This window comes from Crotalus tigris, unplaced genomic scaffold (assembly GCF_016545835.1).
Source record: "Crotalus tigris isolate CLP2741 ecotype Arizona unplaced genomic scaffold, ASM1654583v1 scf7180000017585.4430047, whole genome shotgun sequence".
NCBI lineage: Eukaryota > Metazoa > Chordata > Lepidosauria > Squamata > Viperidae > Crotalus > Crotalus tigris.
The window spans coordinates 2,363,154-2,499,027 of record NW_024096493.1 but is presented as its reverse complement, the minus strand read 5'-3'; the positions used below and the strand labels follow the sequence as shown (position 1 = coordinate 2,499,027).

General features: G+C 37.3%; 1 protein-coding gene across 5 annotated transcripts; it reads right to left on the bottom strand.

The window, feature by feature from the left end:
* Positions 1 to 24,761: 24,761 nt before the first annotated feature.
* Positions 24,762 to 135,612, bottom strand: PRUNE2 (prune homolog 2 with BCH domain). Of its 5 annotated transcripts, none has more exons than XM_039361252.1 (20): positions 135,385 to 135,612; positions 114,441 to 114,545; positions 113,340 to 113,542; positions 112,579 to 112,730; positions 104,392 to 104,544; positions 103,485 to 103,579; positions 80,763 to 80,918; positions 72,956 to 79,244; positions 71,719 to 72,496; positions 52,347 to 52,423; positions 50,961 to 51,161; positions 41,351 to 41,527; positions 39,693 to 39,795; positions 36,718 to 36,849; positions 36,368 to 36,454; positions 35,187 to 35,285; positions 34,013 to 34,048; positions 33,545 to 33,577; positions 31,228 to 31,275; positions 24,762 to 25,648 (listed from the first exon to the last, which is right to left on the bottom strand). In XM_039361252.1, the coding sequence occupies exons 1-20, from the start codon at positions 135,418 to 135,420 to the stop codon at positions 25,621 to 25,623; spliced, it is 8,988 nt and encodes a 2,995-aa protein (XP_039217186.1). In that variant the 5' UTR covers positions 135,421 to 135,612; the 3' UTR covers positions 24,762 to 25,620. The 5 variants fall into 5 exon arrangements, with proteins under 5 accessions (XP_039217186.1, XP_039217194.1, XP_039217202.1 ...); XM_039361260.1 differs by having other exon boundaries at positions 71,719 to 72,493; XM_039361268.1 differs by lacking the exon at positions 33,545 to 33,577.
* Between the last annotated feature and the right edge of the window lie 262 nt (positions 135,613 to 135,874).

The window sequence follows — 135,874 nt, the reverse complement described above, 5'->3', positions numbered from 1 at the left end:
CATTATTTTTGCTACTAGAAACATTTGAATCTTCTAAACTAAAAAACTGTCCTTTTTAAGCTGTGCTTTTATGCTAACTGCATCAGCTTTTCTCTTCAGAAGGGGAGGATTTAATGTCTTTCAGTTCTTTGTAAATCTCACCAGCAGAACAAAGAAGATCTAGAACAGTGGTGGCGAACCTATGGCACACGTGCCAAAGGCAGCACTCAGAGCCCTCTCTGTGGGCATGCGTGCCGTTGCCCCAGTGGAGTTTGCCAGAATAGTGAGCATGTGGCGTTTAGAAGCAACAGGGCAGGAAATGAGCGAGCAAGCAGCATTGGCCCCCCCAGGGATGCCCTGGAGATGGCAAGGGACTGGCCCCAACCATGCTCACCCAGTCTGCCATGACCACTGCAGCCACACCCACCCAGTGGGCCATGCTTTCCTCCCCTCCCCCCCGCCGAGGGCATCACAATGCTAATGCAGCCCTGGCACTTTGCGATAAATAAGTGGGTTTTGGGTTGCAGTTTGGCACTCGGTCTCAAAAAGGTTCGCCATCACTGATCTAGAACACACAAAATAAGTGCTTTTTTTTTTTACAGCTAGAATTCTTTTTCTTTTCTTGGTGTCACTCCTTATGCTGGCTTGGAAACAATTTTTGGAGATGGCATGAGGTACAAAATAGGAGTTGAGTTTCCTGCTGAACATCCAAGTGTTCCAAAATAGCCCATAATTAAAACTGACTGGACAGAATTCTATCTGCCGGCTGCAATATATTATATCAAATTATATTTCTATACTACTGGGTTTTTACATGTTCTATTTATGTGTTAATTAAAAAAAAGACAAAGTCTCCTTCAAATTAAGCTTGGGTCTTGTTGACATCAAGGGAAAGCCCATCAGATTTTCTTGGCCAGCATTGGTGACCAATGCTGAGGGTTATTACTTATTCAATGGCCATCCCCATGTAGCCGTACAGCCTGGTAGGCAAAGTTGTAGACAAAAGTGAAACTTTTAAAAAGAGGACAAAATCCTACCTGGGCTATTGATCAACCAAGTAGGATGAGCGATTATTTAGATATTTGTCATCAGGAGAATGATTAAAAATGTGTAATTTCAATTATATTACATAGATTATATGTGGGGGACAAAGTTTCTTAAGAATTATTTGCCATGAGTTTGCCTTTTCACTCCACTTTGGACCTACTGCCCACCCTCCTCTTTTGAGGATAAGAACTGCTGTCATCTGACCATAAGTAAAATGAGTCTCTATAGGTCAATGTTTCCCAACCTTGGAAACTTTTAAGATATGTGGACTTCAACTCCCAGAATTCCCCATGGGTGGCTGGGGAATTCTGGGAGTTGAAGTCCACATATCTTAAAGTTGCTAAGATGGGGAAACGCTGCTGTAGGATTTTTCCCACAATGCCTGTAATTTTCCTTAAGTTACCTTTCTTAAAGATTTTTGCTGCAGATTACTTTAATACAGTCTTGTATTCTTTCCTTCACCTTTGTGTCCATCAACTTTTTTTCAAACTTCCCTACTGGATGATCTTGGCCCTACACTCTCTTGAGTTGGGGCTTCCAATAGCTGATTAGAGAGATTTATGTTGAGACATTTAGCTTGGCATAATCCTAAAATATTACTGAAAACCATAGTTTAGCTATGCGATTGGACCATGGCAAGACACAGCAATGGCTCCTGATCTATCTTTAAAAGGATTAGCAGATTCAGCAAGACATCGATCCTGGTTATCTCATTGGATTCATTTGGCATGTGAATGAATTCTCTGACATCTGAATTGGTATGTTCTTACATAAGATGGTACTCACCCTTCAGTTAGGGACAATTGATGTCTTCCAAAAATATCCAAACATGCAGTAAATCATTGTATGCGATAATTTATTTTAATTTTGTATGTTATTTCACACTACTGAAGATCTCATCTAATGATAACTGATTATAAATTACAATTCACTGATTATAAGTGAATGGAATTTTGTTAGCTCCCTTGGCATTCATTTGACCAATTCTGTGTTGTAATGCTCAAATACAGTTATCAAATTATTTAATAAATAATATGTGATATAGTAATATATGGGTTTCTTTATTAATCTATTAATAACAACACAGGTCGTCCTTGATAGTCCTTGACTTAACAACCACAACTGAGACCAGAATTCCTATGGCTAAGCCAGATGGTGGTTAAGTGAGTTATGCCCAATTGTGCAATCTTTTTTGCCACAGTTGATAAGTGAATCACTGGAGTTGATAAGCGAAACACATGGTTGTATGTAAATCTGACTCCCCCCCCCCATTGATTTTCTTGTCGGAAGGCAGCTGGGAAGGTCGCAAATGGCAATCACATGACCTGGAGATGCTGGAGTCACCATAAATACATGCTGGTTGCCAAACACCCACATTTTGACTGCATGACCGTTGCAATCCTGCAGTGGTTGTAAGTGCAAGGACTGGACCGTAAGTCATTTTTCCCAGTGCCATTGTAATTATAAATGGTTGCTAAACGAATGAATGTAAGTTCAGGACTAGCTACCACCTTCAAGCTATAATAATTTAAGATAACAAGATTTGTTGCAGTTCACAAATGTTTTTGGAACCTAGAGTTTATACATTATTTTGTTGCTTACATGTAAAACTAATTTCAAGTAGGGCGTAGGGAAAATAAGATACTTTTTTTAATAGACCAGCTAAAATGTAATCACTGATCTATAGGCTTCAGCTAAAGACTCCTGGTCTAATTAATATTGTATTTCTATAGATGCAAGAGCTCACAAAAGTACAAAATGCCAAGTGAGAAACAACCTGGTCTTCAGAAAGGTATTGATGTACATACTGTTTTCAACCACTGTGGAAGTCGTTGACTATTGTCAAGGAATTGCTCAGTAAAATGTAACAAATATGCTTTGAGATGCTCGCTTGGTCCTCAGCTGCAGAAATACTATACTGCATTGAACAGAAAACTTATTGGAGTCTGATGCTTTTTTTACAGCATTCTGTTTTAGCTATGGTTTCTGAAGTTTGCATATTTGCCATACTGTTGTAAAAATTGGCCTGAACGAATTTAGCATTAGAGAAAATCTGCTGCATTTTGATGAAATTCTAAGAATGGGATCCTTCTTGTGCTAAAGTAAAACCCTATTTGGGATTTCCAATTGTCAAGCAATATCCTGTAGCAGGGGTCTCCAATCCCCGGTCTGTGGACTGGTACTGGGCCGTGGCATGCCAGCAACCAGGCCGTACAAACAAGCAAAGCCCCATCTGCGGGATGCAGGCAGCACACAAAACCATGCCCATTCCAGTCCGCGGAAATACCTCTCTCCACGTAACCAGTCCCTAGTGCCCAAAAGATTGGAGACCTCTGTCCTATAGATTTTAACAAGGAATACGCAATTCATGGGAATGCCCAGGATGGAAAAATGCCCAGTATGGAAAAAGATGCTTTTTCAAGAGGTAACTGGACTTTCTTGTTTCTCATCCAAGAAGCTTCTTCAGTTCTGACTGGATGGTGGGGAATGGAAGGATATATATTCCTTGCAGACAGCTGGTCATTTTCATTCTTTTAAAGAGTCACTGAGGCCACCTGGAGGTTTTTGGCGGTGTCCTCAGGGTCACCTGAGTAGTGCAGGTGTAGTAGAACTGTTGAAAGGACAGTATTGTGGAGCTGTGCTTTCTGCAGGGTATTTTCTGCCCTGTGTCCCTTCACTGTTGAAGACAGGCACAGGCTGTTGGGGATGAGTCTGTGTGGTTTCCATCTCGAAGTGCAAATGGTTCCTATAGTCTGCAATTTTTCTGAAAATCTGTTCATACTCCCGCATCATTCAAAGGGTGCTCATCCCAAAGTGCATAGCTAAATGTCTATGGAGATTCTGTGTCATCTAGGTCACGATTGTCCCAAAGGTGCTTTTTTTTTTTTTTTACTAACTGTCTGCAAGGAATATAAACCCTTTCATTCCCCACCATCCAGTCAGAGCTAAAGAAAATTCTTGGATGAGAAAGGAAATGTCTTCAAAGAAAAACAAAAAAGTCAAGTTACCTCTTGAAAAAGCACCTTTGGGACAACCATGACCTGGATGATTGAGAATCTTCATAGACATTTTGGATGTGCAAATTTCTATGTATGAGTCACTTTTAAAATGTAAGAGTTTTACTGCACAAAAGTCAGCCAATGAGATACAAGGAATGATGCAAATATAATACAGAATAAAAGACAGTGGGGGTACTCCACTAGTTGATCTCTCAAGTGGAATAGGTTACTGTACTTCCTAAGGCTCTGAACTGAGCAATTTGCCTGGTTTTTCCAAACTAGCAAGCCGAGCCCCTTGGCTTTGACAATCAGGTATGTATTTAAATTTATCCAGGGTTTCTTGGAAACAGGTCCCTTAAATTAATTGGACTCCTCCTCAGACATTTCATACATTCCTCTACTTGCCAACGAGTTTCCAAAGTTCTGGCTTAGCTGCCTTTTCTTAAACAAACTGGATATTTTACTGAAAGCCTCAAGGTAAAGTCAACAACAACAACAACAACAAATCCCAACAACAAAGCACTAGCATCTCTAGTCTCTTACAATAAAAGTTTAGCAAAGGGCAAAGTATACTTTAATTTCCCCAGCAGAAGTTTAGACTGAAAATCCATAGTCATTGAAAAATTGTAAAATTGTAAAATTGAGGAGACAGGCATAATATGCTCACTCTGAGCTATTCAGAGATTGAACTATATTTTCCAGCATTCCTCAGCACTGGCAATACTAGCTAGGTTGCACAGAGATGTAGTTCAATATTATTTAGTGGCCAATATATTCTCCTAGTGTAGATAATAAGCAGAACTGTAACCAATCTAGTATGGACAAAATTCAAACTATTGTAAGTTTACTTGCTCATTTTGATCAATGTGCACTATCTTTCAGATGCCTTTTATTAATAAGCTAACTTTATTCACAAAATAGAACTGCCCATGGTATACTTTATATGAAAGGGATCTTTTGAAAATTTTTACTGGAAGCAATAGGGCCTCTGTTTCTGTTGGCTTTTCTTAAGACAGCCCTACATCTTTAGGTAGGAACATATTTTATTTAAATACAAGGCTGCTGTAGATGTGGAAACTCAGGCCATCTTTGTCTCTGGGGGTAAGATAGAAGTTCGTGTATTTTAACAGACTTGGGGCTATAAGAAATTTTGGATCCCTTGTTTATTGCAAAAGCAAGCAATGAACTTCTACCAATGGCACTGGAGAATGGAAATGTTGATGTAAGAACACAGGCCCACTCCCATTTCAAAGTGCATGTTATGTTAAACCATGTGGTGTTTACGCTTTTCTTTTTCAGGAAAAGCCCTGAAATTGTAAATCATGGAAAATGTTAAAGGAATCTAGTCAGATGAAAGCAATTCAATGAATAAGACCTTTCTTCTCCACTCCAGATTGCAGTTGGGATTGATATAAGGCCAAAGCAGAAATATTAGCTTCTTTCAGAGGAGAAAAAAAAAGCTGCTTTTCTTTTAACTCTTTAATCACTGGTGTTTCTTAAATCTCACAATTAGCTGGGGGCGGAATATCATCCATAAATATAAGTACTGCTCTAACATAGCATATCAGTTTGAATCTGAAATTGGTATATATATTTTTTAAAAATGATTTTTGTCAGAAACTGGTTGTAACTTAAGGAGCAGATCCAAAATTTGTGCACTGAGATTTTCAGAGTAAAAGGACAAGTGTGTGTGCATTTCCAATTTCCCATGAACAGTTTTAGTATAGTTTTTAAAATTTTAACCTATTTTAATTTTTTCAATATACTAATTATTTTTCTTTGTATTTTATAACTTGTAAACTGCCCAGAGTCTCTTTACAGAGGACATATGCAGCATAAAAATTTAATAAATAAAATACAGCAAACAAATATAGCTCTCTATAGACCTTAATGCATTTAGCACTAAGAGTTAATAAGAATAAAATGATTTTGGGAATGAGACTGATACTATTTTCTTTCTCTCTTTCTCTTTCATGGGGAGGCAAAAAATATCCTAAGCTTATTGTGATATTAAAAGGTACTTTTATGGAATATATTTCAGACTGGTATTAAGATATTTTACTTACATTAATTTAAAATCTCTTTCTCTGTAAGGCCAGTGGTTCTGTGCAATGTTCAATATTAAAAACAAATTAACAGCAACAAGGAAAAAGAAAAATAGTGAACTTAGAGAAATAATTAAGCCAACTCTTTCCTAAATATACAGCTTTCCCACATTTGAACAAATCAGGGTAGGAACAATACAAATGTATGCAAAGGGCAGGCACCAAGACACAGAAGGTTCACTTTCTTGGATAGAGTGGATGGGAGGACACTATAGGAGACAGACCATCCCTTAGAACAGACATGTCAAACACAAGGCCCGGGGGCCGGATGCGGCCCGCAAAGTGGTCTCATGTGGCCCGTGAAGCCATCCTGGAAACAGTGAGGGAGCGGCCCCTGCTGCCTTGGCCCTGGCCCAGGCCGGCCGGAAGCCAATGTACAATTCTGTGTGGCCATCTATGCTGAAACACATTCAGTCTTAGCTCCATCACAAGGCCGTCTAGAAACAGCGAGGAACCAGCCCCTACCTTGTTGGCCCCACCCCCTGGGTGCATGCTGGGGAGGTGTCACCCTTTGTGAGGAATGAAGAAATGGACCATGCCTTGGCGCTTGCCTCAGTCCCACCCCCTTCTGCCAGAGACCCTCAGATCTGTCCCTCTCCTGCCCAGGCCCCCACAGGCACCCTTGACACAACGATGAAGAGCTGGCCATGCCCACCCAGTAGGCCACACCACTTCATCCACACCCACCTAGTAGACCGCACCCACCCACACACACACCCCGGAGGATAACTGCAATGCTGATGTGGCCCTCAATGAAATTGAGTTTGACACCCCCGCCTTAGAAGATAATCAGGCCCTATGACATGAATACAGGTGATAACCAGAAGCTTGCATTGTATTAGGAATCCTATTAGGGCAGCCAGTGTATCTCACAGAGCAAAGATGCTACATTTATGGCATGCCCACTACCTCTCTTGCTGCCACATTTTGCACAAACTCCCTCCCTCTCCCCTATCTCACTCCCTCTCTCCCTCTCTCCCTCTGCCCAACCCAACGTTCTTCTTTGCCTTAACTTGTACAAAACAAAAGTGGGATATAAATCTAATACATAAATATTTCTGTATGAATTACACTCTTTATAATAAGCTGTAAAACCATAATTACTGAAAGTAATAAGGTTTACTTATGAGTAAACATGCAGAGGACTCCACTGTTAATTATATTGCTGCATTTACAGTCATGACTGGTTAATTTCACCCTGCAGGCTGGTTTCTAACGATTGCAAATATATCAGCATTTTAGAAGAGTAGTGGTATTAGCTGGTAAGAGCAAAACAAACAAACTGACTGAATTGTAAGCTAACAGCCAGAAGTACTTGGGACAGAGATATCAGTTATGTCAACAACCAAGAATGGCTCTCCTTCAATCCTGGGATCCTGCCACTACAGAATAAGCCAAATCTAAGGATCCAGAAAGCATCTGCCTCAATAAATTGCCATGTAAAAAATCAGTGGGTTCATTTATGAAAGATTAGGCAGGTCTGTATTGGTTCCTTGTTATAGTGCAAAATATTTTTTTCCTCCTTAAATAAGCTACAGGTGTTCCTAGTAACTAGATATTTGAGGAAGGCAGAAGGAATTAATCAAGCCATAAGAATTAACACAGTCAGACAATGGCTTCACTGCTGACTAGCAAAGAGAACAGGAGGTTAATTTTTTTCAGTTTCTAAATCAATGGAGCTTGTGTAAATGCTCAAGCTCTCAAAAATTGCTCTTTCAAAAAACTAAAGTTTCCTAATGAAATTGGGGATTACCTGTCCCCTAGCGGTTTTTAGTGTAAGTTTGAATCCAACAATCCACTGTGCACAGTAAAAAACAGTATATAACAGTGTTTCAAGAAGCAATTTGAAAATTTAACAGCATATTGACTGAAAAAAAATGCTTTTAAAACTTTAGTGAAAACTGAGATTCTTGAATGCAGTCCTAACCATATATTTATTGGAGCAAATTCTGTGGAGTAGATGTGAGCAATACAATCAGCAGACACAGTTTATTTCCATAACCCTAACCTTAAAATAACCTGAGTCACAGATAATTTTGAACCAGTCATATTTTCTCTCAGCCTAACTAAAGTCACATAGAAGTTATGGGGATAAAAATAAGAGGAAGATGAACTATGTACATTGACTTGTGAATTAAAGAGAGCATATAAGTGTAAAAAGCAAATAATTGCAAAGTAGGAAATCTATGGAAAGTATTACTAATTGTATTTAATATATGTTCAATTTATATTAAGCCAATTTTGGGATATGCCCCCTGGTATGTCATTCAACAAGTCAAGTATAGTTCCCCCCCCAAAGTTGTGCATTCCTACATTGAAGAAAAACAAAAATCCTGCTTGTAGTCTTAATAGCAAATACCTTAATAATTGATCTGCAGCAAATTAAAAAAATTTTTTGATGTACGTTTTTCTAGATTTATTTCTAGCATAAGCTCAAGTAATTTATTCCTTACACTAATATACAGTAGTATAAAACTATGAAAAAGGACACTTTAGTGTAATTGTCAAGGTAAGAACAAGATTCCTGAAGTGCTAATTCGTGTGTCAAAAAAGAGATGGATACTGAAACGCATACCTTGTGGTTTTTCTATATCCTTCATCGAAGAATCCCACTTTTGAGGGTAAAGCTTCGTTCTCCGAGGTTCTGGGTTGGGTTTCCGAACATTTTTTTTTTTTTATTGAAAGTTTTATAAATTTTACAAAAAGACAAAAACAATACAAAACGAAAACAACATATACAAAAAAAAAACTAAACATTACATATAAAAAAACCCCCATCCCCCACCCCTCACCATAAACCCTCCCTTCCCCCCCCCTGAGCTTCCCAGAGCAGAATATAGGCTTAATTGAAAATTAACAAATAAAAAATTAAGTTAAAAAATTTATATAATATCTATAAGTAACATTAAAATATATATATAAGTATATATATCTCTCTATATATAAAGATAAAAATTATGAAAAAGCTATATAATATTTTTTTGTACCCAATCTAAATTGTATAAATTTTATCCATTTATCCCAAACGACAAGAAACTTCTCTTGCGTTTGTTGCTTTAGGAAAGCCGAAATCTTTGCCATTTCCGCCAAATAAGCTACTTTAAGAAACCATTCCTGCAATGTAGGCAAAGACTCCTTCTTCCAGTATTGTCCAACTAACAGCCTCGCGGCTGTAATCAAATTTAACATCAATACAACCTCCTTTGTATCACAATCTGTAACTATACCCAGCAAGAATAATTGCGGAGTAAATTTTACCCTCCTTTTAAAAATTCTCTGGATATTCCACCATATCTTAATCCAAAATGCTTTTATCTCTCTATATGACCACCAAATATGATAATAAGAAGCATCCATATAGCCACATCTCCAACATTTGGGTTGTATGTCAGGGTACATAAGAGACATTTTTTGTGGATCAAGGTGCCATCTATAAAACATTTTATAAAAATTCTCCCTTAAGTTCTGTGCTTGTGTAAATTTGACATTTCTCACCCAGATGGTTTCCCAGATATCCAATGAGACTGGGACACCAAAATTCTGCGCCCATCTAATCATACAGTCTTTAATTAATTCCGATTCTGAATCCATTTCAACTAATACCCCATAGATTCTCTTAATATGGGTTTGTCTTTGATCCTTAACTTGCTTAATAAGATTTTCATCTTCTCTAAGAAAACCCAATTTACAATCCACCTTCCATTTATCTACTAGTTGCCTATATTGGAACCAAGAATAAATAATATTTTCTTGCGCTAAGTCTTCCCGTAATCTTAACTGCCAGTTTTGCCCATCCCATCTAAGTAGCTGACTATAAGACACCATATCCATTCTTACACCTCTTTTTATTCCTTCTATCGCATGCCAAGATATAGCCCATAATGGAACTTTAAAATCACTTTTATAATATTTTCTCCAAGTCCTAAGTAAAGAGATTCTTAAAATATGAGATTTAAAAACCCAATCCATTTTTTTATTAAATATTAAATAAGCATGCCACCCAAAAAGTAAATCCCATCCCTCTAAATGAAGTATCTCCAGATTTGTCAAATTTGGAGCTTCCGGTACGAGGCGACGGCGATGGCGGCTATCTTCTAGCCGTCCAGCTGGCGAAGTGTTAGAGCCGCGGAGCACAGCATGCATCAGCTGGCCCGCGGCTCGAAATTCCCTTCCCGGGCAAGGGGAAGGGACAGAGAACGCAGGAATAGAGGTAGAACCCCTGAACCCCCTCTGGATTTATTTCTAGAGGGGGTGAAAGGAGTGTTCCCTCGGAGCTCCTGCTGATCTCCGCCTCCCAGCTGTTTTTGCTTCCTAGGAAGCAAAAGAAACTGCCGCTTCTATCTCCGTGTTTATAGTATTTTGGTGAGTAAATTTTAAACGGACAGAGCAGTTTAAAGGATTTTTGTTTTATAATTTAGGTGTTTATTTTTTTATTATTATTTGGTTTTGACTATTTTTCCTTCCTTTCTTTGTTATATTAGTGAAAGGATTTAAGATGGCGTTTTGAAAGTGTCGGAGTTTTTTTCTCCTTTCCTTTTTGTTTTACTTTCCCTTTTTAAGGATTGGATTTTGCTTTTGTTTTTGGCATAGAATTTTTTTTTCTTTTGATTTGTTTGCCTTTTTATTCTTTGGATTTTCTCTGGATTTTCAAGGACTATAGTGTGTCTCTTTTAAAAAATTCTTTTTCTTCTTCTTTCCTCCTCCCTTCTTGTGTGGAGGGGAAAGGGAAGTGAGAACTGTGCTTTTTAAAATGGCTTCAAAGAGACAGCAGCCTTCTTCAATACTTAAGGTTGTTTCTTCTCCTATAACTTCTACTGCACAATTACAACAACAATCTAAACATGTACCACCGGCTCAGCCACCACCCTCCCCCCCTTTGCCTGGACTTTCAGTACAAGAGGTTAGAGGTATAATGGGAGAGATTGTAGTCCAAATGAGAGAGGAAATGAAGCAATTTGCTACACAGATTAAATCAGAAATTAAATCTGATTTTAAAGAAGAGATAAAGGGGATAAAGACCAAACTGGAAGAAAACAATAATGATTTGCGACAAGATATACTTGCAGCAATTTCAGGTTTGGCTACCGTGGTGGTCAAGCTGGATGCAAGGCTTGAGGAAGTGGAAAACAAAGTTGATTCTTTTGATGATAAAATTCAAGATGTGGAAAGGAAGGTGGAGTCCTCACAAGAAGACATCTTGATGTTTCAGTACAGACAGATGGAGTATGCTTTGAGGATTAGAGGCCTCAAGGAAGATATGAATCAAGATTTGGTGGAGGTGGTTCTTACTGATCTGGCAGTGGCCTTGGATATGAATAAAGGAGAATTAAGCAGAGAAGTGGAAAAAATGTATAGACTTAACTCTTGGATTGCCAAGCAGAAGAATTTGCCTAGAGATGTGGTGATTTATTTTACAAAGAAGTCCTTGCGGAATGAGGTTATACAAGCCTTTTACAACAAAAGATTCCAGATTGCTGCCCAAGATGTTATCATTCTAAAGGAAATCCCATCCAAAATTTTAAGAAGCAGGAAAGATTTTGCTTTCTTAACCAATGAGCTTAAAGCCAGATCGATGCCATTTAGATGGGAAATTCCGATGGGTATCGTCTTGAGCCATGCGGGGACACGTTATAGATTGAATACAGTTGACAAAGCTAGAGAGTTTTATACTTCGGTCCTGGGTGCAGGCTCAACTCCATCTGGTCAGAAATCTCCGAGTGGCAAGGAGGACGAGCAGCAATCTGAGGCATTAAGTTTGGTTTCCGCTGGGATGATACAAGCTGAAGGGCAACGCCAGATGGAGGTTAAAGAGCAGAGAATGACTCGTGCAGCTTACAAGCGTAAAGAGAAGGAGCAACGTAAAAAAGAGTCTAAAGAGAATTCTTCTGGAAACGCATCACCGCCGGTGGGAGGAGCAAGACCCAAGAGTTATGCAACACATGCAGCACTTTCAGATTTTGATGGTGTCTTCTCCAGGCTGCGTGCCAAGGGAGATGGCAAAGTTTTTGACCTGGAATGTTAATGGCTTGAATTCTCCTCAGAAACGGAAAAAAATCTTTTATTATTTGAAGCAACATACCAATGACGTTATTTGCTTACAGGAAACTCATATCTTACTCAAAGATCAGAAATATCTAGTCAATGCTCGTTTGGGATCTCATTTTGTATCCTTTGCTCCTGGAAAGAAAGGGGGAGTTGTTATATATGTCAAACAAAACCTACCAGCTTGTCTGGTAGAATCAGATCCCCAGGGGAGATATGTGATGATTGAACTTGGTATATATGGTAAGAAGGTACTTATAGTGGGACTCTATGCTCCAAATCAGCAACAGGAACAATTTTATAAGCTGTTACATCAAAAAATAACATTGCTTGACTATAGATCAGTGGTATTAATGGGTGATTGGAATGGTGTCTTAGATATACAAAGGGATAAGAAAGGTTCCTCTCCCTTTCTTAAACAAGCAAGGTTACCTAAAGCCTTTTTTGATATGAAGGAAGACTGGGAATTAAGGGATTATTGGCGGGAATGTAACCAAGAGGAGAGAGACTTCACTTTTTTTTCTGATAGACACCAATCTTTTTCAAGAATCGACTTTTTTTTTATTACTACGGATTTGTATAATAAAGTAAAGAATGTAAAGATTTTTCCTAGATCACTGACGGATCATAGCCCAGTCTGGATGGAGCTGATTCAAGAGAAAGAGGAAAGGAGATCCTGGAGAGTTAATGAAAATTTGTTCAGACAAGAGAAGAATGTTCAAAAGTTAAAGGAGTGTTTAAAGGATTATTTTGTTTTGAATATGTATAAGGGGACCTCAATGTCAATGGTATGGGATGCAGGTAAAGCATTTATGCGTGGTGTTTTGATAAAAATGAATAATTGTCATAAGCGGAACCAGATTCAGAAACGTAGAGAACTTGAAGATGAAATTAAATCAAAAGAAAGGTCCTTGATTTTAAATCCTTCTGATGAAAGTATTAAAGAATCTGTAAAGTTATTAAGGTCACAATTTAACATGTTGATAGCAGATCAAGCTGCAACTAACTTATTGTTTATGAAACAAAATACATTTTGTAATGCTAACAAGCCTGGGAGATGGTTGGCTTATCAATTAAGAAAGAAACAGAGACAGAGAATAATAGAGAAAATAAATTACAAGGGTAAACTAGTTTTTCAGAAGGAATTGATCAAAAAATCTTTTTTGGACTACTATCAAAAGTTATACAAATCTACTAACGTGCAACTTCTAGATATAAATAAATATTTAGCTGAGGCAAGTTTCCCCAAATTAACTGAGGATCAGAAACATGAAATTAATGGCTTAATTACTAAGGAGGAAATTGCCTCAGCAATTCAACAATTGAAACTAGGGAAAGCACCGGGTACGGATGGGTTAACAGCTGTTTATTATAAAGCTCTAAAGGAGGAGATGATCCAACCATTAAGTGATCTTTTTAATGGTATCTTACAGGGTTTAGAGATTCCTCCTTCATGGCGTAGTGCTTTTATATCATTGATTCCAAAGGAGGATCAAGATCTTACTTTACCAAAAAATTACAGGCCTATATCTCTTTTAAATGTGGATTATAAGATATTTGCAAAAATTTTGGTAAATAGGCTTATGAGGGTCGTGCATCATCTTGTGCATAAAGATCAATCAGGGTTTATAACTGGAAGGTACATGAAAAATAATGTTAGACAAATTATTAATTTATTAGAATATTTAGACAAGAACAACCAAGTTCCTGCAGGGCTCATATTTTTAGATGCTGAAAAAGCATTTGATCAATTGAATTGGCATTTTATGTTAAGAGTAATGGAAGAAATGAATTTTGGCGAAAAGATATTACAAGCCCTTACGGTAATATATCAAAAACAAACGGCACAACTTATTGTTAATGGAGGTTTGTCGGAGGTTTTTACAATAGAGAAAGGTACTAGACAGGGGTGCCCTTTATCACCATTGTTGTTTGTTTTAACATTGGAAATATTATTGATTAAAATTCGAGAGTCTCAGGAAATTAAAGGAATATATGTTAATAAAAAAGAATATAAGTTGAGAGCTTTTGCGGATGACTTGGTTGTTACTTTGTCGCAACCTGATTATTCTGTAGTAAACTTATTACAGTTGATTCATCATTATGGTTTGGTTTCGGGTTTCAAGATTAATGTAAATAAGACTAAAATTTTACCTAAAAATATGTCTAGTCAGGAGAAGCAGATTTTGGCCAACTTGACGGGTTTTGAGATTGTTAATAAGGTAAAATATTTGGGGGTGATGCTGTCTGTTTCTAATGTAAAATTATTTAAAAATAACTATGAAAGGTTGTGGGTCAGGGTACAGAAGGACTTGAAGAATTGGGAGAAGTTGCAATTATCTCTCATGGGAAGAATTGCAGTGATAAAAATGAATATTCTCCCCAAGTTTCTTTTTCTGTTTCAAATGTTACCGATTTTGAAAAATGAGATTAACTTAAGTGAGTGGCAGAAGGGTCTTAATAAATTTATTTGGGCAGGGAAAAAGCCAAGGGTTAAGTTTAAAATTATGCAAGACTTCCGTGAGAGGGGTGGACTCAAGGTACCAAATTTGAAATTATATTATGATGCGGTGGTTTTAACACTAATTAGTGATTGGGTTTCCGAACATTTTGTTACCAGGTAACTAGATAACATCTTCAGTGGTGTTTAGGGGATGTCTGTGTCAGTGCTCTTCTATTTATAAGGGTGTCAGGTGTGGCTGTGTCAAGTGAGGGCCTTGTGATGAGTCATCAGAGAGAGGCTTGGGTCTTGTGATCGGGAGGTCAGGGTCGTTGGAGGGTGTGAATTACGCTGCTGAAGATGTTACCTAGCCTGGTAATGAAACATTCAGAAACCAACCCACAAGCTCTGAGAACGAACCTTCACCCTCATCCTACACCAGAGCTACAAATATTTGCCACTCTTGCAATCCCACTTTTCTTTTGCAATTGCTTGCTCAAATCTTAGTTTTCTTTAGAACAGGGGTCCCTAACCTGTGGGCCAGGCTGTGGTTTCTTGGCCACCCGCCTGCATGAATGGCTGGCCAGTGCCTGCACGTGTATGCATGCACACACCCCACTCATGCTAGCACTGCCGCGTCGCGCAAGAGTTAATGCCACCACGAGCGAGTGTCGTGCAGGTACTAGCGCCACCCCTTTGAGTCGTGTAGGTGCTAGTGCTGCCCTGTGCCTGCCCTTCCCTTTCCCTCTCAGGCACCAACCTAGAAAGGTTGGGGACCTCTGCTTTAGAATAAGAAATGTAAGCCCAGAATTATCATCATTTAAGTCTGATTTCTGCTACATATTACTAATACTCAAATATCTATTTCTGTTTGTATATCATCTATCAGAGAAGGATAAGCATCAGATAGTTAACAATATTAAGCATGAAAATTGCTTGTTATATATAGCAGTAATGGCTGAATAATTCTTTTCTTCAGTGTTTTGGTTAATTACCCCGTAAGCCTTCCTCCCCATCACACTATTGGCTCTCTAACAAGGTTCTAGCAAACAATGCAAATTAGGTTTGCATAATTCCACTACCATACGTATTTTATGCAAAGCAAATACCTGACATTGTTTATGTTCAGGTTTTTTTTTTCATAAATTGCAATCATTGTGCAAATTTCTACTAAATTCTCATTGATTGGTGACCTGCAAATTTAAAAAGGAGGATAAAATAGATACTGCATTTCTTGTTGCAAAAAACATCTCAAAAGCCAAAACGAGGGGGGGGGGAAAGTAAGGTTAAAGAAACTTATAACGGAAACTGAAACAGAAGCAGAAATTATAATTTACTATCCTATACTCCTATACAATTACATGTCATTACTGGTACATAGCAACCAGATAGATGGTGCTATGGTCAACTCTGCTTGATCAGTCCAGGGTAGTACTTGAATGGGAGACACCAGGATATCCTCTAGGGCAGGGGTAGGCAACCTTGGCTCTTTTATGATTCGTGGACTTCAACTCCCAGGATTCCTGAGCCAGCATAGCTCAGCTTGGAAACCTCTCCCTTTTTCCTCAGAGTGGCTGGCTCAGGAATTCTGGGAGTTGAAGTCCACAAGTCATAAAAGAGCCAAGGTTGCCTACCCCTGCTGTAGGGCATGAGGCAGTACCAGGAAATTGAAAATAATACTCATAAGGCAATGATAACTAATTTCATATTTTTAACCAAGAACATTGTATCAGCATGTCCGTTAGCTGATCATTCTAATGAAATGTTCTTGATGTTACTAATGGGAACACTACAAAGTCAACATGATTTAGTGCAGGCATGTCAAACCCACAATGCCACATGATGTCATGCGACGTATCGCGACTTTTTCTCCATTGCTGGCAATGGGGTGGGCGCAGTTTTGGCATGACGCATCCGACCTGCAGTTTAACATGCCTGATTTAGCGTATCTCCATACCACAATGTATGGAAAACTTTAGACTGGCAGATTAGCTGGCTCATATGAATCTCTCTTGTGCCAGTGTGGTGCCACTGCTAGAACCATTGAGGTTTGATCAGAAGTAGCCATAAAAATTGGCCCACTCAGGTAAGCAGCACTATTGTGCATAGTTAAGAGTTTAGTTCTGGAGAAAGGCTTTCAATATGCCATGGTCAAATGTGTGAAATTCCAGAATTGGAAAGGGCCCAACCTGTTGCTTGATGCAGGAAGCCCACAACTTCCTCCACAGTTCAGTCCAATTATTTTATCAAACAACAGCCTTCCTGCACCACAGCAGTTGCTGACAACTAGATTTCTTCAGGCATTTTTAAATACACTCTACATATGAAGAGAAGAAGCAACTGTCTGTGTGTGTGTCTCTCTGCAGGCGTGCTCACTAGTTCCATGTATATCCACCTCACATTTATTGAAGACAATGACTTTTTGCATTGAAGAATGGTATCTATCTATCTATCTATCTATCTATCTATCTATCTATCTATCTATCTATCTATCTATCTATCTATCTATCTATGTCCATGTGATTTTGAGCTCTTTACTGCAGACGGTTGACCTTAAGACATGAAGGATGCCACAGGAACTGGGACAAAAGTGTTGGACTGGACATCTGTGCAGAGAAAAAGAAATACGTAAGATTTACTTGTGAGAATTTCAGTTGAAATTGGTTTGGCCTTGAATAGACAATTTTTTTATTGGATTTGAATCCATTTTATTATTGAATCATACATACATACTGTACGTCTGCTGATATTACATATTGTATTGTTTAATCTATATAACATAATTAGCAGACTGAACAAAATAATGCTTTAGAGTCTTTCCAGCTAAAGGAGAAATTATATTTTATTACCAATGATAGCATCATGGCAAAATATTCCCTTCAGAGATTCCTTCCTTGCATAGCATATAAACTTATTTATAAAAATAATCATGATATATACAATATAAAGCTATCATCCAACCAAAAGCATAAACCCAACTGAGTTAAGTGCTATACTCCCTGGAATTGTTTGAGGAGCTCACAGATTTGTGATTCCCCCCCCTCCCCCGTTGCTTGTGAAGACCCAGATATGCTGCAGAAGGGAAGAACTGACACTTGGTGAAGTCAAGGATCAGGAAATCAGAAACATTTCAGTATATTTGAAGGTTCTGTGGGATCCTAAACCCTCTCTGAGTCCTCTCCTCTCAAAGTCCCTTCTCCACAATAGTCAACAGACCTTTGGATAGGTATGTTTGAATAATCAGCATGGATCCTCCAGCCTGCATTGAAGATTGATGTGCTGATAATATGTTTTAATCACTTTCGCTAAAATCTGTGGGTCTTTAAAGTTCTTAATTTTCAATATATCATGTCTCATAGTTAAATCATCACAACATTCTATGGCCACTAGTCAACAGCGAACAAAGTTCCAACCACACAAATCTGTGATTGCAGTTAATGTGAGAAGGGGATTATTTTTTCTTTAGTAAACCATGAGAGAAGGGCTTTTTAAAGAGATTACCTCTATGTCTACCATAGTGAATATACAACTTTTATTTATTTTTTTAAAAAGAGATATTTTCCTAGAATATTAGACCTAGAATAATTTGCTTTCATTATTAGATCTATACATTTCAAAAGAAATGTTAAAATAGATACTAATTAACATGCATAGTAGATAGTCTATTACATTTTTAACAAGGCATTTATTGTGCATATCTTCTTAGCCATCAATATCTGACAGTGAATGGGACTGATTTCACATTTTGTTCAAATAGTTAATGAGGGGAAATTGTTTTGGTTTTTTTTTTATTATTTTTGCAGAAAACACCAATAATTCATAGCTTATGAAATTAGGTTTGCATAAGGGGTTTAAAAACATGAGCTTAGATGCATGTAACTTAACCATAGATGGATCATGAGGCTGTAGATTTAAGTACACTTACTAGGCAATAACTATGCTAAAGTCAGTGGGATTTGCTCTAGAGACAAGATGCACAGGATCAAACCATAAAACCTTAAGATATAATGCTCAAAATCATTTCTATTTTGAAGCTATGGAAAGTTCTCTATTGCGGCTGTACAGTAGAAGTATGTACATATTGTATGCACATGTGGTTGTGTGGTGTTTATTTCACACACACATACATATATCTTTACTAAATTTCCAAACAACAACAACCAAGAAGACAAATGAGCAAAAAGGAAAAGAATTGAAAAAAGAAAAGTCAAGAAAAAAAGCAAGATAAAAGAGCAAAAAAAAAAAAAAAGAATAAAATAGAAAAAGAATGACTTCCAACTTTTTGGGTACAGAGATAGATAAAATACATCAAACTCTTATGCTAAAGTTCACAACGATGTACATTATTTCTATAATCCCATACATTCTAATCATCAAATCTCAACTTCAAAATTTCAGCAGCTGATGTTGATCACTAAGAACTGAAAGTTAAACTTACGATGAAGACGTAAGTGCAGAGGAAGCTGTTCCTCCCTATTAATTAATAGGATAACATAAAATTTGAAACTATTATTCCACTAAAAGTGGTTAGATAAAAAGCACAATGCTACGCTAATTGTAGTTTGAGAAAACAGTTTTTGTATTTACAGGTAGTCTTCAACTTTTTCAATTATAATTAACTGCAACTTCAACTGTAGATTGTGACAGTCGTAAAGCAGGCCATCATGTAAGCACATCCAATTTTATTACCTTTTTTGCAGTGGTCATTACCAAACCCATTTTTCGCTACAGGTAACTTTTGCCAGAAACCAGAAATAACTGACATTTCCCAGGGGGAAAAGAGTTGTAAATTACAGTCATGTGACTGCAGGATGCTGCAAATGGCCTTAAATAAAGGTCAGTTGCCAATTGCCCAAACTGAGGTCACATGACTCTGGGGGAAGGCTTAGAACATCAAACTTCTAAATCCCTTTTTTTAGGGTTCTGTTGTAACTTTGAAAAGTTGCAAGTTAAGGACTATTTGCAAATTCCATAAACATGGCCTGTTTAAATTTTTATACAGAGCTTCTCTCAAAATGAACTAGCAATAAGAATGTAAGAATTCATCACAGACTGCATTCTCAGAGCCATTTGTTCAACTGATCAGAGATGGTATTGTAGCAGACAGCAAAATGCAGCTGATTTTATAAGCTAAAATACAGCTTTGGAATATTTAATTAATCTATATATAACCCAGAGGAGAGCTTAAAATCGACACCAAAGCACATATATTCTTAGGATGATTTACTTGAAGATACATCAGTTCCTTCTCCAGCTGTATAACCCCTTTTGATTATAACACTGCTTCTTTTATTCAAGCCAATGCAAGCCGACCCTTTCCACGGATTCACTGTGGTCCCAGGAGATGACAGAATGAGAAGAGTAAACAATATCTATTCATAAGTGGTAGTGAAGGGAATCTTACCCTGTCATCATCCTCCCACATTCAGTTGCCATCAGTTTGGAATTTAAACAGAGTCGAGAAACAATGCAAAGCTGATTGTAAACTTTGTAAAGGCATGTTGATTTGCATGATAATTGCAGTTTTCCAAATAGTCTTGAGTAGGACTCAAGTAGCCCTCAGGGGATACATTTTGGCTTTAATGATAATTGAAGTACTAATTACAGGACTGTTTTTGATTATATACTATTAATATAGTATGTAACAAGATACATTGTTCAGGGACAGCTCACATGGCAATACCGCAAATAACCCCACCCTTCAAAATGCTTGTTTCTTAGCAGAAACATTTTAGCAATACTTATGGATGAATAAACTGCCTTTGCAATAACATCTATGTAATTGATCCTCTCTTTTTGTGAGTGGTGATATCTAAATACCTATCGAGATCCATGTTGAGGACTCAAATCAGGAATGCGATTTAAGATACAAATCTTAATATTTGAATGTTAACTTTGACTTACTAAATAAATGGAAGTAGGCTTTCTGATGATGAAGATATAAACAATTCAACTCTTAATAACTGTAAAATCTCGGGTACCCCTCTGAAAGCCACCCCAGCCTAGGAATTGATGGCTGCTCCTCACTTTATCGCCTTGGTTGCACACAAAACTTTAAATGGAAATTCAAGCTTAGCTTAAGCAACAACATGAACACAAAAATGAAAATAAAGAAATATGGTGCTACATCAAAATTAGAAGACAGGATTTAAGAAAACAAACATTTAAAAACTTCAGTCCAGGAGTTAAAATACTAAGCAGGAATTAAAAAACAAGTGATAAACAAGACATAGATCCTAAACTGAATAGAATGCCATTGCCAAGAGCTGATAACATGATTTGTGTGGTGTCAAGGAACATATGCATCGGAAGGGATGGCAAGAGGCAGCAAGTGATGAGATACATGCCATGATGGTTTTGTGCAAATTATGTTTTTTATTCTATTTATTTATATGAGTGTTCATATCATCCTATTTTCCAAGGACTTGGGATGATTTAAAGTACAGAGTAATACAGATATATTAATCACTAATTGTACAACCTTGGTAATACCTTTTGTCCACATATAAATATATTTTGTATCATTTTTTTTCTTTTCTCCTTGCTTGCTTTTGTCTTTTAAAAAATAATAAAAATTTAAGAAGACAGAATAGGAAACAGAACAATCATGTGCTTGCATTATGATGTGATTCATAACTTAATTACATAATCACATTTTTTGTAAAATGAGATTAGGATGCAGATATGGTTTAAATCAATGCCTTTTCCAAGGAATACAATTGTAACATTCTAATGTTATTTTAAATTCTAAAGATTTAGTTTAAAGATTTAAACTTATGTTTTAAAAACAGTAACTTGCTCTGTTGAATGGGTAGTCTCCAAATTTGATATATAAAGTTTGATATAAATAATAAAAGAAGTCCTGAGAGATATTCAGAGTAAATACACATGTTATGATTAGAACAGGGGTCTTCAAACTTGGCCTTTTTATGACTTCTGGACTTCAACTCCCAGAATTCCTCAGTCAGCATGCCTGGCTGAGGAATTCTGGGAGTTGAAGTCCACAAGTCATAAAGGGGCCAAGTTTGAAGATCCTTAGATTAGAAGTACAAAACATAAAGTAAGGATAAAATGGATTACTAGATTAATGAATTAATTAGCTAATTTGTATATTTGTTACAATTTCATAAATGACAAAATAAAATTCTAAAATAAAATTCCATTTATTAAAATGGAGGCAAGCCTTCCCCTCCCCAAACATTCATGGTTCATATGCTGGCTTCCTGCTTCTTTATGATGTATATGGTAGTTTTGCCAGGAGATGAACAATATATTCTGAATGGTATATCAGTGAAGAAAACTGCAAACATAGACGCTCTAGGTCACTTCTATTCAGCATGACTATTAATGATTAATAATAATAATATTAATGACCTTATATGCCATTGTGTATACCTAAATCTATGGAAAGCTATGTTGCTACAACAAGATGATAGCACTGTGTGATTTTTAAGGTTATTATAATACATTCTTATGAATAAGTTATGCCTGTCATTACTGCAAAGTTTGATTAAATAAATATGCTTATTAAATAATATAATGCTATTAATTCCTAACAATAAGTTCCAGTCCATCAAACGATTCCTTGGTCACCATGCTTTGAAATTAGCATTTTTCAAAATGTGTAAGTTTTCTCCTTAATATAGGAATGCTATTCTATGACTGTATGATACAATAATTAGCAGTAAATGTTGATTTGATGCTATGATAGCTGTGAATATTAATACCGGTATAGGAATCAAACTATGTTTTACTTTGTATTGTGCCAATGTTTCAGAATATTATCCTATCATTTTATCATGTGTTTTAGCTTTTCTTAATCCATGTTTTATTGCTATCCATATACATTCTCATATGTAGTCATCCCTCTCCCCATATGTATGTATTAGGCTATAGGAGAATTTCTTGAACTTTTTTTTTTCATGAATGCTTCTACATAATTAATTTTTTTTAAAATTAGGAATGGTCCTAATCTGCAATTTAAACAGTGGGGGGGGGGGAAGCACAACATTTACAGGGGCCAAAACAGGGCAACTGCAGTTAACAGTGCCAAATCAACATCTGCGAAGGCTCTGAATCACATTAGGATCTCACTGAAAATTGAGGTTTCCCTTTTTTGAAGAAATACTCTAGCATTTATATATTAAAAGAGCCAAGAAATAAATAATCTCGGGGCACTTCCATAACAAGCAATCTTTTTCCACTTCACAATCTCTCATAACCCAGTTTGAAGCCAAACTTTTGATTATCGTCTCTTCTGCCAGTTTCAAAATACTGAGAACAGCCAGGCCATCAGGAGCCAGTTATTGTTGGGTTTATTTGGTTTTTTTGCATATCTAGCCATTTTTGCAAGAGCCTGTTTTTTTTTTGTTTGTTTGTTTGTTTTGTTTTGCATAGCTAGCCATTTGTCCCTTCCAAAAAAAAGTTGTTACAGGTAGAAATCAGCGTAGCTTTTTTTTTCTATTTTAAAAAATATCTCCTCCTGCTGATCTTCGAAGAACAGCATGGTGGTAGGACTCTAACCTATCATGGTAGGCTGGACTCTAACTTTTTTTGGGGGTGGGGAATGAAGAAATAAGACTAGGAACAGGAAGAGGCAAAAGTTCAACGAGTTCATTTTTCTCAACAGAAAACACGAAGCCCAGCAGGGTTTTCTATATTGTTGTTATTTTACAGGGCCTATGAAACTGACTAGAAGGATTAGAACTGCTTGGCTTATTAATACATTTACCTGCATTCCTTTCCTATCTTAATTATGGGAAAGCAGATGCTGACCCAGGACTTACTAGCTTTAGAGCAGTGGTTCTCAACCTGTGGGTCAGGACCCCATTTGGGGTCGAACGACCATTTCACAGGGGTCGCCAAACAACACAGTCCGCCATTTTTTTCCCCTTTTCCTTAGCTGTGCTACTCCCTTTTATTCTATTGGCTTTTGAAAGCCAATAGAATAGACTCTCTTGAATAGAGTCTAATTCTATTGGCTTTCAAAAGCCAATAGGAATTGTCCATGCTGTCTCTGCCCTGCTGAGCCCGCCAAAAGTCCCATTCTGCAAACGGTGCTGCACCAGTTGAGTAGTCCTCGACTTACGACCAGTTGAGTAGTCCTTGACTTACGACCAGTTGGGGGTCGTGGCATTAAAAAGGTTGAGAACCACTGCTTTAGAGAAACAAGGTAAAACAAGACCAAAGCGAGAAAAAAAAAGAGACCCAAGCTGTGCAAAACCTGGCTTTGTCTTTGCCCTGGTTTCAGGAAAACTGCAGAGTCCGGAAAATATTGACTTGTATCTTAAAAGGAGCTGGCAGTTCCACAACCAATGGTGTGTGAAGAGAGGATCCTATATATTTTCTTACAACATTGTACTGTATGTGCAATTCAGAGCTCCTTTGAAATGCTCTAAGATCCCAGCCTAGGTAGGACTACGGGCACAGGTCGGCAACCTGCGGCTCCGGAGCCACATGCGGCTCTTTGAGCCTTCCCCTGTGGCTCCCAGCCTTCTCTGCCATTTGCAGAGAGAGACAGAGACAGAGACAGGCAATTGTGCTTCCCTGCTGCTCTCTCTCTCTCTCTTTCTCTCTCTCTCTCTCTCTCTCTCTGTCTCTGTGTGTGTGTGTGTGTGTGTTTGTAAAAGAGTGTACTCACAGTGTTCTCCGAGGAGCTGAGCTCCTCCCTTTGTTGCATCTCTGCAGGAAGCAGGAAGGGCAGGAGAAAGCTAGCTAGCCCAACCATGCTGACTCAGGAATTCTGGGAGTTGAAGTCCATGAGTCATAAAAGAACAGAGGTTGCCTACCCCTGAGCTTGTTGGAGAATAGCTTGAAGCCAGCTTGCCAGGTAAGCAGCAGATAGGAGAGAGGGAGAGAGGGGGGGAGAGAAAGAGAGGAAAGAGAGAGAGAGAAAGAAAGAGAGTGGGGGAAGAGGACTGGCAGACCAAAGGCAGATAGAGAGGGAGGGAGAGAGAGAGACAGAGAGAGAGAGACCCTTTTGACATCTAAAATGAAGATAACACTGCATATATCCTTTTTTACCTGTGTGTGTATGTATGTATGTATGTATGTATACACACATACATACATACATACATACATACACACACACACACACACATCTATAATAAAGGTAAAAAAGGATATATGCAGCGTTATCTTCATTTTAGATATCAAAAGGGTTTTGCGGCTCCGCCTGTTTTGTTTTTGGTGGGAAACGGGTCCAAGTGGCTCTTTGAGTGTTTTGGGTTGCCTACCCCTGGACTACGGCATACACTAGATGGCAGCACCATGTTAGTTCTCTTTCCTGCAGTCATCTGACTGTTGCTTTTGCAGCCCAAATGGAAGGAAGGAAGGAAGGAAGGAAGGAAGGAAGGAAGGAAGGAAGGAAGGAAGGAAGGAAGGAAGGAAGGAAGGAAGGAAGGAAGGAAGGAAGGAAGGAAAGGAGGGACAGCATTGTTGTATGGAAGCTAAGATCTTTAGCCTTTAATACAGGGGTCTTCAAACATGGCCTTTTATGACTTGTGGACTTGGCTGAGGAATTCTGGTTGAGGAATTCTTGGAGTTGAAGTCCACAAGTCATAAAAGGGCCAAGTTTGAAGACCCCTGCTTTAATACATAAATATGTAGAAGACAAAAGAGACCGAACCACACTATAAAATCACAGGTGAGGCACATTAATGGCAAAATAATTTGGAATTCAAAAATGCATAATTTTCCTTATTGTAAATCTACTCCTGATATAATATTACACAAAGTCATTACCTGCATCCTGCTACTATTCTGGCAGTAGCAGCCACCTCCTGTTAATTTCAGAGTACTCTGAATAACACTAAGTGATCAGAGAACCAAGGTTAACTCTACCAGGAGTCTTTCCTGCACAGACAGGCTTTAGGGAAATAAAAGAAATTTGTGCACAAGGAAATCCTAGAGGATCGTGTTCAGATGAGAAGCCAAAACTGTCCCCATCTTCAAGACTCAGGCACATCAAACAGAGGAACGTTTTCTTCTCCAATTTCCATGGAAGTTAAGAACTTTTCGTGGTCATGTTGATGCTTTTGAAAAAGAAAAGGAAAAGAGTCAGTACAATGGATTGTTGTTACATATGCATCCAGGACTTCCTCTAAAGAGCAAAGGGCAGAACACACATATAGCTAGCTCTAGTGATATCCTATCTGGTTACTGCCCAGGCCTAGACATTACACATGATAAAAGCTGAGCTATTTCAAATATCACTTGAAGATTTACCCTGTGTCATGTAGAGTTTATAGATGACCACTAGCCATTTAAATTGTAGCAGAAATGTACTGGAAGGTAGTGCAGATTGTTAAGCCAGGAGTCCCCAACCCCTGGGCCATGGACTGGTACCGGTCCACAGTCCTTTAGGAAACGGGCCTTGCAAGCAAATGAAGCATCATCTGTACATGCCTGGGATCTAGGTCAGGTGTGAAACACATACACACAAACACAGTCCGTGGAAAAATTGTTTTCCACAGAACTGGTCCCTGGTGCCCAAAAGGTTGGGGACTGCTGTGTTAAGCAGTAGCATTGTGTGGATGTGACCCAAACACTACCCTGCCTCACTGCATTCTGGACCAGCTGCAGCTTCTGAATGGTCTTAAAGAGCAGCCCCACGTAGACTGCATAGCAATGGTCCAAAAAAAAGTTACGTATGAGTTAGTAAAGCCTCTCTTTCTAGGAATGGGCATAAATGGCCCATATGATACAATTTGTGCACTGCTACACTTACACCTTGAGGAGTAAGAGCAAGACCAGAAAAACTCCCAAATTGTGCACTGGCTCTGATGGAGTGCAAATACTTCCACAGATAGAATTTGAAAACTTCTGGTCTGGGGACCCTAAAACTCATGGCCACTTGGTCTTGCTAGAATTGAGCTGGAGCCTATTCTTCCCGATCCAGACCTCAAAACTTCCAGGGAATAGGAAAGAGCCTTGGCAACTCCATTTGGGCAGCACAGTGTAAAACATGTACAGCTGAGTATTATCTACATACTGGTGCTACTTAGCCTCGTGCCAATGAATGATGTTACCCAGGTACAGGTAAATATTAAACAGGAATGGGGAGAGAGTTGCATTCTGAAGCACTGTGCAATGTGGAGGTCTAGGGCTGGACCTCTCTTCCTTCACCAACAGTGACAGGAACTGACTTTGAAGGAAGGGAAACCAGTGACTCTCACTCCCAACCTCCTAAGCAGATCCAGAAGGATATTCCAATCAATGGTATTGAAAGCTGCTAAGAGATCGAGCAGGATCAGGACAGATGCACTACCCATATCCTGGGCCTGCCAGAATTAAGCCTGCCAGGTTATCCACAATTACAATCCATGCCATGTCAGTAGTATAACCTGACCTGAAACCTGGCTACAAAGAAGAGAAAGTTGTAAAACTGAAAATTGTCCAGTCCTGTTGGATCTAGTAATGGTATCTTAGAGAGAGAATGAAACTGTTTCTTTCGAAATAGATGGAACTGTCCTTTTCTTAAAAAAGCATTCACCACCACATGGATCCAACCACAATGCCATCTCCCAGGAGGTCATAACAAACCAGGTGAGATAGGTAACTAAAGACAAAGTCGGAACCGCAATTTTCTCAGGACTAAGCACCTCAACTCTTCCCATATACCATGGAAGCCTTGGGGCTCTCTGAGCTTAGTTGTTTGCTTGCAGACATTTCATTACCTGACTTTTGCTTCCTGTTTATATACAATAATTTGCTCTGCCAGTGTTGGTAGAGGTGTATTTTTGACTTGGTAGTTCTCTGCTTGATTATTTGGGTGTTGGCTATCAGAGAAAATGGTCTTTGGTCTGTTTATTAGTATTTCTTGTCTCTTTTGAATGGTATGTAAATATAGTTTATCTCTATGTGTCTATTAATGATCGCATTTACACACCATTCAAAAGAGACCCAAATCTCACACAAAAACAGAAAGACCAAAACCCCACACTCACTAATATTGATGTTACCTACTCAGCTGATGAAACATGTGTAAGAAAATAACCAAGCTCAGAGAGAATCAAGAATTCACTGTTCAACCCTAAGCTACATATATACTCTTCTATTCTTCCCATATAGCCAAGCAAGATTGTAACTCAGCCAATTCCAGAGGATCTCCTAGCCAAAGTCCAATTTAAGCAGTCCCAAGTGATCATTTTCAAATAAGCTGGCTGACCGGCTATACTCAGCATGTGGTCCTTAATGGAATTGCATCTACATGGAGGGAAGTGTGTAGTAGGGTGCCCCAGAACTCTGTTCTGGGCCTAGTGTTCTTCAACATCTTCATCAATGATTTGGATGAGGAGATAGATGGGGAACTCATCAAATTTGCAGACGACACCAAGCTGGCAGGAATAGCCAACACTCCAGAAGAAAGATTTAAGATACAGGAAGATCTTGACACACTTGAACACTGGGTGCTATCTAACAAAATGAAATTTAATGGTGAAAAAAGTAAGGTTCTACATTTAAGGCAAGGTGGTACCTTGCTCAACAGTAGCAACTGTGAGAGAGATCTTGGAGTCCTAGTGGACAATCACTTAAATATGAGCCAGCAATGTGCTGCAGCTGCCAAAAAAGCCAACACAGTCCTAGGCTGCAGTAACAGAGGGATAGAATCAAGATCACGTGAAATGTTAATACCACTTTATAATGCCTTGGTAAGGCAACACTTGGAATACTGCATCCAGTTTTGATCACCACAATGTAAAAAAGATGTTGACACTCTAGAAAGAGTACAGAGAAGAGCAATAAAGATAATTAGGGAACTGGAGGCTAAAGCATATAAGGAACGGCTGCTGGAATTGGGTGTGTCTAGTTTAATGAAGAGAAGGACGAGGGGGACATGATAGCAGTGTTCCAATATCTCAGGGGCTGCCACAAAGAAGAAGGAGTCAAGCTATTTTCCAAAGCTCCTGAAGGTAGGACAAGAAACAATGGATGGAAACTAACCAAAGAGAGAAGCAACCAAGAACTAAGGAGAAATTTCCTGACAGTTAGAACAATCAGTGGAACAACCTGCCTCCAGAAGCTGTGAATGGTCCAACACTAGAAGTTTTTAACAAGAGACTGGCCAGCCATTTACCTAAAATGGTATAGGGTTTCCTGCTTGAGCAGGGGGTTGGACTAGATAACCTCCAAGGTCCCTTCCAAATTTATTGTTGTTGTAGTTGTACCTCAAAGATCCCTTCCAACTGTTATTGTTATTATTATTGTTATAGATGCCTGGAAAAATCTTTACAGCAACTGTTTCCCAGGGCCCATCTTACCTAGGAAGGACTATGTCATCCTAAATAAGTCTTGCTATCCACAGACACAACAAGAATGGAAAAATAAGCAAGGCAAACTTGAATTTTATTTGCATCTTACAGTCATCTTATTATTCTTTCTTATTTTGCATAAAGAAGGGTTAGGTAACATATTCTGAAGGACAGTCACCTTTGAGTCTTGTTCAGAAGACTGCATTCCAAAAAGTGGGCGGCAATAAACTGAAGAAGGGAAGGGAGGCTGGGAGAAAAACTGAATCTGACTTAATTACATGTAATGAAAATTTAATTCATGTATATGTGATTGATTCTTTTGTATTTAACTATATTAATATTTTATCTCATAATTATGTTTTTGCAGAAATTTGAGGTAATTGAATATTTAGAACCACATCCAGGGCTTTGGGAAGCAGAGGTTCTGTGGGTCTAGCACAGAGGGCAAGACTTGCATTAACTAGCTTAACTCTAGGGCACAGATAGAAACTATCAATCAAATCCAGGGATAAGCAACCTTGGCTCTTTTATGGCTCGTGGATTTCAACTCCCAGATTTCCTGAGCCAGCCATGGCTGGCTCAGGAATTCTGGGAGTTGAAGTCCACAAGTCATAAAAGAGCCAAGCTTGCCTACCCCTGATCAAATCCGAGAAGCCTGTAGTTCATAATTCTAACAAGAATCCCATCACTCTTGTTTCTCTTCCATACAAACTGGCTATATGCCCAGCTCAATATGATTTAAGAATCTTCCTGAACTGAAACTTGAGAGTTTCTTTGTAACTCAATACCTGTCCTACCCCATTCCCCATTTACATTATACAGGACATGAAATGACACACTGTGGAGCAAACATATATAAAACATCTTTCTTCCTCTAGTAGTAGTTACCATTATTGCATTTTTGTTATTCATGGATTAATCCAAAGTACAATGCTATGCAATACCATAACTTGTAAGAAAAAAATTATTACCAATAATAGTCAACACATTTTGACCCTCTTTTGAAGGCCCCATTTTCAACTCAATAAAAGAAAAGCAATTTCATCAAAAATTAAAAGAGTATTCTATAATTATAGTCTTTTAAGGTTCTATAATTTATAGGCCCAATCAAGATATTAATGATGGTATTGTCATAATTAACTTTAATGACCAACCAATGCTGGGCTTGATCCTGGATACCTCTTAGTTACTTTGCAAAATAGGGCTGAATTCAAATTTTACCAGTAGAAAAGGGTAACTGAAAACAATAGCACTTAATGTGTCATGCTTAAGTCTAATTAGAAGTAAATATGCTTCTTTGTATTTAATATAATTAAATACAATACAATTTTTTACAATTTGCAAAATAATAAATAACTACTACCAGATGTAACACATTCATCTGTTTTCTTTGATGAATAAACACTAACATATAATGTATATTTCTTCTAACATCATGCTTTCATAAACTATAAAATGATATTCAACACATGCAGAACACTTCTGCTTTTTTTATAGAAGAATTTATGTACAGGTAATCCTGACTTAAAATCATTAGTTCAGCATCTGTTCAAAATTACAACAGCATTGACATTTATGACCGATCTTAACATTTACAACCATTGCAAATCCCTCCCCCACAACCACATGATCAAATTCAGGTACTTGGCAACCAGCATGCATTTAAGAGGGTTGTGGTGTCCTAGGGGTCATTTCTGCCTTTCCCAGCTGGTTTCTGATAAGCAATGGGAGAAACCAGACTCTCTTAACAACTGCATGATTCACTTAACAACTGCAGTAATTTGTTTAACAATTGCTGCAGAAAAATTGATAATTAGGGGCAAATCACTTATCAGCCGCCTTGGTTAGCAATGGAATCTCACAACTGTGGTTTTAAGTTCAGGACAACCTGTACTATTTGTTATTCAAACCACAAAGGCAAATGAAAATGCAACTCCGTGAAAAATTTTGCAGTGAATATAAAAGGGTGAGAGGACAAACAAAAAAGAAGATTGGGTAGACTCCAGAAAGATATAGTAAAAAAGTTGTTCCACTAAAGCAAAGTTGCAAATTATATCCATTATCTTAAATTACTAATTAAATAAGGTGAGAGTATAAACATATACTTCAGTAGCCCGATAATAGGGTTGTATCATGTATTACTAGATGTTTATAATAAACTTGGTAGCAGTTGTTATCTAACTTTATCTATGCCTAAAATTTAGCTTTATCTAAACCTTGATTTGCTGGTCTAAAAGGTCCCATGTAAGAATTTAGATCTCAAAGAGACTACCTGGAGTTTACCCAGTTCTTCAGTGTTTCTTGCATAATGTTATTATGAATAATACTCATAGACAATGGCTTGTTTATGAAATTCTTACTCCTGTTGGACTGAAGTTATTTCAGGCTCATTTGAAAGACAGCTTGCTCTGAAGGCAAGGAAAAATGAAAAATAATAAATATATTCTTGTTTGTCAGGAATAGATATTTTTAAATATTTACTTTAAAGGCAGAACACACTCATTTTCACAACCAAGTCACCAGTGTTCATTAAGGAATGTCTCCCCAATAGTCATTAGAAATGCTTGCCACAAAATTTTAGGCTGTAGAGTGCTACAAGATGTTTTTTTTGTTGTTGTTGTTCAAAGCTGCAGACTAATTGGAATATTGGAATCAATAACTGCAAGAAGCTTCAAAAATAATGCATGTTAAAAATTTATAGTTGAAATGCTACCCCTATGAAAATTACCTTAGATCAGTGTTTCTCAACTTCGACAATTTTAAGGCATATGCACTTCAACTCCCAGAATTCCACAGCCAGCATTGCTGGCTGTGGAATTCTGGGTGTTGAAGTCCACATGCCTTAAAATTGTCAAGGTTGAGAAACACTGCCTTAGATGATCCTGAATGTACTTACAAAGACTTCTACCTGCCTAAGTACAAATAGGATCAGACTATAAAACTGGCATATAAACACAGCCAGTATAAAGGCTGGAAAAATATGTTTATATTAAAATGTAAACTGTATTTTCTATAATTCGGTGACTGAGCTGTTGCACTGACATCACCCATTATTATCAAATATAGCACTGGATCAAGGCATAAAGCTAAAAATCAGAGCAGTATGAGACTACGATAGTCATGACAGATTTTTCAAATGCTCTGAACAGCTTTGTTGATGCAATCTATCAAAATATTGCTTATGGTCATCATCAAGTGTACTTGGATTGCAAGCAGATAGGCAGATCACTAAAATTACTTTTGGGCATTGTTCAAAATAGATGCCTCTTTGCAATATTGTATTTGACTTCAACTACATAGCAGTAGCATATTCAAGCTTTCTGAAATGACTGCTTCGATCCACAAAGCTATCACAATACTCGCATAATAAGGTAACAAAATATGCATTTTTCATGGTGCTAAAGCTCATGCAATTGACATGGGTGCAGCCAGTCCAGCAAACGATTATTTAGGCTTGCAGTGACTCAGTAGTAATTCTTTCTGACAGTCAACCCCCATTTTAATAAACTCAATTCAGTGGACTTTAGTGGATGCAATGAATAAAATTTGGACTTTTGACAATGAGGAACTTTGCCCCAGGTAACAGATAAACACTGTGGTGAATGATGCAACCATGTCTGTACATTTTGAACATTATGTTCATGTTATGTACAGCTGCATATATTTTATAATTTTTATAAGATATAGATTATATCTATGTTTTATATATGAAAGATCGAATTCAGCATTTAATGAACACTTGATTTGAAAAACACTCATTTCCCCCATTAAACTTAGGGTTCTGTCCAAAGCTAGGTCTCTCTATCTTTCTTGTTCATAAAATAAATTTTCATCATAATGTAAAATCCTAGGCATGAGTAGAAGTATATTCTCTAAAAAAATTCTTTGTTTTCTTAAAGGGGCCTAGACTGATTTAGAATATATAAATGGAACTATTTTATCATCCAATTTGCCAAATGTCATATCCAACTCTGCCTAGTCAATTAATAGGTAATAATTTTCACCCTAAGAAAAAGTCAGAGCAAAATCACTGTTTTAAAGAAAAATTCTAAAGCTGATAGAAAAAACATTCAACTAAGAAATAAATTTAACCACAAACTATGGAATCCCCTTTCAAGTAAATGTCTTTGAATATATTCTTTGCATTTTCATTTGTAACAAAGATATATGGATTTATGGATTTTGGTGATATAAAGGCAGTAAGTAGATGCCTCAAACTAAAGACAACTTGTTTGTTTTTAATTCATTTGTAAGATTCTTTCTTTACTCTCAACCATCTGTCTTATGGCAACTTATCCAGTCTTAATATCTCCAGGTTATTTAAAAGTTAATGTTATTGAAAATTGGCAGCCACTGAAAGTGAACTTGGAACATACAAAGCCTTAGGGATTATCAATTGTTCACCATGTCCTAAAATAACATTTTACCTAGCAGTTATGGTTAGACTAAACTAGGATACTGCTGAATTACAATTCCAAGGATCCTCCAGGCCATTCTGCAGAAGTGTCACTGAGAACAGTAAATATTACTCCTACATAATATTATGTAGCAGTAATATTAACTATTCTTAGTGGTACTTCTGTGTAGTCCTGTATAGGATTAATATGAAATTTCTTAATTGTTAATCCCTTCTAAGAATGAAAAAAGAACATCATTATCATCAGAATTCAGTCTTACTTTGCTGATGTCTCCCTCAGCTCTTCATCCAGTCTGCATGAGTAAAAGTTATTGGTGAAGGGGGACAAGCAAGCAGAACATAAAATAGAAGCAGGGAAAAGCAGAATGTCAATCAAGCAAGGAACATGCTTTTGAAATTATGCACCAACAAAAGATTTTTGTCTAAAGTGACTTTGATTTCATTTGTTTATCTCTATATATATTTAGCCCATGTATAGGGAGGTCTTGTAAAGCTAGCAGGAGTCTGCAGCACGCATGCTGTACAAAGCTGACAAAGTGATTGAAGTTAAATCTGGAACAGGCCAAATTAAGGAATTTTACAACTGATCTCAATAGCTCATGTGTGACATTCATTACAGAGAGCTATGGGATCTTTTTGAATGTCAGCTGCTGAAATCCTCCAATGCCTCATGTATCCTTAGTCATTTAAAAACATCAGCACAGGCTGCAGCAGAGCAAGAGTTTTACCTTACTCTTCTCTGAATGGATCGCTCTTCATCATACCTTTCAAGATAAAAGTGGGCGAAGGACAAAGACATACAAGGTCAAGTAATATGCAGACATCACATTTATCCCAAATGTATCACTTTCACATCACAAGGAACTATTCCCAATGTCAAGTTAGAGTTAGCACTGAGGCTCTTCTATATGCATTTCGTGTCAATGCAAATTTAAACTACAGTGTCTATTTCTTTATGCATAGTATGATTCATTGGGCTCCAGACTTGCTTTGATATTAGTGGGTTGGCATGTTCACATTGAGAACTACAATGCACGCTGAAAGAACTGGTTTTGGACAGGAGAATAATTTATAAAGCATACAGTCCCCAAATCAGAAACACTGATGCTTTCTTAAAACATCAGTGCTCAGAACATGAACGCTTCAAGAATTTCATCTCCACTTTCTGTGAATAAAATATATTTCCATTCTACAATGTCTCGTGCAATTCTCAAAAATATTTTGAAAACCATTGGTTTTTACTCGCAACAAATAGCATGAATAAATTACCAAAGTAATAACACATTGGAATAGATTCTTGGATCTTTAACAGAATCATAGAGTTGGCAGATACTGAAGAGGCCACTTAGTGAAGGATCTACCACAGCATCCTGATAAACAATTAGCCAGCCTCTGTTAGGAGACTTCCAGTAAAAGAGAACTCACCACTTGATGTGGCAACCTGTTTCCTAGTTAACAGCTGATACAATCATGAGTTTCTCCCTACCCTGAATTTACTTCCTTATAGTTTTAACTAATTGGTCCTGGCCTTTCTCTTTGGGGTAATTGAGAATGAGATCAGTGATTCATCCTTCAGATATCTGAAGAGCGCTTTCTCAGCTTCCCTCAATCATCTCTTCTACAGGTTAAACTTATTTTGATTTAATCATTCCTCTTTTGTTTTCTTGGCTTGGCTTTCTTTATACCACAAGGAACCGTATTATAATTTAAATTGTGTTTTTTAAATTTTAACCAAGTAAACAAGATAAACAATTATTTTAGCGCTGTTCAGTTTTAATCACAATATTGAGTACTTTCTAAATCTAATATTTAGATAAAATTAAATTTCCTTAAACATAGCAGTCCTTTTGTTTTATAGAAGTAACTTATCTCATTAGTAGTCTCCAAACGCTGTTCACTTACTTGACAATACTTTCTGGGACATTTACATATTCCATTGGAATTAGCTCATTAAGGTCTGCCAAAGTGTTGACATATTGTATCTTATTACTGAATTTTGAACTGAAACACAAAAAAGTAGAATTCACTGGTTAAGCAATATAGATGTATAAAATTCAACTCCATGTTAACTAACAAGCTGCTAAATTACAGGCTAGGACTGATCTTAGCTATATACATAGCATTGATATGGAACTTTTACAATGTTCAGACTACAGGTAGTCCTTGACTTACAATTTGTTTAGTGACCTTTCAAAGTTACAGTGGCATTGAAAAAGTCACTCATGACTCATTCTTGCACTTACAACAGTTGCAGCATCCCAACATGATCAAAATTTGGACACCTGACAATCAGCATGTACTTACAAGGGTTGCAGTGTCCTGGTGTCATGTGATTGCCATTTGCAACTTTCTCAGTCAGCTTCTGACAAGCCAAGTCAATGGAGGAAGATGAATTTGTTTAATGACTGCACGATTCACTTAACAATTATGGTAAAAAGCCCATAAAATCAGGCATGAACCACCTAACAACTGCCTTGCTTAGCAAAAGAAATTCTGTTCCCTTTTGTGACCATAAGTCAAGGACTATCTGTACTGTCTTCAAATATCACAGTAATTTATATGAACTTCATCCAAGGTAACCTACTTAATTTGATAGGTGAGACCTATCTCTTAGTTCATGTAATTCTTACACTACAGTGTTCCAACAAACATTTTTTTCACTACATACACTCTAAATCAATGACTTAACTCAGGATTATCCAACTCTAGGTTGGTAATTCTTTGGGGCTCATGAGTGGTTTAAAAGAAGGATGACAGCATTTTTTAAAAACTTGATTAGCTTGCATAGAAAAAGAACAAGCCTTCATTTTGCCTGCACTAACTTATTAAATACTGCATAAATTATTCTGTGATAATGTCATATATAGAAGTTAAAATGTAATGAAGAAATGATAAATTTACTTTTTGTTAATGTTACGGTAAAATTACACAAATATATTTATTATTTTAGAGGGCCACATCAGTGCAAAGCTGAATCAGAAGTTCTTTCTTTCCTTCCCCAATTGCTGATCTTATGATAAAAGCAGTTCCTGATCATGTAAAAACTCAGCATTTTAGAAAATCTGAAAGTGATAAAGTCTGACCTTATAAAAGGCCGTGTCACAGCTAGAATTGTCCTTATAAACCAAGAGGGGTGAACTATGATGAATGATTTCAAATTCTTCCTTAATCTGCATTTAAAAAGAAAGATACTTTAAGTCTTCAGGATGAAATACACTGGTTGAGAAAAATGACAGACACATGTTCATAGGTATAGCCACTACCACACACTGATTCACACACTTTTGGCATTCATTCTAAAACAGAGTATTTCTTGACATCCAGTGATATTCACAAGGAACAGCCTGCATTTAAAAAGAACAAAGCAAGAGGATTTAAAACAACAAACAGACTAAGAAAACGAATAATTATAAAATATAAGTGATCCACAAACCGCCGGTCAATCATCTGGTAGCATCTTTTCATCCATCCAAATCCTGGCATTCTTCTCCTTGGAGTTGCTCCATTTAAGTAAACAATCATATAGTCTTCAGCAACCATCAGCTCCAAAGTACTTATTACATATCTCAAGAAAAAGAAGGAGAAGAAGAAAAAGAAGTGGGGAGGAGCAAAATTTTCACAAAGCATTTTTTTTTTCCTTTTAAAAAACCCCTTAACCTTAGCAACTTTAAAATCTTAACTTTAAGATATGTCGACTTCAACTGGTCGGGGAATTCTACGACTTGAAACCCACATATCTTAAAGTTGCCATATGAGAAACATTGCCATGTGTTTTTAGCACTTAAGCAAATATACAGTTTCCAGAAACAAAATTGACAGTTGAGGGAGTTCTTTATTAAAAGTATAATTCTACCCATACGCTAAGGTCCCCAACTTTTTGGGCACCAGGGACCGGTTATGTGGAGAGAGGTTTTTCCTTGGACTGTAGGGGAGTGTGGTTTTGTGTGCTGCCTGCATCCCACGTATGGGGCTTTGCTTGTTTGTGTGGACCGGTTGCTGGTATGCCGCGGCCCAGTGCCAGTTCAGTCCCTTTCCTGGGCTGGCCCTGTCCGAGGCACACGTGGCCAGGGAGATGTGCAGGGTAGCCCCAGGAACCCCCCAGGGAGGGGCCTGCTGACACCTCCGCTGAGCAGGCTAGCCCTCCCGCAAGCTGAGGCCCCAGGAAAGGGGTCTGCCTGGTTAGGCTCCACGTTGCTCTGTCTCCCAAGCCCTGAAGGCGCATGGCTCGCTTTGAACAGGAACAGCCCCCAAAGTCCCTCACTTCCCCTGAAACCCACTGAGAGATGGGAGGGGAGGCAACGCCAGCTGCTCTCTCAAGGGATCTCTCGCCAGCCTGGTGGATCTGCTGAGGCTGGTAATCCCTGCCCGGGAAAGGGAGGTAGGCAACGAGCGCCGGATCCCCTGCGGGCAAAGTTTGCTCCGTCCTTCCTTTCCTTTCGGGTGCTGTTTCTGAAAAGAGGGGGGTACTCAACTGGAGCGGGAGGACCCCACCCCAGCCCATCCCCACACCTGCTGGGGTCCTGCGGCTTCCTGGGGAGCCTGGCTCGGAGCTGGGGTAGAAGAGGAAGCCGGGCGATGTAGAGCCCCAGAGCCGGAGGGAAGAAGGGCCGCCTGGAAGGACCGGCACATGTTGGCCAGGGGAGTTCTTCTCCTTGGGGCAGGGGGTCCTAGGAGCCCGGCTCCCCCCCCCACGGCCCAGTGCTGGGCTTCCCCCCCCCCCGAGTATCCTGCAGGCTGGTTTGCAGGGGGGACTGTGGTGGGGTCTCTAGATGGGCAGGGTAGGGAATTGGGTCTGGGCTGGGTCTTCTGTAAGACCTTGGGATATCCCAGAAAGCTGCAGCGCCTCCACGTCCGTTGGTTTACCAGCGAGCTACCTCCTCTTTCTCCTCGTCTCCTGCCCTTGCTGCATCTCCTGTGGAGACGCGTTTGCGTTTCTCTGTGTGTCTCTCTCTCTGCCACTCAAAGCCATCCTGCAGCTCGATCCTTAAAGTGGTTTCAATCGGCCCCTTCATTGCCAAGCATCCCCATGGAAGTCAATGGAGGTCCGCGGCAACTCAAAAGGCCAGGGGACCCCCTGGCTGAGTTTGGACAAAAGATCAGGCAAGGTCCCGTTCCACCGGTAAAACCAATGGACTTGGAAGCCCCGCGGCTGACCTTTCGAGTCTCTGGGACCTTCATTGACTTCCATGGGGACGCCTGGCAATGAAGGGGCTGATTGAAATCGCTTCAAGGATCGAGCTGCAGGATGGCTTTGAGTGGGAGAGAAAGACATAGAGAGATTCAAACATGTCTCCACAGGAGATGCAGCAAGGGCAGGAGACGAGGAGGAGTCAGCTATGTCTGTGCACAAGCCCGAAAGCTTTCTTCCTCTCCCTGATCTTGCTTTTCTTGCTCGCTCTCTGATAGAGGCATCCGTTCTTCAACCTCCCCCCCCCCCGTTTTATTTTAATCTCACCACCGCCTCCCAATTTTGCAAAGTTGACATTCCGGGGACTCGGAGCTCGCTTTGCTCCTGGAGTCACTTGGCAAAGTTTGAAGGAGAGGCTGCCTGCTCCCACCTCCCACGGAGCAGAACTGCTGCTTCCTCGCCCTCCCAGTGAAAGAACCCCAGAGAGCTGAAAGAAGTCCTTTCTCCCACTTTCTGCTTCTCATCCTCTCTTTTCCAAGCACCCCTCCCAGAGCGAGCCAGAAGCCTCAACTCCAGCCTCCCGCAGCAGGCTGAGATAGGCGAGCCCGAGTGGCCATTTGCTGCCACCTCGGAAGATTTGCCGCAGCAGCTCCTTCTCCCTGTCAGCCTCCTCCTCCACTCCCTGGGAACCTTTGCACCAAAAGGCAGAATGAAGAAAGTCCCAGAGAGGGAGAGCGCGGGGCGGGGGGAGAGCAATCTTTTCCGAGGGGAGGAGAAGCCAGGATGGCAGAGCCGTCCATACCAGAGCTGGAAGGGGAGCAGGGCCAGTGCATGTCTCGCCTTAAGCTCCACTCTTCAATCAAGCCTGTTTTGCGTGTGCGCACGCATGCGCACACACATTTTGTGCCTCCCAGTTTTTTATTTTGTGAGGGAAACGGGTCCAAGCGGCTCTTTCACTGTTTCAGGTTGCCAACCCCTGCCATAGACGGTTAGGGGCAGCTCAAGTGAAACTTTCTTTAAATATCAAGGCTCAATTCACTCTTAACTATGGCAAAACAGGAATCACTTCCCTATGGCTTCTTTCCATTGTAGTGTAGTGTATTTTATTTTATTTCATTTTATTTATACAAACCAAATTTCTGTTTGCCTCAGAAGAACGAAGCAACAAAGGAACACATTGCCATGGCTTTATGTCTCTTTTCAACTTTGCACTTGTCTCTTAATGAAAATCATCTATTTCACCACATGAAAGAGTTTTACTACAATATTTCCAGACTCACAGAAAAAGGTTTTCCATGACATACGTATAATCCGTTTGACTGCTATCCGGCAGAAAACATGCAGCAAATACGATGATGGCATTCAAGCCATCACCATAGTATCCTGTGGAGTCAAAAATATGTCTCACAAACAGTTCTTAACACAATAGAAGTGACAGGCTTCCTAAGCAATTGAAGCTTCCTAGTACCAGTTGCATAATTCAGGGGCGGGGGTATAAGTGTCAAATATGCTAAAGCGAGTTGGGAAGCAGACCAATAGCAAATAACGGCATATTAGATAACATTTTAATGAGTGAAGCAACCTGGAAGTCTCAATGCAAAGTATTCAACAATGTTGAACAGTAGACAAAGCAACCTCCACACCTGAATGTCTCGTGACATCCTATTTGATGTAAGGATTTTCCAGGTGAACTTTCTAATTTGGAGAATTGAGAGCTGCATCTGTTATGAAAGTCCCAATTCTAGAAATTACAAACTCTAATAAGTAAGAAGAATAAATGAAAAAAAATGGAAAGAATAGATGCTAGTCCTGAAAAACTCATAGTTCTGCCATACCTACAGGCTACAGAAATACAGGCCTGTCCCTCATCAAGCAATCCACAAAAATTATTTAAACATGGATGAAACCCTTAACAGGCTGGCATAGATATAATGCTGATATGAACCACTGCTATACATTCCATATCAGGTCTAAATCGCAGCAGTTAAAGACTGAAAAAGAAAGAACTTTTCTCTTTCAAGACCTTTGTTTTGCTACAAAATAAGTACAAAATCCTAATCTCAGCACATCCAAACCCTTTTCACAACATATTGGTTTAAATGGGATGTAGGGAGAAACAGTAATAGACATCCTTAAAGTATAACCTACAATATCCTCAGTAAATCTGGTCATGCTTGTGATTGCACATTGTATTAAACCATATTTTTTTTTTCAACCATGAATTGTTGAACAAACCACAATGTCTGGATTCACACATCATATGAAGCTACAGAGCAACGATAGCCAGTTTTTCTAACTGAGGATTATGATTGGTGCATTGGAGGTACGCTGGGTTTAATTAAAAACAAATTAATTAAATAAAATCAACACACTATTCTCACATTTTAATGATTTCTCCTTTGGAGACAACTTCTAGAGATCTGAAGCTGTCCACTTAGCTTTCAGGGGGCATATGCTGCTGTGGTTTATACTTCATCATAAACTATGGTATACAAACCATGGCTGGTTTCACACCACATATTAAGTTCAAAGCAAACAGTCAATATGATGTAATGTTCCTGTAACATACAGGCCTGTCATTGTGCCATGAACACTGAATATATTGCATTTCTTCTCTCATTTTTTCTTTTTTAAACTCTGTCTTTCCTTTGTAAGTATGAATCAGAGATCTGCAATGGAGCATATTACGCCCAGAATAAAATGATTTAATGACTCATCAACTCACATATTTCATATGAAAAGCATTCTGTTGTTATAGATACATTACAGAGTTTTCAGTAGCCAAGGAATTCATTCAGTAACTCACAAATTCTGTTTTATTCAAAGGAAACATAGTCTAAATTAATGTCAGATGTGCAAAGACCATTTACAATTAAGATACTTTCAAATGTTTCTAATTACTCTACATTAATTAATATATCAGATTTTTTTTCTGTACCTCCATGAGAAATAACCTTTTTAAAAGGTTCAATTGCTTTCATATCAATCCTCTGCTCCTGGTCTCCAATAACAACAGTTCTCCATAACCTGTTGTCTTCCCGTTCTTCCTCAGCAGTGTATTCTGGGATGGATTCAGATTCTTCTTGAGAAGGTTCTTTAATGGCTGGTTGCTCTTCTGAAATTACAAGAAGAGAGGATTTAAATAAGCAGTCATTAATGTAAGAAAAGCCTGTTTTATCCAGGAAAAAAACTGAATTTCTGAGTTCCACTCTGAAATCCATTGTACAATTGAATGACATTATTCTCAAAAATAAGGTCCATGAATAAGTGTTCTCTTCTCACTTTATTGTAGCACATAATTTTCTTTCTACTAATGCAAATGAATAAACAAAACATTTTAAATAAAATGTTGTTGTTAATTGCAAAGTCGTGTCCGACCCATCACGACCCCATGGACAATGTTCCTCCAGGTCTTCCTGTCCTCTACCATCTTCTGGAGTCCATTTAAGTTCACACCTACTGCTTCAGTGACTCCATCCAGCCATCTCATTCTCTGTCGTCCCCTTCTTCTATTGCCCTCAATCTTTCCCAGCATTAGGGCCTTCTCCAGCATTATCTTACTTAGTGAAAAAGAAAGGAAAAGGTTTGATATGTTCTTACAATTAAAACATTTTCTAAGTATGATACCTATTCTACTGCAAGTTTTTCAATCAGAGCACTATTAAACAAAAATAAAAAAGCAAAGGAAATCAGTCGCCAAAACAAAGCAACAATGAAATCCAAGCCAAATAAAAACTAACAATTTAATGTAACCTTATAACATTAAACTACTTATATTTTCTAAAAATTTTGATATTAGAGCAAGAAGGAATCTGTAACCCTTTACATGTTGCACAAGTACAGTTCTAATAACCTCAACCATAAGAATGCTGAGAGTTTAATTCAACAACAATTGGAGGAACATTGGTTGTCCATACATGAACTCAGACAGAGGTAGGCAACCTTAGCTATTTATGACTCATGGACTTCAACTCCCAGAATTCCTGAGCCAACATGGCTGGCTCAGGAATTCTGGGAGTTGAAGTCCACAAGTAATAAAAAAGACAAGGTTGCCTACCCCTGAACTAGGAGCTCAATAGGCGATGTGTCATTTGTAATCTGTTTTCTCATTGCTTGTTCGGCACCACTCATGTCTGGTATTCCCTTTAATTTTCTACTTTCATCATTTTGAGAAAAAAAATAATTTATTTATACTTTGCAGACAGGATTGCTAGCAAATTCATTCTCAAAATAGTTCAAGGATGTTTGAGGTGTTATGAGGTAGACACTGCTTTAACGTGTTTGGTATGTAATCATATAGGAGAGCTGAAACCTCTACTGAACTCTGCTTTAATGATTTAATGATTCAGCTTGCAAAATAATTCGAGCCATACTGATATTGTTTCCGATGAATATACAAACTCAGACATGCAATTTAATCCATAGTTAACATCTTATTGGGATTCGTGGAAGAGGGATAGATGATTTCTGAGGCAAAATGGAGCCAACCTAACTGCAGTGTTTTTATTATTCTTATCAATGATAAAAAAGGAAGGCTTAACATACCCTCAACTCCCATTGAGACACTGTGTTCTTTCTGACAGACATATACAAAGCAAACCAAGAAGTGTCTGCTGGTCAGCTACTAGAAAGGTGGCTAAGAACCAGCAAACAATAAGCTAATTAGCATATCTTAGTTGGCTGCCATAATCTCTGGTGATAAAAGGATGGCTAAATGGCTTACCTATTGTTAATGCCAAACTTTTCTTAATATGTTGTCAGGGTGTAGCAACATCTCAATAACATCTGAATTAATATCATGAACATAAAATATTCAGTTTGCTCTGTTTCAGAAAAATAAAAGAGCTAGGATGCTATTCTGACCTGTGGTTGGATTTATGTATGTATATAAGCATATATGTGTGTGTCTATTTATTGCTTTCTGATATTTCCCATTCATTTTCCGAATATAAAATTAACTTAAAGATTTAATATCTTGCTTATTCACCTGGTGGGAAAATTAATTCCTGATGAGAGACCCAGAATTCATTGTTAAACCTGGACCACATGAAGTAATTGTAGTTTTTGCATTACAATGACAGCAAGATCATAAGCAGTAAACAAACACACATTTGTGATTAAAGACTATGAATCTGGAACAAACCTTGCACTTTTGTTTGCACTCTACAGGGCTGAGGAATTCCTAATTTATTATATAACAACAAATAAATTCCAAGTTTTTGATTACTGTAATAATCTTTGTTACATTATAACAACAATCTTATAGATACTAAATCTAAATTAACCCTCTTCCATTTAATCCTTCTAACATAGCCAATTTAATAATCAACATAGATTTATGTTGAATTATTTCAGGAACAATATAATCTGTGAAAAAAAATTGGAGAGCCGAATAATTCTAAAGAAATGATATAAAAATGGTAAAAAAAGGACCTCAGCTTATATTTAGATTCCTTTCGTATGATGCAAAAAGAGAGAAGGGGCATTGTCTTACCTGAACGCCTTTTCTCAGCATGGAGATGGAGAATCCACCAATGGGTTTAGACTGTGTTCCTGCCCAATCAGATCAAGTCAGCCAAAGTTGCAATGCCTGTCCTGGGCTAGAGTTTCCCAGTCTCGACGCAGGCAAAGCCATGACTGACAGCAAGACGTGTTGGCTCATAAATCTAGCCCTAGGCCTAAATCACCTGCGAGGGCGGGAGTGGATTCTCCATCTCCATGCTGAGAAAAGGCGTTCAGGTAAGACAACGCCCCTTCCCCAGCACTGGAGATGGAGAATCCACCAATGGGACATACCAAAGCCTACTGTCCCTGAGGGAGGGGAGCAGGCCGATCCGGAGTGGCATTTTGAGATACTACTTGTTGGAGAACCCTCCTACCAAAGGAGGCCTCTGCCGAGGTGAACCTGTCAATCTTATAATACCTTATAAAGGGAGATGGTGAAGACCAGGTGGCCGCTACAAATATCCTCGATGGACGCCTGAGTGGCCCAGGCCGCGGAAGTAGCCGCACTACGGATTGAGTGGGCCGTGACCCGTCGTGGAACCGACAATGACTCAGCTTGATAAGAACCCGCTATACATGCCCTAATCCACCTGCCAATCATGGAAGAAGACACCTTCCGACCCTTGGAAGAAGGATGGAAGGAGACAAAGAGGGTCTCAGAGTTGCAGAAGGCAGCTGTCCATGAGATGTAGTAAGGGAGCACTCTGTGGACGACCAGAAGGTGCCATTGCCATTCCAGGGCATGAGATGGGTGAGGACAGAAATCTGGGAGTACGATTTCTTGAGCCCTATGGAAAAGAGAATTGACCTTAGGAAGGAAGGTAGGGTCCAGACAAAGGGCCACTCGGTCCTGGTGAAAAAAGCACAAGTCATCTCTGATTGAAAGTGCCACCAATTCTGATATTCGTCGCACAGAGGTGATTGCCATCAGGAATGCGACCTTGTACGATACATAACATATATTACATGTCTTGAGGGGCTCAAAGGGCGGTCTGGTTAGAGCCCAAAGAACTCGTGGCAGGTCCCAAGAGGGATACCTATGCACTACAGGGGGCTTGGTGTTAATAGCACCCTTGATGAATGAGCGGATCAAGGGATGATGACCTAGGGAAACCACGGAGTCACAGGTAAGTACAGTGGAGAGAGCGGTGACTTGTCTGCGCAATGTGTTTGGAGTCCAGACCCTCTCCAGACCCTGTAAAAGGTAATCCAATATATGTGGAATTGTCAAGTCTGGAATGGTCAAGTGGTGATTCGAGCACCATGAACAGAAGTTCCTCCATGTGGCCTCATAAATACGGTTGGTAGAAGACTGACGGGAGGCCTGGATTACGGTAATGACCCCCGGCGAGCAGGACTCCTGGGACACAATCAAGCGCTCAAGTGCCAGATGACTAACTGGAGCCATTGGGGTCCCCTGGCTGAGTGAAACCCGATCTGGGGGAATCCTCCATGGGGCACTAGAGAGAGGTTCACGAGGTCGGCGAACCATGGTCTCCATGGCCAATATGGGGCCACTAGAACAACCTCCGCCTGCTCCCAAAGAAGCTTGCAGACAACTGCCGAAAGAAGAGGAAGAGGAGGAAAGGCGCAAAGCAGTCCCTCTGGCCATGGGCTCCGAAGAGCATCCACCCATTCTGCCCCTGGAGACAGAAAACAGGAAAAGAATCACTGGAGATGAGTGTTTGTCAGGGAGACAAAAAGGTCTAGAACTGGCAATCCAAAGCAGTGGCAGATCTCCCTGAATATCCTTGGGTGCAGGCGCCATTCCAAATGGTCCACCGTCACCCGGCTCAGGAAGTCGGCTTGAGTGTTTGCCTCCCCTAAAATGTGGTCAGTCTTGATGGAGGCCAGGTTGGCTTCTGCCCAGGAGCCCAGCAGGAGTGCCTCGGTCAAGAGTGTATGAGATCAGGTGCCCCTTTGCTGGTTCACGTGTGCCTTGGCAGCCACGTTGTCCGTGAGGACCAGAACGTGACACTTCACCACTGTGCTGCGAAAGTGGTGGAGGGCCAGGTGTATGGCCCTGAGCTCCAGCCAGTTGATATTATGCCAAAGGTCGGAGCGGGACCAATGGCCCTGGGCCCACTGTGAGCGAAAGTGTGCTCCCCAGCCAACAGGCTGGCGTTGGTCGTAAGGGTGAGTCAATTGGGCTCCTTGAAGTAAGACCCCTTGAGCATGGCCGATGAGAGCCACCATGTGAGGGATCGTGAGACATGAAGCAGAAGTCTCACCCTTCAATTGGAGGAACTAATGTTCAGTCTCTGGAAGGGGAGCAGGAACCACTGGAGGTTCCTGGAGTGGAGCCTGGCCAAAGGTACAATCTCAATGGCCGAGATCATCTTCCCCAGTAATTGGTAGAGGCTGGCCAACGTTACTGTTTGACTCCTGCGCAATTGGAGAATCGACTTCCTGATGCTGTCCCGACGTTCTTGGGATAAATAGACCCGACATTCCACCATGTCTATGATGGCCCCTTGGTGTAATAACCTTGTTGCGGGGATCATATGGCTCTTGGAGAAATTTACCGATAACCCATGATTCTGGAGCAGCATTATCACCCATTCAAGCGGCCTGGATTAGAATGTCGTCCAGGTAGCACTGGACTCCGATTTGTACCATTCTCAGGTGAGCTGCTAGAACCGCCAGGATCTTGGTAAAGACTCTCGGAGCCGAGGATAGGCCGAATGGGAGTGCCCTGTACTGATAATGGTGTCCCCTGTGGGCAAATTGTAGAAACCAGCAGTGGGTGAGAGAGATGGATGTGAAGGTACACTTCCATGAGGTTGATGGACGTCAGGAAGTCCCCCCTTGGTACGCTTCCCAAGATGGACTGGAGCGTTTGCATCTTGAATTTGCAATATGCAAGATGATAGTTTAATCCCTTTATATCTAGGATGGCTCTCCATCCCCCTGACACTTTGGGGACGACGAAGAGGATGGAGTAAAACCCCTGACCTCTCTGATCCAATGGCACCGGTTCTATGGCCCGTATGTTTAAGAGGTGACAAATGGCCTCTCGCATGAGTCTTTTATTTGTTGGATTTCTTAGTTGAGGACAAGAAATGAAGAGATTCAGGGGGTTGGAGATGAACTCCAGGGACAGTCCGTGACACACGGTGTTTAGGACCCATGTATCCGTGTTAGTGGCTTCCCACTGTCAGACAAAGACAGAGAGTCTGCCCCCGATGGGAGGATCCACCTGAGAGTCATCTGGATCAGCGGAATGGGAGGCCGCTCCCGCGAAAGGGCCGTTTGCCCTGAAATGGTTGCCTGGGTCTGGAAACCTGTCTGTCAGATTGTCTGTCTTCTCTGATAGGAAAAGACCAGTTGGGCTGGGAATAGTTGGACCTGGCTCCTGCACAAAAGGACTGCCTCTGTGAGTAAGTGTTGTGATGTTTGTCTGATCGTTTAAGGAGGTAATTAAGGACCTTACATTTATCCTTATTTTTAGTGAGGTAAGGATTCAGGGCTTCACCAAACAATTTTCCTCCCTGATAAGGGGCTGTTGATAAGCGCCATTTGGACTTGGCGTCAGCGTGCCAGTGTTTCAACCAGAGCATACTGTGGCCAATGACGTTGGATGCCATGGGTCTGGAGAAAAATCTGGTGGCCTGGAGGGTGGCATCAGAAGCATACTCTGTAGCTGCCACCATCTTACTCAGATCTTGATGCGTGCGGATATCCTCCGTTGGTATCCTGGCCTGAAGCTGTCTAAGCCAGAGGAGAGCAGACCTGTTAAAAAGGATGTAGAGGTAGCTGCTCTGATAGCCCACAACACAGCTTGATGTGTTCTGTGGTAAGAGAGCTCACATTTACTGTCCTCAGCCTTGACAGCCTCAGAAACGTCGCCAGGAATGACGGTTGGAGACACAAGGGGACCTAAAGGTTCATCTACCGTGGGCACCTCCAGAGCCTCTTCCAGGTCATGGGCCACATTATAAAGCCTTTTCTCATCGCTACTTGGAAGGAGAAAAGAGGCCGGGAATACCCACTGCTTTCGGACCGCATTGAGGAACATGGGTAAGCAAGGAATGTGGTATTGTGTTGTTACTGGTTCGGTGAAATTCAGATCCGCCTCCAAGTCTGGAGTAACTGAAGTTGCCGGCGTGGAAGGATCAGGTCCAAGATGTGCCGTGGAAGTGGCCTTGCGAAGCAGGGGGACAAAAAAAGAAGGGTTAAAGAGACCACTAAGTGATGGTGTCTCAGGGGGAGGTTCCTCCTTCTCAGACATCAGAATCTCCAGATCAGCCTCATACTCACGAGATGACGAGTCCCCGAAGTAGGTGGACTGAGAAGGGGAAGAAGGCGCGCGATATGACTCAGTGGCTTTCTACTCAGTAGGTAGAAAGTTGACTGCGGCTGACCTAGTCACTTGCGATCTGGCCTCAAGGGCGTGCTCTTGTGCAATCATCTCACCTAGGCGGTCCTTCATGGGAAGGGAGACCGGTTCACTCGGCCTAAGCCTGGCCGCAGTAGGGGTGAAAGTAGCTTCAGGGGCTACCTGTTGAGCCCATGAAGTGGAGGGCTGAGCAATGGGATGAACCCGGTCCATGTCCACTGGTGCAGGAAACAGGAGAGGTTCCCCTGTCAACCATATCCCCAGGAGAAAAGCGGAAGGCCCCAGGGGTAGATCAAAGGAAGACACGTCAGCCTGTGAGGTCTCCAACCTGGCTAGTTTCTGTGCTTTAGAGAATCCTTCTCTAGGGCTTGGTGTCTCCTGCTGGCCTGTTTTTCAGCTCCCTTGGAGGTCTTTGAGGTAGACCTGGCCTTGGCCTTGGCCTTGATCTTACCTGTGGCCTCTTGATTAGAGGATTTGTGGCATTTTGCAGTCGAGGAGGACGGCAAGACATCCTTTGTGGAGGGCCTAGAATCCTCCATTCTTGGGAGCACAATAGGGGACCCCTGGTATCCGGAGACAGCTATTGTTTGGATAAGGACAGGCGCACTATAGGGGATGCCTGGAATCCAGACAGAGCTGTTTGTGTGGATAAGAACAGATGCACGATAGGGGACACCTGGAATCCAGATAGAGCTGTTCATGTGGATAAGAATAGGCGCATGATAGGGGATGCCTGGAATCCAGATAGAGCTGATTGTGTGGATAAGAACAGGTGCACGGTAGAGGACGCTTGGTATCCAGACAAAGCTGTTTGTGTGGATAAGAACAGATGCACTATAGGGGGCTCCTGGAATCCAGATAGAGCTGTTCATGTAGATAAAAACAGACACACAATAGGGGACGCCTGGAACCCACATAGAGCTGTTAATATGATTAGGCCCAGGATCACAATAGGGTAATCCTGGTTTTCAGGGAGAGCTGGAGAAATTGAATCCTGTTAAGCAGGCTGTGAAATGGATATATTACAGACCTGAGTGGCTGTGGATATCAAATACTGACTGAGGTCTGACAGGCCTTGGAATGGTGTTGAAGGAAAGATCCAAAATGGCTGCCCGCCTCTAGGTGATCAGGTGTGGAGACACCACTGATTAGCCAGGTAAGGTTGTATTTAGAGCAGACGAAGGAAGTAGGCCTGAGGAGTCTAGAAGGCCTGTTCTGAGGCAACAGTGGCCATGCAGGGTCCCTGTGCAAAGTGAGGCTCTAGAGGCCTCAAATGGTGGCCGCAGGGGAGAAAGGAGTGCAGAGCAGGCCCCAAGATGGCGGCCTCAAGAAAGACCCAGTCCCAATAAGGGACACAAAAAGGCGGCCACATCCCAAAAGGCTGCCACACTCAAAATGGCTGCCACACTCAAAATGGCCACAACCAAAAGGGCTGCCACACTCAAAATGGCCACCGCACAAGATCTGGGGGTATTGCTGCTGACACCCCCTTCCACCCTCATGAAGAAAGGCTAGAAAAGAGATAATCAGCCTTCTGAACACATGCCAGCTGCAAACAGCCGTTTTTAGCCTTCGCGTGTGTCCGGAGGCTTTTCCAGGCAATGGGGAACTGTATAGGGCTGAGGAGCAGCCCTGAGCCCAGTGCTGTCCAAGAGGAGAAGGAGGGCTGTGTTACAGAGAGGAAGCAAGTCCCCTCAGCCTCAAGCCTTTATGGTTGGAAGTGGGGGGAGGGGGAGGAACGAAAGCCTTCGTTCCTAGTTAAAGGCAAACAGTTCTTCAGCCTACTGAGACAAAAAACATAGTGCTGAATACAGCACTGTCTCAGAATACTGAAGAGAATAGAGAATAAAGAATCCACCAATGGAAACGGTACCTGCCTAAGAGCCAACTTGCTACATCTGTCTTGTGCAAGATCAAGTCGAGACTGGGACACTCTAGCCCAGGACAAGCGTTGCAACTTTGGCTGACTTGATCTGATTGGGCAGGAACACAGTCTAAACCTATTGGTGGATTCTCCATCTCCAGTGCTGGAGAAATCCATAGTTCTAAAACAAAACATGTATTATATTTTAGGGTTGGGGTTAGATAATATATAAGTATCATAGCTGCATACCAGAATGTATCCTCCAATTATACTTGCTTCTGGAATCTTTAAAAATAACTGAACTAGAAATACTATTATCCTTAATATTACAATTGTTCCTGCTATCTAGTTAATCAGATAAACTAGGGGTCCTCAACCCCTGGTCCATGGACCAGTACCGGGCCACGGCATGCCAGCAACCGGTCGGCACAAACAAGCAAAGCCCCATTGATGAGATGCAGGCTGAACACAAAACCACGCATCCTCTGGTCCATGGAAAAACTTTTCTCCACGGAACCGGTCCCTAGTGCCCAAAAGGTTGGGGACCTCTGAGATAAACCATTTAATCTTTCAAAACTATTGTATATAAATAACCATCAAATTGCAGATATAACACCGGCTCTACAATTTGATTTCAATCTTTTTGTATATATAGTAGCATGTTCTGCTTTTCCTTGGAGCTATTTTATTCTTATACTGAATATCTGCCTTTTTGAGCTGACAGTTAGGTCCCTAGAGAATTGAAAAATTTGATGTCAAAGTTTACACCATGGCCCGTCCCCCAATATACACACATAGATAATCACTGCACATTCACTGTTACCAAATAAAATTCATTACCATGTCCAGCATATTCTAAAGAATCTGCTTCATCTGGTGTGTCAAGATCATCTACATTAATATCAATTTCATCCGGCGTATCCAGGTTTTCATCAGAAAGGACAGATCCTTCACTCTGGTCCAGAGAGAGATTGATATTTGGAGCAGTGAGCTTTATCCTTCTGGGATGAGAGCCATTAAGATCTAGCGAATTGGGAGGTTCTAAATAAGCATGAAAAGAGAAGAACCTCTGTTTTAGATTAAAACTATTACTCTAAACAGCATTTAAATTAATTTGACATTTCAAAAATTACTCAGCCTATCTAATAGCTTAATGTGACTCTGGAAAACAAGAAACAGGCCTAGGTGAAGCGGTATGGATTCACTAGAATGAAGAACTTCATGATATGGAAGGAATGAAATACCAACTTGAGTTATCCAATCTTGCTTTGCTGAGGATTTTCTTCCCATTGTCAGGATAAACTACACCATTTGTTCTGATGGACTATAATAAACCCATTTTGGAGAGAACAGGAACACAATTCTCTTCGTTAGTAAAAAAAAAGGGGGGGGGCAATATATGTTTCAATTAGGTGCTTCTCACTGCTACGTCTCCTTTGACTGGTATCTGGTCACCAGCCACAGCAAGAACCAATGGAAGCAGGCAAAGTGAAATAACACAGCCACTTTACCCTTAAAACGCATGGGCTGCTTCACTGCAGCCTTCATTATCACAAAGCATTCTCATGAAGAACTGGACCTAATAATTAATAGCAGATACAGAAGATACTGTATTTACAATTCGAATAAGGAAAACATTTCAAAAGTAGCAGAATGCTGTTGCCAGCCAACCTGTGTCTATTTTTGTTACTTCTGATAAGGCATCAGTTCCCCTCTAATTAACAGAACAAACATAAAGATTTTATACACAGCTATAAAATCCCCCTTCCCCTGGTGCTAATGGTATACTTTTCCTGGAATGTGATTACTCAAATCCTGGGCAGTTGCCATTTATATCTTCCCTGGTCTTGGATGTAATGCAGTGGCTGAGGAATATTCTAATATGTCAAAGACTTCTTTTCTAACTGCTGACACCTTTTTAATTGTGTTATTTTAACTGGTAAATAGAAGCTAAATCTGTACAGGCTGAAGTGAAGTGCAGTGTAGCTAATTATCATATGCAGCAAGTTCATTTGCAGCCTAATGGAATTAAGCATGGTAGAAAGTGGATGAGAACTGCAAATGATGATCAAGGGAACCATGGAATTAATTAAATATCAAAATTAAACCATTTTTATTCCAAATAAATCAATATTATCACAGTACAGAAACAGTTCACTCAGTGAATAATTAAATGGCTCAGGAGACAATGAAATTTTTAAAAAGACAATTAAAATGTAGACTCACCAGGTCTCATCTCTATTGCAGTGGAATCTAGCATGGCATTATTAAGGATATCCATTCCCACATCCTGTGCTACCAATCTAAAACATCAAGACAAATACATATGTTGCTGTTTTCTGAATTTGAAGAATCAAAGCACTTTAAGTAAAGATTTAACTGTTCTCAGTTTGCCCAAGGGGAAACAGATGAAGAGACCTGAAGACGTTTGAAGAGATTTTGGCTTTGTTAAAGAATACAGACTTTTTGAGGTGATATAAGTTTCAAAACTTCAGTATTTGCATGCAAAATCAATTATAATTTTTCTGGAGTCACGTCTTGGAAAATTCTACTACAAATGAGAATTGTGTTTTGTTCTGAGCTCACAGAATATCCCTGCCAGTTGTTTCTTCCCATCCTTACTTTGTACAGAAGAATAATAGCATTATTCCAACCGTTATGCACAATTGCAGTCTCCATACAGATCAGATGTTAAACAAGACACACATCCTCTCCACATGCACAATACATACATATGTCAACATTTCTCCAGCTACACCATTTACACCTGCAGCCTTATCAATTGCAAATCTTGCATGGAACCATACTCATCTTTTAGTGGAAGCAGTAGCCAGCATCCAGACTGCTTTCCTAAATAACGGGCTTTTCAGTTATTTCATGTTACTGTCTGAATGAAAATTTATCTGTGGCATCAAAGTCCACTAAACCCAGATTAAACTTACTAGTTGACTGTACCTGGATCCAAACTGGAAACTATTGCTGAAGTAAGATCCTAGAACTTTTGTAAATAAATAAGATCACTTTATAAACTGAATAAATTAATGTTTTCAGAGATTTATGCCCACTAGGATTTCGTGATAAAAACTATTACAGATTAATGGGCACTTTTAGAGTAGTGCTAGTTGTTCTTAAGAACCTAAAATCAGCCTTGGATCGTGCCCAAGACCTATCTAATCCAACACTCTGTTTGAGGGTAACTCACCAGATGCTTCTAGGAAGTGTGAAGTAGGAGCTGACGGCTCAATAATTATTAATATCAAAACATATAGGAAAGATACTTCTTTATCAAAACAAATGTATTTTTTTTTTAAAAGTAAGCAACGCCTTTAGAAGTCTTCTTTGTATGACATACAATGCACTCTTTTAACCTCAGCCTCCTGTTCCTTAGTTGCCATCTGTTTTTTAAAGTCCTTAAAAAGTTCTCGTCACTCAAACAGCCTAATTCTAAAAGCCCAGTCCTTCCCTTCCATGCTGAAAACTCCACCACCTCTCCAACTACTTCAAAACCTTTATTTTTTTTATTATTTTGGAATAATCCAGGGACTATTTAAAAAGAAATGGATATATAGTGAGTGAAAAAATTACCTGAAATATCCAGAAACTTAAAAAAAAATCCTATCTGTTCTAACACATTTTTTTAAATCTAACTATCCAAGGCAATTCTGAATCTTTAACTTTTATAAAGCTTTTCCGAAGTGAAGAGAGTAAACATAAACAAATAAGCATCCTCCCAAATCAGATTCTTCTAAGGCTCTTTAGCTCATGAATTCTAATGTCGCTCCCTTCTCTTTTCTATAGCAAATCAAGATGACACCATGTCATAATCATCCACCTGGAAGAAGAAAGAGAAAAACTAAAGCAAAAAGACAATTTGAATTATGCAAGTAGCAAAGTATTTTAGAGAGATAAATGTAATTAATTGTTACACAGAAAAAGGAAAGCACCTGATATAGAAGAACTATTATAGATGTAAATGCTAGACTTTTTGGAGAAAATGTTTCACATAGGTTTAGCTTATAACAGGAAACTTTTAAGATGCACTATATGCTTGCTAGCCTGGACTCTCAAAGCTCTAGGGACAGACTTGATTATATAGTCCTTACACTGATTTATACACTGCATTTTGTTCTTTAAGCATCTCACCTGCCTCTCATCAACTTATACAAACACATTTTTCTCAATCTTTCCCTTTCTTTTAGATCACTTACTTTTCCTTTATGCATTTTATTTTCACAATGTGCTTGTCTTTCATTCTCTCTGTATGATCAACCTTTTCTATGTACAGGGAGTCCTCAGTTAATGATCATAACTGGGACTGGCGAATCTGTTGCTAAATGACATAATCATAAAGTCAAAAAAGTCACTTATAGAGAGCAATTCTGGTTCTGGTCATTAAGCAAACTGTGCAGTTGTTAAGTCTGACATCACATGAACATGACTTGTGATTTCCTACCAGTTTCTTTGCTTATCAGAAGTCAGCAGTGAAGGTCACAAATTGCAATCACATGCCCACAGGACACTGAGACCATCACAACTGCACATCAATTGCCTAGAGCCCAAAACCAATCATGTGACTGCAGGGACATAGTAATAGCCACAACTCTTATAAGTCCACTTGATCATCACTGGCATAACTTTGAATGGGCACTGAACAAATAATTGCTAAGAAACGATTATATGTACTTCTTTCATAATTGTAGTGAATGTAGAGAAACTCCATTTGACTCCAGTTCAGGCACTGAAAATGTTAAGGAACTTAATTCATCCAGAAGATGAGTCTGAAGAATCTAATACCAATCAGAAAGGAGGGTTTCTCCTCTCACATGGATTTTTTTTAATAACAAGAAGCAATAATCTAGCCTATGAGCCTAGCTAAGTTGAGATATATCAGGAGTTTTGAACTGAAGAGCCTGATAGCTTAATGGCTCAATTCCGTCACTATGGGAGGAGATCATGGTTTAACCCAGTGTTTCTCAACCTTGACAATTTTAAGGCATGTGGACTTCAACTCCCAGAATTCCACAGCCAGCAATGATGGCTGTGGAATTCTGGGAGTTGAAGTCCACATGCCTTAAAATTGTCAAGGTTGAGAAACACTGGTTTAACCCGATGTCAAATGAGCTTCTGGTAACTCCAATGACTGTCAATCCAGTTACCAATGCCTTGGGAGCCCAGATGAACCAGTTAATTCCAAAATGACAAATTATGACAGCAGTTTTGATGGAACCACAAGATAGAGGGCCCTTGCAAAATACCCAACAAAAAGGGTCGGAGTCACAGCAAGTATAGTTTTCAGGAGCTGAACCCATAAAGGTGGAATCCAGCAAGATTCTGTATTTGTCCAAGACAAACACTACAGCATGCAAGGTTTATGTCTATACAGTGCAGATTTTTTTCACTCTCCCACATGAGAGCCCCTCTTCTTCCACACATGAGCATTTTATGAGTAGATGCCATACATGCTCCAGATTTGACTTTTTGAAAAAGGAGATCCCAGTCTAGCTCAGAAGCTAAAGCCACTAGGAATTAAACAAATTCCAGACATGCAGAGCTTCACACCAACATTTAGTCATTCCTAGCCTAAACATCCAGACTGTTGGTAGAATACAATTGCAAGCTTTAATAGACTGCGGTGCCATAAGGTTAGGTTTAGGGTGGTGCCATAACAAGTTCACTAAATTATCCCTAACTTGCACAAATGCTCTACCTATTGAGTCTATCCAGCCTCCTGTTATAATTAAGAATATTGATGGCCTCACTATGGAAATATTCTAAGATATTTTAGCTCCTTACTCCACAAGGGAAGCTCAGAGCTGGATATGTTTCCTGAAAAGAATGCACTGTGAACAAGGGTCAAAGCATCCACAGTTTTTAGATGCCTGCATGCATTAGACCTTTTTCCTTTCACATTTACTCCAGAGTCTTACTGTCAGAAAAAAATTCTTCTCTCAGCTCAGAGTTAGTTTTGCATTCAGATACATTTCACCCACTTTCTTATAATGTAACTTCAAGATAAAACATAATTATATTTACTATATCAGTGCTTTAAAAATCCAGATGACTACTTAATAGCAGAAAAAAGATTAAGAGGGATAATATCTACTCCAGCTTCAAATGTTTATCCAGCTTATTGCAGGGCAGTAACAACAGGCCTAAACACTATTATCTAGATCAGTGGTTCTCAACCTTTTTAATGCTGCGACCCCCTAACTGGTCGTAAGTTGAGGACTAAACCGGTCGTAAGTCGAGGACTAAACAGGTCATAAGTCGAGGACTACTCAACCGGTCGTAAGTCGAGGACTTTCCCTGCCTGGGAGCACCGCACATGCGTGGCGCCACCCCCTGCGCTGGCCGAGGCGTAGCTGGCAAGCGGCAGAGACGGAGCAGGCCGACAACCGGCTGGCCCAGCCCAAGGGAAGTAAGGCACCCACCGGAAAAGGGGAAAAAATGGTGGACAGCCTTGCTTGGCGACCCCCATAAAATGGTCGATCGACCCCAAATGGGGTCACGACCCATAGGTTAAGAACCGCTGATCTAGATAATGAAGTACAATTCAGGTTTTTTTAAATATTTATTTACAGCCCAAATATAACAGTTCAACAGTATATCAGATAACAAATATAGAAAGCAATAAACTTGTATAGAAAAGCATGAAACAATTAATGCAAATATCACCAAGTGGATTCCATAAGCCATAACTACCTATTGTTTGAAATTTGGCAACCTTTTTTTTGAAAGAGCTGAGGCCTGATCTTGCAGAAGGAAAAGAGTGTCTCCTGTTCTGAAAAACAACTAAGGTTAATTGGATAATTAAGATTTTTTTTAACAATTAGTACTGTGACTTCTGGTCTCTATTTAGTACAGACATGTCAAACTCACGACGTCACGTGACGTTGCGCGACGTATCAGAGCTTTTTTGCCATTGCCGGCAATGGGGTGGGCACAGCTCCCGTATGATGAAACTGGCCCGCGGGCCGGCAGTTTGACACCCCTGATTTAGTATATAGCAGGCATTCTAACAATGTGAAAAACGAAGTCAATCGTTTTAAATGAGCATATTCAAATATGGCTTTCATGGGGAATGCAGGGTACCTGCCAACTTCCACCCTAATAGGTAATTTGCCAATTTGGGTCAAAGAGGAAAGCCTCCAAAGTGAAATGCATAGGATATTTAAACAGACTCTATAAGTGGAACAAAGTATAGGGATATTTGAACTAAATATGAATAGAAAATTCTGCTTCTCTGTTTGAAGATCTAGAAAATGAAAGATTTTGGAACAAAGGGAAATTGTTTAGTCTAACTGTTGCTTTTTTTGCTTTTTGTAATTGGCTTTTGCACCAGGGAAAATGTACATGGAAAATGTACATGGATGCGATGTACTGAAAGAGGGAATAAGGGAGTGTACATGAATGATTGATGTCTTCCTTATGATGTAATGGCTCTGTTGTCTGATTTTCATTGGCTAACAAAGTTTATAAAGCAATGCTACCAACTTTCTAAGGTGTGCCACTTCTGGACGTAACTCTGCCAGCATTCCAGGTTATTGGCCACCCAGCTGCTTAATTTGATCAAATCAAAAATCAAGTGCTGCTTGATCAAGAAGTCTCCACTTGGGTTATCTGATTAGATTGATAATGATGTCTCAAGTTCGAGTAAGGGACTGGGACCTTACAGTCCTAAATCTTCTGCTTTAGACTAGCTATATTTTTGCCGGAAATAACAGTTAGTATCAAGAAAATGAACTGAATTAAGTTTGGTTTGTTTTCTTAAGAATAAATAAATCCTAATAAGGGTAGGTAAACCAAGGATGTTCTCCAAAGTTGTTTCGGCCAGGAGCTATGACAGAATAGACTCCACATGTCCTGAAGAAGATACAGCTAACTTTAATTGAATAAGAGAGTTAAGAGCAGAATGTGAAAAGTGGGTTTTTGCCTTTAAGAATTTATATTGAATAATTCCTAAGCTGGAAGTATCCCCATAGATACTCATATAGAACCTGAAAGATTATTAGGGTAGAACAAAACATGATAGTTTTTTTCCTCCTTACTATATAAGCCCAGCCATTGTGATTCACAAAACATGTTTTATGACTTAGCATTATAGGGGAATCAAATTAAAAATGGATAAAAAGCCATGGCTTAGTAAAATGTGTGAACCTAAATGCAGTTTCATGCTAAATATTGTTTCTAAATAATGTTGTTTCTAAATAATCTATTGTGGCCTGATTTGCCCGTGTGGATGGATTCATACATTGCACTTTGCCAAAACCAAACAATTTAGGACTCAGCAACACAATATACCTCTAGCCCTTGTAAGAATAAATCTTATGTGGATCTCTTACAATAAGTGGAATCTCATAAAATATCATTTTGGTAAGGCTTATTCCAAGGTGCAAGGTTAAAGCCTTCATTCTCATTGCCGGCAGAAAATGTGTTATACAGATTTTCTCTCTCAAACTGAAATCCTGAATATATTTACTTAAATGAAAGTACAGTAGACTTTGCTTCTGCATGAACGTGCATAGATCTGTTATTCACTCTAAAGCAGATTTGCACAACATGCTAGACTAGACTAATGAGGTTATATAACTGGTTCAGCATAATATAGAAACCCAAGCACAGTTTTAATACGCTGTGTAAACCAAGAGATGCTACACCTTATCTTGTTTGTTTTATGCATATCATGCAATTTGAGTGCAGCAGTATTATATTAAACTCTGTTTAGATTTTATTTTTAAATTATTTTAAAAAGATTATGTATATACTTTTTATATTTTTAATTTATATTTTATATTTTAATGTTACAGGCTATCTATGGAAAATGTAGCCAGTTTAAATTTTAGCATGTTGAATAAATCTACTTCTTAGTGCAACGTTTATCCTAATATTTACAAAAGTGAATCAACATTAAAAAGTGAAAAGCTATCAATGCCCTCTCAACCATGATGGCCTAGTTTAATACAGCAGTGATAACCTAAATCTGGTTTTGCTATCACAACCTCCTCTCAGCTAAGAGTATAGGCCCATGGTGGTGAATCTATGGCACGGGTGCCAGAGGCGGCACTCAGAGCCCTCTCTGTGGGCACGTGCACTATCGCCCCAGTCTTAGGCCTTTAGCTGGATTTTATAAAACCTTTTTGCTTTAGGCCTCCACCGCCATGTGCAAAAAAAAAAAGGTTCAATCAATCAATCAATTTCAACTTCTCGAGGGGAAAAAAAAGATCTTGCAAAGTTGGAATTGATTGATTGAACTTTTTAGTCCCACCCAGTCTGCCGTTACTACCACAGCCATGCCCATCCAACTGGCCACACCCACCCAACTGGCCACTCCACCCAATGGGCCACGCCGACCCGTCACCCGACGATACATAAGTGGGTTTTGGGTTGCAGTTTGGGCACTCGGTCTCTAAAAGGTTCACCATCACTGATATATGGCACAAGTCCAAAAGAAGGAAGACACCTTCCAGTTCTATAGTTGAAAAAAGGTAGTTTAAGTCCAGTATCAGGTAATCAATATGGGGAGGTTTAAGTATGCTGCCTGGGAAAGCCAAGGGGAATCATCAAAACAATTAAAAAATGAAAATTAGAATATTTCAGACATGTGATGCGACACCCAGAGAAATACGGCATACTCCATTTAATCCTCCAGGCAGAAGAAGAACATCATGGCTTCAAAATCTAAGGGACTGGTTTGGACAAAACTCAGCAACACTTTTTCATGTGGCTGCTGATAAAAACAGGATCACCAACATGATCGCCAACGTCCGATAACGGATATGGCACAACAAGAAGAAGAAGAAGTATGTTAACAGGTTACAATGTCATAAGGCATACATTGTACAAAAAGATTTATCTAAACAGTCTTTAAAGTTTAATAAGAGCATTAATTACAAAACACAAATAGGTTTTAGGCTTATAGAGAATATTCAACTTCAAAAGGTCAGGGAAGCACATGTAGTGTACACTTAGCAACCGTATGTAGTAACACTGAAGAAAAGTAATTTTATAACCAATCCTCACATTTACAACCATCACAGTAAGATCATAAACACTGTCCTGGTTCCACTTAGCAACTGCTTCACTTAACTATTGATGCATATCTGCCTGCTGCACAGTTCTCATAGCATCAGAGGGCGGGAAACGAGAGCCACACAACATGGGCTTTGTAGTATGGTTGTACTAAATAAACAACCTGGGTTTTCTTGTATTTTAATTTGATTTTATTCTCCTCTTTTAACTGATGTTAATAGTTCATCAAACCATTGAAGATTGGAATGTAGAAAGCTCTTTATTCTGTTACTGGATGAATTGATGGATAATTTCTAATATTCCTAAACTGCAGGATAAAACTATCTTTGATCTCCAGGTCAGGATAGGATAGGACCATATTTGTCTTAACAGGATATCTATAGTTTGTCTTCTGGTAAGAGAGAGAGCTTGTTAGGGTTAATTGGCACCTGGTTTGTCTCTCCCTTGACTCTAAGTAACTTTATGATGTTTTTCCTTCATTGACATACTACGTTTTACAGCAGTCTTTAGAGCTCATTTAAATAAACATATATGATATTATTGAATACAAATATGTAACATGTTTAAATTCATGTAACTGATTTCCTGTACAAAGGGCAGAATGCCTTTCTCCTGTCTAATCAAATTTTCTTTTGTATTTTCCTTTGATTTGTTAACTATAAAAGAGAAGGTAATTTGAAGCTCTTGGTGCCCTCTTTGAATGAGAGAAATCTGCTTTATCAGAACTACTCTGAATAAATCATAATAAAATGATCTTCCTGCCTCAGTCTGCTTTATTACAATCTGTACATGCGAGGCATGAGCCTAGGGGAAGATCTGGCTATCACTATTAAGTTGCCATTCCAAATTGTGATCACTAAACAAGGACCACCTATCATAGAACAATCTAGACCTATTCAAAGCAGCCATTGGGACTTAACAAGAATGACTTTGAAAGAAACGGTTCACTTTTAATACTTACAAAATAAAATGAAATCCTAATACCTCTCCCTCCCTCCTGATTCTGCATCACATGAGAAAAGCACATCTTCCTTCCCCTATCCTTATCACTTTCTACAGAGGGACAGTCGAGAGCATCCTGTCATACAGCCTCACAGTCTGGTTTAGAAGCATCACTGCTTCAGACAGGAAGGCGGTGCAGAGAGTGGTGAGGATGACTGAAAAGATCATTGGCAGTTCCCTCTCTCCCATCCAGGACATAGCACAGAAACATTGCTTGAGCAGGGTCCGTAAGATTGTCTGGGACACTACACATCCTCTTCACAACCTGTTTTCCTTGTTATCTTCTGGGAGGAGGCTCCATGGTATCCAAAGCAGAACATCCAGATTCAGTCACAGTTTTGTTCCATACAGTATTAACCTTGTGAACTCTAAAGCTTCCTCCTTCCGTTATGTATTCAAAATGGACAGTGATTAGTATTTATATGTTACTTATATGTAAGGGTGTAGGTCTATACATATGTTGAATATAGCATGTTTAAATGTGTATTATGTATGTGTACACTTTGAGAGCAAGCAACTAAATTTCATTTTTAATGTGTGCCATTGTGCCCACAGTAAAAATGACAATAAAGGTTATCTATCTATCTATCTATCTATCTATCTATCTATCTATCTATCTATCTATCTATCTATTAATCACCCCTAGAGATCTGTGTGGATTAGTTTTTTGCATCCTATAAAATGTTACCTCACAAATATTTGGTGGAGGAATTTAGATTCCTTTATTTCCTTTTCCATAGTAAACTGCTGTGCTCCATACAAATTAAAAAGGGCAAAAGCCTCTATCAAACTTCTCCCTGTTTAATTTTAAAGGAAGGATAGTTGTGTTTTTCTCAGAGTTAGTCATAGCCATCTAATCTTACTAGAGATCCATAATCAATCTACAGGTCAACTGTGTATTCAAATCTAGAAGTCTGCATTGCTCTTGTAAAATCTATCACAAAAGTACTGTAGATAATTTTCACTTTAAAAAATTACATGGCCGTATACACCTTTACACTAATTTCTCATCCAGCTCTGCATATGAAATTTTTTCTTCTGCTAATCCAGTTCCATAGAAATAGTTATTAATACCACCCTATGTTGAGTCAAAGTAAATTGCCTCCTGCACTTCCTCTTTCTTAATAACTTCCTGGCAGAACTCATATTTTATGTGTTGATAAATGGTGGACATTTAATCATAGTTGTTTTGCTATTTCCTCCTTTTAAAATAAATGGCTTTTTACAGCATTCTACTTTTATAATGATACAAGTGACACCTAGTTGCCTTTTTTTCTTATTACATTAGCATAGCAAGGTTTTGTCAAGAGAAAATATTGCACAAATATTGGGCCTCTCTCAACACCTATCATTAAAACTTTCAGTGCTGTGATATAAATTTAGAAATCTATTTACTTCACTGTTTTCAGCATTTGGATTCACATTGCTAAGCATTTTTAATGACAAATTATTTCTTTGCTTTTCCCTGTCAAATGGTTCAAGCAAAGTTTGGAGAGAGCTACTTTGGTATAATGATTAAATTACCACATCAGAAACCACAAGATTACGAGTTCTAATTTTAGACATGAAGCCTTCTGGGTGATCTTGGACCAGTCACTCTCTGTTAGCCCTAGGAAGAAGGAAATGACAAACCTTTCTGAAAATGCTGCAAGAAAACTTCAGAGATTACACCTCTTTTACTTACAGCTTACATTAGACCCATTAATTAGCTGTAAGACCTAATTAATCTGATAACCTACAGGGAGATATAATTCACTAAATATATTTCATTTGATGAACTTATCTCACACCTATAGATACACACACACACACACACACACACACACATACAATCCAACTTAATTAACAAATTATAATAAAAGTATTTCATGTAAAGACTAAGAGCCAGCTTGGTGTAAGGATTAAGGAGCCAGACTAGAAACTGGGACACTGGGACTTCTAGTCCTACCTCAGGCATGAAACCAACTGGATGTTTTTGGGCCAGGCAAACCACTTCCAAATAATTTGCCCAGAAAATTTCAGGGACTAGTCTAAGGAATCCTGACTTGAATCTGTCCGTTCCCGCCAAATTATAAAAAAATTCCTTACCTTGGACATATTTCTTAGCATGGACATTTTAAATCATGTTTCGGTATCCACAATCAATTGCTGTAGTACGAAAGCTGTTTAACCACATATTTTATACACCACACAATATGGTGTGTAAATATTGTTTGCTAATGTTTGAACTACAGCTGAAGGAGAGAAAAATCATAACTAATAATGATTGCTATTTTTGACTTGCTGTTAATCTAAAGGGGACTTTTCCAAACTTGGCATTCTGCTCATATTTTAGGCTTCAATTCCCACAATACCAACAAGTACTGCCAAATGGCTACACTGCCTGGGAAACTATGGGTGCTGTAGTGTAACAGAAGGCACCAGATTGACGAAGGGCGGCCTAAGGCTTTTCTGCCCAAGAACTTTCAAGCTGGTTGCCTCCTCTATATAGAAACCTGCTGCAAATGAAGCTTCCTTAAGAAATTCTTATCCTAACTTGTATGTCTTCCTTTATCTTGGCCAGAATGATGGCTTGATGTTGTGTCTGGACAGGGTTTATTTTATCACCACCCTAGCACATTTCTGAGTTTAGGGAAGGAGGAAGGGAGGGCAGAAAGGAGGGAGGGAGGGAGGAAGGAAGGAAACAAGGAAAGAAAAAGGAAGGAAGGAAAGAGAGACAAAGAAAGAGAGAGAGAGAAGAAAGAGAAGAAAGAAAGAAAGAAAGAAAGAAAGAAAGAAAGAAAGAAAGAAAGAAAGAAAGAAAGAAAGAAAGAAAGAAAGAACCACAGGTTTATGATGTTTAATTATTTATTCAACTTATATGCTGCCCATCTCTCCTGATTCTGGCTCTAGATGGCTTATAATAATTAAAAAGCTGCTCAAACTAGTAAGATTAAAAATAGCTTAAAATTAATAAAGATGGGGGAAGGAAACAAAATGCACACAGGGGGAGGTAAGATCATATGTTTGTCTGTTAACCACCAGCAGAATGATGCACCCCCAATGGGGCTCCAAGCTAGCTCCAAGCCAGGTCTTCAGGCCCTTTTGGAAGAGCGGGGTGTTGGAATAATGTTCCAGAGGGCAGGAGCGATGGCAGAAAAGGCTTTTTCCTGGACCCTGTCAGCTGGAATTCCTTAACCGACAAGGTCCGTAGCATTTTCTGCCAGCATGGGTGTGGTGGGCCAATTCCTTTGGGGTGAGACAATTCTTCAGATAGCCTGGATCTATGGCCTGAAGGAATTTAAAAGTAAGAACGAATATCTTGAATTGGACCTGGACCATACTAGTCTGCCATAACTACATTGGGGGTTAACTTTGGGATGAATGGATAGACAGACAGATAGATAGATGATCAATAGACCAATATTAATTAGGCATGAAAGGAATCTTACTGAATTAACTATATTAGCTTTAGGTAATACTCCATGGATTGATTTAAAACTCACATGGTTAATTGACTACAATGGCTTTAATTTCTCATTAAGTAGTAGTGTAATTTAGAAAAAGCAATCACTCACAAGAAGAAACATTTTCCTTAGTTTTCAGTACAGAAATGTTTTCCTTAGTTTTCAGTCGAGATATAGATCATATTTCCTTATCTCAGAACAAAATCCATAATCATCTCACGAAAGACCGAATTTTAATTTGCAAAAGGGAATTTCAAGCTTCTGCTATCACAAGCATTGGTGCTTAAAAAAAGCAAACAATTTATAATTTGCTTGCAGATTAATTGTAGGTAATTTTAGTTGATTAAATTGTTTAATCAGTACAGGTAATTACAATTGTGTATATTTCTAAAATTATTCGAAGTGCTTTAGACCTCAGTACCTCTGGGCTAATCATGAAAGTAGCCTGACTTTATTCAGGCTTTCACAGGGTCTGAGGGGAAAAATGATGTTTTAAAGAGTCACATTAACCTTAATGAGTGGATTACTTAAATCATTAACATCTATTTTTCAGGCATGCACAGAAGTTTGAAAAAAGATGGGTTGTTTAATGAACATTAGAGAAGCACTGCAATTATGCCAGAGCTAAAGTTTTTCAAAACCATTTTCAAATAGATTATTAGAATCATTGACCAATATTTTATACAAATCAAAAATTGTTAAGTACCAAGAAAATTAAGAACCAAAGAAAAAGGAAAATATATAAAGTATACCTTAAAAAGATTTCAATGCCATCCTGTATTCAGTTAAGTGATGATGAATGCAATATTGGAAGACTTGAAAGACCAAGTTAGGAATAGATATCATGATGAAAACCTATCTATGTGATCACCATCAAGTCAAAAAATGACCTGATCACACATAATAAGTCAATCAAAAAAAAGATCCACATAACATTTTAAAACTCTGAAGCTAGAGAGAATTGGCAGAGAAAATAACCTTTTTCCATTTTATCAGTCAATAATTGTATTGGATTGAAAGTTCTTCTTTTTATAGAAAGATTCCTTCTGTAAAATAATATTTATTCTTAAATTTACTATCACCTTCATCAAGAATTAAGCACAGGTAATCCTCGAGTTATGACAGTTCACTTAGTGATCATTTGAAGTTACAACATAACCCCCCCAAGTACTTACAACACAGTCCCAAAGTTTCAAATGTTGTACCACCACGGCAGTTGTTCACCCTTATGAATGACTGCAGAGGAACTGCAACATTCGCCCTGCCTATTTTCCCAACCCCCAGGTCTACACAGGTACTGGCCCTGTGGCTACTCATCTTGCAAAGATTGAGTGAGCTTCTTGGCCTGCTTCGGTGCTTCAGGCCTTTGGTACATTTGCAGAGAATGGAGGCCTCAAGTACCGGGAGATCTCGTACTACTAATCTCATGTGATCTCATGGTACTTTAGGTCTCCGTTCTCTGCAAACGGAGGCCTGGACGAGATCTGCAGCAAAAGGATCTGCAAGCAACAAAGCCTTCCCTCTGTTTGCAAAGCCTTTTGCCATCTTTGAAAAAAGCCTCCTTCTCAGTGGAAAGCACCTTGAGGAAAGGCCTGGAGGGATGCATGCGCCCTTCCGGCCTCTTAGCGCTAAAGGCTTTTTGCAAAGACGACTGGAGCCTATAGGGATGCAATCTCTCATCCCTGCATGCCTCAGCGAGCCTTTGTTCAAGGCAAAACTGAGGCAGAGAGGCTAGAGAAGAGACAGCCCCCCTTGAACATTGAGATCTAGGTAAGGTAAGTGATCCAGTCGGGCATGGTGGGGAAGGGGGAAGCACAAGATATCTTAGTGGATCGGGGGAGAGCTTGGGTGGTCAGAAGCACTAACTCCCCCCATGGTCTTCCCCTCCCTGAAATACAATTAGCGAATGTGTGGGCGAAAGCAGGGAGTGATCATGTTCAAGTTACGTGATTCACTCCTATGAATCATCGGGTTATGAATGTAATCGGCAGGGTCCATTACATTCGTAACTGGAGGATTACTTGTATTCAGTGCTTTTTTTCTAAAAAAAAAAAAAGGTGCCAGAACTCACACACATTATACAACCTGCCTTGCCTACCCTACAAGGTTCCATCCCCAAAAGGTGCCGGAACTCCATTCTGGGTGTTATATGAGAAAAAAAGCCCTCCTTGTATTAGAAGATGATGTTAAATGTTATATGTTATAAAAGTTATGCCAATGACTCATCCGTGAAATTATAATATCAAAGTATTAGCAGCAACTGAGGCACCATGGCAGAGCTCATAGCACTATGTTGCACCATCCTCCATTACAGAACTGAAGCAAATGAAACAAATATTGATTTAGATATAGTTTTAACAGGTTAATGCAGCCTAATGAGTATAAACTGTCATCGGAGATGTAATTTTAAATCAAGGATATTGACATTAAAAATCCTCAGGTGACAAAAATGTACATTTTTTTTGAAGGGAGGAAGGATCATAAAGTAAGAGATATCAGAACTGAGGACATGAACAATTAACCAGTCAGACCTTAGCAACGGCATTTTTATGGATTCTAAGTGGGTCAAATTGGGATTTACAAAATCTAAAAATATGGTGGCTATGAGACAGGAATTTCAAAGAGATCAGTAGAATGGGACTATGTGTTATACACAGTTTTCATTAGTTGAACGTTAATGGAATTTACTAAAGAAAAAGAATTATTGATGGGGAAACTGCTTATTTTCTACTGTATAACATTATGTAAATTTTCTAACCTCTTGACTCAATACAAGCAAGAACTCAAAAAAACTGTACTATATATGCCAGAAAAGTCATTTATACTTATTCTTGGTAGTCTGAGAAGAACTACAAAGGTTTCCTTTATCTCATCAAGCATAGAAGATGCTTAGCTTTTTTTTTCAGAAACAACACAAAGGGATAAAAGAAAATGAGGAAGAGGATTCCATGAAAACATAGTCAACTTCCTAGGCATTTTTATATGCAATGCTTTATCAAAAGAAGCATTAAAGGTCACACATGCACACACCCACACTGTTTCATTGGAAGGTTGTCCTTTATGGTTTTATAAGCTCCTTCTTTTTCAACCAGTCTCATGAGGCAAAACATGACAAGTTCCATCTTTTAGACTCAAGAGAACAGACTACATGGCTGATGTGAGAGTTACAGTAAAACACAGCTCCAAACAATCACATCAATCTCTTGTGGCTTAAGAAGGCACAGCAAAGATCCTCCTGTTCCTATATTTCTATTAAATCTTTCTATTAAGCATTTTCTTTTCCGAAAGCTGTTGTGCATGTGGTCATTTCTTTAACTGCACAAAGCATTTTTGAAAACAAGTTTCTCACAGAAATGTTTCATTATTTTTTTTTACTGGCAGACATACCAGAGAACCACAGTTCTGCATGCATTTTAAGAAATGCTTGCTCATTTTTCAAGCTTTGTATTTTCCATGCTTTGTCCACTTGAAACCCAATTTCTTCTGAACAGCCAGAGGATACTTCAAGAAAGAAACCTTATATGCTTCTCACTTACGGAAAAAGATCTAAAACAACACAATCACCTCTTGCAAGACTGATACAATCTCAAGTGCATTTAGTGCTTCCCCTTAGTTAAGCAAGCTTTTAGATAGTGTAAGTGCTTTTCTTTCTTCTTCATTGCCATCATCAAAAAGCAATGCAGAGAACAAAATCAGACTAATGAAGAGGGTTATGCAATTAAAATACACAGTAAAGTTCTGTCCATTAATTGCAAAAATCACATCATATTGTAATTTGACAAATCTCTGAAAAGAAGATACAGTTTCCTTCATAACCAGATGTGACTGAATTTCAAGTCACAGCTGCTTAATTTTCTTATGACACAGCAAACGCTTTGCATCCTGCTGCTGATGCATATTCTCTTCTCCCTCGCCTCCCTCGTATTAACTGCAACAATAGAGCTGTTAAAGAAAGCATCATCTTTGCCAATTGCTCCGTACAAGCAATGTGCTTACCTTCTTGAGGTTTAAAAAGCCGTTTTGCAATAGGAAAAGTGCAAAGCTGCTTTATGACTTTATTTCAGGGTCTCCTTCCCATGGCAGCTTACTAGAAACAGAGATCTTCACCATTTTTCTGATCACATGACCAATGCCAGTTCTAAATAAGGACGATGATCACCTGCCTTTGGATACCATGCTGTGCATATCCAATCAGCCATCCTAATAGGCACTCAAATAACACCAAACACAAACAGGCTTATTAAGAGTAATTGTTTTTCTTTCTTAGCGGTAATCACATAACTGTGAAAACCAAATAAAATAAATCTTATAATCAATCTAAAAGCAAGTTTTGAAGCTGTGTATTGAATAGCTATATGTAATCTACTTCACGTAAATTGAGTTTAAAGCCATAGAATGGTGGAAAATTTCATAAAAAAGCAACAACAAAAGAGGGCAGATTCAATGTGTATCTTCAGGCAGAATAGAGAATTTTTACTGGGATAAGTAGGCAGAAGTCAATTTTTTCTGCATTATCCAATTAATTAAAAAACCATTTATTTTCCTTGAAAAGCATCTTTAAATATTTGCCAGTGTATAGAAAATAGCATTAAGAAATAAGAAATAGCATTAAGAAATATCTGGTCAGTCCCATGCTGGATTATATGTATCAAATTAGCCTTTCCCAGTTTAGAGACTTCTTGATGTGCTGAGGCTAAAATTTCTGCCACTTGAGGGAAGTTGACCTAGAGAACAAGCTAGTTCCTTCTCAGTTCTCAGCTTTCAAAATTAAAATATTTTTATATTTCTGGGATTTCAATTGCAGCCAATACTCACAATTATGATTTGGTTCCAGGGCCACTTTTTTAAAAAAGACTAGTGACATAAATCCAAATAAATTTATGGGTAAATTTTGTATTCTACAATTTATATATAAATGTATATAGAGATAAATGTATAAATGAGGCCATGAGCAAAGGTAGATGCTAACTTTCATATTCTATGTAGATTGCACCAAATGGATTCAATGGATAAGTTTATCTCAAATTAGTAATGTAATGTTCTGAAATATTTGCTTAGATCTATACAAACAAGAAGAGAGATAAAATTATTTGATAAAGTTAGCTGTCTTTACATGGAAAAAAAACACTCTAATAGACTGAGGTGAAGAAGTACGGTTTATGCAAAATATAAGAGGAAGGAGAAAACCCAAAAATGTTTATATGCCCAACTCTTGTGGTCATGAGATTTGCAGCTAAGAGACCATTTCAAGAAGACAAACGAGAACATTTGTAATATATTTTACAAAAATTGCATAGCATTCTGAGACAAAGAATCAATGAGCAATGCACGTAAACATGGGGCTGGGAGGAAAGTTAAAATCCTATTAATTGGTTATAGCAATTTTTCATGCTCCAGTGAAATCACAATCACTTCACGTTTATTATGTCAACACAGGACACACAGAACTAAAAATAATGGATACATATGGTCACTTCCATCATTTCTTCCTCTGCAGTATTTCAGAGATAAGCCAGATCCCTAGCTTGCCGAAGTTCTACCAAAGAATCTGTGAAGGTTGAGAACAGAGGTCAAGAACTGAGAAAAGATCCACAGGGAGTTATCATTTAACAACCACAACTGGGATCAATAACCAGTTCGTTAAGCAAAGCAGTCGCTAAGTGAAACTGTAACTGTATTTATGCTCTTACTTTAACTTTCCTTTGCTTGATAGACCTGGAGAAAGTCATAAATGGTCATCATTAGTTTTTCATCACCATCATAACTGCAAATGGTTGTTAAACAAATCAGTAGCTCAAAAAGGACTGCCTGTAATAGAGGGTAGATTAAAAATATGGTGACAGTAAAAATGTGTAAGAACTGTGAAAGTTGATTTGAAAGGAAGAAGGGGAAAGATTCAATTTATATATGAAAGGGATGAATAATGTCTTAAAAAAAGAAAAGGCCCAGAGACAGAAATAGGTAAGAAGACAACTAGGATGATGATTGGAATAATTTTGTTCACTAAAACTTTGACATTTGATATTGAAAGGTTCTGGAACAAAGGGAAATTGTTTAGTCTAACTGTTGCTTTCTTGCTTTTTGTAATTGGCTTTTGCACCAGGGAAATCTCATGCAAGCGTGGGAAACATGTACATGGATATGATGTACTGAGGAGGGAATAAGGAAGTGTACATGAATGATTGATGTCTTCCTTACGATGTAATGGCTCTGTTGTCTGATTTTCATTAGCTAACAAAGTTTGTAAAGTAATGTTCTAATTTTCTAAGATGTGGCACTTTTGGATGTAACTCTGCCAGTGTTCCAGATTTTTTGCCACCCAGCTGCTTAATTTGAATCATATAAAGTGCTGCTTGATCAAAAAGTCTCCTCTTGGGTTATTTTATTATATTAATATGATATCTCATTTCAAGTAACGGAACGGGGACCTTACAATATCTTTAAAATGTAGATCAAAATTGAGTGCTGTTTTGAATGGCAAACTAGATTTAAACTGTATTATTTAATTTGATTTACATGCTGCCTTTCTAGCCAGGGAGTGCCCAACACTCACTTTAATCCAGACTTCTTAATATGCAGGTCAACACTACATCACTGTATCAAAGTGTAGGTTTGGACTTGTATTAACAGAATTGCAAATACAATTGGACCAATTGCTGTAAGTTAAAGAACAGTATGTTCTGGTTGATTATATCTCCAATATTATATCGAAGTATCCAAAACTGTAGATGTTTTCAGGCATGTGGGTTGGCACATAGCCTCTTTATGCACCTGATGAAGTAAACTGAAGCTCACAACACCTTATGTCTTTTAATAATATTGTTACTTGGGAAAGGTACCACCAGACTCCTTTTGATAGAGTCAGTACTGATCATCAATGTATATATCTTCAGTTCATATCATCAGTTGCTGGATTGCTCTGTACTGAATTGTTGCAGAATATAGGAGAGGTTGGTAAAAATTAGATGTCTGCCTTGCATAAAAGGAAGCTCTTATTCTAATATAAAGTTTATCCACCCCTTGTTTCTGGTATGAGCAACCTTCTGAAATGTATCAGTACATTCAGCAGTAATAAAATCAGCAATAACATTTATCGGCTTTAACATTTATACTGTTCTTACCCTGCTTTTTGATCGAGCTCTCTTTCATTGTCAACAGAGTGAGACTCATCTTCTATTTCTTGTTCTTTAACCATGCTGTCTCCATGTTGTGGGTGATCATCTGATTCAACATCAGTAGCAACCACTTGCAATAAAGGAGCATCTGTTTTGGTATCGCATGAAATCTTGCCCTGTTGTTCCCAGGCTTGGAAAGAGCTTTTATCTAGTGGGATTTCAGTTTGGGTCTCAGAGATCAGTTCCTGGTTTAAAACATTGTCTAATTCTTTAATTGATTGTCTGCATAGTGTTTCTATTGTGATTGGCTTACTACAGTTATCTTCAGATGATACCTCATGCTCTCCATTCTGGTCTACTATAGTCCACTCCCGGTTTTGTACAAGGACGCTGGGTGATTTCTTTTCACCTTTCCATTTTTGAGGCACAATAGCAGAACTTTTTTCTTCTAAATAAAAAGAGTCCCATTCATTCTCCAGGGTAGACTGTCCTTCACTTTCATTTATTATGGAGATTGACTGTAATGTATCCGAGGACTCTGGTGGAAATGTTTCAAGAGAATCCATTTGTTCAGCAACTGCTGAAGGGAAATTGCTTTCTTGTGTTACCAATAAGTCCTTTGTCAAAGATCCATTTTCTTCATCGCTAATGAGGACATAGTCCATTTCTAAAGAAGGCTGTTCTTCTGCTTCCTGTAATTGTCTATCTTCCTTATGGTAATGTTTTGTCCTTTCTGGGAACTTGATCAATTCACTATCAAAATTAAACACATCACAGACAGCTTCTGAAATTAAACAAAACAGTTTTAGTTAAAGCAGTCAATTTGTTCTACTAATTTTAAACAGGAAATAATTATCAATTTGATTTGTATAGCCTCTTGTTATGTCATTTTATGTTTTGCTTAAAATAACTTTTCAGTTAAATAAGACATGCTAGACAATTCATAGCTGGAAAAGAATATTGCATTTATAGGGTGTGTGAGTGAATGAGTATTTCTAAAATGCATTTATAGTATGTGTATTCATTTTGTATTCATTTTGATTTTTTTTTTAAAGAGAAATATTCTTTTTAAAATAAATATACTTTAAAAAAAAGAAATTATCTCTATTTGGGAATTTTATTTCGAAAAGTTTTCATAAGTAATTTCTCTCTAAACCATTTCATTACAGATTATAATATATGCAAAAATTTCAATTTGCCTAGAAAAAAATCTTACATTAAGAAAAGTGCTAATTTTACTCACCATTGTCTACACTTATGACTCCACCTGCTGGTGAATCAATATGAGTTGATTTTACTTCGTATTCACAGTTGTTCAGATCATCTGTTAACTCAGGAATTACTTCAGAGTCTAACAATAAAGAACCCCAGTTTTCAAAACTTTCCCCAGCTCTGCTATTTACATCATCAGATTTCTTTTCTAAAATATTATTTTCATCTTCACTAGTTGGTGAATCAATACTATCTGAATATATTTCATACACAGGTTTTTGAAAAACACACGAGGGTTGCAATTTCTCATCAGATTCTAATAAAAATGAGTCCCAGCCTTGATTTTCTTGATCTCCTGCAACCTCATTTTTTAAACCGGTTGCTTTAGAGTCCAAAATGTCAAGTTCACTACCAGCAACTGGAGATTCAATATTACTTGAATCTGTATCAAACTCAAATGCTTTCAAAGTACATGCAGATCCAGGAGTCCCATCCGATTCTAATAACAGGGATCCCCAACCCTGTTGAGAATATTCAGCAGTATCATCTTTTATGAAAGCAGTGTTAGATCCTGAAATGCTCATGCTGTCTTTTTGAAGAGTGTCCAAACCAAAAGGAGAAACACGTGCTAGTGTGAATTGATTATGGGGTGATTCTATAAACTCTGGACTATAATTTTCCTGTGTATTTTGAAGCTTCTGTAGACTATCTGCAGAATATTGTTTTTCTATATTACTTAGGACGTCTTCCATTACTTCTAATGAGCCTTGTGGTGATTGTTTCTTTGTAAGTGTTGGATGAATTTCTACTGTTTTCTCTGATTCATCAATGACTGTTAAAGGATTAGTTTCATTCAGCTTCATAGTTTGGTTATTCATCATTGGTATCTTATTCATAGTATATTCTTTTCCAGTGTCATCAACTGCAGTATGCATTGTTTTCAGCTGTTCAACTAGTCCTGTTTCATGGCCAAAGGCTGAAAGTTGATCATTTCCAGGAAAATTATCACACATAAAATTATCTGTGGCCAAAACAGATTCCTGAATAATATTTTCTTTTTCAACTTCAGATAGTTTGTCATTTGGAGATGTTCCTTGGTAGATTGTCTCACACTTATTTGCAAGACATGAGCTGTTTTCTTCGGGACATAATTCCTCTCTGTCAATTGCCAGTTGCTGATTAAAATAAAAATCAGTGTTTTTTAACAAGATGGGGGACATCACACTGGGCTCCTCGTGCTCAGCTAGGACAGAGTTCTGTGCACATGTTTCCTTGCTTTCATACTGGCAAACATCAGGACTGCTTGAGGCCTGTGAACTGCTGTCTTGATCAAAGTGATTTAATATATCTGGGTTTTCTCTGCTTGTTTTCAAAATGAAAGGCTGGTCTACATCAGTCCACAAATCTGGATCAATACTAAATACCTGGCAGTTTCCAGGGGTACTGTTTTGTAATATGTCAGGAACAAATGAATTTCCTTCAGTAGGTGTTGTGCTCAAAGATTTTGTTAAAGACAATGAAGGATCTGATGGAGATTTGTTAAAAGACTCTGGGTGCATTTCACTGTATTGATTTACTATTCTGGGGACAAATCTATTTCTATTTATTATAATTGGATCAAGTTTTAGATCTTCCTGAGCAATAGCATTTAACAAGCTTGTCTGCCAGTCTTCTGGAACAGTTTGTTTAACGGTATTGAGAGATGGTTCTTGTCTTCTCTCTGTTTCATCAATATGTGGCCACGGTAGTCCATCATATTCTCCAGTGTTTACACAACCTTCATACCGATGAGTCAGTAGGGGTTCCTTATTTTTATATTCAGGTATATTGTTACATTGTGTAGATTCTGTTTCATATGGAGAAGTAGCCATAAGATTTGGTTCCTCAATATTTTCCTTTCTTTTTGGATATACCGCCCATATATTATCAAGGATAACTCCTGCATAGTTTGTTTGTAAATCATTTCTAGAATTCAATCCAAGTGAACTTTCACTTTGTTTTTCCAAATTCCACCATTCGAATGTATCATCTGGAAATCCAAAACATTCTTCTATGGATTTTTTATTTTCATCTAATGAGCTTTTTGCATTATCTTGCAACAGAATATCCCAGGCATCTAAATTATTTGGACTGTAAATTTCTTCATTATTTACAGCAGATATTTGTGCCATGTGATTATGTACATCATCCTGATCTATTTCCCTTTCTATAAGATATTCAGATGTTTCATGGGCATGGTGTTCTGTTAAAATATTAACATCTTCAGAGGTTTTATTTAATGCATCCACGTGGACATTTTCCTTCAAATTAGGTTGAACATTTGAATTTTTTGAACCAGCTATAAGATTTGTTTCCTGGAAATGCAAAGATTTCTTCTCTGTCACAGCATCCTCCAATTTGTCAGAGTCTGTATCTGACTCTATTCTTCCCTGATGTATATTTGAATATTCTGAAACTTCATCTGTTCCAGGACTTGATAAAGAAGAGGTATCATCATCCACATGAGAATTCCAAAGAACTAAATTTTTAGGAACTTTATGATCAGTGTTTGTTTCAGAATCTTCTTGGCTTTTATTTTCAAGGGATTCCTTTCCAGATTCATGTATTTTGATATCATTTGTGACGTCCCATATATCTTCACTCTTGTTCTGATTATTACTTCCTTGAAAATTCTCCCTGGTATGCATATTAATTAAAGAATCGCTTATATCTGGGCTTGTTGGACCTGAGCATATATCATTATTAATGGAATCACTACTGCTATTATCTTCCTCACCAGTAATTTTGAAGGAAGTATTTGCAGGGGAGTTACTTGATCCTTCTGACATTTCATTCTTCATGGGGCTTAATCCAGCAAGCTGGATTTCTTCACTCACTGATGTATTCCAAGCATCAAGGATTTGGGACAATTCATGATGCAGTATAATATCAATACATTTTTCATGAGTGAATTCATTCTCACTCTCCACACTTTCAGGGGTTTCACTTAATTCAGAAGAATCAGCTTTATAAGGTAATAAATTACTTGGTTGTGGCTTATCTGTTGTGTCCAGGGCTTCAATATATTCTTTATATAGATTCTGTGGAATTCCTTGATTTTCATCATTTGAAGTTGTATCTTCAATGTCGAGCATTTCTGAAATATCTTCACAACTTTCCAATTCAAATTTATCAGTGTTCAAGTTGGGTATTGACTCTTCTCCCGTTGATGGTTGTTCTTCACCATGCAAAAAAAGATTTGATTGTTCTGACTCTGAAGCGTTCATTTCTGATCTATTAATCGTGTTTTTATTTTCAACCATAGTTTGATTACATTCTTCTCTAGGAGAAATTGAAGAGAGACTTTCCATGTCAGGAATATTTTGTTCAGATAGATTTTTATCAAAAGGTTTAGAAACTAGTGTAGATACCTCCCCTGAATGGTAGTTTTGATGTTCAACCATGTTAAAATGTTCCAAATTATCATTATCTTCTTTAGGAGACATAACAACTTGTTTTCCATTACTATCTTGGGATACCTCATTCTTTTCTTCCTTGATAAGATGAGTCCAACTGGAAAATGATATATTTACTTCTGGTGGTTCTGCTGCTACATCTTCCAGACTTCCACTAGTTATTGTTTTTTCTGGCGAACTGGGATAATCAGAAATTGTCCTGCTTTCTTCTGAACTATTAACAAATGAAAGAGGTAGTAAAAGTGACAATGGCATGTTGTCATTTTGGATTGTTTCATTTCTAATATCATTAAGAGGGAGTGATCCTACAATAGCTTTATTTTCAATGACTTCTAATGTTGAGGAGTATGTTAAATTATTATCCTCCAGTGCAATTCCTTGAATGTGCTGAAGATGTTCAGGCTTTTGGTCAAATTGCATATTTAGAACTTTACTTTCTTGATCTGATTGAGTGTTTTGTTTGAGTTGACAATTAACTGAAATGTCATTCTCTGTATCATTTGGATCAAAACAAGGAGAGCCTATGTCTTCAAAAATGATTTCACTATTCCTCTCACAATTTTCTTCTATTGTGCACACGATACTACTTAGAGGAGAATTATTATCTTTTTGTGCAGGGATCAACATCATTCCACTATTTTCAGAAGGACTACTGTCATCAACATCATAGTCACCTGAATAAAGCACTGCACTGTTTTCTTCTGAATCAAATACCACAGCATCTTTTATATTAAGCTCAGAATGTTCAACTTCAACTTGTTTTTCATTATTAAGGGTTGGTTTCCAAGCTTCACTATAATCAGATGAACATACAGGAAATGTTTGTAGCAATGATTTATCATCTGATAAATCATATGTTTCTGTTCCAGTTTCATCTGAATTTGAGTTTCTTATTTGGTCAAAAATTGGCTTTCTATCAGAATATTTGTCTTCACTTTCTTTTTCATCTCCAACACCTGTGGGTGACACATATGAATCAGATGTTGAATAGTTTGTATCTGGTGGAGAGACAATAAGATCTTCACCTGTATTTGATGTAACAAATTCTGGGTCTCTGTACGACAGGAACGGATCTTCCCAACGGGCAAGGTTTCCAAGCATATCTTTTCTGATGTTTGAATCACAGGCAACCCATACAGTGGTATCGTCAGACTGTCTAGACTTAGTGTTGCTGTGGTTTTCTGTAATCAATTTAACATCTTTCTGCACAATGCCAAAACTAGATTTTGCATTTTTATATACTGTATGACTTTCTAATGAGCTACCTTGCCCATTGTTTTGAGAACTGAAATCTATTTGATTTTTTGGATTTTCACTTAAATTATCTACAGAGAATTCCAGTAAACATTTAGACATAGAATGTTCGTCAAACTTTTGTGAAAACTGATCAAATTCCACTTGAGGACCATTCCATGAATGCTCTGTGAGTCTTGAAGTATCATGATAAAACTCTGTCCAAACATTAGGCAAATTTGTCTTTATTTGTCCACTATTATTCCATGGTCCACAAGCTGGTTGACTGGAGTTCCACATATTAGCAAATTCTTCTGTTTCCTCTTCATCATCTTTCTGCTGATATTTCAAACTATTTTGGGCAGGACTAAATGGTTTTTTCCAAATATCTGCTCTTGAAAATTCTGTATGTTTTGGTTGCTTTTGTATACATGCTGAATCTGATGCTCTTCTATCAGTTTGCTGTCTCAGTAACATATTTACTTTATAATCTTTCCATGAATCAGGACTCTGAAATACAGATTCTGGCTCAGTTGAATTCCATGTATCAGCATTTTTGGAATCTAATTCAAAACCATCCCACCAACTCCCATATCTAATATGAGAATGAGGATTTTTAACATGATCGATTTCATTAATTCTTTCAATTATATCTTGTGGATAAAATAAAGGTGGGCCACTATCTAAAGGTGATGATTCTACAAGGCTATTCATTGGGGTTGGTGGAGTTCTTCTCTCAGCACTTTTCAAAATTTCTGGACAAGAGGAAAATTCATTTTCCAAGTCAACCAAATCTGATTTATTATCAGAGAAACTTGTGTGATTCTCTTCTTGGTGGCCAGATTCATTCAATGTTACTATATCATCATCTTCACTTCTTCGAAAGTCTATGGAATAATTTGCAATATCACATTCTGATGAATTTGTCTTGTCATCTGCTTTTGAACTAGCTGACAACTGTCCTTCTGATGAACCACTGTCATGAGAGAAATCATCCACAGAACAGTCCACTAAATTTGAAGGCAGTGTCTCAACTGAAGGCATGGGTGCTAAATCAAAATTGAAAAGATCATAATTGTCACTGCAATTTCTGGATGGAGGCTTTTCTTCTTCAGCAACTGCTCCTTCAGGAATGGGACTATAAGAGTCAAATCCAGAAAGAAAACTGTGATGAGATGCACCTCCTTCTGCTACTGGACTATCATCACTAAGAAAAACTGAGCTCTCCTTAGATGATCTGCTGCTTCTAATAGTAGCAAGACCACTGTCAGGACTCACAAGATCTATGTTAACATCAGCATGGGCTTGCGCTGATCCATTATGATCTTGAGGGTTTTCTATAAAGTTCACAACATTTGGTTGTGGTTCAATGTCTGAACCATATAGTTCCATAATACCAGAAGATCCTTGAGAAAGTGGAGCACTTCCGGCAACAGCCTCAGTGGAAGATGTTCTACTGTTTGGTGCCATTTCAGGATGTCTTCTGCTGATAACATCTTTCATTAGTAAAAAAATTTCATCACCATTTGCTATGTAATTCTCTTGCTGGTAAATGAGAAGTTGGTCACATCCATATTCCATAGGATCCAATTCCAGGCATGGATTCTGACACTCTTCTAATTCGCAGCAAATCTATTAAGGAAAAAAAATGAACACCAGATGTTTGTTTGATCAATTGTACATAACGAAAGTAAGTCTGGTAAAAATTAATACTGATCTTATTGCCTATTTCTTCTGAAACCAGGTTTTTTATAATATTTTCATGTTCTAACATACTCTGAATAAGTATTTTCTGCTTAAGCAACAGCACTTAAATGAAATAAAACTTTCACCTTTAGGTCTCAGAGATTCTAATAAAGGGGTCCCCAACCCCTAGGCTGCAGCCATTATAGACTGCAACCCGTTCAGAACTGGGCCACAGAAGCAGCAGGTGAGTGTGTGCATTCACACAGCTCCACTTACACAAGAAGCAGGTAAGCACATGTGCTCACACAAAGCTTCATTTGCACACATGCACGTCTGCTGCTTGCGCAGAACCCACTCTTCTCTCTTCCCACCACCTGTCCATAAAGCTGGAAAGTTTAGAGAGAGACCATTGGTCTAGTATTTCTGATCTTGATATAATATTTCCATTTTCTTAGAAGAATAAAAGAAAATATTGTTATGATTATGATTTTGGTGCTTGGCAACCAGCACATGTTTACAATAGTTGAAGCATCCCACAGTCACATGATTACCATTTGCAATCTTCCCAGTTGACTTCTGACAAGCAAAGTTAATGGGGAACTTGCAACTCAAGGTCATGTGACACCATGCATCATATGACATTTCACTTTACAACAGTGTTTTCAATGAGTGAGAACTACCTTAGAGCAAAAAATAGTGGACAAATTCAAAGGTAAAGTGAACAAGACAATGCCACTCCTCACTCTCACATATATGAATACATCCAAATCTGTTTGGTTTTTCTATAATATAGTGTCACATTAATTCACATTCTTATATAATGCTCATGTAACATTCGTACACACAAACAAAAACAATCTTTCACATATGAATTTAGAAAATTATTTCTATAACTTTATCACAAGACAGAGTTTATGGACAGATATAATTGTAAATGGCAAACGAGGAACAGTAAATAGTATAATATATTGTAGATAACCCAAGAGTAGGACACATTTTAGGACATGGAGAGGGAGCATCTGTTTTTTTCAACCAAAACAATCAATATGCATATGTTTTGATTAAAAAAAGAGTAATTCTTGTGGTATGACTTTTAGATGGCAAAAAAATTAAGAAAACTGGGCTATTGCTAATATACAGTATTTATGACTATTCTATCTAAATAGGAAGATTTAAAAACTATATTAAGAAAACCCTGCACATTCATGACACATGTGTTAAATGAAAAAAATATAATGACCTAAGACTATGAAAAGAGAGCTCAGTTTTAAAAATTTACAATTGCTTTTTCTTCCCTATTTTTCCTATCATTTAACCACCTAATTATGTGTTATGTAGAAGTTATTTTTCTATTCTTATCCTGTATTATTTGAAAAAAGCAATGGCAAAATATGATGTACTATTGCATCCTTTGTGACAATGCCAGTTTTTATATTATTTCATTCTCTTTTCCAAAATACATACCTGATTTCCTAGCTCCATGTTTTCTGAATAAACTGCTATTTGCTTTTTTTCTTGTCCTTCTAATAAGTAGCTGGCCGAAATGACAAGGACATCAAAACCATATTTATCTACAAATGCTTTCAGGTCTTCGTTGATATTTCTGTGAAACAGATAATCCTGAAATATGACAAATCAACTATTTATTTAAGAAATCAATTGAATTAACCTCAGCAGCTAATTTTCCAGTTAAACCAATAATGGACAATACAGGGAGGAATGGATTTGTTTTGGGATATTCTTACAATGCAACTCTCTCTATATCTAGTCAAAAGTAAATTCCACTGAGTTCAATGTGAAGTGTGAGTTAAAATTAACATAATTATGGGGCATCAGATAAGAAAAGACAGGTATATAAGATTGCTTGCAATTGTAAGATACACTCTAATAAACTGCTTTTTGTACTAATATATTTATGCTTTCATGAAAAATACTAAAAAAGTATTTTTCCTATATATGTGTACTACAGTTATTGAAAGTGGGGTCTCTTGTGCTCTTTGAGCTTGGTATTTTCTTGCAGACATTTCATTACCAAACTGGGTAACATCATCTGATGATGCAACAGAAATATTGGGCTCAGTTGTGGTTTGAAGTCAAGGACTACTTGTATTAGCTATAAACCCCCAAGAGCTGAGGTAGGGATAAGCCAATAAATAAATACTTATAGTCAAGCAATCTAATATGCAAGGGCCCTTAGGGCTGAGGTTTGTTCAGTATACTGTTTTGACTAGATACAACATTAAATAAGTTAAGTATAACCATTCACATTTCATGCTTTAATTTCCACCATTTTCCATATTATAATTTAACATCTTTCAATCTAGAAATCAAATACCAATTGGATGATGTCTTAAAACTGAGTTAATACATTACAGTCACATTTCATTTCTAAATATTTTAAGAAAGACAGAAATCTACTTCAATTCTTTGAATCATAAATTATTTCAATTTGCTTTGCCGGTCCTAAAATATTTAGACAAAAAGCATGTAACTAATTCTTACTTTAAAAAAATACTGGCTGCTTTCATTCTTTTCTGTGTGAAACTCAATCTTGTACTGCCATTATTTTCATAAGAATAAGTCCCTTAACATGTTCAGAAACAATATGGTAATTTCCATTTTGTGTTATTTTATCCTGTAAAAACCTGACCATGCTTAAAGCATTTATTTAAGGGACAGAAAAAATCCTGCTAACTTGCAATTCAAGTGCAACATAGAAAGATATAGAGATGCAAGAAGAATATATACAGTCAAAGATATTGTCATATTTCTTTTTGTGAGAGAAAACTGTGGTAAACATGCATAATTAGAATAACACCATTTTAAGCACAGAACTGAAATGAAATTTGTTTTGTTTTTGTCCTTCTAAATAGTTAGAATACTTTCTGATTGATGGCATCTGAAGGTTGATTACTCAAGTGAGCCCTGTGTAAATGTTCATTGTTCATACATCAGTCTCTCTGGAGAAACTAACTGAGTCAATATTAACCTGCCCAAATTAAAAATAAGATGTCTTTTTTGTTCTTCACACTTCTTGCCTGGGGAGCACAATATGGCTTTTGTCAGAGGCGCTCCATCATTTTGGCTCAAAGAAACTGTCAGTACAGTTTGGGATTTGTTATTCATGGCCAGATATCCTGATGGGTCTAATGAAGCCTTTCTGCTGACAGCTCATTTGCTAAAAATATCCAACTATTGCAAAGTATAAATGAGGAATATATTTCTTTCCTCATTACCCTGCGTTTCCCTCACATTGACAATTATGTCATGAACCCCAATGATCTTCAAGCTGGGATAAACTCAACTCTGCTCAGTAGCAGAGAAGTGAACAGACTCTTTGTAGTTCATAGCCAATACTTCAGTTTGTTCTTTTCTGTTTTATGAACTCATGGGCAAACTTTATGACATCTTTAAATTGCAATATAATAGGGTAAACACCAGTGTTTTTGCACACATGCCATGCCAACAGCCTGTGTGCTGTTTGTTGAAAAATGTGTGTTAATTACTGCAAATCCCCTCCTGAACCCAGACATGGATGATTTTTTGATAAAAGTTTTCAGGTAATAATACTGATTTGTTTGTTGTGAAAAAAAAGGAACCTGCTACCTATCCTCCTAGACTCCATTCTTCTTATTTTGGTTTTCTTTCTAAAAAGTTCTGTCTGTGCATTCTCATTGGATGTCTATTTTGACTAGATTCCTATAGTTGCTGAAACCATGGTCCTTTTCTCTGTTTTTTTCCAACCAGTTAAGGCAAAGTAATTGTGAAGTAAGGTGAAGACAAAAATACCCTCAATTTAAGCTTGGTTCCTGATGACTAAATGGACACATTTGTGCAATTTTCTTGGTTACAATAGAAAAATCATTAGCCATTTTCTATTTCCAAGATATTTTTTTACTTAGGGGTCCTTGGTGCTCTTTGAGCTTGGTTGTTTTCTTGCAGATGTTTCATTACCCAAACTAGGTACTATCATCAGTGTTCATCATCAGCACTGAAGATGTTACTTAGTTTAGGTAATGAAAAATCGGCAAGAAAATAACCAGGCTCAGAGAGCATCAAGGATCCCTCATTTCAACCCTGAGCTACAAATATAATCCTTTATTGGTATTTTTGGACTTTTTATCCAATTCTGAGCGTTAAAGTCCACAAGTCTTAAAATTATCAAGGTTGGATACCCCTGGTCTATTCTAACGATAATGATTATGTGCCATCAAATCGGAAGAAAGGCTCACCTTCTTATTTACATAGATTAGGATTTATTGGGTGATTGTGTACCATCAAGTCAGTTTGACTCTTAGATTTTCTACATGACAATCTGTCCCTAACCCTAATCTAGCCCTTCAGTGCTTTCCACAAGGCATCCATCACCGCTGTAACTGAGTCTGTCCAGCTTGTTGCCAATTGTCCTCTTCTCTTTCCTTTCATCTTTCCCAGACTTAGAACCTTCTGAAGGATCAGAAAGTTCTGATAATGTGTCTGAAGGATCATTTGGGCACTGTCATTTCAGCCTGGAGTGAAAATTCTGGGTTAATTTATTTTCCATGGTACTTTTGGAAGACTTCTAGAACACCAACATCCTAAACTGGCAATGTTCTCTTTCCTACTTCTTTGATGTCCAACTGTTGCTTCCATAGAATGTCATAGAAATACACTATCGCACTATTCTGATCAGTTACATTTCAGGATCTGAATATCTTTCCAAGACTTTCATGGTGCTATGTGTACTATGGCTTTCTGACCTGTGCAAAGTTTTCATATGAGAATGTTCTGGGAATCTCATTTTTCCCAGTTCCACAACATGACATTCTATGATTGATCCATTAAAGGCTTTTCTGTAATTAGCTAATTGTATACTGATTTCTTTTTGGAATTCTTTGGCTTTCTCAATTATACAGTGTGCTTCAGTGATAACATCTCATGTTCCTCAGCCTTTTCTAAAGCCAACTTGAACATCTGGCCTTTCCTTTTTCATATAATCCTAATTTTATTCCCCAGATACAGTAATTCCAATGATCCTGGAAATACTTATTATTCTCCATTCATTTATTTCCTGTCCTGTTGAAGCCATCCTACACGATATAATAAACTCCATAGCTTGTGTACTTTGTGAACTACTTCCTTTTTCTTATATTTTTATCTGACATTTTTATATTTCATTAGTTAAGCCAATTTTGGGGCACTTTTTTCATATCTTGCATAATTTTATACATTCCAATCATTCTCCATACCATATCCCAACATATTTATTTGCTGTTTTTATCCTAACCTAAAAAGCCCTCAAACATAAATTTTCTTTATATCAATATTATTTCAGCCCTTGTTCATTTCGGTTGTCCTTTTAATTCTTTTTTGACAGCACAGGTCAGAATTACATCTAATATTCTACAACCCGTAGATTTGTATAAACATTATATTAATACGGAGATACATAACTCTATATGAGTCTGTCTTTGAAGACCACCCAGAAACTTCAAGTGGTCCAGAATGGAGTGGTGCCAGCAACTATGGGTGCCCCATAGCCTGCCCATGTTACTGATTCTCTGGTTCCTTCTGGGTAAAATTCAGAGTGCTGATTATCACCTTTAAAGCCCTGAATAGTATGAGATTCAGTTATTTGAAGAGCCAGCTCTCTCTAAAGGTATTTGCCTATGCCAACAGATCAAACAAGAGAGGCATTCCCATCAAAAAATATCATTGGATGGGACATTCAGAAGATGGGTCTTCTTCATAGCAGTGCCTGCTTTGTGGAACAGCCTCCATCCTATAATCTGGAGGATCCCACTAGTAGGCTGTGTAGTCTTAGCTGTTCTTCCATGCACTGAGCCTTACAAAGGTATATTTGGTATGGAAGTGCTATGGCAGCTTGATTGATGTGTGGTTTTAATTCTGTAGAATGTTTGCTTTATTTTTTATGTGTTTATAGGAGTTGATTGTTGTTGGCCATTCAAGGTTAATATTGTACTAGACGACCCTGTGATCAGTTGGGTCATCCTTTGAAAAAAAAGGTAGTGTGGTCTGATGTGACCAGAAGGAACTTTAAATTTTAGGATGACCAATATATATATATTTTAATCCAATGCTAGAAAGTCCCAATATCGTATATGAAGAGTATATATTATAAATACAAAAATAATTGTAGTGGCAAATGAAGTCATTTATTTACCTAAAAAAATATACAGAATGACCATGAATGAAAGAAGAGTAGTGGAAAGAAACAACTTCTGACTTTCTGCCAACTTTCCCCATTGACTTTACTTGTGGGAAGCTGGTAGGGAGCATTGGAGATCCTGATCATGTGACCATGGAGATGATACAGTGGCCATTCATTTTGCAACTAAAACTGACCTGAACATCATAGAAATTTCAATTGCACAGGATTAATGGAACCCAAATTTTTACACATTCTTTATGTTAGCAGATTTTAGGTACCTCGATTCAAAAATTGTTGTAGTATAATCTACCATTTGGTCTAACTTGGGGGTACAAGCAGACAAATAGATACACAATAAGAGTTTCAGAAATACATAGATAAGATGAGTAATCATATAAAACTTTAAAATAAATTAAGTAAATACATAAATACTTCTATTTTTTAAAAAATTATCCATTATATGACTGTTTCTTAATAGCAGAAGTTTGTTTTCATTAAGCTATTCACTACTAGGCTTAGAATTCTTTCCTGGCCAATTGTATCAACTCAAACCATATGCATATTAAGGGGTTTTTGACACAACATTCATCAATTTATGCCACATTTCCCTTTTTAATTTTACTGTTTTCAGAATAGAAAATTCTTCACTGCCCCTTTTTAACTATTCTAGGTAATGTGAGGCCAGAAATCCATTCAGTGCTCATCTCAACCCCAGATTATTTATGAATAAGCAAAAAGGACAGTTTTCCCTAGTGATCTTTTGCTATTTACTGTCTTGTTTCCTTCTTCTTATTTTGGAATTTGAAGTACAAAAGCTCCTTAAGTATGAAACTTCTACAAAAATTTCTTGTTTTACACTTAAAGCCCTTTCCTTGAAAAGCTAATCAGATCCATAGCATACCCTTCTACAATCTGTTCTTATACTTAAGACACCAAGAGAAATGTGCTGTTTGACAAAAGTACCATGGCCAGGCTGCAAGTAATAAAGTACTAAACTGTGCAGAAAAATGACCAGCATAGTTACTGTCCAGGAGCTGTCTATTAGTAAGACTGTCCCAAGTGTAAATTTATATTCAGTAATTTGTACCATCACCCATGCTGTATCGCTGTCATGCAAACATGGTAATAAAGAAATATATTTCTTGCTGTCAAGAAAATCTCTAGGAAAATTAATCAACCATTCATCCATCCAGGCTCTTTGAATATCCTTTTCTCAAACAGGGAAGGCTACGAGGTTCCTTGCATGTTCCATGCACTCATTGCAATAGACTATGGAATCCATCAAGCTTGAGTTGATTTATTGAACTGTCTCTCAGCACAGCAGTACTACTACAGCAAATGAACTGATAACAACTTTAAAAAAAGACTCAGTAATGTTCAGCAGTATCTGATGCATTAAGTTTCTTCCCACAGATTAAAGATTTTTTAAGGGTCTTGAATCGTGGCTCAGCAAACAACTGAGTATTCCAAAATGATAAAGTTAGAATCTTTGGAAAACGATTTGAAGACACCTCTAATGTCCTTCACATGCATATTGTCAAATGCACTTTAATATGGATGCAATTATGCTCCAGTACATCTTGTCATTCTGCAAGTTTGCATTTACACAGTTGTGCTGATGGGTAAATTGTTTCAGCAGTGGGATAAAGCTATTTGTCTGTGTATATTGAATATATTCATATAACTTCTGAGACAGAATCCCAGATATGTTTTTATTCCATGTTTGGATTGCAAATTCCAATTTCAAAGAGTGAAATCCATATCAGATTCATCTCCTCCTGCTTCTCCACAAACCTCTCCAATTATCTTTTTTTTCTGATACAGTCAGATTTGAGATTCCTGAAAGGAGAGATGATGTCAAAGGGTCAAGGATAGGCTATGCTGCTCCAGTGTTTCTCAACCTTGACAATTTTAAGGCATGTGGACTTCAATTCCCAGAATTCCACAGCCAGCATTGCTGGCTGTGGAATTCTGGGAGTTGAAGTCCACATGCCTTAAAATTGTCAAGGTTGAGAAACACTGTGCTAGTCTTTGACATATTTGAAGCATATCTCTCTTGTCATTTTGAATCAGGACATTGTCTTTTTTCCTTTGGAGGAAAAACAAGGCAGGCCATCTGCGGGAAAGCCTGTAGAAAGCAGGTGCCTCTACTTTGATGCACTCCAGCCAATGAGGTTGACTCTTTTCTCAAGAGATAGTTCTATTTGCACAGACTGGATGGAAATTCCAATCCATTGGCATCAAAGTCTGCAGGGGAGAGTCAAAAGACAGAACATCACAATGCAAGTCCTACCCTTTTTGTATATGTATCGGTTCCCACATACATTCAAGATATATGTGGAGTTTATATCCCTACTCTCTATTTGCCCTCTTGCCTTTTTGCCACACACATAAACGCAGCAGTCAGAGGGAAAACTTTCCAAGTGGATATGCATACGATAACCTAATAATCAAATATCTACATGCTTAGAAAAAGTTCTTCTGGCAAAAATAGCAATCTGAAACAACATATAAATCTGTTACAAGCCACAGAGTCCATTCATCACTCAGTAGCTTTGGTTCTTTTTCATAAAGATATATGACCTCTGCCCATTATATTTCATTAGCAGGGAACCATGTGAGGCTCCTTCGCAGATGACAGACTAGAAAGCTAAACACCATCGCCTAAAGGATTTGTGGGAACAAGCCCATCTTCAATCTTTGTCCCTGGGAGGCACTTTTAACACCTGCCAACCACAGCACTATCATCAGAAAAACATTTACAGATTTATCTTCAGGCTGGTGATTATAAGAGATAATTTGTTTGGAGTATGGATAAAGTTGGTCTAGCATAAACAAACTCGACACTCAAATTACACGATGAACATCATTAACTATTGGTTTAACCACTACTGATCTGAAAAAGATGAGACATTAGCTCAAAATTATAGAGGTTTTTTTTTGTTGTTGTTGTTTTAAACTAAAAACTATTAGTCACAAATAGATGAAAATTTTATTGGGGCGTTTTACTTTTCTTCCTCAGTAAATCCTTCATTTTATACTGCTTACATAGTTTGACTCATATCTAAGTATGAATCTGTATATTGATATCTACATTTTTTTATCCCTGATTTTTTTTACAGTTCTGAATAACTGTTCTTAAATGCAAATTTATTTGCTCACAAACAGCTTAATTTTTTTTAAACTTTACTGTAGGGATCAATACATTTAGTTTAAAAGTTTACTCTTGTTTTGATTTTTAACTTTTGATTTTCTCTACTGTTGTTATCCTTGCTATTACTAGCTTTTTTTCCAGTACAGGGAGGGTCATGTTATATTCTATCAAATATTTACTCAGAGAACAAGTTGTTTATAAAGCATTGCATGTAGAATACTTTTTGGGCTGGAAAAGCTCCCAAACTAAAAAAGATGATAATAAAAAATATTCAGATATTTTCAGCAAAATATATTCTATATCCTAACCAAATTCTTTTCCAAATGTTATGACTGAAAAATTAACTTTTAATATGTCAGGACTGAAAAACTTTTATGATGTCTTTCATATGAATGGACATCACAAGCAGAATAAAGTTGCTAACCACCAAAGGCAACTGCAGAAAGGACAGACTTTTCTCCCTAGACAGCCTAGACCAGGGGTAGGCAACCTTGGCTCTTTTATGACTTGTGGACTTCAACTCCCAGAATTCCCGAGCCAGTCATGCTGGCTCTGGAATTCTGGGAGTTGAAGTCCATGAATCATAAAAGAGCCAAGGTTGCCTACCCCTGGCCTAGACCTAAAGTTTTCTATCCACTTTTTTTCCGTGCATAATTGGAATTCAGAATATATGAAAAGCTCTACGGTTACTGCACCTAAAGCAGTGGTAGACAACCTTGGCGCTTTTATGACTCGTGGACTTCAACTCCCAAAATTCCTGAGCCAGCCACACTAAGGGGAAAGGGAGAGGTTTCCAAGCTGAGCCATGCTGGCTCAGGAATTCTGGGAGTTGAAGTCCACGAGTCATAAAAGAGCCAAGGTTGCCTATCCCCGACCTAAAGCATTAAGAACCATTGTAAATCTTCCTGTTCAGCTCTCTTAGATTAAAAACTGTCCCTTCCATCCTTGTTTCTGAAATATTCTTCCTTCAGAGTCTTTTTTTTAATACTCTGTACTAGGGGTCTTTTACGACTTGTGGACTTCAACTCCCAGAATTCCTCAGCCAGCATGCCTGGCTGAGGAATTCTGGGAGTTGAAGTCCACAAGTCATAAAAGGGCCAAGTCTGAAGACCCCTGCCTCTATACTTTGTCCTCTCCTCTTCAGCCTCAGGGGCCTAGGTTCCCTGGGCAAGCCATTTTTCTTTCTGCAAGTTCAGGTTTTGTTTTGTGAAAGGTTTATTCACAAATTAGCCAAGTTAACAATTTCCCTTTCATTTCACAGAAACCAAAGTGCAAACTCCTTCCTTTTCTGAGCATTTCAAACCATTACACTCATTCAGACAGCGTCAAGGTATCATTACCATAGGCATAATGCAGAACAAACATAAAACCAAAATATTGCCATAAAGGCATGCCTTATAATAACAGGCTGTTAGTACAGTAATATCATGGGATGAGAATATCAAGGAAACAGAGTTTGAAAGCAAGGGTAAAAAATATATTTTCTCCATTAAATCCTCTTGAAAGTAAACAACCAGTCCTGTTTCCATTTCCCGAGAAAACAGTTCCGTTTTCACAGAAATATTTTGTCATTAACTGAATCTATTTATTTTACTCATTTAAATGTTTTTACATAGATATATATTACAAAGTGAAATCAAAACAATTATTTTATACCAAGAATTTTAAAATACATTGGTAAAATATAAAACAAATATTCTAATCATTCTTTGTAATTCTGCTGCTGTTTTGCTAAAGACCCTAGCAAATACTCATGGTTATGTGAATTAGAAGATGCCTTTAGCAACTCATTTATTAAACAGTCAGTTCCTTCAGAGGAAATGGTAAGAGTCATTATCCTACCAACAATGAAAAAAAAAATCCAGATGTCCATCCTATGCAAAATGTTCAATAGCTGTTGTTGGACATTCACTAGCTGTAAACACATACAGTATTTTCCCTGGAATACAGCAAGTAGGACAGACATCTCTAATTGCTTAATCAGTCAATATTTTTAATTTTAAAAGTCTAAGTATAGAACCTATCACACGCAGTGACAATCAATGGGAAATATGAAGCTAAAGGAGGCAGCTATTCAGTCTGCCGAATTTTGAGATTTGCGAAAGTCTAAAAGAAATGTGTTTTGGTTAAAAAGATCAAAGAGCTAGATGAATACTCCTGAATATTTTAGGAGTATTAAGTATTTAAAAAAGTTAGGGAATGTTGAATGTTAATTAGAAAGAAAACGTGAAACTTGGAGGAGAAGGGAAAAGAATGCATTTATTGAGTCAAAGTGATCCTTTTATAAGGAAGTTTATAATTTATGAACTCAACAATTTACATATTGCTTCCCAATCCTAGTCCTTTTACCAACAATCAAGACCCAGATTATAAAATATTAATATATTCACCAGAACTAAACTGGATTAAAATTCTTGGGTTTAGTAACATGACATATCTTGCACTAACACATTCACAAGGATGTATGCACCAACTAAAGTTAAGGATGCTGAACTCCCACTGATTCCATTTCATAACTGCTTTGCATATCAGCCCTACCCTTTTTTAGCACAGGAAATAATTACTTCAGCATAGAAGCCAATGCAACTGCATATATTAATACTATAACATAAATCTAGAGTGTTGCTATGGTGCTGTTGTTCTGTGTTGTTCTGTTTCTGACTTAGCACAGGGATGGGCAACTATGACTCATTCACGACCTGTGGACGTCAAGTCCCAGAATTCCTCAGCCAGCCTGGCTCAGGATTTCTGGGAGTTGAAGTCCACAGGTCATAAAGAGGCTATAGTTGCCCACCTCTGATTTAGCATAAAGAGGGATTTTAAAAAGAAGCTATTCTAATAATGAGTTACAGTTGAGCGGTTATTGAACTTATGCAATATGCTAAAAAAACTAGAAGCACAAATGAATCCATCTGCCTTAACCAGGAATAACTATGAGTAGCTATGGCCTCCTTTTGTCTGTAAAGATACTTAAATCAAATAACTGTCCCCAAACTTTGAAGACACTAACACATTTCAGTGTTTTCTCAACTTCAAGCTAACATTGTTTCATTGGACAGAGTGGAAAAAAAACTCAGATTCATAGCTGTCATGTCTTCTATAATGCGCCTTATCAAGTTGTAAAGAACCACATTATAATTCCCTATCTGGCCAAATAGCCAAACATTTATTTTGCACAATTTTGTTTCCTTGAATGGGACTAAATTTTGTTACATTGTTTGCAAAACTAAACATGCTATGATTATCTTAATAACTTAGCTCTAAATTTTTACTGACTTATTTTATTTGAAATAGAGACAGTTATATTGCTTTAATTATTGGTCTACCTATAGAATTTTGGTCAGTGACCATAATAAAAATTATTTTCATATGAGTCTTAAAAGATCCCCCTAGGACACAGTATTGTTCAATTTTTCACTCTGTTGGGGACAGAACTCCAGTATTTGAAGGCAAAATTGGCAATTTGGACCTTGAAAAATCTCTAAGAGGGAAGAAATAATAATAAATCTTTCAGCAAGGCAGAATGAGTTGAGAGTATCCCTCCATAACATTTCAGACTTGCTATAAATTAACTCCCTTCTATTGTCCAGTAGGAGAGATTTTCTCTAAAACCCTGGAAAATGTCAGAGATATGAGAAAGTATTTCCATTCTTGCTTCTACCCTGCAAGACCATAATCTTATTTTAGGATTGTTCTTCTGTAACAATTTTCAGTTGGACATTCCCAGTATTAGGGTAAACAAAATAATAATATGGAAGAAAGCCTTTGGCATCTAATCAAATATCCAACAACCTCTCTTAGTATCTTTTCTTCCTCAATGTAGAATATATGTAGACTGGAAACTAAGATTGAAATAATAACGTCAGTAATTAAAGACAATTAATATTGCCCTCATTGCCTAATATTGAAAATTAACATTTTATTATTCCTTTTCTGTGTTTCTCATTTCATTAGTGTACTTTGCCTAACGCTGCCAGCCCTGTAAGAAAATAACACAAGTATGTGTACAATACAGGTACACATCCTCAACTTACAATAGTTCAATTTAGTGACCGTTCAAAGTTACAATAGCACTGTAAAAAGTGACTTATGACTCTTTCACACACTTAAATTCATATCTCTTGGCAACTAGTTCATATTTATGACGGTTGCAGTGACCTGGGGTTATGTGCTGAGCTTTTGTGACCTCCTGACACGCAAAGTCAATGGGGAAGCCAGATGCACTTAACTACCTTGCTACTAACTAAACAATTGCAATAATTTGTTTAGCAAAATAAGGCAAAACTCACTTAACACATGTTTCACTTAGCAAAATAAACGTTGGGCTCAGTAAGTTGCGGTCGTAAGTTGAGGACTTACCTGTATGTGTACAATTGAAAAAAAGATCTGTATTTCCTAACAATTATAGCCACCAGATGGCAGTGTTGAACTATCTGTACTCTACTCTGGCAATCTTGTTTTTTTTTTTTTCTTCTAGAATTAAATGTTGCAGTCAGAAAGTTACCTTTCTACTTCAACCAACCCAGAGCCACTGAGGAGGAAGGAAGCGAGACAGAAGAAGCAATATCAAATTAACTGGATTAACTGAAGCCCAGCCTTGCTCTATATAAAACATGATTCCCCTTAATATAATTAAGTTGCTTCTCTCAATTTTACATATCCTTTTCCTTTCTACTACTTTCATTTTAAGAGAACAGTCTATGCAGTTTTTTAGACAAGGAATATGTTTGCTAAATGTAGTGAAGATGGAAGATGTAAAGAGACATCCAAGTATAATCAAAGCAAAAGATACCAAAACCAGGCATTCAAGTGTATAATATTCAAATGTATGTCTCCAATTCACCTATGAGAAATACATAAGTTTTAATCTCAGATACATAATGAGTAGTACTCCATTACTAACATATTCTGAAAACTAAGTAACATTTTCTCAAAACCTTTAAAGGAAAAAAATCTTCCACAGCAAATGATGCATCAAACAAGCCCTCGAGATTGCTAATGGATTTTAATAGCAGCTATTACAGCATAATAGTACGTTTTCAGTGGCTATTTGTTGATCTTTTTTTTTTCCAGTTTACAAGATTTTTATGTCTAATCCAGCAAACATCCCTCAATTATTTATAATCATTTGGTTCAACCTACAAATAAATGCCACAAGATTCTCTTTCTTTCTTTCTTTCTTTCTTTCTTTCTTTCTTTCTTTCTTTTTTTTTTTTTTTTTTTTGCCAAATTGGCAACCCCAAAAGCTATGCACAAACTGGAGGAATAAGAGGAGAACATGTACTCAGCTGCTGGAAACATAAAAAGAGTGTTGGGAAAACTTACCAGCAGCCATCAGTGAGTTGTATGAGCAGCAAAGAAACAGACGGATAAGAACAGGGGATACAGCTGCTTACACGTAAGCCTCTCTTTATTTCTTTGGCTCTGGTATCCATATGCAGTGGTAAAGATTGTCAGCTAATAAATAAACAGTCATGTAGTAACTCTTTAAAGAGGTACAGTTCCATGAGCCTCCTCGTTATAAAGGCCATATTTTCCTTTATGTCAAAATACCTAAGCAGTTTCCCCACAATAAATCCCCCAAACAACTCCCCCCCAAGTAATATTCACTCAAAATAAAAACCAAGGCTAATATTCCAAAACTCTGTTATTTCTAAACATTAGACTCTAATAATTCTCAATATTTCATGCAATCTGCATTCATTACAATCGTGCTTTAGCCTGACCTTCATCTACTCATATGCATCCATCTGTTGGGTTTTTAATCATCTCAAGAAAAGTTCTGGAGTCACTGGAGGTTTTAAGAAGAGACTGGGCAGTCACTTGTCTGAGATGGTGTATGTTCTCCTGCTTGAGTGGGGGGCTGGACTAGAAGACCTCCAAGGTCACTTCCAGCTCTATTCTATTCTTGTTTGCTATCTTAGTTATTTACAGTTTCTAAAAATGATGGAAACTTTTGAAACTCATACAAAGAGATGCAACTTTTGACAAAATATTTTAAGCAATGAAACTTAAAGAACATAATGGGCTTTTGGAAAGAAGATTATCTGCAGACTGTCATATAATAAAAAGAATTCTTTTTAATTTTAAAAGTGTAAAATATTGAATTCCATCAGACATGAAACACTGGATTAATGTCACTAGTTCAGTAATTAGATACTGTATATTGAAAATATTAAATTAATGAGCTATTGACATTAGTCCAGTGTGAGAATGAGTTGTTACGTTTCATATGAAAACAGTTTGAAATGCCTTTGTGCATTTCGGGTTATTGTTTGACTATCTCTGGATATGAATATTTGCTTTGAAATTATGTTTTCTGGCCACTGTGGCTGCAACTTTCCAGAGAAATATCATCTTACATAGTATGCTTCTTAAGGTTTTGTCTAAAAAGTGGCTTGGTGTTTGGGGGGTTATATACATTGAGTTCCACTGACACAGTAGCAGATTTGAAAGTATTAGGTATACAATAGTGGCCAAAATTGTGGAAACCTTTTTGGAAAAGTGTATTTTTGAGGTTGATGCTAATAACACCACTTTTTTTGGAGTAGTACCATAAAATTATATATCAATGGAAAGATAATTTAATCAAGAATGTAATGCAACAAAGTTTGTTTAATTATCTGTACTGTATTCTATGAAAAGCTATAGCCAAATAACCAGAAAAAGGAAGCACAACTTGCTTAAGTTGATATCAGGTAGCTTTCCTTCATCTGATTGTAGCCAATGAGCATGAGTGTTTAGAGAGCCAATCAGGTATCATTTTGTTTTGGCAATGAGCCAACCAGATCACAGTAGGATTCAGTTATTGATATCATGTATTGAAGCTGAGAGAAGGACATTTGTCAGTGTGTTATGTGATCGCTATCAAGTTGGTTGGGTTTTTGTGTGTGTGTGTTCTTTCATTTAGTGAGCTTATGAAATGTAATAAAATTAAAGTAATGGTGCAAAGAGTTCACTGGGTGCCCAGAAAGTGATGTAAAATAGTATTATTAAGTGAATAAGACTACAGTTATAAAGAAATTAGAAAAAAATGGTGGAAACTTAACCAAAGGTGGCATTTCTATTGTACACTTTTCCCAAAAGGTTTCCATAATTTTGGCCACTACTGTACTGTAAGTTGCATTGCATCAGTGCAATGCCTGGTAATGATAGGTTGAGAAATTGCAATGCTCTTTTTTGTTGTTGTTATTTTTTTATGGATACAAAGCCACTATGAGACCATGGTTTGAATTTCAGAGTAGGGCCCATAGGAATCCTAGGCAAGAAATTCCTTTTCAGTGTGCTTTACCTAATGGCATTCTTGCACTGATAAAGGGAAGAATACATACACATTCCTGAGCTTCTTGGAAAAATAGTGTATGAATAGTGGTATGAATGATTGATAATAAACGTTCACTGATTAAATGAATTATTAAAAAATAAATCTACATTTGCAGAGATTGTAAAACTCCATGTTTTTATTATATGTCATTCTTCCATGTGCCTAAGAATGGTGATGCTAACTGTATTCATACTGATGGAAGTAATTACCCATTATGCCAAAAGTCTCAACAGTCAAATAATGAATGAAAATATTATCATGAAAGGCTGGTTTCAATTCCCATCATAAAAAATAACAAAAATTGACTGCAATTTCCGTTATAGTGACGACCACAGTAAACACATGAACCATTAATATCTCAGGATTGTTTTCAATTTTTCCTAAAGTGGATCCCAAAATTAGGTATAGTTCTTCATGCATTATTGAACTTTTTCATATGCAACCTTAAGTATTTAATACTGATAGCTAAATTAAGTCAGGTTATACTGGATTGAGAAAGATATCTTTCTGCTACATTGAAATGTAATAAGATTTCCAAATTTACTATCTATGTTCTACTAAATATTGAAACAAAATAAAAATAACAAGAAATTGTCCTTGATCCTCATAAATATCCTATTGTCTAAAATGACTTATTTCAGAAAAAAAATGGGCTCAGATTATTGTACACTTCATCAACTTCTCAGCATGTTGGATAATGAATGTTTCATTTACATTGCTAATTGACAAGCCATGGTTCCTTCAACCTCTAACCCTTAAGATTTATCACATTATCACCATATGTCAATATAATTGCACTTTCCAGTTTTAAACAAAAAAGAAAGCTTGGGCAAAGGAACTTATTAATGTAAAAGGTATCAAAAGAATAATACTAAATGTAGATATGAGTTCATGAAAGGTCAATAGTAACATTTAGCTTTTTTTAAAAAAAAATTCTCACATTCTTCCTTAGCAAATATAGGAAGTTAAATTAGAATATTATGATAAAACTTTAACTGAAACAGAAGAGTTACTTAATTTTCAAAGAAAGGATGTCTTTCATAAAAGGTGAAAAGGGGGCAGATTTAAGGTAGAAGATGAAAGTCTATGCTTATAAAGTTGTTAAGAATTTAAAATATGTGTCTCTGCTGATAATACAGGTGCAACCTCAGTACTTAGTTTTAGAGGCCTGAACATCCAAAGTTGAGTATTATCAGGTTTGTCAACATAGGTCTACATTCAGGGTTACCATAACAGATGTCTGAGATGCATGAAGAGGGAATAGCAAAATGAGAGGAGTTGACAAAAAGAAACTTGTAGTTTCTCCCCTAGTTTGTATGCTGATAAACTGAATACTTTATAATTGACCATATCTACCATGTTAGCCATTTCTGTGTACCTAAGCTCCCTATCGTATCTACTTTATGAGAATAGTCCACAACACTTTCCCCATTACATTTGCTAATGTAATAGAACAACTGGACAGGAAGTGGGAGAGAGAATAATTCTGGCTCGTACATGCTAATGCACTTATAATGTATTTTATTTTAAGTTTGTGATTCTTTATCTTTCATTACAAATTACATTCAGCAGGCATAAGAGGGGATTTCTATATTGAACCGATTATAACTACTGGGTCTATCCTGAACCCAGCTGCTGACAAAGATAAATTTGTACTGTTGCAAAGCAATATCCAATGAGAGAAAACCTAAGCAAGAGCCACTGAATCTGGATAGAAAGCTCTTAAGATTAACACTCAGGTTCCCAAAGGGGATTTGCAATCCCACCTCTCAGTCCAACACTGCACTTCACAAAAAAATGTGCTTGAGTTACACCAGAGAGGATGTTTACAGCTAGATCTTTAAGGCAAGCCAAAGGAAATGATAAAACAAGGCCACAAAAGTATTACATAAATTTCCATTTTCTCCGAAAGAAGAATTTCACATTTAAACCCAGTAGATAGCAGCAAAACTATTATGGAAGCGCATGCATAGGGAACAACTGAAGCTAGCCTCCACACAGCTATTGTTCATGAGCATCAGTCCTAAAAATCTTGACATTACTAGCATAAAAATATTTCAGGTTAAATGTTGCCATCCCTAGTCACCCAATAGTTTTTGGAACTAGTAAAATATCTCAGTTAGGAATGGGTGTTACAAAACCTATCAATTTACATTTAAAAGCTGCTATTTTTGCTTGAGAAGAACAGAAAGACAAGAAAAGCGTTTAACAACATAGATCAAACTGTGCATTTGATGATATGAGTTAGATATATGCATATTTCAGTTGTCCGTTTCCAGCTGCTTTGCGGCATCAAACTTTTTTTTTATGTTAACTGATCACATTATTATCACATTTAGAGAAGAGTAATGGCATAGGGTGTTGATACATCATTGGCAGCACAGAGCGCTATTTGAAACATGTTTAGTCTTTGCATTTCTAATAGTAGGCCAGAGATGCATGAATTTTAGCATTAAGCTGATGTTTCCTGATACAGTATAAAATGATTAGCACAATAAATGAATATATTGTACTGTAAGTTCCATAGAAAATGCCTTGTGCCATGAGGAAAGATTAAGAGAGTAATCTCTTCTCAATAGCTAAAATGGCCCAAATTTTGTTTTGATATTACTCCACCATACATAATATTTTGAAATAGCAGCAAGGGCAACAAATGTGACTTTTAAAATATAATAAAAATATAAAACTTTAGTGAGGTTCTACTGAGCCTTAAACAAAACCAAAAATCCTGAGGGATAAAACTTGAAATCAGCTCAGCAAGCAGGCATATTGGACTAGAAATATTAACTGATTAGATCAAATCTGGAAGAACAGAACAGAACAGAATAGAATTTCAGTTCCCTGGAAAAGACATAGGTAATGACAAGTCTTCAAGAGCCTCATATATTAAATTTTTAACTGCAAGGCTCAACTATTAAATGTTACAATGGCAGCATCTGACATTCAAAGAGAAGATCCAGTAATTAGGATTGTAAGTGCCTAAAGATGAAGTGATCCAGAACTGGGATTTAGAAAAGGCAAATTTTTATTATCAATAGCTTCCGTGAATTTAGCTACACAGCATACATAAGGACTAATAGTGCATTTACTGATGAAAAGGCATCAGTCTTTCTGCTAGGCAATCTGGGGATATTAAGTAGCATGAAGGGCCTGTTTTCAGCTACCTGAGACCACATTAATTCCAAAGAAAGATGGGATGCTGAAGATTAACTCTTACTGTATAAACCCCTAAAAGGGATTGATTCCTGGTGAAATGTGCAAATCAGATCCTGCCTCTCCCTGTTATGAACCCTTTTTATGTATGACCCTAATATAAAAACCTAGTTATTATGATACATCCATAAGGAATAGAATTAGATCAGTAAATGTATGCTCAGGAGAAACAGCAGCCAAAGAAGGAAAGGTCAGCAAGGATCCATAGCAAAGGAAGAAATACATGCTATATAGACCTGTTTACTATAACATGGCAGCAACAATAAGAAAAAAAAAAGGAATATAAACCTTTAACCCTTTCGGTTCAGGTAGCAATTTCTGCAGTCTGCTTCCAGCAAGTCCGATCCCCAGAACAGAAATGGCATGCCATAAAATCTAACTTTTACTTTCTTTTCCAATGTATGATAGACCAAAAAGTCAATAGGTTAATTTTTTTATTGGAAATATTGGAATGATGCGATTTGGTCATCTTAGCTTCACATTACATGGAATCATTATAAACATAAAATATATTCATGTACTTAAGCAGTAAACATTGGCATCCTGCCTTGTTATGAAGTTCATTGCCTTGAACCACAGTGATGTCTGAATATAGTGTTCCAAATGTGCTTTTTTCACCCCAAAAGGCAACTGGAGTTCCTTGGGTTTTTTCCCCTTTGAAAACATTTTGCTTCTCATCTAAGAAGCTTCTTACATTCCCCACCAGCTAGAACTGAAGAGGTATCTTGGACAAGAAGTGAAACACTTTCAAAGGGGGGGGGAGACCAAGAAAGTCCAGTTGCCTTTAAAAAAAAAAAAGCACCTTTGGAACTAACAGGGTCTTGATGGATAAAAACGGAGAACACAATACGTGACCCTGTGAAGTCCTTGCATGAAGAATGGAATAAAATTACAAGAAGTGTGTATGTGCTTATATGCAGCAGCACAATAACAAAATTACCCCTCCCAAAATGTTGCCTGACTTCCTACAGACTTTGGGAGGAATGGAAGCCATGCAACTGGTAAGCTTGTACAAATCATAGAGCCATTACATAATCTGGGAAAAATCAATAGACAGGGACAGTGAGAAGATCCATCCTCAGGACAAATAACATAATTCAGTGGCAGATGTCTACATGTACAGTGGATATTTTAGTCAGGGGCATTCACAGCAAGCTGGATTTTTGTCAAAATCATGGAAATATAAAAGGGACAGCTATGCCCATGCCACCATTTTGCCATTTGCCCTTCCAATAATCCCCATGATTTCTATGCTGATTTTTCTTTTTATATGGATTTCCAAAGAATCCCCACCCACCCCCAAACAACATGCATCATGTAGAACCATAATTTGTTTAACCATGCTTTATTATATAAACCAAAGTTAGTTATGTAGACATATGTTAAGCTATAAAACATGGCTTATAATTACAGTACAATGACTAGGTTCAAGAACAATGACTAGTAAGCTGACTAAGCTGGCTAAATTCCTGGTTATCTATTACTTTTATGCATGAGCAAAGCAATGAAGTATCACTTTATTGTAAGAACAAATGGATGTTTCACATCCATTTTAGTAATTATCTAAATTGAAAACAGATGATTATGAAAATGTACAGACCCTGTCTCAGAAAGCATCACATTTTTAAGCCTATGCAGATGTGGTATTTATCATTACAGATGTGGGTTTTAATTTGACCTAGAGCATCAACAATATCACAGCTACCATCTTCCATAGTGGTACACAGGTTTAAACAATAGCCTCGTGAACAGAAGGTATTTGATAATGGATCTCTGCCTGCCCCATTTATTCTTAGAAGGTGATTACTTAACTAGGAATACATATGACAGGAAAAACTCAAAGTATACTTCCTGCTGTACAACAGATGCATCACAACATCACCTATAGGCAAAAATTATCTGATACTTGAAAATAAATTTATGAGTAGAATATTTTCAAGATCCAAAAACATGATATATGTTCTTTTACAAAGAATGCAATTAAAATAATATCTATATACACACTGCAAATGTAGTACAGATAACACATTCATTTAAGCCCATTTATGCACATTAGTAACACACCATGTGGCAGAAAGACTAGGACTACAAGAAGACCCCTTGGCGATTTATTTTATATTAAATCCCTAATGGCCTCTCCTTATCTTTGCAAAAATATGCACAGAAGTCCAGACTATGCAACCATTGAAGTGAATGGTTATTTATTTGCTAAACAAAAACTCTATGTTTAATGTTCCTTAGACATAAGGTAGTCTGCAAAAGTCACATTCCTACAGCTCCATACATCATTTATTTTTCGTATCCTATGTCTTTGTAAGAAGCATCTGGAGAATTTTTTTTTACAAAGCCTGAAATGTATTCCATGTGCCATTACTAAAATATTAAAGAGTACCTTACTTTTATTGGATTTTCTAAATTGAAATCTAATTTCTATAATCAGCCTGAACATAGTCCATAAAGTAGCGCTAAGACTTTGTACAATTTAGATATTATTAAAACTCTTTGGCATGACTTTAATTGGGCAAAACGGTATATCATAGGGCAATAACTGTTGAATCAAGTTATCTCAAATGGGCTAATTTACAGAATACATCCAAAATCCAGAACCCATGATTTGAAATTTGGCAAGTTTTGCAAAATATTTTAGGATATAAAACATTTTAAGACATAATACAAAATATTACATATAACATTTCATGTGGCCATCTCCTGATTTTTGATTCAACGTGAACTATTTTCAAAGCAGATACATCCCTGAATAGCTGTCTGAATTTTTAAGAACTTTTCCAATGAAGGCACTGGAAAAGGCAATATATTAGAAGCTCTGCCATTGTTGAAAGCATTAAGGAATCTAGTCAATGGGTCACAGGTTGTGTCTAGCTGTGATCTAATACAAGGCTTCTCGTGTGATCAAAACTAAAAAAATAAACTCTTCTTATGTCCAGCTCAACTCCTGGTGATTTTATGTTCATAACAGTTTTCTTGGTAGCAATTATCGTCTGCAGTAGTATTCAAGAACAGTTTTCTACCAGAGATTTACACTTCTACTTTTCAAAACATCCCATCAATATTAAACAGATATATTTGACAAATTTATATTTTGTAATATTTCCCTCCCACCCACCCAAAATTTAAAACCAAGCAGAATGGCAGATATCAACACTGTAGTTCAATCTATAATGCTTAGCAACATGCCCAATAACAAATAATTTTAAATTCCAAAGAAATAAACATGCCAATCATAGTACGTGGTGCATATCTCTTAACCATGTAGCAGATACCATTATGATAAGTATGTATACAAAAATAATCAATCACTGATATCATGCATTTCTTTAACTGGAAAATTAGAAAAGCTGAAAATACTATATTATCTGGGTGAATAATCTTTTTCTTTTTTTCAAACAATACTTAATCCATGTTTCCAATTATTTTTAAGCAACTATATTATGGTTACGTTGGCTCATTGATACCCGTTACCTTTCTCTGCTTAGTTGCCTTATAGAACGTGCCCCCAACAATTGAAGAATTTTCTTGGTATAATGGCAGTTGCACTACTACTACAATCCTTCAACCTTGACAGCCATAGATAAGGATAGAGAGATTACAGAGGGTGAGCAATTGTGTATTATAAAATTAAAACCTTGTTTTGCCAATGCTGTTAGCTCTGAAATGTCTGGATTAGTTTTTCTGATCCTTATTATTTTCAAAACTTTAATTGGAGACAATAGAAGTTAATCTGGGACTTCTTACATGGAAACATGTGGTGAGCCATGTCTCTTTGTAAGATTAGGGTTGGGTTGCCCTTCGTTCATTACTATCTTGTTATATGTAGATAGATATGCACAACAGAGAAAATGTTCATAGATAATAAATCCTAGTTATAAGTCACCCTCTATGGCAATGCTTCCCAAACCTAGATAAACTACTCCAAATTGGATTAAACTGGTTTTTCTTTGGGTAAGGATGCATGAACCCATTCTCTATTTTCTACACAGAGGTTAAAGAAGGACTTTCTGTTAAGTGGTTTTGGATAATGAAGGCAAATGTTTAGGAATCACTGCTCCATGGATTTAGTCAGGAAATGCACCTACCAGGCCTTAAGGGGCTTTCTGCAATCTAGGATCTATGGTTTGGGTAGAATGATTCAGACCTTGTGCTTTTTGAGGATTATTTGAGAATATATTTCAAATGTTCACATTGGAAAAAGTTATTCTAGCAACACAAATTAAATCAAAAGAAATCCATCAACAGTTTTTAAAAAATCCATATAGCAATAAAAAAATATAAGAATTACTCTTCAGGTAATTTCAGGCACAAGCCTCCAGTTTCATTTTTCCTTACCTCTAAATTGATATATATGGTACTAACTGCTACTTTTATTTCTCCATCTGACACCTCTTTGAGATCCTTGACCAAAGCTTCCTCAATCCTTAGCTCTGTGGAACAGATAGAAAATTATTCATTTTTGCTTAAAATCATTTTTACTACGTATATGTTTGTGTACACACACATACACAAGAGTAGGAGTAAGATTTCTAATTTTCTTCCCAGAAAACATGATAATTCAAAAGCCCTTTGACATCAACAAGATTCATCTATGCTTGGTCCATCTTAGATAAAACTAGATGACCAGAAGTATCTATCAATGCACACATAATAGTAATATAAGGATTCTGATACAGAGGAATGAAGGAGGGGCAGCAGGTTTACAGGAACTTCACATTTACTCTGTAATCAGATCATATTTATTGTTTAATCTTTTACTCAGACCTGTTTTTGTGTAGAGATTCAGTGAATAGCAGAGAGAGCTGCAGTAGCATTGGGGTGTACAGAGAAGATGGAGTCCATATTGTGTTTGCATTTCAGGATTTTGAGACCTGGCTTTCAATATATTAAATATTTGATCTACTATATATCTATATCTATACCAACTTCCAGATATTTTCCCAAAGTATTATCTTCTGGTCCATTATAGTGGAAACATTTTTATGCAATAAAAGAACATAAGCTCTGTTATAAGCATTTTCAGAATTGCTGGTTCAAAATGGCTGGTCCTGAGCCAACATAAAATAAGCCAAATATATGGAGACATATCTTACATCTTGTGTTGTTTAGATTATAGCCAAAATTTTGACTAGGAACTAAGCCAGCAATTACTACTCATTATTCTAATAAAGACTGCATTTAATAAGAAAGTGTCAGACAGCTCAAATAAAGAATAAAGGGGAAAATTAAGGCAGTGCTGTACCATCAGCATGTAGCTGTGCTTCCTGAAGGAAAATGATAATGTCTTTTCGGGGTGAAAGCTCTGGGAATTTCTCCTCCAAACATGAAAGAACTTCTTCCTGTTCTTCAGGAATCCTGAGGGCATCTTCGTCCATGATTTTTGAGAGAATGCTCCCTGAAGTTTTTTTTTTTAAAGAAATTAGTTCATTAAAAAAGACAACTATTACAATTAACTTATTAAATAATGTAAATGATTATTAAAGAAATAGCTATCATTTGTTTTCATTCTTGATTATTCCCAGTAGTTTCTGTCACATTTCTTCACGTTAAATGTTTATCTTTTTTTAAAATATCTTTTTCCTACAGATGATCTTCTTACCACAAATAAATCATTTGCTTTTAATCTGGAAAAATGTATCTTCACAGTCCAGGGAATACAGGTAGTCCTCGACTTACGATCACAGTTGAGCCCAAAATTTCTTTGGCTAAGTGAGACATTTGTTATGACCTTTCTTGCCACAGTTGTTAAGTGAATCACTGAAGTTGTTAAGTTAGTAACATAGTTGTTAGGTGAATCTGGCATCCCCATTGACTTTGTTTGTCAGGAAGTTGCAAAAGGGGATCACATGATCCTGGGACAATGCAACTGTCATAAATACATGTCAGTTGCCAAGCATTTAAATTTTGATCACGTGACCATGGGGAAGCTGCAATAGTTGTAAGTATGAAAAACGATCATAAGTAACTTTTTTCAGTGCTGTTGTAACTTTGAATGGTCACTAAATGAATGGTTGTAAGTCAAGGACTACCTGTACTACAATTAGTGGTATGTGATCCCAGTAATTGAGAAGTTTTCTCTCAAGCAGAAATGTCCATATGCTTCTTGTTAACCTATGAGACAAACTATTGCCTAATTTTAAAATATAGCTAGTAATATAAAAATATCTATACGTGCCTAAAAGGGATTGCTTGATAATATTATAATACTGTACCAGTGCTGAGCTATGCAGAAAAACAAAGGGGAGGGGGGGAATCCTTAAAGCTACCTAATAATTAGCCTTCCTTCTAAGTGAACTAAGTATTTTTCCCAAAGTGTAATTTCCCCATCTACTGTATAATGTTATTAAAGTAATTTGTGCAAATAAGAATACGGCAACATATATTAATGGATGATATTAAAAAGCCATGGGACGTTTCTGAAGGTTAAATACCTGCATTTATGTATTATTTATTTATTAAATTTGTTGGCTGCTCAGCTCCAGAATGTCTCTAAATGGATTAACCTTTGAATTGCTAAGAGCTTTTGCATATTAATTGTTTCAGGTTTTCCACAATACCATCACAAAAGGAGACTTTTCATCATAAGAATATATACAGTATGACAGATCAGACTATTTTGCTATCTAGCTCAATAATGTTTCATGTCTCCAGACAGCAGTTTCCTTGATAAAACTTTATTTATTTATTTTACCACATTTCACTATTTATTTCTTTTAATTTACAAAGCTTTTGTACTTTGCACACCATCCAGCTGCAAATTTCTGTGGTTTAATTTCTATTCTTGTTTGAAAAAACACATCTCTTAAAACTTTCAGGATACACTATAGACATATGTATATACATTAGTGTAGCTTGAAAGAATGAATGAATGAATGAATGAACTACGAATTGTTTACATCAGTTCTGTAGTGAAGAACCAAAATTAACCATCCCTCATACCTGTTCAAAACAACTGCTATTTTCCATGTAGGGAGAAGCCAACAATACTGTACAAAAAAGTGTTTTGTAAACTACTTAAAGATTCAAAACGGCAGTAGGCCATACTTTTTCTATAGCTAAGGACAATTTTAGGCAATTTTAATGCTGAAATCTTTTCAATCCATATCCACCTACTCCCAGCAAACTAATAGTCTTCCACTGATCTATATAGCTCTACCTCTGTAAATGACTTTTTTGCAAAAATAGTATAATAGTATAATTTCAGTATAGATGTCCCACGTCATGTCTAGTTTGATTTTCAGGCAACACTCAACACAGTTGGAGGACATCAAGTTGCAGAATACATTGTAAGAAATAATCACCATTTGAAACGTTACTATAATCATTAGAAACAAATGCAGGTCGTGGAAAATTGTAAGTACTCCAAAAAGAAAACTACAATCAACACCATCAGAAATTGTACCTTCTGAAGTTACCAAACAATTATAAAATTTAGCTGAACACTGGATCGGTTGCAGTGCTTTCATTTTGCTATGTCTAATAATATCTACGATATTGCCCAGATTTTTGAATGATGCAATAGTGATCATAAATTATGGTTTCATATCAACTGGTCTCTAAGTAATTACAAATATAAAAGTCTGAAATGGTGTGGTTATCATTGTTTATAAATGAACATTGATGTCCAAAATGGCTTTAGACAGTTTAAACTATGTTACAAATCAAAAGGCCAAAATTATCCAACTCCCTCTACTGGATAATGTTCTGAGAAATAAGCTAAGAAAAAAGAAAAAATAGATAATATCAAATAGTTTAAACTATCATATTCAAATTACCAAGTAAAACAACAAAGGCTCATTACTTTAGAATTAAAGCTGACAAGAATATCCACACTGATTTGTGAGCTTAACTGTACATAATAAAGAAGATAAAGAAAACTGCTTCAATACAACCATAGTACCATGATTTAATTAATTTTATTTTAATTTATTACTTGTCAATACAATGTAAATCTGTTATTGAGAGTGAATTGAGCAATAATTGCACACCAGCTTTTGGCAACTAAGTTTAGAATATCAGTTAAGGTGAGATATAAATTCTTGGGCTAGATGACTTTGTACCATCAGGCAGCAGAGAGGATGCAAAGAAGCATCCAAACTTACTTGTTCTACTTTTCTCTTACTTAACCAGCCAGATGGTTCCTATAATGTTGCCTTCTGCCACTCTCCCTTTCCAGCCCAAATCTTGCTTCAAGCGGGGCTAGAGAAAGATATTTAGCTCAGGAAAGGCACATCATGACATCATTGTCATAGTGGGGAACTATTGTTATTAGCAGGCAAACAAGCAAGATAGGAGTGAGTTGAGCAGGAGATGGAAAGGGCTGTGGGCAAGGCACAGCAGAAATAAAAGAGGAATAGAAATTAGAGTCTAACACAGTGGTTCTCAACCTGTGGGTCGGGACCCCATTTGGGGTCAAACAACCATTTCACGGGGGTCGCCAAACAACGCAGTCCGCCATTTTTTCTCCATTTCCTTAGCTATGCTACTCCCTTTTATTCTATTGGCTTTTGAAAGCCAATAGAATAGACTCTCTTGAATAGAGTCTAATTCTATTGGCTTTCAAAAGCCAATAGGAATTGTCCAGGCTGTCTCTGCCCTGCTGAGCCCACCAAAAGTCCCATTCTGCAAACAGTGCTGCACCAGTTGAGTAGTCCTCAACTTACGACCGGTTGGGGGTCGCGGCATTAAAAAGGTTGAGAACCACTGGTCTAATGGATTTTTATTTTACAAAACTAGGGTTTCTAATTACCACACTGGATCAAATAATCTAGTTTTTTTTAAGTATCTATTAAAAAATAGAAATTTACATTGTATGTTACTTGCGATCGCATTGGTAACTATAAATCTTTTGTTGTGTAATTGTTCCACTGCAAGCAAGGTACAGGGAGAGGGATAAATATTATTACTGCCTACCATGTGAGTGCAATGTATGCACTGAACACCATAACGTACAGTATTTCAAATCTCAGTAATAGGGGCTAACAGCCTAATCTGCCATCCCATAGGTTTCCCCCCAAAAGTGTGAAGGAGTGCTCTAAGATCTCATAGCTGGAGACTGACAAAAATATAGATGGAACCAGTTTGAACACACCAACCAAATTGTACTAACCCAAGTGCAACTTCTTAGAGCAACTTATATAAGTCCCAAAGCAATAGCTGAAAGACATCAACCTCTTCTGCTTTTTTTTTTTTTTTTTTGCCATCAATCGTATTTCAGGACTGAGTGGCTCTAGATTTGGGGGCTTTCCGTTCCTGGTACTACATCAACTTTGATTCTGGATGGAGTTGCACTGCCCCATTATAATCCTGATATGCAACTTGGAAGTTCTTCTCAAGTCAAGTGTCCTGCTCAAAGAGCAGGTAGCAGTCATACCAGAGAGGACTTTGCATAGCCTTATGTTGTGCCGGTTCCTACATTGGGAATCTTTGCTCATAGTCACTTATTCCCTGGTGATCTTCCAGGATGTGAGTAGGGACTATTATAATATACTCTACATGGGTCCGCCCTTGAAAAGTATCCAGAAGCTTCAGCTAGAATGGCACACATTGTACCCTTGCTTCACAAATTGCATTAAATTGCAATTTTTGGGTTCAATTCAACGTCCGGGTTTTGATCTTTACAGCCCTTCATGGCCTGGGCCAGGTTATTTGAGGGACTGCCCCTTCCAAATTACATCTGCCCATCCCATCAAATCTGGCAGAAGGAATATGTTGCAGATCCTGTCTGCTAAAGAGCTACATCTGGCAGGACCCCAGAGGTGGACTTTCCTGCAAAGGTGCCTCTCCTTATGGATCAGTCAGGATCCATTCCTGTTAACTTTTCACACCCTTGAAGACTTGGCTATATCATCAGGCTTGGGGGTCCAAGGTCACACTCCATCTGTCACTCTCCCCTTGCCTTTTTTAATTGTAATATTACATTTTAGTTACAATAATTGTTTTTTATATTATTATTAGTTTAAAATTTTGGTGAACTACCCACAGTCACATTTTGTTAGATGGGTAGTTATGCAAATACGAATGAATGAGTATAAGTATGTAAGTGAAATTACACCATAATCCTGGAATGTTGGTACCTTGCAGACTAGGTTATCAGCATGCCAGGTGAATTTAACAGTCACAGAGTAATTCTAGTCATTAATATCTTTACAACACAGTAAAATAGAATCTGTAGTTCTTTTTATTTCTTGTTCCCAAAATATTAAAGATCTTAAGTTCTTTTTTTTTTTTAATTTTGGTGTCCACTTTCTGTTCCTACTTTCTAAGGAATGACTTCCACACATTTTTCTTTAACAATTCCACAACCCACAGATGTATTCTTGTTCCAAAGCCTAGGTCCTTCTCCGAGCTCATTTCTCAGCTGTTTTTATAACCATATAGAAAAAGTTAAACATCTTTTGTGAATCTGTTTCACATTTTAAACATGTAGGTTGTCTTCCCAAGCTCTTTAAAAAAAACATTTTTAACACATATATTCGGTACAAGCTGCTAAAAAAAAAATAACGCAGTCTCTGTCATATTATTTGACAGCTGTATGTCCTGTTTGTTCTACAGTTTACTTGTACTGTAATAATATTTTCCTCACTTAAATTTGTTTTATTTATGTTACAATCTGTGCACCTTGTGGCATCCTTTATGGCCTTATATAAACAAACAGAAGAGAATGCAATGGCTCAAGGTACTTGACAATCAGTTACCAAATGATATCCTTGACAGCTGGCTGCAGCCAAAAATGTAATGATTCAGCAATTTAATGGGTCCTCAGTTTGGCAAGAGTTCTGCAGTAGCCACCTCTGGGGAAATAAGATGTTACAGGTTCAGGTCTCCAGAAGGTTTTCTAATTGTTTGCTTCTGGCATAAATCCAAAACTGAAGCAGAGCTCAAGTAACAGCAGAGCCTGTCTTGAAGTATAGTGAATCTTGAGGCAGTTTTGCTGGAGTCTACTGGGAAGAATTAATTTATTGCGTAGATGGAGAATTGGCAAGAGTGCCACTGAAAAACAGAGCTTAAAAAAAAATACTTTAAATATGAAACCTACCTCACATAATAATTACCTCTGCACATATTATATTGGATTATTTTCTTAGTTTACAGCATTGCTTGTGGCAATGGCAGGCAAGCCCCATCTCTGTGCTTATTTTTCTGAATCATACTGATTCATATGTTTATTTTTGTGAATGTAAATTGTGTAGGCAGAGGAAGAAGGTCCATTTTTCTTAAGTCTGTTCACTCATTTGATTACATTGCTTCCTGTATTTGCTGCAGCTTCAGTACTGCTCTTCTTCCGTACCAAAGCTTGCTCAATTTCTTAACATGATTTAGCTCAATAGTAATCATACAGTGAATGTAATTATGCTATTCTCTGGAACAAATCAAATTTTGCAACTCCCGAACAAAATCTTTTCAAAATGAAGGCAAAGTTTCCAGAATAAGTTAAGCAATTCCTTGGCTCCCTTTTTAACCTCCCGTGACTCTAATTTTCCAGAGAAAAAGTATCTTGCAGGGCTGGTAAAATTATGGCAATTATTGTATATTCTTAGTCTTGTCTTTGCTTTTCAGTGATGTTCTTCTCACACTTCTTTTTTAAAAGGTAAGTTTTTCAGATTAAAAAAAAAGCCACACACAACTAGGCACCACATAAATACGATGCATAGAATAGCCTGAAGCACATGCTCTGTTAGAGAGAAGTTTCCTGAGGATGAGCTCCAGCAGAAGTCCAAAAGCTCTGAAGACTAAATCTCTGGTCCTGGTAACTAACCTAGATTGGATCCTGCAACAGTATCCTGGGATGTGTATATTTGCGTTCATTTGGTAAGTTTTTCACTTATTCATGTCTATGCTTCTAAAATTAATTATTATTTTACTTATTGCAGAAATGGCCCAACATCCTCTGTCTTATTTTTTTCCACTCATATAATCTGTATGTCTACTGGACACATACATCATCACCATGCAGAAACATTTGCCAGTTTTGCTGATATCTCTCTGCCGATTCTATCTGAATTGGGAAGAAACACTGTGCATAGACAATAATATCATAAGCAGCATGGAGGAAATGTTCAATTTTGTAATCTTGGGTGGGAAGAATAAAATAAGTAACAGTTTACTTCCAAAGTTGGATCGGTGTCGTCAAATTCCTTAACTTTGGCTATTTCAACTTTCAAAAAAAATGTTTTTGATTAATTTAATCCATAAGAGGAGAAAGCTAACATAGCATCCTATAACATTTCAAGGGTTAATTGAAGTATAATGGTATGACTTTACGTATTAAAGAAATTCTGCATCGGCACAAGTTGTCAAAATGGAATGGCAGACAAATGTAGATTAATATAACTGTTCAAAGGCATCATGCATATAGTTCTTAACTTACAACCATTTGTTTAGCGATTATTCAAAGTTACAACAGCACTGGAAAAAAATGACTTATAACCAGTCTTTGCACTTACTAAAGTCATGGCAGCATCTCCATGGTCATGCAATCAAAAATTCAGGCATCCAGCAACCGGCATGTAATAATAATTAATAATAATAATAATAATAATAATAATAATAATAATAATAATAATAATAATAATAATAATAATAAAGTTAGAAGGGACCTTGGAGGTCATCTAGTCCAACCCCCTGCTCAGGCAGGAAACCCTATACCATTTCAGACAAATGGCTGTCCAGTCTCTTCTTAAAAATTTCCAGTGTTGGAGCATTCACAGCTTCTGGAGGCAGGCTGTTCCACTGATTAATTGTTCTGTCAGGAAATTTCTCCTTAGTTCTAGGTTGCTTCTCTCTTTGGTTAGTTATGAGTTATGTAGTCACCATTTATGACTTTTCCAGCCAGCTCCCAATAAGCAAAATCAATGAGGGGGGCCAGATTTACTTAACAATGGTATGATTCACTTAACAACTGCAGTGATTTGCTTAACAACCACAGCAAAAAGGTCATAAAATTGGGCATGGCTCACTTAACAACTACCTTGATTCCAACTGTGGTTGTAAATTTAGGACAACCTGTATTACACTTCTTGTGGCATTATTTCCTTAATCCCACATATATCAAAAATAGAGCTATATGAGAGATACTTTGGTTCTTACCTGCAGCTGCCTTCACGTAACACTGGTATCTAACAATACAGCAAACACTCCAGCCATGCCTACTTTTAATATTCTGCATAATATGTGACAAACTCTTCACACCAGGGGTCCTCAAACTTGGCCACTTTAAGACTTGTGGACTTCAACTCCCACAAGTCCACAAGTCTTAAAGTGGCCAGGTTTGAGGACCCCTGCTTTACACCCTGCTTGTTTCTAGCAGCTTCCTCGGGTTTTTAAAAGGATTGTTAACCAGGGAATGGATCACAGTCTGACTGCATGAGGGGATCCAGAAACACTCCATTAAACTTTTCAGTATTTAATATAAAGAATCATCTCTCACCTCTGAGGAGATGAGCCAGTTGCTGAGTGATTAATTCTGGTGCCTTTCGGGCAAGCTCTTTTGCTACAAGACAGGAAGCAGATCCTAACAACTCATTTTGCTCTTCAGGGAGGATGACTTTGACAACCGCTGATTCTAAATTTTTATCTTCGCTATAAAAGAAAAATGTTAAAAATTGCTCATAATTTCATTTGCTCATAATTTCATTCTGTACAAGTAGTTTCTGGTCTGGTATTTTAACCACTACACCAATCATGCAAAAAAATACCCTGTTACAAATTAGTACACTTTTTGTGTGAAAACCTAGTAAAAGCTGGAGGCAAATGTTCCCTTAAAGGACATTCCAGGTTAAGATAAGGTATTTTTTCCCCAAAAAAACCTACAGTAGGAAAGAAAAATATTACTCTTAGTGTTGCTACTCCTCTCCTTTTGCTGATGCCATTTTTATAAAATGGACATTTAACTTAGGTTGCACACTTAATTCCAACTGAAATGTCATGCATCATTTTGTGATGCAAAAGCTTCAAAATAAAGTAACCAGTAATTTATCCAAGAATAAGATAAACTACAAGGAAAGAAGATGTCTAGAAGTACATGAATATGTCTATGGAGATTCTCCATCATCCAGGTCATAGTTGTTTGAAAAAGCACCTTTGGGATCTACATGAATCTATTCAAGCAGGGTTTGATAATAATAGTAATAATAATAATAACAACAACAGCAACAACAACAACGATGAATAAGGAATTCAGGATGATACCTTGTCAATGTACTGCTGTTCACCAGAGTAAGAAGCAATTTCCCTTCACTGTTCAGTTGATACAAATTGATTTCATCACGGAAGATATGGAGAGACTCTGGGATATTCAGCTCCTCCAAAATAAATCTAGTTTCTGGGTGGTAGCAGATTTCTCTTCTTGTTATATTCAGTACTGGCAAACATACGATGTTAGGTGGACTGACCTACATCAAGAGAATATCTGGAAATTAGAAAGCACTCCAATGGTGAGGATAACAGTTTCATTATGAACTGACACCACACCCTGAATCAAGTTTGCACTTCCATGAGAAATGTCTGATTCCTAGGAAAAATTTTCACTGCAACTTTATAGTTGACATTTTTTCCAGCCCAGAAACAGATGAAGTGGAATAGATATTATGCAAGCATCTTCATGAATAAAAACAGTACAATATAGGTTTATTATAATACATGAATATTAAAGCACCCAGTGCTCATGTCTGATAAAATCATATCATTCTAAAGTAACCAAAGATTTTTTCTCCAACAATAAATATATTAAGATACAATTTTACTCTAAATGCACAAAATAGACATATAATGATAAATTATGGTTTATTTTAAACAAGATTTATTGAACAAACCCTAGTGACCTGGTTCATAGATATATCTATGGGCCAAACCAAGAGGCCCAAAAAAGATACTATACCAGTCCTGGGAGATCAGTTTTGACAGCAAATTTCTTTTCAGTTGTATAGTTAATGGAAGGAGTAGGAAAAAAAACTTGTATGCATCCACCAAAAGTATGCAGTTTTACTCAGTGGGTATGTGTGGGTAAGCAAAATGAATCTCTATGCAACAAATATTTTAAGTATAAAAACAGTTTATAAGGAAAACTATATGGAATAGTTAGAGCAGAATTCTAGATTTATACAAATTATATATGTAAAATAATTTTGGGATAATGGTGCTACAGTTATTAGACAAACATCAGAGATTAAAACAAATAGCCTTGCAATGGTTCACAGTCGTTAAATCAGTTTTGCTATTATATAAATGACTAATATTTATATGATAATGGAATTACAATGATTGAGACATAATGACATACAAAATATTTACCTTTTCAAGATAGTAGGCATAAGCTAAAGCAGAAATAAGTGAATCCAAATCACAGGATTTCTTTCCAAGGACTACATGTACTTTATCCAAATGTTTATTGCGACTCTAAAACAAAAGTCAATTTTAAGTGGTTAAGGAATGCAGATATAGGTTACTTCTTGAAACAGCAAAAAACAAACAAACCCCAAACCCCAAATTTATTTATTAGATAGTAGCAGGCCATCTTTGCTGCTTGGTACATATGAGACTAGAAATGATATAACAAAGGTGGAAGCCCAGCTCAAATGTTAGAGAAACTATAGTTCTATCTATATGAACAAGCAAAGAACATAGAACAACCTTTATTACAGTCACAGACCAGCACTGAACAAGCAGAAATAATCCAAGTCATTCCTATATTCCAGGGGTGTCAAACTCGCAATGTCATGTGACGTGTCATGACGTATCGTGATTTTTTTTCCATTGCCAGCAATGGGATGGGCGCGGTTTTGGCATGACGCATCTGGCCCATGGGCTGGCAGTTTGACATCCCTGCTATATCCTCTCTCTTCTTTTTTATGTCAGGGACTTATCGTGTATGCTTCTAGTTATAAACAGACTATAATTCCCCATTACAATGGTATCTTGGTACTCATCAAGAATTAGTTCTGGGAGGTGCAATGAGTAGGAAAAAGAATGGGTACCAAACAAATGTTTACCCTAAGGAATAATGTAGTGAGCTACAAGGCAGCTGATACTGACAAGTTTTAGCTTGTACATTGGGTACCAAACAAATGATGAATACTGAGACAAAATGTTAATGTCAAAATGCATTGAGTACCAAATTTATGAGTTTCAAAGCAGTTGAGTACCGAAGTACTACTGTATCCCCATGCACAGGCAGCCATGGTTTGTTAAACATCTAGCTATTGGAGAGATGAGGACTAGGGGTCAACTACCCACATAAAATAAAGTAGCTCAGTACATACTGAGAATGTACAGTGGGCACAGAATATGGTCAGTTCTATAAGGGATGGTCAATAAATATATGAAACATTAATCCTGATTGGCTGGCTGGAACACAGGAATATGCCAGGTATTTTAAATTTTGCTATCTGAATAAATAGAAACTTATTCCCAATATTCCTTATTTTTGGATAACTACTTTTTAATACTCCACCTCCAGGCTTCTGTTCAACTACTGTAGCCTTTATTCTCAATGCTTTCTTTTTTAAAAATTATTTATATTTTTATTCACCATCAAATTCTTCAATAACTTCTGTGAGTGGAGTGAGAAAAAAATAAGTGCTGCTCTTGATTTTACATATGCCTGGGGATTTACTATTTCACAGAGGTAATTTAGAGTTTACTCCCTCTGATTATACCCACGTCCATAAATGTTTTTGCATATTGCATTAATGTTACTTAGTAAATATGTGATTTAAATGAATTAAGCTAAGAAGAAAAAATCCATATGGACAGGCCAAATCATAAAATATTACAAAAGTCAAAGTAGACCTGGCTTGAAGCAAACTAACCAGATTCAGAAGAAAACATTAAGTATAACAATTAATGGTGCAAGACATAGTGGAGATATTGAAATAACTACTGTAATATATGTCTAAAGAAAAAAAGCACATCCATTCCTAACTATTTTAAATTTTCTGTAAAAAAGATGAGAAAGAAATATGTCTGCCCACTATATTTCTGCAGCTTCATGCATACCTTTGTAAAGATGTAAAAAATATATTATCAATATCATTCTCTATAAAAAAGAAGTAATACAGTATTAGAAAATTAGGCTGTTCAGAATATGTTTGTCAAATAATGCAGTTGTTAAAAAGTGATCAAAGACAAGTGCTGATGAGACATCAAACAGTCTCATTTTAAAAAATCAAGTATAGTTATTCTTTGATTTAATATAGCAAAATAAAATGTTATGAGAATAATAGAAATGAGGTAATAAATTGATTATACAGTAGCCATTTCTGCAGACTGTAAGCATATCTGGTTAACAGTTTCTCCCAGAGATATTAAGTATATCTATTGTGAACATGTACCAATGTCTAATAATTCTTTATAACATTTGTCAATAAATTACACAAAATATGATAGCATGGCAATCAGCTGTATACCATTTCTGTACACTTATATAAAGTAAGAACTAGTCCTTCTATTGATAGCCATACAGAGGATGCAAAATTACTTTGTCATAACAAAATCCACTAAAAGATTTAGCACCACTCTTATTTCATCTACTCTAGAATACTTCACATTAGCATCTACATTCTCAGGTTTCTAGAATGGTGAAATTAGTTCAAGTTTTCAAAAATAAAATATAATTAATCCTTGTAGGATAATTTATTTTTCAACAACTTCAACTTAGGAGCATAACATCTTAAGCCACCTAAGTGTAAATTGGGGGAGTATACTAATTTATTAAACAAAGGAATAAAATATCTCCTAGAACCACTCCCAATGCCCATCCCTAGTTCACTCTGAAATGCCTTAGTTTCTGCCATGAGATAAATGGAATACATACCCAAATGAATGCAAATGTATGAGTTTTATTAAGATCTAAACAAAAAAGTGACATTTTATAACAAAGAATATTTTCAGCCTTTATGATTGCAAAAAAAAAAAATCAAACAGACTGTTACCTTGTCTCTATTTGATTATAAAACAAAGACATTACTGCAATTACGTTATAAATCTTTCATAAACCAAGTAATCAAAAAAGTTGCTGTAATGCATGCATATTCTCTTTTAACACACCCCACTCAATTCACTTTTCAGCAGCTAGTAACACCATCTCATCGTGATCCAACATGGAACAAAACCTCTGCTTGTGTCACACTGCCCAGCATGTATTATTCTTCCTCCTCAAAAATTGAACTCTCTAAAATTTCCATTTTATTTTCCTTCCCAACTCTGCATGCCTATTGCCTGCCTGCCTATCTCTATCTCTATCTCTATCTCTATCTCTACCTCTACCTACCTACCTACCTACCTATCTCATTAATTCAATGTTTTGAAAATATTTCTTCTCCCTTGTCTTTCAGATAAGCAAGCTTTCATAATTTAGTTATGAATCTACTACTTAGGTGCTCATGATTTGGGAAACAGTAGTAGGATTCAAGTTCCTTTTGTCTTCCCCATGCTTTCAAATATGAAATGTTCTCTATGTGTTCAAATAAAACATTCTAAGGCAATTATGTTGCTTAGCATGAATTCCCATAGTTCTATAAATTCACACACAAAGGGAATGAGATGTTGCACAGACAAATCTTAACTCATGAATTTTCTTTCTAGTTTTGCAAAAAAAAATTCACTGTGATGTAGAGTAATCCTACGGTAACAATTGACTTGTAACAGCTGGGGAAAACAATAATGGCAAGTTTTACTAAAAAAATAGAAAGCATCAATTCAAAAGCAGTGACTATTAGACTCACCTAGTTTTTCTTTCTCAAAATATTTATGCCATACATGTTTCCATCTCCAATATACAGTATGTATGTTGTGTCTGTGTGCGAGATAGAAATGGCTGTGTAAAAGCAAGGAAAGGAATAGAAGAATTCAGACATTGGAAAAAATATGTGGGGATTTTTAGTGAAACAAAAGGTTAGCCTAAGGAAACAGGAAAGAGTGAGAAAGATATTCATGATTGTCCTGTCTTGTCTTGCTTTTGTAGTGGAATTGGGGTGAGAATGGGGCCAGCTAAGAAGCTCTGCAGGAGCCCTGCTGATTAGGCAGGAAGATGAGGAGCTCCGGCAGCTGCCATGGGTCTGGTAGCGGGCTGGGGCTCGGAGGAGAGAAGAAAAAGGAGAAGGAAGCCGATAGAAGGGAGGAAGAGAGAAGGTTTGGTGGAGCTTGCCATTCTGAGCCAGCTGATTGAAGAGAGAGTAAGAAGCTGGGGTTTTCGCATTTGCTTTTTTTGCTTTGTTACAGGCAAGCCGGACGAAAGGGGAAGGGATAGAGAGAGTGAGAGTAGTTTCTGGAGCTGTTTGCTTGAAGCAGGCCAGGCAGGGAGAGATAGAGAGCGAGAGTAGTTGCTGGAGCCGTTTGCTGGAAGCAGGACAGGGAGAGGGGGGGTGGCTGGTTGGAGCTGTTTGCTTGAAGCAGGCAAGAGAGAAAGGGGGGGAAGATGAAGTTTTATTGTTTCTTTCTTTTTCATTACGGGCAGGCCAGATGAAGAGAGGGAGAGAGGGCAATTTAGGGAGCTTTAATTTCTTTTCTTTACTGGAGTAAGTTAAGCGGAAGAAGAGTCAGGGAAAAGTTTTAGTGGGAGGTAAGGGGTTTTTCTTTTATAGGATCATCTGGGGGAGATAAAAAGGGATTACATGGAGTGAGGTCAGAGAGTGGTGAGGAGAGCAGATAAGGGAGGCCTCTGCTAGTGCCAGAGATTGGTTGACATCATTCTGGGCAAGTTGTAGTCATGAAAGACAGATTAACATCGTCCTGGGCAAGTTGTTGCCACCAGAGACTGGCTACCATTGCTTTAGGCAAGTTGCTGTCATCAGAGACTGACTGCCATCATTCTAGGCAAATTGTCATCACCAGAGGCTGATTAACATCGTTCTAGGCAAGTTGTTGTCATTAGAGATTGACTACCATCTTCCTGTAAGTTCTTATTGGCTGAGATCAACCACCACCATCCCAAGTGAGTCACCGTCGAGAGAAGTGACCATCACTGCCCCATGTGTGTGGCTGCCGATCGTAACTGAATACCACCATGTTACATGCCCTGTTAGGCAGAGGCGCCAATGTGAGAGACCTCTTTGGGCTGGTGGCCACTTGGAGACGAGGTTGGGTGGGTCCAGACTTAAGCAGTCCCTATGGGGGTGGCACTACATTTTGATATAAGAAAAAGGGAAGGAGAAATTATTTAGACTTACAAGATTCTAGTTTATATCTATAGAGTCTTAGTATAACTTGTGATGTCTGTTTCCTGACCTGGCCTATCTCAAATTGTTGCCATGGAATGAATAGGGTATATTGAATGAGCAAAATGCAAGAGAGAAGGTTAGAAAATAAATCTGAGTTTTGGCAAGTCCCTCAGAGATCATGTTCTCACAGTGAGATGGCTTCACCCACTTTAAGCTATTTATTAAATTGTTGTTGGTATATGTACCTAAACACATTTTTTCTGATTTCTTGTGTTGATGCAGTTTTCACTTGCTTATAGAATTATAAGACTTGATTGATCAAGGTTTGCTCTATAGAAGATAGCAAGAAAAGTAATCAATTTACATAGATAACAATGGATTGGCAGAGTATTTTTCTTCAATCCCTCTTCAATTAGATGGTGAGGTGTTGCATTCCACACTAGTACCACCTTCTAAAACTTGGAAGAGTTTCCAACTGAATAAAAACATTCTCATAATGGATGCAATCACCAAGTGCCAGCTCTTTGAGATAGGCCAGGTAAGCAAACAGACAGTGCAAGGAACACAGGAATGTATTATGGCAGAGTATAATAACAGAATCTTGAAAGTCAAAGACGTTTCTTATACCAAGTAAGGACTATTCTCTTTCTCATGCCTCCTCCTTTCCTTGCCTTAATTTCAGTCCTTCTTGAGAGTATCTACACATTCCTCTAAACCAGACCTACACAACATATTCCAAGCAGCTTTGTATAGCTTGCAGTATTTTTTGAAAACCCAACCAGTCTACTGCAGCCAAATGTCACCATCAAAAAAGATCTGTGGCCTATTTTTTTGTTTTTATTTTGTTTTATACTTCTTGTCGCTATAAGTCTTCCTTCTGCTTCTGTTTCTAACCTTTCTCTTTCTTGTAACTTTTGTATGTCTCACTCTCGATCAACTTCCTCTAATAGATCTTCATCAAAGAAAAATAAAAACAAAAAAATAGATCAAGTTAAAAATGGGAGACGTAATTAAGCTCTTTTCTGTAAATATTAATGGATTAAATATATCAAGAAAAAGAGTTTAAACGTTTAACAATTTAAGGAAATTGGATGTAGATGTGATGTATCTTTAGGAAGTTTATATAAAATAGGATTATAGAAAATTACTAGAGAAAGTAAAATTTAGAAACATTATACACAATATTAGCATAAAACAAGAAAGGAGGAATTATTATATATGTCAAAGAAAAATAAAATTAAATCAATATACTTGGATGAAAAGGGGTGAATTTTAATGTTGGAAATAGTATTAGAGTAAAAACAGTATATGCACTAAATAATAATTAACGTGAATTTTTTTTAAAAAAAAAAAGGTATATAAGAAGTTAGTGGATGTGGATTATGAGAATATTTGTATGATCACCATGCCTAGATGGAATTCCGGTCGAGTCTTATAAAAAATATGAGAGTTACTACAATGAATAATGTTGGATTCTTAGTAAGTAGTAGAATATGAAAGAAGAAAAACGTAAATAAGAAACAATGGGGCAATAAGGACAAATATTTCAAAGAAGAAAGAGGGGGGCAAATGTAAAGAATAGAAGAGTACTGTTACAAACTGCTGTTAACAAAAAAGGATATATTACGTGTGTATGTGTGTAATGTTTTGTTGTGTTTTGTTTTGTTTTGTTGGTCTAAAATTAAAAAAAAAAGGATCTGTGGCCACTGCCTAGGCTTTCACAATCACCTCCACCCTGAAAGACATACTGCAAAGCACTTCCAGCACCAACACTGCCAGCTCCATTGCTATTGCTTCTCCACTACCCTCTGAACAACTGATTGGCCTGCCAACTGTGCTTTAGTGGCCAACAAATCTTTTAATGTAGCAGTGTGACCCTTTCCCCTCTATGAATTATGAAGGCCTGCTCTTCACTAAGTCATTGGAGCCAAACCAAACTTTATTGGCATATTGCTCTCTGGTGTTTTATTTGTTAAACGATGGCCTTTGAAGCTTTAGAGCAGTGTTTTCCAAACTTGACAATTTTAAGGCATAAGGACTTCAACTCCCAGAATTCCACAGCCAGCAACGCTGGCTGTGGAATTCTGGGAGTTGAAGTCCACATGCCTTAAAATTGTCAAGTTTGGGAAACACTGCTTTAGAGCTACAAAACCGATTTCTATTTTGCAAGTGGTGTAGGATGCTTGGTTATTAGAATCAACAAACAATCCCTGAATTAACTGGGCCTTCTCTCTAAAATATTAAGCAGGAATATTAATAATTAAAGGACAGTTTACATTTTGGGAATTCTATAAGTAGAAATTCATAGAAATTTAATATCTATTTTAGAACAATAAATGTTGGCCAATGGGCAGGAAAATCATATATCAGAATCTACTATCCTATCTCATTATTCTGCTGGGCTTTTTAAAAGCATCTGTCAGAAGAGAATATTGTGTTTATTCCTGTATTTGATTATTAGATTTTAATCTCCATTTTTGCTCTAAATCTAAACCCTGCCACCTTTCCCCCCAACCCCTTTTTAAATGCATCTCTGAAAATGGTACATAAAAATGAGTGTGGTGCTTAGCCCGAAACTGTTTGCTCATCCCAATTCAATGACTACTATCCTCTGTTGCACCAGGGATTGAAATTCTGAATAAAAATAGGAGGTAATAGAGCAGCCACGGGAAACAACAAGAAGTTCTTAACTAAGCCTTATGAAAAGAAACTGAAAAATTGTTCAAAACCTTGCAAAAAGGTGACCAGAAGGAAATAAGTCAAAAACATGTCTTTTGTTTCTCCAGAGGGTAAAACATTGAATAACGTCTTTAATTTTGAAGTTACAGGAAGACAGATCCCAACTGAATGTGAGGAAAAGTCTCCCAATAGAAACAGAGGTTTGACTGTAAAAATAATTACAGAAGGATTTGCTTAATTGTCCTGCAGTAGATGTATTCAGAGACTAGACAAATAACTGTCAGGGATATTTTATTTTGGATTCCTGCTTTGAGCAAGAATTGGATTTGGTAGTCTAAATCCCTTCCAGTGACATTCTATTTCACAAAAAAGTAGTTTCTTCTTTTTAAAAAATAAGAAGATATCCCAACTTAATAAGGTTTGTTAAAATAAATATTCTTGAAATTAACTGGAAAAATTCTGGTCAGCATTACCACTGGAGTATGAGATGAACATTATGAAACCACAGCAAAACTGTAACATGACTACACATTTTGTCTTAAAAGTGGGCTGTTGGTGAAATAGGGGATATCTACTCTGAAACTGATAATTAACAGGAGGAAAGTGGTATAGAAAAATAAGGAAGTAATATACAGGTAATCCCCAATTTATGAGCGTTTACTTAGTGCTCATTCGAAGTTATGCGATATCATATGAACATGATACATTAATAGCAATATGAATGTTACCATTTTGCTAGAGGTTTATTCCAGTCTTCCATTGTTTTCTGCATTGAAATATTAAAATATTTTTAATATTTATACAGAGGTTATTGGCCTCACCTAAGGTCCCAAGATTTTACATGTTCTGCTACATTTGCAACTAATTATAGATGTGTCTTTCAAACAGTTACTAGCATAAATCTGTTTCAGCAAAACTCTTAAGTCAAGACCCTTAAAAATGTGGCTAATTGCTTTTTCATTAAATGCTTCAAAAAGAACTTGAGTGAATTTTAGTTCACCGCAGACGGTTAGCATTTGAACACTGTTGTCTACACTAAGTAAGTTCATAATCACATTTAAACCTAGGTGATCTGTGCCACTAACAGCATATTAAAATATATGATAACAAATACATGTCAGCATTTTTCCATACCATATGCTTGTAAATTTTATTCTACAGGGAACCAATTAAAAGTATGGAAAACTTGAAACAACAAACATATGGAGGAAGACAGAGCAACTTATCTTGTCACCATGCTGCTTGCTCAGTACCTTGATCAGGGAGTTGATAATATTGTATTATGGCAGAATTAGCTGATAGTTTAATTAAAACCAATTTAAAAGCAATGTATAGCCTTTATTTAGAATCTGTGTTCTTAGTTCACTATATTTTATGGACTGATATTGACTTTCAACTAATATGATGCTACATGGGGGCAGGACAGCCCTTACAGCATCATTTATCTTTCTTTCATGTGACTTCTTAATACTTTCTCTAAGGGTTGTTCTCTAGCATATAATCTAAAGTAAAATGAATTTTCAATCCATTACATAATAAAGAGGCATGGAATCATATAAAAAATGTTTGAATTTCTGCAACATAAAGAAAAGGTAATAATTCATATTTTAGACATGTGTAAAAATTATAACTGGGACAGGCATTTGTTGCACTCTGTGTGACTGATGAGGGTGATGCTTCTCTAGAAACATGAATAAATTGAATAGAAGGCATACACTATAATCTAGGATATATGAAATAAGGACTGATGCTCATCAATAAAGACCAATCTAAAGACAAGTAAGGGAGACAAATAGTATAAGCCTTATAAAGCATTAAAATAATGTTTTGCAATTAAATTTTGTGTTACTACATAGTGATAATTACACATTGGTCCAATTGCCCATCTTTCTTTTTTTAGCCAAAGGTTGTTAGGAAGCTTTTGAAAATAACTATAGTAAAAGCTAACTAGCATATTATCCTCCATATTCATCACAGAATACAGATATTTCATTTGGGTAAAACCAGGATATATTATCCCCTCCCTCCCACTTTTCAGTTTTTTTATATTAATGGTATGGAGAGATCTCTAAATGATTCAAATTTCCATCCCCTAAACTAGGGGATCACAACATTGTCCTGCTGTGCAACAATGCAACAATGCAGAAAATGTTGTAGTTCTTTCCAGAACATTAATAGGCTTCAAAGGGGCTCTAAGAACTTTAGTCCCATACTGCAACAATGATGATATGGTAATAAACTATCAAAAAATCAAGATTTTGGCTTTTGCCATAAGGCCAAAGCTCTGTTTATGGAGCACTAATGGCCATAAAATAGAACAAGTGGCTAGCTTTAAGTATTTAGGTGTTATTATGCATGCCTCTGGTTCGAGGAAAATCCATTGTAGCTACAATGAGGGTATTAGACAAAGACCATCATTAATTTTTAATGATCCAAGAGAGGTCATTATGTTCTAACAGAACTTAAGCTGTTTCAGGCTAAGCCACCAGCCCAGATCCTTTATGGGACTCTGGTTGACATCCCAGTTTTTGTTGCACCGCTCTGGAAAGGGTACATTCCAAATGCATCAGACCTGTTCTTTAGATAGCACGCTATGTCTCAAATGCACATCTACAAGTGGGGAAAGGTATAATAAAAATTGTCTCAAGAGTGTGTCTATAAACATTTGGTTAGAGCTCTACTTTTACCTCAAGGCTTAGCTCTATTAATTCTTTTCAGATGGATCAAGATTGTTGAATCTAGTCTTTCAAATTTAAGTCTCTCTCCCTCCACAGTTCTTAAGATGGACTATGATGAGCTGAAACAAAACCTGAAGCAGAGGAAAAAGGATATTGATAGGGAAACAGATCTAGGAAAGGCTCCAACTTTCCTTCCACTAGTACACAACAGATATAGTGTCACTGCTGCCAGATATCTTACGCAGCTAGAAACATTTAGCCATCAATTTTTTTTGTCTCTTGCCTAATGCCATGCTCTTCCTGCTGCAGTATTGAATGATAAATATTGCAAGTTCCATTGGCTAAAAAGCTTTGCCCCTGTGATTCTAGAGAGTCAAAACTACAGAATATCTTCATTGCTTTTACAGATACACCCAAACAAGATTCATGGAGTCTCTGATTATTAGATATTCTGGTTACCCAGATTCAGCTTATGCCCAGATGCTGCTCACAGACAAGTACCCCTTATTGAAGCACACGTAAGTAGGTTTTGTGCAGCAGCACAGAAGATTCGTCAAACTTTGGTGGGCCAATATCCTACAATGCTTTCTTTGTAACTATAATTCATTCAAATTTTAGATAGTCTTACTTTGTTGATATTAATAGTTTTAGTTTGTTGTAATTTTAGATATCATATTTCATATAATTTTGGGATTTACATTATAATATTAAATTAGGCTGCATCTCATCTGTAGATGTTAATTATGAATGAAGGCGAATATACGTGTCCCAGGATAATGTTGCAGGATCCAATCTAGGTCGGTTACCGGGACCAAAAGTTTTGTTTTCTGAGCTTTTGGATTCATGCTGGAGCCCATCTTCAGGGAACTTCTCTGTGTGCTCTGGGCTTTTCTGTGTGTGATATTTATATGGTGGCTATTGTGTGTAGCTTTTTATATGTAGATTGGGGTGTTTAGATGTAGTTTGAAGAGGGGCTTCAACATGAGTCCTAAAGCTTGGAAGACAAAACCTCTCGTCCGGATGACCAATTGGATCCTGCAGATATTAATTAGGTTGTTTTATAAATGTATTTTTAACTCTGCCTTAAATTTTGTTTTGTTCATTATCTGTACTTGTCTTTGACCACAATAAATTGAAACTAAATTAATATTTCATTTAGCTCTTCTGCTTAATTTTCTACTAGCCTGAATATTAAGAACTAAGAAGGATTCTACATATCTGATCTGCTTCTGTTTCTACCTATTGGATCTGCTTCAAACATGCTTTGTGAAACAGATTTCTAAAGCTACTATGTCTGAACTATTTGTTCTGAAGAGCAAGGCTTCTTATATTTCAAGATGAACGATCTTCCATTGCAAGAGAAAAGTAAATGTGACATCCAGTCACTTCTTACATTAATTACAGATGTGTATTCATTCTAGGCCTCAGGGGAACGTCGAGACAACATTACTTCCTGTTAAAAGTGGCAGTCAGCTAACCCTGCATGTATTATCAAGTGCCTCTGATTCGCTTGTTAATGACATCCTCATTAATCTCGAAGTTTGCAAATATACATAATAATATGTCAGGAAATAACTCTAAGGGAAGCTCACTTTCTTACTTCTGAGTATAACCTCTTTTGAGTATGTTGATACAAATTGTCCATTATGGAAAGAATAATCTTATGCTGTTTATCGGGTTATGTTAGTTTAATGCTAGAAAATCGAGTAGTTGCTTCAAGAATTCTAAAAGGCATACTGTTAAGGAATTAAATGGCAATATATAATATGTATAAAATTAAGGGAAAAATAATGGAAGTTTAAGAATTAGAATTAAATTGAGATAATAGAGAAATATTTTTCACCCTTTCATATATTCATTGAAAATGGTCATCAAATAGACCAGACATGTCAAACACAAGGTCTGGGGGCCAGATGCGGCCCATGAAGTGGCTTCATGTGGCCCGCAAAGCCATCCTGGAAAAAGTAAGGGAATGGCCCCCGCTGCCTTGGCCCTGGCCCAGGCTGGCCGGGAGCCAATGTACAATTTTGTGGTAGCCATCTGTGCTGAAATGCATTCAGCCTTATCTCCACAAGGCTGTCTGGAAACAGCAAGGAACCAGCCCTGCCATGTTGGCCCCGCCCCCTGGGTGCATGCTGGGGAGGTGACACCTCCCCAGCTGCGTTTCTTGCCTCTTTTTCTCCAACCCTCATCTCAAATATTTTCCCACCACTCTATACTTAGGAAAGAAGGAAGTAAAGAAGGAGAGAGAGGGTCTGAGGGAAGTCCTACCTTAGTCCTGCCCTGCTGCCCTTTCACCATCCCCTTGTCCCCTCCTCCTGGCTTATTCTGGGAGTCTCCCATCCTATTGCTAAGGAAGCTTGGAGAGGGAATGGGCTTCTCTCTGACTTTGCCCTTGTACCCATCATGAGCAACCTGGCTAAGGAGAGCAAGTACAGCAGCAGCAGCCTTGAGGAGGAGGTAAGTGCAGCTGGGTGGCCCCTTGGGCAAGTAGGGCTGGGCTTGGTGCTGCGGGTGCTCAAGGGTCAGGCTGGGCATTTGACCTCTGCTGCCCAGGGCTTTGGGCAGCCCGGACCACTATCCAGCCCCCCCCCCACATGGCCTGAGAGGAACACTGAGGCTCCTCCAGTAGACCATGCCTTGGCACTTGCCCTGGTCCCACCCTCAGATCTGTCCCACTCCTGTCCAGGCCACCATAGGAATCCTTGACACAAACGATGTAGATCTGGCCACACCACCCAGTCGGCCACACCCACTCCATCCACACCCACCCAGTAGGCCACACCTACCCTGGCCAAACCCATCTGACCCCCTGAGGGCAAACGCAATGCTGACGCGGCCCTCAATGAAATTGAGTTTGACACCCCTGAAATAGACTAAACAAAATTGATTTTCTTTCAATTGGTTCAGCAGAATAAAGAAGATTTTTAGCACATAACTTCATTCTGACTTTATTTCCTAAAATACCAAAATGTCAACATTTGATATACATGGAGAATAAAAACAGCTTTGCCATGTACTTGATTAGCATTCCAAGTTAATAATTACTTAACAATTTATTCAGTGCTAAACTATCATTAGAAAAAAAATGGCATATCACTAATTTGGTGAAAAACATGTCAGCACATCTACTTTTTCTTGCACTCTTGATTTCAAATTCGGTTGTTTGCATTACATAAAAACTTATGGATTGCAAAAAATAAAAGCAAATAAAAAAATAAAAGCAAATAAAAATCTGCTACGATTGAATTTGAGAAATGTCATGCATTGTATGGTATAATAAGGAAATCAATCAGATGTTGTAGTCATTATTCACTATCAATAGTCAGTAAAATGAAGGCTCTTACTTCCTTTTACATGCTTATTCTGTTGGCCTGGCTAAGAACAAATTAGTACAATTCAGATCATTACAATAGAGCTATTAACTTGCCAGGTCAATAATCTGCATTTTAAAAAGAGATCTAAGCTCTTATGTTAGAGTAGATCAATAATGTACATTGTAAATTCTGACAACATAGATGACATTCAATGATTTTTTCTTCAAGAAAGATCCAAATTGTAGCAAGTGGAAGGCTGAAGTTAAATTTCTACATTTATCCATAAAATTTAAAAGGTATCATATTTAGTATGATAACATGGCTTTCAAGCAGTAAGACCTATTGAGAAGGAAATCTATTCTGAAATTTTCTGAGAAATTGATATCTAAGCTCAGCTCTTGGAAAGCACAATCATTTCTAAATAAGGACATAATATTATAATATTTTTATTAGCCAAGAAGTATTTTTTATTTAATTTTATTTTGTTTGAATATTATTAAATAGGACTAGCATTTCAAACTATGGGGCTAAGAACACATGGCAATTATTCCTGCAACAATAAGAGTATTACTACATAGTGCTCTTTATTTCTGTGTATATTTTAGCCCTGCCCAAATGCATTAAGGCAGATTCCATTCTTTTCCTCTTTTTTAGCAGGGCAACTATACCTGGGCTCCAAAAATCCTGAAAATTGCTATGTAGCAGCAAATTCTATTTACTGACATCTAATTGTCATCCAGATTTTTGCAGTTTAAATACAACTATACAGCTAAAATCTGAATTGCACCTGAAAGACTAGGGCACATGCCATTGGAAATAACTCATGAGCAAACTCAAATTAGCAAGAGGTTTTAATTCCTTTTTGAATGACTTTGCACAAGAGAAGCTCCCATTAAATTGTGTCCCTAACATCATGTCCCTAACATTTAACTATCTGTATTATGAATGCTGGATTAAGTTCACTTACTGGAAAAATTAAGGTATTGCACTAGGATTGGTAAAACCAGTTTAAATTCCATCATTAGCCAAGGAGACTCATTGACTTTGTGCCAGTCACTCTACCAACCAACAACATAAAGTTTTTGGGGGACTTAAATGAAGGGAGAGCCCAGTGACAGAAATCTAGTGAACAAAGAGAAAAAACACACCCCACTCTCTTTCCTCTTCTCTAATTGCATATCAACAAGAAAATCATTATTAAAAGTATGAGAATTCATTGTATTTATCCCTGGACCACAACTGGTATATTTCAAAGGACATAACATGTACTTTTTTTATGCTGTCCTGTAATCTGCTTTATAACATGATATATAATAAATTAACTGTCAGATCATGTAGTGAAACTGGATTTTTTGTTATTGAGGATGTGATTTTTGGATTGTTAACAGATCTTGGAAACTGTAAGGCTCTGAAGCACTTTTTTAAAAAGTTTTACTACCCTATTATTTTCTGCCATTGTCTTCATTCAAGACATTTCTCCTCCTGCTATAAAGAAGTTAAACATCTTATAATCACAGTAATTAAGAGTTAAATATTTTGCCTAGCTTTTTCATAAAGGAAAATAAATTTTCCTAATTTCTGTCAAATGAGTTATGTGCTATATTTCTGCAAATTACTTTTGAGTAATTTATTTCTAAATAGAAGTAAATACAATATGGCAGAACAATTCAGGAAAAGGAATTTCTTTAAATTAAACATGGTTTTTAGTCACAAGTAGGTTAAAATAAAAGGCACATTAAATGTTCTCTTTGGAGACATTCACTATTAAATCATTATACAAACTGGCTATTAAATAGAAGCTACTATAACTTCAGAGTAGTTGGCTTACTAATTAAAATCTACTCGTCAATCAAAGTGCAAAAGAATGTGCATTTTGTCTTGCATGTTTTAAAATTGTGCAGGTGGCAGCAATGTTTAAACACAGCTGTTATTTTTGAATTATTTCTGCAGAGAGAGATTTGTCTGAGAACTCTTATGAAAATATTTTCTCATGATGATCTTCAATATGTCATTTCTTGAAATAATAAAATACAAGCTAAACTTCATCTTTACTATTTTACCTTCATTCTTGAGATCATATATACTGTTTTTCAGAACAATGTTTTCCAAACAAAGTTTGAATTGTTTCTTAAAAATAATTCAAGATTTTCAATAAGTCAGTTCTGTAGTACTGATAATTTAAAATTAGTTGCATTTTTAATCATTTAAGAGTATAATATCTGGAACTTTTAAGCTCACCCTATTGGTTTGAAACATTGGTCCATGGAGTCACTACAAATTAAATGTAAATGGATTCAGCACTGATCTCTAATTCTGTTAAAATTCATCTTAAACTAAAAGAAGCTTGAAAAATATGATACTTTTTCATTTAATTATCAATAAGTTGATAATGAGCCAAATAAACCCACAGTTGCTATCAACAGTCTATATTTCTAAGTAGACAGTAAGTCTTCTTAGAGATCAATAGTCTCTTAGAACAGAAGGTTCAAAAGCTGGTTTTGCAGAATTTTTAATTAAATATTTAGTATCCAAATTAGCAGAACATTTACAACGGGATCACCTTTTTTATGCATTTGCTTCTGAAGATTCATGGCAAGAAATATTGTACAGAGTGCACAACATGCCAGGAAAGTATGCAACAAATCTACTGCTTAGGCTCTGTGCCTTGTAATTGACAGTTTGACTTGAAACGTAAATGCAACATAAAATTAGGCACTACATATATCATTCTGAGCATAATATTAGGAGAAATATTTCATTCAAGCTTTTATCATTGCTCTTCTTTCTGACCAGTCCCTAGTATATATAATATTTTATTAAGAAACTGAATCTGTAGAGAATCAGACAACTCAAAATTAAGGAGATTCTTTCAATTTTTATTGCATATTGCAGAAACTGTTTTGAATAAAGAAACCATCAGTTAGATTCACCATATGCAATGAGTGAATTGATTTCATGGAATCAATTTGCTCATTGCATATCAGCTTTAGCTGCAATAACTAGCAACATTCCCCTCATAAGAGGTAGTCAAGATCACCCACCTTTATCCTATTTTATATATAAATACTTATAATACTGGAATGATATCACTTTTGGCCAAGAACAGACACCATTAGAGACTTATTTCAATTCTATTGCTTTCCCCATTTCTGGAACACTACAAACAAAATCATTAGATGAACTGATCAAGCCCATACCACCTATCACCTGTACCATGTTAAATTAATAACTCACATATGTGTACTCATATTTTAATCCAAGATTAGTAGTAGAGTTAAGAAGTGTATCCTTATAAACATGTCCAATTTTTATATGTATACTAGGCATTTTATACACAAAGTCATGTTCAACATGAAATCTTCTGATTATTTCCAATATGAGTCAAGAAATAAAATTTTATATTAATTAGTAGTATGTGAATGTAAAAAAAACATACTTCTAGTTTGTGAATGGTCTTGTTTTTAAGCCTAGTTAAATGTCACAATATATTTTTGTGCTTGCTATCTAGATAGCATGAGTATTTGATTATGTGAGAAATTGTTAATTTTAGAATTATGCATATCTTGTATATTTCACCAATATACCCTCTTTTTCTTCATCAGGGATAGTTGTTGTATTCTTATTAAATTGATCACATAATGGCATTCTGCTATAGGATAAAAACATCAACAGGATCCACTAAAAAAAAAATAGAATAATGATTTTTAAATATCTTGCAACCAAAATATACGTAGGTGTTACTTCTGTATTTAACTGGCTGGGTCAATATTTGTTTTATGTAAAAATAAAACTGAATATAAAATAGGTGCATACATAGTTCACATATAAGATGTTAGAAATAAATACATGGAGTTTTTACTGGAATTTTTAATTCATATAATACACATTATGGAGTGTAGAATTGTACAATGCTAAAGGTTCTCAAATTCATGAGACATGAGACACACCTATACAAGTAGTCCTTGAGATTTGATGGGCCACTTAACAAATGTTACAACAGACATCCTAAAATTACATTCAAGAAGCATTTCAATGCTCTGGAAGACCTCGGAGCTCTTCAAAGAGTGAGTGAGTAGATGGGTGTTTGGCCTGGTGAAGTAGGATTCAGGCATAAGGCCTTGAAGCACTAGTGGGACCCAAGGGGTGGGAAGCAGAGCACAAAGCATCTCAGAAGGTGGAGGGGACCCTGGGCAGGCCAAGGCAGACAGGCCTGGGCCTGTGCTAGGTCTCCAAGAGCCTTCCCCACCCCGAAACACTTAACATGCTCCACTTAACAACCTACATGTTCATTTAAAAATAATTGGGAGACCATGGGGAATTGTTAATGAGATGCTTCATCTAATGACAATTGCAACATGCAACCATAACGAGCAGGCTCCATTATGGTCATTTCTCAAGGAGTACTTGTACAGACCATGATATGACAGATAGCATTGGTGACGTGATTCCCAAAGTTTTTAAATGGTCCAGATCTCTCAAGCACGCTAAATCTCAGAAGATTTTAGTCACATGCTAGCTATGGCTCTTGTCTTTTATATTATTGGGTATTATGGATTTATTTATTTATTTATTTATTTGGTTAACATGCCCACATACAAAGTAATCAGCAGTCTCATTCAACATCAGCTAGCTCAGTGGTGGTGAACCTATGGCACGGGTGCCAGAGGTGGCACTCAGAGCCCTCTCTGGGTTTTATAAAATTTTTTTGCTTTAGGCCTCCGCCGCCGTGTGCAAAAAAAAAAAAAAGGTTCAATCAGTCAATTTCAACTTCTTGCAGGAAAAAAAAGATCTTGCAAAGTTGAAATTGATTGGACTTTTTAGTCCCACCCAGTCTGCCGTTACCACTGCAGCCACGTCCACCCAATTGGCCACACCCACCCAATTGGCCACACCCACCCAATGGGCCACACCCACCCAATGGGCCACACCCACCCGGCACTTGACGATGCATAAGTGGGTTTTGGGTTGCAGTTTGGGCACTCAGTCTTTAAAAGGTTCGCCATCACTGAGCTAGCTCTTTCTCTTTTTTTTAATCAATGTATGCTACTTAGCATCAGTGACATTGTGTGGCATATCAATTTTTGGTAATAAATATATAAAACATAATGCTGTTCATTGGTGACTGGCATCAAAAATATTGCTAATCCATGCTATAAAAGAATATTTACATATGCATATTTTAAAAATGCCAATATGAATTATCCCACCAGTTCATGTAGCAAATATATTTTCCACAGTTGCTTCTTCCTTCTGACAAAATTCCTACCGCAGACAAATTTACCTGGTACTATATTGTTTTTCTGTTTGACATTAATAGATTTCTTATATTCTTCATCCATGCTTTGAATAATTGAAGTCTGATTTTATTTGGCTACTTTTAGTTTTATTCCTTATATTAATATTTATAATTATAATATATACAGTGGATTCCCTGGCTGACAGACTACCTGGGCTCTGAAGATAAGCAGGCAATGGCCTGGTTAGTATTAAATGAGACACCACAATGGACTTCCAGCATTGTAAACCAAATTAGGAACTTTTAAAACATTAAAAAAGCAGCTACAAACAATTCAGGTCCTGTTGTCACAAATCAGTCACCAAGAGTTGAGTTTGATTCAAGAGCATCTTTACCTTTAGTTTGAAAAAAAAAAACCTTACTGTATCTTATAAAGTAAGCCATTAATTATGAAAGCTCTTGCTTCAATCAATAAATGCTCTTCTGTAATTCCACTGCACTTTTTGACTTCTTGCTGAACAAACAAATTCAGAAACTCATCTGGAATTTGTCCTTTAGCACAATTTGCTTACTTAAGAATCTACAATGGTTGTATTTTATATCCACTGTCATGAGCGATCACAAAGAAAAGCTTATCATACATATTAGCCATGTTTGAAAAATGATAAATGCACAAAGTGGTACAAGGGAAGATGAGTGCAGCAAACATAGATACACATCATAGGTCAAGGAAAGCCCTACAATTTCCCATCCAAGCTATTTCTATTAATATAACTAAGTCACCATGAGATGTGCTGATCTGTGCCATCTTCCAATTCTCAGCATAGGGGAAATTAGCAAGATAAAATCTTATCAGCACTTTAAAAATGGAATTCAACATTCTTAATGTTCAATTTCTGCTACACAATGGCACAATGTTAATTTTATACTTTGAGTGCTAGTGTTCTAGAGTTGAAAAGAAAGTCCTCAATTATGCATGCTTTCTGTGCTTTGTCATCAGCTTTTATTGTACTTTGTTTTGAAGAAATCTTAACAGCTGAGGTAAAAAAAAAAGAGGTATAACATTAGTCACTGTGAATATCATTCTATTAAGAAATCTTATCTAGGACTTTTTCAAACAACTGATATCTGTTTAAAGATATTTAAAAATACAAAAATAAAATGTTTGATTAAAAAAACAGATAAGAAGTGTGGAGATGGTATATTGTGCCATCTAATTACATTTGGAATGCATATCATTGAAGACAAATATAATATTGCTTATGGTCTTATTTACAAGTATTTATTTTAATGCATTTGAATATAGTCTAAGAGTAATTTTATTTCACGTGGTATAAAATTTGATTAATGATCATATGCTAAAAAAAAGTTTTAAACATAACTTTAAATGTTAGATGATTTGCTAAAATGAGGCAGTTCATGGCTTCTGGCCTTGTAGTCCTATGTACTCTCAACTGAACTTTCCTTAGAAATATTACAGAACCAGATAGTGATTTGCACAGTTTTATTGTGCCAAAATTACATTTGGTTCATATCAATATTCATTTTAAGTTAAATTGATCTCAATAGTGGTTATTTGGGGGGGGGTATTCTGATGCTTTCATAATATGACATTGATTGAACTTCCACCTTTCCAGTTATTGCTGTTTACTTCCATAATTTTAACCCTCAGAATCTAAAAGGATTCCATGCACTGAATAGATTGTCCTGGACACATTTTCTTAAAAGTATACTTAATTTAGTACAGTGGGACCCTTTTCTGAGAAAACATGGATTGAATTATCTTACAAACCATAATATATCATTTCTGTGATTGACTAAAATGATAGACAGAGAAGCTTGCCAGCTTTTTGGGATCCCTTTTAACTATAGACCAAGTTCTTCAAAGGAGTGTGTGAGAATTCAGCTACCAGTATTTCTTGTGTGTTTTTAAAAAATGGACTAGACACTTGAAAAGTAATGGATTCCATTAATAACACTGGAATTGCAACTTACAACATTCTGGTGTCAGTGTTATCTATTTCATATTATTATTCAAAATGCTGATTCATACAAGCTCATCTGGATGTCTTCCAAAACTTTAAAAAATATGTGCAGGAAAGTGTAGCAAAGCCAGCTGGCACGGTAAGAAAGTCTTTCCAAGATACCCTCTTTTTCTGCAGAACTTACCAGCTTTGTTTTGGTGCGTTGCAAAAAGTCTTCCATGGTGTTTGCTTGGCCTGCGGCTTCTGTTCAGCCAGGGCAAAGTCCCATGCCAGAGCTCCGCGCTGCTTCTGTAGGGCGGCTCCTGCCTCCAGCATCGACCGTCCCGCTTCCTTGGTTTCTGCCTCTTGCACCGCGCGGCTGCTACGTCTCCCAACAGATCGGCGTTGCCGGTGGATGCCTATTTAGGCAACAAAGTGGATTCGGATCCCCGGACATGGGAGGGGGCGAGATGGGATGGGGGGGGGAGAAGAGTTTACATGATTCCACAGGCCGACCGAGCTCTTCCACCAATGGCAGAGACCGGCGGGCGGGCTGACGTCACGCAGACAGTTGCTGCAACCATGGACAGCGCCCAAAAGTGAGGCGGAAGGCAAGATGCGGAGATCTGCCGCAGAGAGAAGAAACCTCACGGGCGCTCTCTCCCTTCTGCCCGCTCGCTCGCTCGCCCGCCCGC

Excerpts from the sequence above, each read along its gene's own strand:
- PRUNE2 (XM_039361252.1), bottom strand. The coding sequence starts at position 135,420 with ATGGAAGACTTTTTGCAACGCACCAAAACAAAGCTG. Across the intron at positions 104,545-112,578 it reads ACTGGCTCATCTCCTCAGAG|GGAGCATTCTCTCAAAAATC; the intron begins GTGAGAGATGAT and ends AAAAAACTTCAG. Across the intron at positions 41,528-50,960 it reads TTTAGAATATGCTGGACATG|AAGAGCAACCAGCCATTAAA; the intron begins GTAATGAATTTT and ends TTGTAATTTCAG.